At 49.2% G+C, this 144,179-nt stretch overlaps 2 protein-coding genes across 6 annotated transcripts; one reads left to right on the top strand and one right to left on the bottom strand.

Annotated features, from left to right (window-relative positions):
* Positions 1–41,123: 41,123 nt before the first annotated feature.
* On the bottom strand, positions 41,124–94,810 carry iftap (intraflagellar transport associated protein). Of its 5 annotated transcripts, none has more exons than XM_072466600.1 (7): positions 94,758–94,774; positions 78,026–78,081; positions 74,199–74,350; positions 68,270–68,410; positions 54,392–54,454; positions 42,531–42,664; positions 41,124–41,477 (listed from the first exon to the last, which is right to left on the bottom strand). In XM_072466600.1, exons 2-7 carry the CDS (start codon positions 78,034–78,036, stop codon positions 41,301–41,303), a joined length of 678 nt encoding a protein of 225 aa, XP_072322701.1. In that variant the 5' UTR covers positions 78,037–78,081; positions 94,758–94,774; the 3' UTR covers positions 41,124–41,300. The 5 variants fall into 5 exon arrangements, with proteins under 5 accessions (XP_072322701.1, XP_072322700.1, XP_072322702.1 ...); XM_072466599.1 differs by lacking the exon at positions 94,758–94,774 and adding an exon at positions 87,576–87,623; XM_072466601.1 differs by lacking the exon at positions 78,026–78,081 and having other exon boundaries at positions 94,758–94,810.
* A 3,481-nt stretch (positions 94,811–98,291) lies between these two features.
* Positions 98,292–101,477, top strand: rag2 (recombination activating gene 2). Its single transcript, XM_072466598.1, has one exon. The coding sequence runs from the start codon at positions 98,327–98,329 to the stop codon at positions 99,887–99,889; it is 1,563 nt and encodes a 520-aa protein (XP_072322699.1). The 5' UTR covers positions 98,292–98,326; the 3' UTR covers positions 99,890–101,477.
* Positions 101,478–144,179: the final 42,702 nt, after the last annotated feature.

Raw genomic sequence — 144,179 nt, 5'->3', positions numbered from 1 at the left:
TTAAGCAAGGCCAAAGAACTGGCCGAACAGGCTGAAGACCAAAGGCAGAATACGCTTTATGGCAGAGACGCAAAGGAAAGTTCCCACGTACAGCCTGATGAAACTTTTTTTTTATTCATGCAAGGGATGTGGGTGTCGTTGGCTGGGCCAGAATTTATTGTCCATTTCTATTTCCTCTGGTTGTGAGGCCATTTGGATTGGATTGGATTGTTTATTGTCACGTGTACCGAGGTACAGTGAAAAGTATTGTTCTGCGTGCAGCTCAGACAGATCATTCCATACAAGAAAAGAAAATACACAGGGCAAACATAAAATACACAATGTAAATACATAGACACAGGCATTGGGTGAAGCATACAGGAGTGTAGTAGTACTCAGTACAAAAGATGTGTGAAGAGATCAGATGAGTCCACAGAGGGTCATTTAGGAGTCTGGTAACAGCAGGGAAAAACTGAGAAGCAGTTTTTGAATTTGTTAGTGCATTTCTCAGACTTTTGTATCTCCTGCCCGATGGGAGAAGTTGGAAAAATGAATCACTCGGGTGGGAGGGTCTTTGATGATGCTGCCCACTTGCCCAAGGCAGCTGGAGGTGTAGACAGAGTCAATGGATGGGAGGCAGGTTCACGTGATGGACGGCGCTGTGTTCACGACTCTCTGTAGTTTCTTGCCGTCTTCGGCCGAGCAGTTGTCATACCAGGCTGTGATGCAGCCAGATAGGATGCTTTCTATGGTGCATCTGTAAAAGTTGGTAAGAGTCAATATGGGCATACTGAATTTCCTGAGGAAGTATAGGCGCTGTTGTGCTTTCTTGGTCGTAGCATCGACGTGGGTGGACCAAGGCAGATTATTGGTGATGTGCACACCAAGGAATTTGAAGCTGGCAGCCATTTAAGGATCAATTGCATTGATGTGGATCTGAAGTCACATGTAGACCAGACTAGGTAAGGATGATAGATTTCCGTCCCTAAAGGATATTGGTGAAGCAGATGGGTTTTGACTAAATTCAAAATTCATCATCTGCCATGGTGAGATTCGAACCAGAGTCCCCAGAAGCATTACCCTGGGTGTTGTGTATTTGGAGAATGACACTCAGGAACACACAATAAACAGACGTAACTTTATCATGGTGTGTTCCCTCGCATACCTGCTGCTCTCTGTTACCCGTTCTACATCACATTACATCACTTCCTTCCAGGGGGCACACATGCTACTTCTGTGGGCAGTCAAAACACCCCTGACAGCGCTGCCCGGTGCAGAGCACCCTCTGCAAGGCCTGTGGCAAGGGACATTTCGCTGCAATGTGCCAGGCCCGCACAATCGCCGCTATTCTCCCGGCACCCCCCACGTGCGGCCAGTGGACGCCGCCATCTTGCTCGACTCGCAACACGTGTGGCCCATGGGCGCCGCCATCTTGTTCCTCCCAGGACCAACGGGTGCTGCCATCTTGTTTTCCCCACGACACGTGAGGCCCGTGGGCGCCGCTATCTTACCTGACTCAGGACCCATGCCCGTCAGGCACCTCACTTGGCCACTCATCGCCTGCAACCGCCAACGACCATCACGATTGACCAGTCTCGACCACACAAACTCGCGACTGCTTCAACTAAAGTGAAGGTCAATGGGCACGGGGTCTCCTGCCTGCTGGACTCCGGGAGCATTGAGAGTTTCATTCACCCCGATACGGGCAGGCGCTGTTCCCTCGCAGTACACCCCGCTAACCAGAGAATCTCCCTGGCCTCCGGGTCCCACTCCGTGGCGATCCGGGGGTACTGCATCGCCACTCCTACAGTCCAGGGCGTGGAGTTCAGCGGCTTCCGCCTCTACGTCCTCCCCAAACTCTGCGCTGCTTTGCTACTCTACCTGGACTTCCAGCGCAACCTCCAGAGCCTAACCCTGAAATTCGGCGGACCCCTACCACCCCTTACTGTGTGCGGCCTCACGACCCTGAAGGTCGACCCACCATCCCTTTTTGCAAACCTAACCCCGGATTGTAAACCCATCGCCACCAGGAGCAGATGGTACAGCGCCCAAGACAGGACCTTCATCACGTCCGAAGTCCAGCGGCTGCTTCGGGAAGGCATCATCGAGGCCAGCAACAGCCCCTGGAGAGCCCAAGTGGTAGTGGTCAAAGCTGGGGAGAAAAACAGTCTGGTCGTTGACTACAGTCAGGCCATCAATCGGTACATGCAGCTCGACGCGTACCCCCTCCCACGCATATCTGCTATGGTCAATCAGATTGCACAGTACCGGGTCTTCTCGACAGTAGACCTGAAATCTGCCTACCACCAGCTCCTCATCCGCAAGGCGGACCACCCATACACTGCGTTCGAGGCAGACGGCTGCCTTTACCACTTTCTTAGGGTTCCCTTCGGCGTCACCAACAGGGTCTCGGTCTTCCAACGGGAGATGGACCGAATGGTTGACGGGTACGGGCTGCGGGCCACTTTCCTGTACCTGGACAATGTCACCATTTGCAGCCACGATCAGCAGGACCATGACGCCAACCTTGCCAAATTTCTCCACACCACCACTCTCCTCAACGTCACGTATAACAAGGCCGCCACACTCAACTAGGCAGGCAGGCCCGTGGCATTCTTTTCCCGCACCCTCCATGCCTCCGAAATTTGAAAAAGAGGCCCAAGCCATCGTTGAAGCTGTGCGGCATTGGAGGCATTACCTGGCCGGCAGGAGATTCACTCTCCTCACTGACCAACCGTCGGTTGCCTTCATGTTTAATAACACACAGCGGGGCAAAATCAAAAACGATAAAACCTTGGAGGTGGAGGATCGAGCTCTCCACCTACAATTACGAGATTTTGTACCGCCCCGGTAAGCTCAACGAGCCCCCCGATGCCCTATCGCGAGGTACATGTGCCAGCGCACAAGTGGACCGACTCCGGACCCTGCACGACAACCTCTGTCACCCAGGGGTCACACGTTTTTAGATTTCATCAAGGCCCGCAACCTGCCCTCCTCCATCGAGGAAGTCAGGGCGATCACCAGAGACTGCCAGGTCTGTGCAGAGTGTAAACCGCACTTCTACCGGCCAGAACGTGCTCACCTGGTGAAGGCCTCCCGCCCCTTTGAACGTCTCAGCGTGGACTTCAAAGGGCCCCTCCCCTCCACCGACCGCAACTCGTACTTTCTCAGTGTGGTCGATGAATATTCCCGATTCCCCTTTGCCGTCCCATGCCCTGATATGACGTCTGCCACCGTCACCAAAGCCCTCAACACCATCTTCGCTCTGTTTGGTTTCCCTGCCTACATCCACAGCGACCGGGGATCCTCATTTATGAGCAAGGAGCTGCGCCAGTACCTGCTCAACAGGGGCATTGCCTCAAGCAGGACGACCAGCTACAACACCCGGGGTATCGGGCAGGTGGAGAGGGAGAATGGGACGGTCAGGAGGGGCGTCCAGCTGACCCTACGGCCCAGAAATCTCCTGGCCTCCCGCTGGCAGGAGGTCCTCCCCGACGCACTTCACTCCATTCGGTCGCTCCTGTGCACCGCGACTAATGAAACCCCCATGAAATTCTCTTTGCCTTCCCTAGGAAGTCCACTTCCGGGGTTTCGCTCCCGACATGGCTGGCAGCTCCAGGACCCGTTCTCCTCCGTAGACACGTTCGACTTCACTAGGCGGACCCGTTGGTTGAGAGGGTACAGCTACCTCACGCCAACCCGCAGTACGCTTACATAGCGCACCCCGACGGCCGCCAAGACACAGTCTCCCTCAGGGACCTGGCACCAGCTGGTTCCACACACACACCCCCCTCCGACCCGGCGCCACCCTCCCTCCCCCCCGCGCACCCCACCGCAGCCCCCGCTCCGCGACAATCCGTCCTACCCTTGCTCACACCCGGGGATGAAGAGGATTTTGACATGCTCCTGGAGTCACCAAAGACCAAGCCGCCGCCGGAGTCGCCGCCAGCACTGCGGTGCTCTCAATGACAGATCAAGGCTCCGGACCGCCTGAATTTGTAATATTATCTGTACTTTTAAAACACAACTTTCTGTATATAGTTCTCCACCACCCCCGCCGGACTCATTTTTTAACAGGGGGTGAATGTGGTAGTCACCACTGATGTATATATAGGATGTTGATATAGGTGCTTAACCGTAAGGCCCCTGTACTACAGGCACGGGAGTAGATCCCTGCCTGCTTGTATAAATATGTGTGCTCCCAGTACAGCAGCCATTTCGTCAGCTGCTGTAGGAGGCCACGCATCTCAGTGTAATAAAGCCTCGATTACATCCTACTCTCGCCTATGTGTAATTGATCATGCACCAATTATTATTACATGTTCCAAGTACTCACCGGAGGATTAGAAGAACTCACACTCATCCTTACGGACTCTCAGACCATAGTCTCCCAATCTCTGGCGAGTGACATCCAGATTTCAAAGGTGTACCTCTTCATGCCTTCCACTGACGAGGAGATCACGCAAATAGCACTGGACTCTGCTCCGACCACTCAGGATCTGATCTGTTCCTCTTCGAAACAATGCAGGAGCTGAATGCCAAACTACAATCTTTGGTACCGGAACAAGCCTTTATGTGTCCCAATTGTCAGGAGTTCCTGTGACTTTCTTGTCCTCATTCATCTGGAAGTAAGCTTGGCTCAGATCAGTTTTGCTGAAATGTTGGCCTCCTGCCAATCCCCCAAACAAATCATCAATGTGAGGTAACGGGTACTGTTCAGCACATAACACTGGATTTATGGTGACTTTAAAGTCCCCACAAATCCTCACGGAGCAATCTTTCTTGATGGCTGGAACAATAGGCATAGCCATTTCGCTGACACTGACAAGTTCCAAAACCCCAGTTTTCACAAGCTGCTCCAAGTCAGCCTCCAGCTTCAGCCTAATAGCAGACAGGCCGCACCCTCAAACATTTTGCTTGGCTTCCATATTTTACTTTTAGCTTGACAGTAATGTCCTTCATGCTCCTAAATTCTCCATCGAAAACAACAGCATGTTTTATTTTGAACCTTTCATGAGGCCTGAGTCTCCATTGGCTTTCATGTGGAATTCAGCCCTGTTTGGTCGGATCATCTCCAGCCATGTACGACCCATCAACGGTGGGTAGATTCCCTTCAGTATCTGTGGAGGCAAATCTGCCGTTTGCCCATTGAGTTGCACAGCAACTTCAATGCGGCCCTTCAGGGGAATCACTCCTCCTGTGTACATCTTTAGCACTATCCTTGATGGCCTTATGGGAACGCGTTGGAGTTTCTCATTGTAGATAGTTTCTGGCACCAGAGCGACTGCCGCTCCAGCGTCAACTTCTAGATTTACTGGCTGCCCTTCCAGCAATGGAATAATCCAGAATCCGTGTGTCGTGCCGGCAGTAGCTAACAGATGTAGTGACAGCTCCTCCTCTGACTGTGTGCCACTTCGCTTTTCTCAACCTTTTTGTACAACAGTGACATTTCTCCTTTTATTTTGTTCAAACGTTGCCTTGGTTTGTTCCTGTTTTTTATTTTCATTTGTAGTTTCCTGTTTGTTCCTGGAAACACACTCTACGTGTCCTTTTTTCCTATAGCTTTGACATGTCGTTACACTAACATTCAGCAGCAGGATGCCCTAGCCTTGCACAACAGAAATATGTACAGACACCAGTGGTGGTGGGTGCCGATTCAGCAGACATTTTGTGCACCAAGTGCATTAACGCAATTGCTGGGCATCCTTTGCAACTAGCTCCATAGAAACAGTGACTTCAATGGCTTTGTGCAGAGTGAAATGACTTTCAGTTAACAGATGTTTTTGTACTGATTTACTGCTTGGACCACAAACAAATCTGCCACGAATAGTGTCATTAAACATGTCTCCAGTTTCACAATATTCTGCAAGTATTTTAAGCACTACAACATATTGTGCGATTGACACCACCTCCTATTGATTTATTTTGTGAAATCTAAAGCGCTCTGCAATCACCAGGAGTTTAGGCGAAGAATGTGCTTGGAAAATTCCACTATTTGCTTCTACATTTTAGTTACCAGATTGCACAAGACCGCGGAGGAGATTAAACAATTTTCCTCCTATCATGCTCAGAAAAGTGGGCACCACGGGCGGCACAGTGGTTAGCACTGCTGCCTCATGCCGCTGAGGACCCAGGTTCGATCCCGGCACTGGGACACTGTCCGTGTGGAGTTTGCACATTTTCCCCGTGCCTGCATGAGTCTCACCCCCACAACCCAAAGATGTGCAGGCTAGGTAGATAGGCCTTGTTAATTTGGCCCTTAATTGGGAAAAAAAAAGAATTGGGTACTCTAAAAAAAATTTTTTAATGAAAAGTGGGCACCAGAATATCTTCATCTATTTTGTTTGTCAGCGCAAAATAACCAAAATTCTCATTGTAAGAGTTCCACATTCTCATCAAAAGCTCCAATGATGCCGACAACCTCCACCATTTTTACTCATGCAGGTTTCCCGTATGTGTGTTGCCGTGTGTGGAAGCCACGTTTCCAGCAGTTACTTCAGTTTTTCAAAGGCACTAATTGAACTTTGGTTTGTCATTTACTACAGCCAGCTCCACGATCTATTTTCAGGAGATCTTTTACTCACGTCCACACTAACCCACTGATTTTCTCCATAGACAGCAATGCTGAGTATAACCAAACATATAGCAAGGCAGCAACCAGGGAAACGCCCTGAAAAGGCGGAAATCCACATTTTCCAACATCCCCACACGTAAAAAGCTTCCCTTTTTCTGACTTTTCTTTGGTTAATTCTTCTTCCGAGTGATTTAACAAGCGCACGGTCCCGTTATCCACATCGCCAGTTTTGTTGTGTGCTTGGAGAATGACATTCAGGAACACGTGATAAACGAACATTACTTTATTGTGGTGTGTTCTCTCTCTTACCTGCTGCTTCTTTGATTCCCGCCCTACATCGCATTACATCACTTCCTTGCATACATTACCACAGCAGGCCTCTAGGGTGAACCCAATGGCAAGACCACTACACTAGGGCCTCCAAACCAAATGTATAGCAAGGCAGAAACCAGGAAAATGCCTCCACTGGAGTAAGAAGGCCACGTATCCTGCGATAAACTCGCATTGACGAACCCAGCATCACAGATGCCAATCTTCAGCCAATCTGACTCACTCCGTATGAGATCAAGAAACGGTTGAAGGCACTGGATATTTCAAAGGCGATAAACGCTAACAACATTCCAGCCATGGTACTGAATACTTATGCTCTGGAAATTGCCGTGCCCTTTGCCAAGCTGTTCCAGTACAGCTACAACACTGTCATCTACCCAGCAATGTGGAATATATTCCAAGTATGCCCTGTCCACAGAAATCCAACCAAAACAATTACTGTCCTATCAGTCTACCATTCATCATCAGCAAAGTGATGGAAAGGGTCATCAATTGTGCTATCAAAGAGCACTTGCTCAGCAATAACCTGCTCGGTACAGTTTGGGTTCTGCCAGGGCTATTCAGCTCCTGACCTCATTACAGCCTTGGTTCAAACATGGACAAAAGAGCTGAACTCCACAGATGAGGTAAGAGTGACTGCCCTTGACATCCAGGCAGCATTTCAAGAAGTATGGCATCAAGGAGCCCCTAGCAAAACTGGAGACAATGGGAATCAGCGGGAAAAATATCTGCTGTTGGAGTCAGAAAGGAAGATGATTGTAGATGTTGGCGGTTTATTATATCAGTTCCAGGACATCACTGCAAGGTAGTAACTAAATCCAACCATCGTCAGCTGCTTCATCAATGATCTTCCTTTCATCATCAGGTCAGAAGTGAGAATGTTTCCTGATGACTGCACAATGTTCAGCAACATTTGTGACTCCTCAGACACTGAAGCATGTTCAAATGCAGCAAGATCTGGACAATATTCAGGCTTGGGCTGACAAGTGGCAAGTAATAGTCACACCGCACAAGTACCAGGCAATGACCACCTCAAACAAGAGAGAATCCAACCATCGTCCTTTGACATTCAATGGCATTACCATTACTGAAAGCTCCACTATCAACATTCTGGGAGTAACCATTGACCAGAAATTAAACTGGACTAGCCATATAAATATTGTGGCGACAAGAGAAGGTCAGATACCAAGAATCTGCAGTAAGCATCTCCTGACTCCCCAAAATCTGTCCACCATCTACAAGGCCCAATAATGTCAGGAGTGTGATCGAATACTCTTTGGGACAATATGTATATTGTATAAATAATGAAAGGTTAATAATTTAATGTAACTGCATCCAACCACTAGATGGCAATCAAGCGCATACACATGGATCACGTGATACTCTTGATTAGGGGGAAGGTTGTTAGGCAAGGTAGAGATTAGTCATGTCATCAAGAGCTCTGTAGTTAGAATATTAGTTTTAGTTAATCTGTTATCTTTTATACCTTAGCAAGCAAGTCGAATCTATTTAGTTGTAGTGTAATAAATTAGCTTTGTTCAAAACTTAGGTTGATGTTCTTTGTGAGACGCTAGACTGCGAAGCCATCCTCATTCAGAAAGCAAAGAATATCACACTCTCCACTTGCCTGGATGAGTACAGCTACAACAATGCTCATGAAGCACAACACCATCCAAGATAAAACAGCCCACATGATCGGCACCCAATCTACCAACTTCAACATTTAGCCACACCACTACAAATGCACAGTGATGGAAGAATGTCCCACCTACAAGAGGCGCTGTAGGACGAACAGCATTGTGGATGTACCTACACCATATGGACTGCAGCGGGTTCAAGAAGGTAGCTGACCACCACCTTCTCAAGGGCAACTAGGGATGGGCAATAAATGGTGGCCTACTCAGTGACTCCCACATCCCGCGATCGTAATTAAAGAAAACATAGGAGTTTTTTATAGTCCCATTCTGGGCACCACACTTTAGGAAGGATATGAAGGCATTAGAGGAAGTGTAGAAAAGATTTACAAGAATGGGATGAGAAGCTTCAGTTATGCAGATAGATTCTCCTTGGAGAAGAGGAGATGAAGAAGGAATTTGATCGAGGTTTCCAAAATCATGGGTAGTCTGGACAGATAGGGGGAAATTGTTCTCATTGGTGGAAAGGTCAAGAACCAGAGGGCACAGATTTAAGGTAATTGGCAAAAGATGCAACATGAGAGAAAAGCTTTTTGCACAGATTAGGATCTGGAATGTACTGCCTGAAAGTGTGGTGAGGGGGGTCTAGAACAGGAGGGCAGCCCCACCCAACAGAGGTGGGTACTGCTACTGCTGGAGAATTAGCTGAATGCATAATAATTCTTTGTTATAGTTCTTAACCTCTCCATGACATTTAATGTGTTTTAACTTGATTTAGTAAATGTGTTAACAATGATTCATTATTGATCCATGATGGACTCTTGGTGTTTTTATTCAAAATATTTAATCTGGACATTTTACCATATGCCTCTTGTTTGGATCCAAGCAATTAACTAGCTACAAGAACAACATGCGGTTCGCCCTTTTGTTCTGCTTGTACTTACCAAATTGGATCGATGCTCCTGCTATAGAAATCCAGGAAACTCAAACAAAGGTTATGGTAGGAGTCTGTCAATTTATTGAAACATGTCCAAAGTGTGAATTACAATGTGAGAATTACGATGCGGGGGGTACGATGGCACAGTGGTTAGCACTGTTGCTTTGCAGCGCGTGTTTGTGTATGTGTCAAGAACCAATGGTGGACTGAGAAAACTAAGAGGCAGCAACTCCTCGCTGACAAACATGGCGCCCGGGGCTTCTTCAGGGCCACCAAGGCAATATATGGATTCAAACTGGTGCAGAGTAACGATGGAACCCTCTTGAGAGACAGAGAAAACATCAGTCTTCAGTGGGGACAACACTTAAAAGAACTCCTAAGCCATGATGCAATCATAGCTGAAGACATGTTTGAGGATATCCCCCAACTCCCCAACAAAGATAATCTTGTGACTCCCATCAAGCATGGGACGAAGGTGAAGCCAGCATTAAATACATGAAGAATGGAAAAGCCACAGGAGTAGACAAGATCCCAATGGAGACTTTCAAATTTGGAGAGAAGAGATTTCCCGTCATCGCCTTCAGCTGTTGCTGAAAATCTGGGACAGAGAGAAATTCCTGCCAACCTCAGGGATGCCGTCATTTTCAAGAAAGGAGACAAGGTGGACTGTGGCAACTACCGGGGAATATCCCTACCCTCCATTGCTGAGAAGGTAGTCACCCGAATCCTTGCCAGCCACCTTCTCCCAGTCTCTGAAGAAATCCTTCCAGAAAGCCGATGTGGCTTCCGTCCAAATCGTGGAATAGCGCACACGTTTCCCACTGCTTGGCAACTCTAAGAGAAATGCCAGGAGCAGCATAAATCACTCTAAATGGCCTTCATCAATCTGACCAAGGCGTTTGACTCTGTCAATCGGAAAATGCTGCGGAAGACCCTGTCAAAGGCCCGCTGTCCAGAGAAATTAACCAAATCTTCTGACTCCTCCACGACAAGGTGTCAGCGAAAGTCCTCACCGACAGTAATAAGACAAAAAACCTTTGAGGCGAAGACTGCAGTCAAGGGGAGTCATGTGTCACCTCCCTACCCTTTTCTCCATCTTCATCATCACCATCCTTCACTTTGTCAAGAGTCAGCTTCCCAGTGGATGGAAGGAAAACCTTTCAACCTCATCCGGTTGAAATCCAAGAAGAAAGCGGCACAGACATCGCTCATGGAGATTCAATGTGCAAATTACATCAGCACCTCCACTCTCTCAGAAGAGAATCTCCGAGCCATGCTTGACGCCTTCGCGGAAGCATACCAAAGAATCGGTCTCAGCCTCAACCTCAAGAAGACTCAAGTCCTTTACTAATCCACCTCAGGGCAATATCTGGCCTCTCCCTCTATCAAGATCACTGGAGAAATGTGGAACACTTCCCATACCTGGAGAGTCACCTCTCCTCTAAGGCTGACATAGATGCGGAGATCCAACATCGTATCCAATAAACAAGTGTCTCCTTCACACGCCTAAGGACGAGAGTCTTTGGCAACCTGACATTCATGCTGACACCAGTCTTTGTGTACAAGGCGGTCTACCTTCCAACCCCTCTACACAGCTCAGAAACTTGGGCTACGTACAGATGCCACCTCAACGACCAGAGAGGTACCATCAATGCTGTGTGAGAAGGGCGGCACTTGGCGCAGTGGTTAGTACTGGGACTACAGCGCTGAGGACCTGGGTTTGAATCCCAGTCCTGGGTCACTGTCTATGTGGAGTTTGCACATTCTCCCCATGTCTGCATGGGTTTCACCCCCACAACCCAAAGATGTGCAGGTTAGGTGGATTGCCCATGCTAAATTGCCCCTTAATTGGAAAAAAAATAATTGGGTACTCAAAATTTATTAAAACAAAAGTGCTGTCTGAGATGGAATATCTGCATCAGCTCGAAGGGCAGGTGTACTAGCATCTTTTCCTTAAAAGAGCCAAAAGCACTAGCCTTGAGGCCGTGATCATCCAAAACCAACTCCGCTGGGCCGGCCCATGTGCTTCGGATGCTGGGAGTCCTGACTGCCAAAGCAAATCTTCTTTGCCCAGCCAAGGAAGCCTTCCGAACAAGAGGAGGACAAAGGAAGTGCTTCAAAGACAGCATGAGGGCTTACCTCAAGAAATGCAACATCGACATCAAGCCTGGAAGACCCTTGCTCAGAAGAGACCTACTTGGACGAACCTCCTGATTGAACGGACACAATTCTTCGAGGACACCCAACGGCAACAGGAAGCCTGGAAAATGAGTCTGACAAAGGAATACCAGTGATCTAGAGTGACCGATCCCACCTCCCGGAAACACCTGCCGAGTGTGTGGTCGAAGATGCAGCTCCAGGATCGGGCTCATCAGCCACACAAGGACCCACAGAACCCATGACCAGTAACAAGGAATTTCTTATGTGGACAATTATACTGGTTAGTGAGTAATCGCTGAAGAAGCAACATTTCTGTTGGCAAATCCTTTTGCAGTGGTATATGCTTGTTACAACTCACTCTCAGGAAGAGGCTCATGTCAAATTAATTAAGTCTTCTTCATCGATGACCTGTACACCTTCGCAAAATTGTTCAGCTTAAAGCATGAGTTGCACTTTTTCCCCTTGAGCTGGATGTGGGGCTGGATTCCCCGATTTTGAGACTAAGCGCTGACGCCGGCGTGGGAACAGTGGTGTTTTACGACAGGAAGAACGGCGCAAAAACGGCACCAATTCAGCGACTTTAAATGGGCGAGGACATTCGCCACGTGGAACGCAATCAATTCCATGGAAAACGGTGCGGGATTCGGCGGGTCTGTGATTGACGCACATGAGGCTCACACACCGCAGCCACACTTTAACGGTCCCTCCCCACACATACACCGTCCCAGTCAACAAGATGGCTGGAAGGAGAGCAGCGCCACCATTCAGGAATGCTGAGCTGGACACCCTCCTGGATGCCGTGGAGGAGTGAAGGATGACCCGATACCCCGGCCCGGGAGGAAGGGCACCAGGTGCCATCGTTCGCCATGCGTAGGCGCAGGTGGCAGAGGCCGTCAGTGCCGTGGGCAACGTCGCCCGGAAAACACTCCAGGGTAACTTGGCACACACCAGTCCCACACACCTGTAACCCTACCCCCCCCCCCCCCCCCCCGGGATGGCCGAACCCCGACCCTGCCCCACATGTCAGCACCCATGCCAGCTGCCATGGCTGGGTGCCCTGGCCACTGACACCATCATCTACCTACCCAACCCCTGGACTGCATGCGTCGGACCATCTAACGGTGTCGTTGTTTGTGTTTGCCCCTCCTCCAGGACAAGGCCACGCACAACCGCAGAGCGGGAGAAGACTGGAGGGGGACCAGCAGACCTGCGACCCCTCACCATGCCCGAGCAGAGGGCACTGGACGTGGTTGGCGGCCCGGAGGATAGGGAGGTCACCGAGGTGGAGGTCGGCGGCGGACGAGGAAGTGAGACCCTGCTTAGTTGCGGATCTCCATGACACATGAGTGGACACCTCCCGTCCCCCCCCCCACAACCCACAACCCCCTCACCCCCTCAGCCCACACCCCCCTCAACCACCCCTCAGCCCACACACCCTCACCCCTTTAACCTGTATACAATGGACAAATGACCACAAAAGTTGTTTAAAAAAATAATAGTTTATTACACACACACAAAGTTCACATTAGTCAATCACACACACATACAAGTTGAACTCTAAACTAACACACAAGAAAGACCTTAACTTAACTTCCAGGTGACTGGCAAGTACAGAGTAGATATGGCCTTATCTGGAATCCGTCGTCTGGCAGTGCTGGATGTCCGTTGCTGGCCGTCTGCGTCCCCGGCTCTGGTCCCTCTGTGGATGGCATGGATGGTCCTCTCCTTGGCTGGTGAAAGTATCACCGTTGTTGTCGTCAGTGGTCGAGGGAGAGACTGATGGGCTCCTTTTATCCCTTAAAGGTTTTGCATGCTTTTGGGAGGTCCCAGGTAGATGCCCAATAGACCCATCAGGGTTCAATGACCCGACCATTTCTAATTTCCTGATTTCCGCTGTGATTTACATTCCCACAGCTGCTTTGTGGCATATAAACAACTCCCACCAATGTTTCCTGTCCCTTGCTGTTTCTTAGTTCCATCCAAACTGATTCTACATCTTGACCTTTAGAACTAAGGTCATCTCTCCTCACAGTACTAATGCCCTCTTTAATTAACAGAGCGACCCCAGCTTCCTGGATGTCACATGCCCTTGGATATTCAGGTCCCAGCTTTGTAGCCACATCTCTGTAATAGCTATTCAGTGTAAGGTTTTCGGGCAATTCGGCCTTTTTGGAACTGCCCAAGAATAAAAACTCAGAGACTGTAAACTGACTTTTCAGCCAAGAGAACGGAACCAGTTTTCCCAGCAGGCTTGGTCCGCTGAGCTGAGTAGGGACATAAGTACATAAGTATTTACAAACCCCCCCCCTAGGAGCTACAAGGAAGAAGGAGCCAGACAACGAGATAACATCAAAACACAGACAAAGGGGCACGGGAATACACAGGAGGCCTGCCTGCAAGCAGGACAATGGGATGGTCATAGCCCCATGCAAATGTAAATGACCTGGCCTCCACCAGAGCAGAATCCAATCAACACCCCATCAACATAGCAGCTATCTCCGGAGCAGATGGAAGTCTTTGAAAATCTTCAAGGGAGCTCAACCTCGTTATCTCAAAAAACAGACTGGAGGCGGACCTAGGGGAGGTACTCCCATCTCGACAGGTCTGACCGGCTCAAAGGGGGCAGGACCAGCGGGAACTTTAAACCTTACCTTTTTCAATGCAAAAGGGGCTGGCCGAACACAGGACAAAGCCAGGTAAAACAATATAAAAGGGGCTGTGTTTTCGATTGGGGGGCTCTTCGTTCTTGGCTCGACCTCTGCACCTTTGACTTGACCTCTGCAGCCTGTGACCGTAAGTACCCTGCAGCAGCTTGCGAAACTCCCTTGACTTTAATAGTGGTTGAGGCTTTGGGGAAGGGAACTTGTTTTGTGTCTTGTGCTATTGCTAAAACTGCGTAATCATAAGAATTTTCGTTGTGTCCGTTATAGTGCTTTTTGGAATAGACTTAGTTTGTGTTAGAGTTTAAGATTTTATTATATTTTCTTCTGTTGATGATTTTGACCTGGGTTTTGCAATAAACCTTGATTTGCTGATAATTGGAGTCGTTTAAATTCTTCAATCTTTCACCAGCGATCTCTGACCAAGTCATTGTTAAAAATATTCCTCACCTTAATTCCGGGTTCAAGAATCAAGGGTCATCTTGAGCGATTCACTCAGGACAGACTGCTGGTTAGGGAATAAACAGCAGTGTCCTATTCTCTCTCTTGGGAAAGCTACTCTAGCGAAGTAGGAACCGGGTGGGTGTTGCACCACCGGCAAGAGAGAGAATCACCTGGGTATTGGTAGGGGTCTGGAGATCTGTGTGATATAAGCCTCAGGCTGCCGGTTAGGGATAAACGGCAGGCTTGATTCAGTGCTCTCTTCAGTGGAAGTGTCCCAGCGCGGCATTCCCTGGACTCTGAAGTTTCAGTGCCAGCTGGAGAGAGACACACACAGATACTCAAACCCCAGATATCGGCCCAGTAGTGGAGTAGCAGAGATGGCACCCTCTACAATGGCGACCACGAAGGGACCCCGGTGGTTTGGAGTATGTGACTTGGCAGAGGGGGTGAGGGAACGAAGTAAAATGGAGGAGAGAATCTCCTCGTATTTGTGGCAAAAGGTCAACCTCACCAAACCTTGGGTCTCAGAATTAATCAATGCGGAGCAACCGGTAATGGCAGCTGCTGCATGGACAGAAAGTAAGGCGCACAAAAAGCACTTGGAGAAGGCAGTTTGGCTGGTTTGCCTGTCCGAGCAGGTAGTCAAAACAGAGCAAAGGGTCGCAGAGTTAGAGCAGGAGTTGAGAGAAGTGAGGGCCAGCGCAGGGGACAGCGCTAGCGCAGCGGAACGACTGCGGGAGGAATGGGCAGAAATGAAACAGGAAAGCGAGTCTAACCGGTGTGAGAAGGACTATCTCCACTGCCAGATAGTGGAGGGTAAAGAAAAGGAACGGAGGCTCCAGGAACTCTATGCTCGGAGTACAGAGCAGTGTAGGAAACTGGAGGGGAAGTTCCGGGACATCCAGGCAGCGTACCGGGTGGCTCGCGAGGAAGTAGGGGACTGTGCCCATGGGCCGTGCCAGGCACGAATAACGGAGTTGGAGGAGGCCTTGTCCAAGGTCAGGGGACAGGTACACCTGGTAGGTCCAGGGGGGTTCCCAAGGGGCAAGGTGCTCCTCGCAGCGGATGATTCCCCACAGGCCAAGGGGAATAGACCGCCTCCTGAGGCACCGGGATCGTGCCCGGGTCGGCAGGCGGGGAACGGACTGCACGTTCAGGGGCAAGTCCAAGGGGGGTCGGCAGGGTACCCCCAGCTGGAGGCGTGTCCGCCTGGTTTCGTATGTGGGTCCCCATGGGATGGGGACAGACTGCTGCCTGGGATGCCGGTGATGGGGCCGGGTCAGCAGGTAGGGTTTGGACCGCCCGGTCAGGGGCAGGTCCAAGGGGGGTCAGTGGTGTATCCCCAGATAGCGGCGTCTCCTATATGGGTAGCTGGCCCGGGGACAGGGGGGCTACCCAACGGGGCAGGAGAGCTGGACAGTGGGGAGGAGGAGCAGGAACCCCAGGTAGGGCAGATGTGCCCTGTCAGGCAAAGAAGGTATGGTCCCCCGGCGGGGCTGGCAAATAGGGGACCGGTTGAGGGCGACATTATCGTTCCTCATGGGGCATCCGCGCTCAGGGGGATGGTGGCCCACATTCCCAGACTAACTCCAAAAGGGGATCCGTCGCTTCATTTTATGGAGGTGGAACAGGCAGCCAGCATCAATGACTGCGACGAAGGGGAGCAAATAAAGATGCTCCTGATGACCCTAGATGCACAGCTATGCAGGACAGTGACCTCTGGGAATGGGGGAAGACCTGACACATGGGCGGCAGCACAAACTGCTGTTCTGGAGGCGATGGGCTTGAATCTGGGGAGCCCTTTCATGAGGGTGGGGGAAACCAAGCAGCAACCAGGGGAATCTCCCACCATGTTCGCAGACAGACTGTGGACTGTCTATATGGAGGCATGCGGGGTTCCCGCGGATAGACGGAATTTAGGGGAAAGAACCGCCCACTGGCTGAAGACCCTAGTTGCCAACTGTCTCCCTAACGTTAGGGCAAAAGCCGAACACTGGTTCGACCCGCAGACCCCGGCCCTTAATGAGGAAGAGGTCCTTAGGAAACTTACCCTCGCATATCGTAATGGGGAGAGGGGTGAGGACAAGCCCCTTAAGGGCAAAGTGCACGAAATCGTGCCAGCAGCCCCTAAGAGAGAGTGGAAGCATGAGGGCACCCGGACCTCCGACAAGAAACCGGTATGCTACGGGTGTGGGAAGGCCGGGCATTTCAAGAGGGAATGTGAGAACCCTAGCAAGGAGGAGAGGGCTCCCGCAGTAGAGAGTCAGACCCCGGCGGCAGGAGCAGCTGCCCCGGAAACCTTCGAGGTAAAGAAACTTTTAGCCTTTTTGCAGAGCCTAGCAGCTGGGTCGGGACAGGTGGCAATGGCAACGGGCCAGGGCCTGCCCGCACCCACACCACAAGAACCCGTATGACTACCCAGGGAGCAGCCTCAGGAAAAAGGGAGCGCAGGGGTAGTTCTAGCCCCAGACCCTGGTCCGGTCCAGGTGCAGGGTCCCATTCTGGAGGCTTCCTCAGCGGCTATTTGCAGTTTAAATCCCTTAAGGTGGGACCCATGCGAACGCCACATCAGTCAATTTAAATTGTTCCACCCCATAAGGACAAGAAAGAGCAAGGTGGGGGGAAGACTGGGGGTGGTAGTGGAGAAACCCCCCGTAGAATTAACGACGGTGGGGGAGGTCCCTGACTCCACGGTCACACAACCGGTGACAAGGTGCTGTCCCGAAGGGGCAGTCCCAAAGAAACCGACCGTGCTGCAAGCACCCAGCCCAGGGACAGTAACGATTCCCAAGCCCTTACCTGTGGGTCAGGTGGCCTGCCTTAGTATAGAGGCTAAGGAGGCGGAGGAAGTGGAGGTATCACCTTGGGTTTGGGAACCAGTCAGGGGACGAAGGAGCAATCGGGTCTCCAAGCCCCCTCTAAGATGGTCCCCATCACACCTCCCTAGAACCCGGTCCCGCAGTAAGGGGGCCCGAGTAGAAGGGAACGCTGAGGGATCCCCGAACCATGTTGGGGAAGGAGAGGCAAGGGGCAGCCCGAACCCCCGGGAGGGGACGGTCTGGCCCGAGCCGTTGGACCAAACAGGTGAACTGCCCCAGTTTAGCGGGGCACAGTTTTAATTTGGCCACCCGGAGACGGGTGGCATTGTATATAGCATTCCCCCCCTGTTAGTTCTAATTAGTGTGTAGTGGTGTGTGAATTATTTAGGATCGTGGGATCACAGAAGCGCCTAGTGCAATGGTAAAATGATGAAGCAGCAGGCACTAGGACCCTGGTGCAGCCGGGCTGTGGACACAGAACCACAGACAGGCTGCGGCAACTTCAAAGCGGGAGCTGCTGCTGCCGCTGGATAGAACCCATGCACTTTAAGGTAGGTAGGGCTGTAGAGGCAAGGATGTGTTTTGTCTGTTTTACAGATGGGGCACCCGACGATGTGGAGCTTGCTGATGATCTTGGCGATGGTGGGAGCCTTCAACGGGAAGAAGCGAAGTGCAGCCAAGAAAGGAGGATCCTTGGTGAAATAAAGAGATGCAATTGTAAATAGTTGTATGGATTCGCGGGTTTCAGTTACTTGATTGTGATATATGTACAGGGACCCTTACGTTTGGGGTTCCGGTGAAATGTGTACTTGATTGTGATATATGTACAGGGACCCTTACGTTTGGGGTTCCGGTGAAATGTGTATATGTTACTGTCTGTTTGAATTAAGTATGGTCTTGTCTTTCCCTTTCATTGAAATCAGGGGTAGCCTAGATTAAGGGAACTGTCTTGGGACTTGTAGTTTCGCATGTTGTTGAGGGGGGGCCTACGGTCCACACAAAAGGAAATAATTGCCCTTCACCTGTGTCGATACGGTCCAAGCAGGTAGGGACGTATCGAAGGGGCATCTGTAAGGTTTTCGGGCAATTCGGCCTTTTTGGAACTGTCCAAGAATAAAAACTCAGAGACTGTAAACTGACTTTTCAGCCAAGAGAACGGAACCAGTTTTCCCAGCAGGCTTGGTCCGCTGAGCTGAGTAGGGACATAAGTACATAAGTATTTACAAACCCCCCCCCCTAGGAGCTACAAGGAAGAAGGAGCCAGACAACGAGATAACATCAAAACACAGACAAAGGGGCACGGGAATACACAGGAGGCCTGCCTGCAAGCAGGACAATGGGATGGTCATAGCCCCATGCAAATGTAAATGACCTGGCCTCCACCAGAGCAGAATCCAATCAACACCCCATCAACATAGCAGCTATCTCCGGAGCAGATGGAAGTCTTTGAAAATCTTCAAGGGAGCTCAACCTCGTTATCTCAAAAAACAGACTGGAGGCGGACCTAGGGGAGGTACTCCCATCTCGACAGGTCTGACCGGCTCAAAGGGGGCAGGACCAGCGGGAACTTTAAACCTTACCTTTTTCAATGCAAAAGGGGCTGGCCGAACACAGGACAAAGCCAGGTAAAACAATATAAAAGGGGCTGTGTTTTCGATTGGGGGGCTCTTCGTTCTTGGCTCGACCTCTGCACCTTTGACTTGACCTCTGCAGCCTGTGACCGTAAGTACCCTGCAGCAGCTTGCGAAACTCCCTTGACTTTAATAGTGGTTGAGGCTTTGGGGAAGGGAACTTGTTTTGTGTCTTGTGCTATTGCTAAAACTGCGTAATCATAAGAATTTTCGTTGTGTCCGTTATAGTGCTTTTTGGAATAGACTTAGTTTGTGTTAGAGTTTAAGATTTTATTATATTTTCTTCTGTTGATGATTTTGACCTGGGTTTTGCAATAAACCTTGATTTGCTGATAATTGGAGTCGTTTAAATTCTTCAATCTTTCACCAGCGATCTCTGACCAAGTCATTGTTAAAAATATTCCTCACCTTAATTCCGGGTTCAAGAATCAAGGGTCATCTTGAGCGATTCACTCAGGACAGACTGCTGGTTAGGGAATAAACAGCAGTGTCCTATTCTCTCTCTTGGGAAAGCTACTCTAGCGAAGTAGGAACCGGGTGGGTGTTGCACCACCGGCAAGAGAGAGAATCACCTGGGTATTGGTAGGGGTCTGGAGATCTGTGTGATATAAGCCTCAGGCTGCCGGTTAGGGATAAACGGCAGGCTTGATTCAGTGCTCTCTTCAGTGGAAGTGTCCCAGTGCGGCATTCCCTGGACTCTGAAGTTTCAGTGCCAGCTGGAGAGAGACACACACAGATACTCAAACCCCAGATATCGGCCCAGTAGTGGAGTAGCAGAGATGGCACCCTCTAAACATCAGATCATACATATGAATTTCTGTTTGAGCTGACAATCATCTGTTTTATTGTGAATGCTGCGTGTATTCAGATACAACACCCTTAATTCAAGTTTTTGCTATTTTTGTAAGCTCTGGCTATATTCTGAAGACCATGGCGAAGGCGGAAGAAAAAGAGTGCCCCCACGGCACAGGCCTGCCCGCGGATCGGTGGGCCTTGATCGCGGGGCCAGGCCACCGTGGGGGCACCCCCCCGGGGCCAGATCGCCCCGCGACCCCCCAAGGACCCCGGAGCCCGCCCGCGCCGCCTGCTCCCGCCGGTAGGATAGGTGGGTTAATCCACGCCGACGGGAGGGGGTTGACAGCGGCGGGACTTCGGCCCATCGCGGGCCAGAGAATCACTGGGGGTGGGCCCGCCGACCGGCGCGACGCGATTCCCACCCCCGCCGAATCTCTGGAGGCGGAGAATTCGGGACACGGCGGGGGCAGGATTCATGCCAGTCCCCGGCGATTCTCCAACCCGGCGGGGGGGGTCAGAGAACCCCGCCCATAATTCCCCACGCTAACCCCCCCCCCCCCAGTTAGTTTAAAGTACTCTATACCACCCTAGTTACATGACTTACCAGAACACTGGTCCCAGCACAGTTCAAGCGACCATGCCAACAGTACAGCTGCCACTTTCCCCAGTAATGGTGCCAGTGCCCCATGAATAAACCCATTTCTCCTACACCAGTTTTTGAGCCATGCATTCATCCCTCTAATCTGAATTACCCTGTGCCAATTTGCTCATGGCTCAGATAATAATCCACAAATTATTACCCTTGAGGTTCTGCTTTTTAATTTGGCCCCTAGATGCTCATGGTTCCTATTCCGAACCCCCTTCCTAGTCCTAGATATGTCATTAGTACCTACATGGACCATGACCACTGGATCCTCCACCTCTCACTATAAGTTCCTCTCCAGCCCAGAGCAGATTTCTTTAACCCTGGCACCGGGCAGGCAACATAGTCGTCTGGACTCATGGACCCGACTGCAGAAAACAGTATCGATCACCTGACTAAACTGTCTCCCCTCACTATCACAGTCCTCTTTTCGTCCCCCACTTTTAATTAATTTTTTATACATTTAGTGTATCCAATTTGTTTTTCCAATTAAGGGAAATTTTAGCGTGGCTAACCCACTTACACTGCACATCTTTTGGGGATGTGCTGGGTGGGACCCACGCAGACAGGGGGAGAATGTGTAAACTCCACATGGACAGTGACCCGGGGTCAGGATCGAACCCGGGTCCTCGGCGGCGTGAGACAGCAGAGCTAACCACTGCGCCACTGTGCTGTCCACACTTCCCCCACTTTAATTACATCTTTTTCCATGGTGCTGAGGTCAGCCTGCTCATTCACTTTGCAGTCCTTCTCATCCACTTTGCAGTCCTTCTCATCCACTTTGCAGTCCTTCTCATCCACTTTGCAGTCCTTCTCATCCACTTTGCAGTCCTTCTCATCTGCAGTCCTTCTCATTCACACAGGTAGCAAGTACCTTGGGCTGGATTTTCCGTTTTTGGGACTATGTCCCCACGCCGTCGTAAAAACTGTGGACTTCCACGACAGAAAAACTGGCGTGAAAGGGCCACATATTCACCGCCCTGCAGGGGGCTAACAGTCACCCGTCTGGAAGCTCGCAGCTTTTGCTGAAGATACGGGCCCCCGCACTTCCGGGTCAGAGGCCATACATGCACACGGCGGTGGCCTCCAGCAGCTGCGCCGTGCTCCGTGGTGGACTCAGACTGTGGAGCTGGACCTGTCAAATAGTGCCCCCGATCGGCCGTGCGCCCGACCTTGACTGCCCAAAATTAGCCCAGTGCCGTATAAGGCCCCCCCTGCCCTCCGACCGGCCTGCCCCCGACCAGGGCAGCCTCACCAACTCCTGGAGGCTTGAAAAAGTAGAATCTATTTTGCTCTACACCGAATTCCCACCTGGACCAAATTTGCAACTCCTCAGTGAAGCTGCGTCTCACTCGGATGTAATTTCTTGTCTGCACGCTCCTGCGCAGAAGTTTAAAATCTCCCTGTTTATATAGAAGCTCTGCTGACTCACTATCCAGCTCAGTAACTAACACCTACAGAGGGCAGCTATTATCAGCTGATTGACACATTTACTGCCACTTCAGGCAGCTCCCTGTTTAACTAAGTTATTAAACTAACAATTTTTGAAAGCTAGAACCTAATTCTTACTCACAATTTAAAGTGAGGAAATGCTTTCCTAATGGCCCTCCCTCTGCACTGTAGGAATTCCATGGGAGTCAGTTTCTGAGGGTCAGCATGCCTGATATCCCTCACTGGTGGTTCTGCAGGTGTGAAACGTCTGGAAGTATCGTGGAGGCAAGTTCAATCGAGGCATCCAAGAGGGCCTAAGATGATTATTTGAATAGAAACAATGTGCAGGATTTGGGGGGAAAGGTAGGGGAATGACACTAAGTCATGATGCTCGTTTGGAGAGCCAGTGGAGACACAATTGGCCAAATGGTCTCCTTCTGCACCATAACAACTCTGATTCTGTGCTAGGCAACAGCCCAATTTTTTTATACCCTGTGTTTGCTTTAACTTCCCTTTAGGAGTCGTAAAAGTAATCAAAAATGCACAAGTACAAACAGCGATAGATTTGCAAGCAATTTTTGAAGTGAAACTAAACTCAATTTTCTTAATGCAGAAGTATAAATTAAGCTTAAACTTAAACTAGTTTTAGCTTATGCCCAACACAAATACAAATATAAATTACCCAAAACGATATCCATTTTACAACCAGTAGCAATCTCCAGGATACACCCAGTACCTATGCACGATAATAGGAGGATAAGACATTGTGACTTTAATAAGAATTTGGGATGGCAAGATTGCAATTAATTTTGTATGAAGAGCATCTGCCTTGTAATACAATAGAATGTAGCTCAGAGCTTCATAAAGATCTGATGGGTTAGCAATCCCATCATCTCTCTGCATTAGACAAGATTGCCACCATGTGGTGTGACCTGAAAACATCGCTGAGGCAGAGATTGATGTGAAAGCAAGTGATGATTAGTCCAGAATTAACTGAGCCTGTCTGCATCATGCAGGATTATCAGAGGTTTTATTTTCAGTAAAATAAAATATTGTGTTAATGATACTACACATTTTTGCAATCTTCCCTCTGTCACACCTAATACTTTATGGAAACTAACTTTGGTAGATTGAAATTATCAGGGATGGAATTGAAATTCTGCCTGACTCTCAATACTTTGACATCTTGTGGTGAAGCTGGGGAAGTGTAGATTAGATCATGTACCAATTAAGTAATTGGTTTTTTGGGATGTTTTCTGGGAAGGGAAGGGTGGCTATTTTCGAAGGTTTTTTTTAATGGGAGTTCTGTATTATACTTTTTTAGTATAATCATATATTATGTAGCTTTGACATCACTAGGTGATTATATGAGTGCCAATCTTTAAAATTCCTCACACTTTGGGTTGGATTTTAAGACTGTATTCCCCCTCCCATCCCAAATCGCCAAGCTAAAAGGTTGATAGGGAGTCCATCAACCAAAAAGAAATTTCCCCGCAATCATTTTAAACTGGAAGCAGTGTTGATTGCCTAAGGTCGAGAGATTCATCCCCTCTGGGAGGAGGTCCTACCCTAGAGAGCTGCTGACCGGTGCCAGCAAACCAGGTTCAAGCAGTGGCCACTGCTGAGACTACAGGTGGTTCCCAAACAAGAGAAGGTTATGGATGCCAGACTTCAGATAAGTCCAGGGCAATTGTGGAGCATGGCTGGCAGACCCCAGTGATGGGGGTAAGGTTGGGGGAGGGGGAAAGAGTTTGAGAGGCTTGGGAAAAGAATAAATGGGAGCATAACCTTGGGAGGGTACCTGTGATGGGTACAGAGGACTCCCAAAGGGGATTTAGCCCCCAACCTGCCCAACGCCAACCCACACAATAAAAGCTGCTGAGCTGCCCACCGGGTGTGGACCTCTCCTGCTGCAGGCAAAGTACCTACGGGGGTGGAATGGGGCGCTGAAGCGGTCTTAATTGACTGCTCACGGGCCTCAGTCGACCCAGGGGCAGAGTTAGGGGGTGCTGCTTGCAACCTCCCCACCTGCTGTCAAATGGGAGGCAGGTCAGTCAGGAGGGGCAGGAAGGCAGGAGGAAGGCCACACACTGTGCTTTACTGTATTTTATAAGGTCCTCATCTTCAAACGTGCCAACAGAGGTGGTGGCCTTTCTGTTGTGCAATCATCAGCTTCTCATATTGTGCTGTCATAAACACTGGAAAAGACAGTACCATGGAATGCTCGCTTGCATTTAATGAGATCTTATTCTCGAAACTGAGACCATACCGCAGACAGAAAACTTGAGAATAAGTATCTGTTACCAAGAGGCCACCGGGGACCAGGTAATATTTCTTTCCCCAACTTCGCACAATTACTGGTGGAGCTTTAAACCAACTACCGCGCCACCTCTCATGAAGCCTACCTTGCCTTGAATTATCAGGCTGCTGGCCAGCACCTAAATACTGAATGAGCAGACATTTCTTTCAACTAAGTATTGGGAAGACAGAAGCTGCTGACTTTGTCATCCACCGCATCTCTGTTCCCCTGCCACCAGCTCCTTCCCTCTCCCTGACGACTGTCTGAAGCTGAGCCAGGCTGGCTGTAATCTTGTTAGCCTAGTTGACTCTGAGATGAGCCACCAACCACATGTTCACACCATCACTAAGATTGTCTACTTCCAGCATGGCAACAGTGGCAGATTCTGCCTCAGATCATATTCCGCTGATATCCTTGTCCGCGTCCTTGTTACCTCTAGACTTGACTATTCCAATGCACTATTGGTTGGTCCCAGCTTCCCCCCTCCTTAAGCATAGGTTCATCTGAAACTCGGCTGCCCTTGTCGTAACCTGCCTCCAATTTACCCATCACCCGTGTGCTCACTGACCTACATTGTCACCCAGTTGAGCACATGGACCTTGTATTCAAGAAGAAATGCTGATTAGAAATCCTTGAGACCCCACGTCACTTCCACTTCCGAGCTAAATGGATCATTTACAGCACAGCTGTTTATAACCCAATATCCAAGATGCCCAGGCTTGTTGTCAAGCAGACTTCGGAACAGGTCACATGACCTCCCCCTTCATTTTACCTTAAATTAAATTAATTTTACCTTAAATTAAAGACACAGCCCCAAAACAGAAGAACTTTAGAAACCTCATAAACACATTACCCTTTCAATGGGAGTATAACCTTGGGAGGGTACCTGTGATGGGCAAAGAGGGCGGCGCGGTAGCATAGCGGTGAGCACAGTTGCTTCACAGCTCCAGGGTCCAAGGTTCGATTCCCGGCTGGGTCACTGTCTGTGCGGAGTCTGTACGTTCTCCCCGTGTCTGCGTGGGTTTCCTCCGGGTGCTCCGGTTTCCTCCCACAGACCAAAGATGTGCAGGTTAGGTGGATTGGCCATGCTAAATTGCTCTTAGTGTCTAAAAAGGTTAAGTGGGGGTTACCGCCCTCAACTGTGCTAACCACTGTGCTACCGTACCGCCCTCAATTTCACTTCTTTAAATTTCATTTGTTTAAAAACGATAGCATCTCTACTTTTCCCAGTTTTGATGAAAGGTCTTCAATCTACGGATGCTGCCAGACCTGTTGAGCATTTTCTGGTGATCTGTGCAAGTTTCGTCAGTTCTCACCTCAGCCACAGGATGGAGCACATCTGACAAGAGATTGTCCATCCCATCGATCGTACTCCATTTGCAGGTCCTGCTGACAATCATTAGTAAGCAGCTGGTATTGAAACGGAAAAGGGAGGGTTTTTTCCTGTGAGGAAGGAGCTGGGTGAAAATACATGTGCAACAAAAGATGATTTTACACTGTTGTTTGTTTGAAGTTGAGTAATTTCAAAATATTTATTTCTATTTTGAGAAATGTTATCACAATAAGCAATGCAAGCATCCCACCGACATGTAGAAACAACCTCAACAACACAGACGCCGTTGTCAAGTTCAATTTGAATTTCTGAAACTAAATTCAAATTGTTGCACCCAAGCAGAAAATAATGGGCAATCTCAGCAGGTCTGAAAGTGAAATGAAATGAAATGAAAATCGCTTATTGTCACAAGTAGGCTTCAAATGAAGTTACTGTGAAAAGCCCCTAGTCGCCACATTCCGGCGCCTGTTCAAAGCTCTGACAAAGAGTCATCCAGCCTCGAAACGTGAGCTCCCTTCTCTCTCCACAGATGCTGTCAGACATGCTGAAATTGTCCAGTATTTTCTGTTGTTGTTTTAGATTCCAGCAACCGCAGTCATTTGTTTTTATCGTATTGTTGCACCTTGTATTCGGGTCAACTAACGCAGCGCAGCGGACAAAGACACTCAAACTCTCAAGTCATCTTCCAACAATCTTCTCTATTGTAACTGACCAGTTACAGACCTACGCAAAGTTATCACAAAGTATCAAAACTCTAAAACACAAAGTAACAAAGCTCACGGTTTGGACTTAAATATTACCCGAGGTGATCAGTCTACCTCCCGATGGGTTCCGATGTCTCGGAGTCCCAGTCTCAGGGTTCCTTCACGATGGATGTTCCTGCAGGTTATCACTATCAATGGCTCTGATGTTTCTCCTTTCACCAGACTCTGCCGCCACTAATTGTGATCACAGGGGTCATGGTCAATCACAGTCCCATCTGAGGCATAGCACGAACCACATCTTCACACTGCAGACCACAGCAACTACGCCGCCCACGCAGCTCTTAGGCATATACCTAGTTAGCCTTTCTGACCATCAGGCTTTGTCGGTGACGGCTTACGGATACCCATCAGGCTACAAAATCCATATGAAGAATGCTGGGAAAGAAATACAGCAACCTTGCATCAAGTATTTAGGATGCTTTCAGAAGAGATTTACATCTGCGTCTGCAAAATACCACATAAAAGAATCTGGCCTGTTAAACACATCAGCAATTTTGATGGCAGATAAAAGACATGAGCACTTAAAGAAAAAGAAAGTGCCAAATGCCTGATGACAGGGAAAATATTATTATCTGTCCAAGATGGCATAATCGCAAATCCCCTTAATGCATCCAGCTGACATCTAATTGCCCAACAGAGTGGTGATACGACCTTTGACTTCTTGAAAAAACTAGCCATTGGGAAGGATCACAATGTGGATCCTTCTTATTTGGAGACTGTTTGACAAATATCGCAGCCTTCTCCGAGTAACATCCTGTCTTCCGCATTAAACCAGCTGTGGAAGTAAATGTTCTCAAAAAGGAAAAGAGATTGTTAATATCTCTTCCATATTTGTTTCTCTAAACAAAGATATTTTTATAAAACGCTGGAGACCGTTTTAACTTTAGATTTGAAACCAAAATCAAGAACAGTGAGTAATCCATTTAGGGGGGGACAGGTGTCAGATATTGTCTCCACATAACAATGATATCAACCTGGAGTGATTATGCAAATTAGTCCAGGGCAAACAAGTTAAATGCTTAACAATCGCAAATTTCCATATGAGATAGCACTTCAGAAGATTATTTTGTTAAAGAGAATTACATTCCACAATTCCAGGAATTATCTCAATCCTAACGTTAATGTCATGGAACAACATTACTCACTCTTTATGTTACATTGAACATCAGTTGAGAGTCTGAATCATTTGGGTTAATCACCTTCTGAATCCTTTGTAATACAACCTTGCCTTAAAATTGCAGTTGAATCAGTTGGTTTGCACGTAGAACAATGAATATGAGGAAGTTATCACAGGATTCTAATCAAACCAATTAATTCATGATTTCATCAGCTATTAGGACAGCACGGTGGCACAGTGGTTAGCATTGCGGCCTCACGGCGCCGAGGTCCCAGGTTCGATCCCGGCTCTGGGTCACTGTCCGTGGGGAGTTTGCACATTCCCCCCGTGTTTGCGTGGGGTTCACTCCCACAACTCAAAGATGTGCAAGGTAGGTGGAGCTGGTTTAGCACACTGGGCTAAATCGCTGGCTTTTAAAGCAGACCTAGCAGGCCAGCAGCACGGTTCAATTCCCGTATCAGCCTCCCGAACAGGCGCCGGAATGTAGCGACTAGGGGCTTTTCACAGTAACTTCATTGAAGCCTACTTGTGACAATAAGTGACTTTCATTTTCATTTCATTTTCAAATTGCCCCTTAATTGGAAAAAATGAATTGGGTACTTAAAATTTTTTTTTTAATGATTTCATCAGCTATCAACCTTACAGGGTGGTGATAATCATTTTTGGTTTTGTATGACAGGGACGGAGATGTTGAGCAGTGTTATAATGATGTTCATATTGAAGTATTAACATTTGTGGCTGCATAACTATACGTTTGTTTGAGAAGTAACCTAGTTGATTATCAAGAATATCTACCTAAAGGTTTCATGTCATTTCATGGGATAAATATAAGAAGACACTTTTACCAAACTCTGGGATATCTTGGATAACACATTTAGGAATCTATTATAGATCTGACAACCAGCTCTGGAAAATTATGGTTATTAGGTAATATTGAAATTGAAAAGGATGGGTGCAGGCACTCTGGGCTTCCTTCTGTGTTACATCACTCGAGCCCGCTCCAACAAAACTATTCCTCAATGTCAGGTTATGTCCTAAAATCGTTTCCATTTGTTTTATTCTCACCCACATACAGAACATCCAGTGGCACAATTTGCATTCTCCATTATAAGAAATGTGCAATTCTATTTTGCTGCAAGCTACAAAGGAATTTTAGCATTCAAGCTTATTTTGTGATAATGGATCAAGCCCATAATCATCTCTTGGTGCAAAAAGTAGTCCATATTAAAATACAGGACTGAAATTCAATTAATTTAGGGTGGCACAGTGGTTAGCGCTGCTGCCTCGCAGGAGAATCGCTGAGCAGAAACCTATAGCCATGTTCCGCACACACAAGGACGGCCTCAACCAGGGCCTTGGATTTATGTTGCATTACCCACCCCCCCCACCCCCCCACCCCCACCCCACCCCACCATCTGGCCTGGGCTTGCAAAATCCTACCAACTGTCCTGGCTTGAGACGATTCACACCTCTTTAACCTGCGATTTTCCCTCTCCCCAGTTGCTCCGTCTGGACCTGTAAAGACTAAATTACCTGCAAAGACTCGCATTCAAAGTATCGTCTTGCATCATTGACTTTGTCTATATATATGTTTCTGGAATCCACCTCTTCATTGACCTAAGGAAGGAGCTGTGCTCCAAAAGCTAGTGATTCGAAACAAACCTGTTAGACTTTAATGTGGTGTTGTAAGACTTCTTAATGTCATCAGGACAGAATACCAATAGCAAAGAGAATAAAATTTGTACTGCAGGGTGGTGATCAGCTGGCAAATAGACTCTAATTGCGAGAAGAATTACCATGGAGAATGTCCTAGGAAACAGTTAACAGCCTCTACCAATCAGAGTCCCGGGATTCACCTGTCATGCCCGGACCCACGCCGGACGCAAAGCGGTGGCTGAACTGCGCCCTTAACAGCAAGGCACGTGGAAAACAGTGGCAGGATCGGACAGAGTCAGCATGGATTTACAAAAGGGAAATCATGCTTGGCAAATCTACTGGAATTCTTTGAGTATGTAAATAGTAGAGTTGATGAGGAGTGTCAGTGGATGTGGTTTAATATAACTTTCAGAAGGCTTTCGACAAAGTCCCACAGAAGAGATTATCGTGTAAAATTAAAGCGCATGGGATTGGGGGTAAGCTATTGAGATGAATAGAAAACTGGTTGGCAGACAGGAAACAAAGAGTAGGAATTAATGGGTCCTTTTCCAAGAGGAGGCAGTGACTAGTGTGTTACCAAAAGGATCAGTGCTTGGACCCCAGCTGTACACAATATATATTGATTTAGATGAGGGAACTAAACGTAATATCTCCAGATTTGTATAATACACAAAGTTGGGTGGGAGGGAAAGTTGTGAGGAAGAGTCAAAAATGCTTCAATGTGATTTGGACAAGTTGAGTGAGTGGGCAAATGCATGGCAGATGCAGTGTAATGTGGATAAATGTGAGGTTATCCAATTTGGTAGCAAAAACAGGAAGGCAGATTATTATCTGAATAATGATGATTGAGAAAGAGGAATGTGCAACGAGATCTAGGTGTGCTTGAACACCAGTTGCTGAAAGTAAGCATGCAGGTGCAGCAGGCAGTAAAGAAGGCAAATAGTATGTTGGCCTTCATAATGAGAGGATTCGAGTCCAGCAGCAGGGATGTCTTGCTGCAGATATACAGAGCCTTGGTGAGGCCATCGCAGGAATATTGTGTGTAGTTTTGGTCTCCTTACCTGAGGAAGGATGTTCTTGTTATAGAGGGAGTGCAGTGACGATTTACCAGACTGAGCTCTAGGATGACAGGACTTGAGTATGAGGAGACATTGAGTCGGTTAGGATTATATTTGTAGGAGTTTAGAAAAATGAGGGAGAATTTTATAGAAACCTAGAAAATTCTAACAGACCAGGCAGGGTAGATGCAGGAAGGATGTTGCGGGGAAGTTCAGAACCAAGGGTCACAGTTTAAGAATATGGGTTAAACCATTTCGGACTGAGTGGGTTTCCTCCGGGTGCTCCGGTTTCCTCCCACAGTCCAAAGATGTGCAAACTAGGTGGATTGGCTATGCTAAATTGCCCCTTAGTGTCCAAGGAAGTGCCGTTTGGGTGGAGTTACCGGGAATGGGCAAGGGTTTGGGTCTAGGCAGTGTGCTCTTTCAGAGGGTTGGTGTAGACACGATGGGCCGAATGGCCTTCCTCTGCACTGTAGCGATTCGATGGATTCTATATTCTATGGAGATGAGGAGAAATTTCTTCACCCAAGGAGTGGTAAGCCTGTGGAATTCGCAAACACAAAAAGCAGTTGATGCCAAAACATATGTTTAAAAAAAAGAGTTAGATATTGCTCTTGGGGCTAAAGAGATCAAAGTATATGTGGGGAAAGCAGTAACAGGTTACTGAGTTGGATGATCGGCCATGATCATAATGAATGGTGGAGCAGGCTCGAAGGGCCGATTGGCCTCCTCCTGCTCCAATTTTCTATGTTCCTATTATGATACCCCAGGAATTATACCTATTGTGGCTCTCTTCCATTCAGCAAGTCCCATTTCTGCAGAGAGTAAGTGTGGCTTCCATTGAGAGCCTACAAAGGGCCTGAAGTTATACATTTGTGAAGACAAATGGCAGGATCCTCCGGTCCCCCCTGATGGCGCACCCCTGCTACAGGATTCCCAACAGCGTGGGGTGAAGTCAATGGGAAATCCCATTGTCAGAGGCCAGTCCAGAAGATCCCACCGCAGATAAACACTCGGAGGCCAGAGAATCGCGCATTTACAATTGTACATTCCAATTAGGTTGGTATCACAGGTGAAAGAGAATATAAACCATGCCTCTTTAATGCTTCAGCTATGGAATCAAGTAATATTTTATTCAATATGCCACATTATTTTCATCTGGCTACAAAAATATTTCATAGAATCCCAACAGGAGGCCATTCAGCCCATCAAGCCTGCACTGACCCTCCGATGCAGCACACCACCCAGATCCACTCCCCATCCACCCCGCCCTATAACTGTAACCTAACTTGCTCATCAAGGGGCAACTTAGCATGGCCAATCCGCCTAAACTACATCTCTTTGGACACTAAGGGGTAATTTAGTATGGCCAATCCACCTGTCCTGCAAATCTTTGGACTGTGGGAGGAAACCAGACCACACAACAAGCAGACACGTCAGAACGTGCAAACTCCACACAGTCAGTGAATTGAATCCGGGTCCCTATAAAACTAAATGTGATTTGAATGTTACTTCTGGGCCAAATAAAATGAAACCAGTCATTGTACTTTATGCCGTAATAAATGATTCAGCTACCTCTCACCCCGTGTGGTCAGCTCAGCTTACAACACTGTTAGATCCAGGCATAACCATATCTTACTGATGACATGGGTCCGTGTTAATATATTGGATAGTTTTGTTTGATTCAACAAAAACATTTGTGCAAAGATAACACTACTGCACTCAAGGCATTAAGCACCTGACAGGTTGTGCAATGCAGCTTCTTCTAATGACCTAGAAAAGATCCAATCACGTTAGAGTTTCCTCAACTTGAGGTAATCTTTACCACATGTACTATACCCTCGCCCACCTGTGGCAACTGTCATTTTAATCCACATCTGAACTGTTTGGAGTGGGAAAGCCCACAATCACATACACACATCTTTGTGGTGTAGGCAACTGAAACTCATGTGGTCTTCTCTGTTGAGGCTTGAGGCTTCTTCGTTGCAAATGCAAGCCTAAACCATCTGCAATTGCCTTACGCATTGGGCACTGGTTTAAAGACCCACTTTAATGAAACACATTCTCACTGTTAAATGATCTGGTCCTAATCCTTTTTACTGTAAATTCATTCCTACCTGGTAGTCTGCTTGCAATCAATGCAATATTGTGCCATGCCACAAAGGTATCTGCATTTGCTGATGAAAGTGAGGAGGATAAAATAAGGATAACTGAATAATAGTTCATGATGGGGCTGGATTCTCCAACCCGCCGCGCCAGATTTCTGGTTCAGCACGCCGGCGGGATGCTACGTTACGCCAGCTGGTCAATGGGGTTTCCCATTGTGGGGCCGCCCCACGCCGTCGAGAACCCCCCGACGCTGCCGGCAAAACGGAGCATGCCGACGGCGGAGTTTCTACATCTGAAATGAAATTAAATGAAATGAAAATCGCTTACTGCCACAAGTAGGCTTCAAATGAAGTTACTGTGAAAAGCCCCCCGTCGCCACATTCCGGCGCCTGTTCGGGGAGGCTGGTACGGGAATTGAACCGTGCTGCTGGCCTGCCTTGGTCTGCGTTGAAAGCCAGCTATTTAGCCCTGTGCTAAACCATCCCCTGCTAACCTGGTCACCAAGGCTGAAAAATTGATGTACAACAAACTCGTATTATATTTCTCAGAAATTGTGAAGAGAAGGTCAAATTGGAATAGAGTTGTGAAATCTGTAACTGTATATTTTTTATTTATACATTCATGAGATATGGGCATCACTGGCTAACATTTATTTCCCATTTCTTTCCTCGCATATTCGATCAGGGTCATCCTGTACCATTCCAACATTCTGATTCAGGTATATCATACCTGCGGCTGCTGCCTTCCCCACTCTCCTGAGTTTGTCCATTTTTATGTCAGCAGAAATGGTCACGCCATTCTGTGTCATTTAACATGATGACAGCAATACTGCAGAACAACCACTGTTCTCTCATAACATCACATTCATTTGTAATTTGCAATTAATTACCAAGAGATTCCATTTCTTGCAAATGTTCTCAAATTATCAATATATCTGAAGACCAAGGGAAGATGTTGACAGTTCGAAAACAATCCCAACAAATCTAAAACAGCTATTGCACTTTTACGGAATTGAAGCCTTTAATACCTGAGAATTTCTGTTCACTTCTGTGAAAATTTGATGATCAGAACTTTGGCAATCACAGCACAGGACTGGTAAACAGCCAAGTTAGAAATGCCCACCTCATTCATGAAAGATAATTGAACCCTTGGCATTTGAAACACGGCCAGCATTTATTTCCTATTCCTAATTGTACTTGAGAAAGTGCTGCTGCTCCTCCCTCTTCAATGCAACTTGCTAGGTCATTTCCGAAGGCAGTTAAGACTTAGGGCACAAAACAAGAGTCCCATTTTGGGCGCACATAGTGGGGTGTTTCTCAATGCTGTCGCTATAAAATGGGACTCTGTTTTTGTTTACCTCACACCTGCCCAGACGATCAGAGCTGAGCTCATCAGTGCAGGAAGAGATCGGGCACCATTTTTAAATGCCAACCCAATCTCTTGAACCCCCTCAGACTCCTCACTGGTGCCTCCGGACCCCCCAGCTTACTTCTTAGGGAGTCCTCAAGCACTCCCCTTTTAAGGGTAGTGCACCCCGATCCCGGACATGGGCAATCTGACACCCAAACACCTTGGCACTGCCAGCCTGGCACCCTGGCAGTGCCCCTGCCAGCCTTGCACTGCCAGCTGGGCACCCTGGCAGTGTCAGGGTGGCAGAACTAGGGTACCCAGATGGCAGCACAAGTGGGAGGGTACCACCCTGTCCAGAGCTCGACCACCCGGGGGCCTCTGATGGCCTGGGAGACACCCCTCCCAACGCAAGTGCTGCTCTGCCTGATCCACGTCTGTGTGAACCAGTGCTAAATGGCGCCATGGCGAGGTATCACAGACGCGGGCATTCGATCCCGGGTCATTAAGTAATGGCTCACTTAAATAGGTAAATCTGGATCTCCTCCTCGATCGCGAGATCTAATGAGATCTCGTGAGGCGTTCTGAGCGTCTTAAATCTTGCGAGAGGCCTCTCGCTTCTTGCATCTCGGTTAATGGCCTCATCGCGTCACCGAGTCGGAGCAGCGAGGATGTTCAATCTCGCCCTCAATCACATTGGTGAGAGTCTGGAGTGGTATGTAAACCAGACTGGAGAAGGGCAGCAGGTTTTGTTCCCTAAAGGACATGAGTGAATCAGGTGAGTCTTCACAACAATAGAGTTGTTTCAGGATCACTGAAAGTAGTTTTTTTATTCCAGATCTATTTAATTTAATTACCCTCGCTGTCATGGTGGGATTTGAACTCATGTCTCTGGATCATTAATCCAGACCTTCGGCCTATTAGTTCAGCAACATGATCACGGCTCTACTTTACCGTGTTCTCCACTTTTATCATTTTCATTGCTGAAAACTCAGCGACACAAAGGGAACGGCAACTAACTTTGCTTGGTACATTTATGCAAAAGGGTTTTATTCTTGGATGTGAATGAATCCACATGATTTAAAATGTTGTTCACTTGTACATTCTCAGCACCCTCCCTGATTTACAGCTCCAAAATGTTCATCCTTTGGTCTTTGTATGGCCCTTGAGATTTGAGCCAGCCAGCAATGGAGCAATGAGAGAATCAACGACTGACAGCAGCATCTGAAACCTGCAGATCGGTAAAAAGAATTTTCTCAAATCAATCCCAGAAATGTTGCAAAATGAGAGTCTGACTCAACTCTGCTTGGCGATTACTGATAGGTCTCTCCTGAAACAAAGAAGCATTTCCCTACATAACAATCAACTTTTACTGAACCAATCATGTCGGTAAGCATTTGTTGGTACCTTTTACCATACATGGCAAAATGGGTCTATAATATCCTTTCCACAGCATACAGGATCAGAAAGATGAGTCCATACATAACTTCTCTGTTTCACAAACTGCACTAGAGGGGAGCACAAAAATGCTGCAAAATGCCCACTGAGGGGTAAAATAATGACAAGCTTAAGCCTTCCTGTTATGTGAGGGCATTTACACCTGCATGAAGAAATATTCTGAGCTACCAGAAATGCCTTCCCTGCTTGAAAAATAACTACAAAAACCATTATCTGCATCAGCATAAGGATTCCTTCCTTTGCTGCCCGACCATAAGCATATAAATACAACAATTTAAGATGTTGGCTATGTTATTTAGCTTATCTAAAGCTCCAGGAAAAAAATACTGCTTTTTCAATTTGGCCAGCAACTGCTCAAATACATTCTTATCCTGCTACTCATATCCTTGAGAAATGTTGCTTGTTCCAAGTTAAACCCTGCCAAATGTTATCTGGCTTGCTGAAGCAGAATTTACTACCTGTCACATTTTAAAATAGTTGTAAATGCTGTCAATCTGGAATACTTTTCATGGTTGAAATGCTGACAAATGTTTCTTTGTTCTTTGTTCTTAAATAGCAGCAAATAAAGCCTTATTTATTTTCAGTTCCTCTATTTGCCGCGAGTAAGAGTGAGTGCAGCGCATTGTCTCCTCTTTTGCTGTTAAGGTGAGAACCATAGAATTCCTGCAGTGCAGGAGGTGGCCATTTGGCCCATCGAGTCGGCACCAACCCTCTGAAAGAGCATCCTCCCCAGGCTCCCTCCCCTGCCTTATCCCTGTAACCCCACATCCTTGGACACTAAGGTACAATTTAGTATGGCCAATCCACATAACCTGCACATCTTTGGACCGTGGGAGGAAACGGAGCACTCAGAGGAAACCCACGCAGATACACAGCGAGCGTGCAAACTCCACACAGTCACCCAAGGCCGGAATTGAACCGGGGTCCCTGGCGCTGTGAGGCAACAGTGCTAACCACTGTGCCACCATGCTGCTTGGGTAATAAATGTAGTAAATGAGTTCCGAGGGGTCATTGCAATGAAACGTGGCGGAAATTACAAATAAACAAATATTTTGAGCCAAAGTAAGTTGAGCAACTGCAGGGATCCTCTTGTCTGGTCCTCTTTTTCTCCTTTTAATTTCATTTATTCTTTTGGCTATTTCAATTTTTGTACGTGGACAGTTAATGTACCTATGCCCTGAAGATGGACTTCACCTTTAATTCGAGGGTCTCGTAAATTGAAATTTGACCTATGATCCCCAAGGCAAGGCAGGTTGCAAGAAGCTGCTTACGTTTTAGATCTGCAGAATCCAGGGAGATCAGTGCTGACACACCTTGATGGACTTGGCAGTCGGCCAATGGACTGACTCAAATTGATGGGCCTTGTCAATGGCCCCTGCTGATTGGTCGGGTGTTTCTATGGAATGTTCCTTCCTCTATGTGACTGTGTTTTCACTTTTAGCTTTGAACTCAAAGCTGGAGAAATGTCCAGGAGTTTCTCTCCCTGAAATGTTAAAACCTCTCAGAAGCACCCGGTTGGGAACTCTGTTCTCTCCTCAGTAAGGCTGGAGGTCATTCTGGTGATGCAGGAAATCAATTAAGTTTAAAACTCTTACTGGAGCTAGGCTGAGGCGAGACAAAAGACTCAAGAATTAAACAGGTCAGAAGCTGTTCCTTGGAGTAGGGGCCCAGGTTAATAAATGTTGAAGTGACTCTCCAGTGGAAATTCTATTGTCTGGGAGAGGGGGGGGAAAGAGTCCTGGTGGGAGAGCTCGCTAATGATATGTTGAGGTATTTAAATGAGGTTCCTGACCTTCCATATCAGGATTTTCCTTACATCAAAGGCAAGGAGTGTGGATAATCGGGAAATGCGATCTCGCCGGTGACAATCGCGATTCCGACTCTCACTGGATTTTGCACCTGCATCACCCTTCACTCTGACAGCTAATCTGGGCTCAAAACCGTCCCCATTGTTAAGGTTAACATACAGGTTCAGTTGCCAGTTAGGAAGGCAAATGAAATGTTGCCAGTCATTTTGAGAGGACTAAAATACAAGAGCAGGGATGTTCTGTTGAGGCTGTACAAGGCTGTAGTCAGACCCCGCTTGGAATACTGTGAGCAGTTTTGGACCCGTACCTAAGGAAGGGTGTGCTTGCCTTGGAGAGGAGGTTCACAAGAATGATCCCCGCAATGAAGGATTTGTCATATGAGGAGCACTTGGGAAATCTGGGTCTGTACTCGACAGAGTTTAGAAGGATGAGGGGGGATCTCATTGAAACTTACAGACTACTGAGAGGCCTGGAAAGAGTGAATGTAGAGAAGATGTTTCCACTTGTAGGAAAAACTAGAACCCGAGGGCACAGCCTCAGACTGAAGGGACGATCCTTTAAAGCTGAGATGAGGAGGAATTTCTTCAGCCAGAGGATGGTGAATCTGTGGAACTCATTGTGCAGAAGGCTGTGGAGGCCAAGTCACTCAGTGTCTTTAAGACAAAGATAGATAGGTTCTTGATTTAAAAAGTGGATCAGGGGTTACGGAGAGAAGGCAGGAGAATGGGGATGAGAAACATATCATCCATGGTTGAATGGCAGAACAGACCCGATGGGCCGTATGGCCTGAGTCTGCTCCTATGTCTTATAGACTCATAGTACTTACTGAATGCTCTGCCAGAAGATCATCTCTAACACTACACCTGTGGCTTCGATCCCTACGCACCCTGGAAGGACAGCCTGTTGCAACGACTTCAACATCGGAAGCAAGGACACTGATCTTTCATTTCATTTTAATCCCCTTATTATTTTTAGCCTTTTCCCTCCCTCTGTGTGTGTCTGCCTTGTGTGTGTTTGGGTGGGATGGTAAAAGGGGGGAGTAGTAGATTATTCCGTTATAATTACTGAATATTTCAACTTTGTTTCTGTTATAAATAAACAGTTATGATGTTCGCCTTGCAAACCTGTTGGCTATCACTTATTGAGCCGTCAAAGGGCCAAAGATTCTGCAAATTTTATGTGAATTATTGGTTAATTCGCTTGCGTTGGGACTCCGGAGTCAGTGGGGCTGGAATCGACTGCGCATTAGCCCAGGGTGTCATAACACAACAAAAACAGGCTCACTTCATGGAGCATATAAACCAGAAAAAAAACTCAGGAAGCACCAATATTCTGAAATATAATGTAAAATAAACTATACTGATACTAATTGCCTTCCAGGCAAAGTTCCATAAATTGCCTTTTACAGGTTAAAATATATGTGCGCCATTTCCAAGAAATGAAATGTGGCTTATCAATTGATAGAGTGAATGCATCCCTGTCGCGAGTACTACTGCAGAGATGAATTCACATTTCAATGGAAGCAAAGCACATTAGCTGGTGATTAGTATGACATCTTCTATCCGCTACAAAAAAGCAAATACCAGAGAAAGAAATAAAGTCACCTCATTCAGCTCCACTGAATATTGTTACAACCTTGGTTGAAACCAGTAACTTAGAAAAGAAATTTGAACGCTCAGGTATTAACTGAAAGAAAAATGCCACAAGATTTTACAGTTTTAAACAAAAATGTTCACTGTGAAAGAATTAAACAAAGCATGTACAACTAACTTAACACTATGCGGACAATTTTGAGCCCGGATTATCTGACAGCGAGAAGGATGACGTGGGTGCAAAATCCAGTGAGAGTCAGGAAACGCGATTCTCGCTGGCAAGATCACATTTCCTGATTTTCCACGCCCCTCGCCGTTGACGTAAGGAAAATCCTGATACGGAATATCAGGAACCTCATTTAAATACATTGACATATCATTAACGAGCCCTCCTGCAAGGGCTCCCCGCCCCCCATACGGAACATTCATTGGGCGCTGACCATTTACAACAGTTGTTTAAAAACGGGAACATGGCAACCTCACCTCCGAAGGGGATATCGGAGATGAGTGCTCAGGTCAGCATCACCCTCCAGGGTGCTTGTCACAGAGGGGCACCGGAGGGTACGCGGGGGACCCAGATAAATTCAACCCGGGACAGGACGGGTGTTCAGTCTCAGCATCTCTAGGGGTGGGTCACTCACAGGCCTTAGCGGCCCTTCATGTCTGTGAGCCTCTGGGTTTAAAGGGTGGCTGGTTTGCAGGCACCGTTTCCCGTGTCCTCCTGCCTGCTTTGTGGTGAAATCACCGCTGAGGGATTGCCCTTCAGAGTAGCAGCTCGAAATGGGTGAGAGCAGGCATGTCTGTGTGGGTCTACCCCCACAACCCAAGAGATGTGCAGGTTGGTGGATTGGCCACGCTTAATTTGAGACTTTTCCTGCTGTCGGTGGCGACAGGACTTTTAAAAATTAATTTACGTGATGTGGGCATTGCTGGCTGGACCAGCATTTATTGCCCATCCCTAATTGCCCTTGAGAAGGTAGAGGTGAGATGCCTTCTTGAACCTGCTGAAGTCCCTGTGGTTTAACTACATCCACAGTGCTGTTAGGGAAGTAGCTCCAGGGATTTGACCCAGCGACAGTGAAGGAATGGCGATATAATTCCAAGTCAGGATGGCGAGGGACTTGGAAGGAATTCTCTCCGGGATCGACACTTTGAAAAAGTATCGGAGATTTTCTGGCCCTTCCTGTCAGCAGGATCTTCCCAGTCCTGCCGAAGTCGACCCCGCTGTGGGGCAGCTGAGGTAAGCAACATGCCATTGACTTCAGCAGGATCGGAAGGCCCAGCCGGCGGCCAATGAAGAACCATCTCCACCACAGGAAAACCTACCGCAGGAGGAATGGTTAATTCTGGCCCACATTCTGTAATCACTTACACTTCATACCCAAAAATCTCAACGGAACATTCCCCATTCTACTTTTATTTCCACCCACAAAGTGGGAAAACCCCAATACTATTAAGGATCTTGAGGCTTAATTTCTTCAAACCATCAAGGCATTCATATTATTTAGTCAACGTCAATGAAGCATCAATGAACCATGGGATCAAACCATCTCTCAAGAATTCACTTTGATTCTCCTCAGTGCTCCCGCTAGCCTCCGAGGTATGAGATTTCTTCAGCTTTTTCCACTAGGATCTGGCTTAGCGAACCTTCCGAATCTCCTTCAACATCTCATGGTTGTGGACAGCTCAGTTCAAGCCTGGGCCTCACTGCATTCCTGCTTAGTCACTCCAAATCAGAAACTGCTACAGGTCTGCACTTTTGGTAAATTCTTTCTCTCTCCCTCTCGGTCTTAAACCTGCTCCCAGGTTGACTGCCAATTTCTCTGAGATATTTACCCAGATAAAACCCTAAACCAAATAAAACCTCCTTGCAATGTGGCACAATGTCCCAGAAAGAGAGATTAAACTGATTATCCCCGATTCCCAAATTTTCCCTTTATCCTGAGAACATGAATAATTTAAACTCTTATTGAGACAGCTGAAGACACCACATCTTCAGCACGGTAGCATAGAGGTTAGCACAGCTGCTTCACAGCTCCAGGGTCTTAGGTTTGATTGCTGGCTTGGGTCACTGTCTGTGCGGAGTCTGCACGTTCTCCCCGTATCTGTGTGCGTTTCCTCCGGGTGCTCCGGTTTCCTCCCACAGTCCAAAGATGTGCAGGGTTAGGTGGATTGGCCGTGCTAAATATCCCTTAGGTTAGGTGGGGCTACTGGGTTACGGGGATAGGATGGAGGTGTGGGGTTAAGTGCGGTGCTCTTTCCAAGAGCCGGTGCAGACTCGTTGGGCCGAATGGCCTCCTTCTGCACTGTAAATTCTATGATCTATGATCTCCACCAAGAAGCTCAGAGCGGTGACCCATCCTTTAGTCTCCAATACTTCTGACTATGAACTTATAAAATAAACATCCTTTGAATAACATTGTTTGTACAGCATGCAAAAAACAATACTTTTCACTGTATACTAATACATGTGACAATAATAAATCAAATCAAATCAAAATCATGTGCTCCGTATTGCAAATACTAATAACAAATGCATCACAAGTTCATATGAAACCTGTCTGTCTATTTTAATGATTTGCAGTCAGAGTCAATGTCATTAATAAAACATGAAATTTGTTAACATTGAACAGCATGATTTCAACCCATAATGGTTTTTCTTGCGATTGAAAATGTCTCACTTCCAGGTTCTGCTCCAAGACTAGCTGCCTGATTGACTGCATCAGGAAACAGCAATATCCTTTAGCTTCTCTGCATTAAATTCTCCACTATCTGTCTTCTGTTTTGACAAGGCAGAGATAGTTTTAAGTTCAGCCTCAGTGTATTTGGGCTTGAGACAGACACAGTCATAGTCAAAATCTTCATCCAATGTGAAAGGTTGGACTTCATCTGTCAATACCTGATGAAAAATATGGAGAAGCGCATTTTACTGCTGGCAGATTCTGATGGGGACACAATCTTCTTTTAATGCGACATGTCACAGGATTTTGTGCTATATGACAAGATGTCAGAATATGATGTGAGAACTAGCACCTGCCCTGCTCTGAATCAACATAAAATAATGCTGACCGTTTAAATGGAGAAAAGATAAATATTGCAGGATGTATAAAACCTCTTTGCAGTCCCATGTTTACACTGATCACTGGAACCTTCTAGGATTAAAATTAACTGGCCAGATTTCACAATTAGCGATGAAGCAACAGCATTCACCTCTGAACTCAAAGCTTGCAGTCCAAAAAGATCTAACGAACTTTGAGGTGTGGATTTCACCTTTCTGATGTGAGTTTAAAATCTGATGGCAAGTCAAGGGCATCTCCAGGCATTCAGCAACAGTGATGTCAGCAAGCAAGGTAATCAGCCAATCGCATTGAAGTATTTTCACAGACGGCAAAGCAGATAATTAAAAGCATTGATTATCACTTTTAATTTGGATTTCTTGGTAATAAAATAGATAATTATGATTGGATTTAGATATAAGCTAAAATATAAACAAACTTCTGAAAAGTATTGTAAAATATACAGATTTTTTTTCTCATAATGGAGAAATTTGACATTCCACAAATATGAAATTAGCTTCTCAGGGTCAGTGAGCTTGCTTAGCTGTAATTATGAATCTAGTACACTATTAAAAACCTAGTTACACATAATTCAACAAGATGTAACTTTTACAAGGGATTTTAAATGTAAAAGTCAAAGTTTTTATCAATTCACTGAATTCTGGGGGAACCTGAACAACACACCCTCTGGAGAAGGGTAGAATCACCACCAGCAACTTCTGGATTTCCAAGTTATTCTATGTATGTGCAGAATCCTAAAGATGCAGCTTTAGTGGAATAATAAAAGCAAATGCTGATGTATTCACCTTCATTGCCACTGCAAAATCCAGACCAATGTCAAGATAAAGCCACTCTGCAACAGTATAAAACGTTGAGGTCTTAAATAATTGACATACCTGATCGAGTGTTTTATTATTAAACTCTTCAACCTTCAGATTCATTTTGAAGTTAAGTGATGTGTGTTTGTATTCAAAACAAGAATAATCTGTAGCATTCTCCTCTTTTATTTCACCCGGGAGTATCTCACATCCTAGATTCAGTGGCAAAGAATAACACAAGCTAGAAATGTTTATAAATATTATAGCAGGGCCAAAATTTGGCAAATAAATAACACAGAAATAAAAACACCTAAGCTAATCCAATTAAAGAATCACACTATAGCATTTGAATTTTCTTCATACATTTTTGAAAACTACTTTCCCTTATGAATGACAAATAATAGCAGCATAAACGATTAGCTTTGTTAAAGAGCCAATGAATTTGCATTCAGTACATTGTGGGAGTGCCACTACAAAGGGGCGAGAGGAGTTCAAGGAAAAAGCCCACCATCAGCTTCTTAGGGTAATAAATGTGGGCCTGCATTCTCCGGCCGTTTGCTGGCGGCAGGATTCTCTGGTCCTGCCAGCAGCGCTCCCCCACCCGCGGGTTTCTCAGCGGCTTGGGGTGGCTTCAATGGGAATTCCCATTGTCAGCAGCGGAAGCAGAGAATCCTGCCATCAGCGAATGGCGCCCTGCCGAGTAACATAGGGCTGGGGGACCGGAGAAACTCTCCCGTGATCTTACTAGCATAACCCACATCAGAAAACGTATTAACTGGAATTGACACACCATAAAAATAATCAGCATTTCTGTTTTAAGTTTAGTCTTTGAACTCAACATCACTCCGGTTTCATCCTACAAGTCCCGAAAGACGTGCTTATTAGGTAAATTGGACATTCTGAATTCTCCCTCAGTGTACCCAAACAGGTGCCGGAGTGCGGTGATTAGGGGATTTTCACAGTAACCTCATTACAGTGTTAATGTAAGCCTACTTGTGACACTAATAAAGATTTTTATTATTATTATTATATTCCTTCAGTCCTACTTTATTGTATTCAGTAATTGAAGTTTGTTGAAAGCTGTTTCAGAGTGGCAAGCTGTGCTGTCACAGCATGCCGTTAAGCTTCAACACAGTGTGCACCAGAATAACAGAACACTGCTCACCACTTAATTTCCCACAAAGCAAGTTCTCGATATGATCATGCTGTAAGCTAGCGAGAGGCATGTTCCCAGAAGGACTGAGGGGAAATAGTTACCTTAAATTACACTCAGAGCCAGCCACAGAACAATATTGAAAAGGAAGAGTAATCGTGCATATTGAGTGTTTCATGGCATTAGAATATCCCAAAGCACAAACGGCCAATTAATTATTTTGGATGGATTGACCGCTTTGCGGGACACCTTCACTCAGCCCGCAAGTATAACCTCATCCTTCCTGTCGCTTACCATTTTAACTTAACGTCTTGCTCTCATGCCCACATGTCCATCCTTGACCTGCTGCAATGTTCCAGTGAAGTTCAACACAAACTGGAGGAACAGCACCTCTTCTTCCGATAAGGCACATGACAGCCCTCAGGACTCAACATTGAGTTCAGCAACTTTCAACTGGGACCTTTCTCCTCCATCTTGACCATTTTTAAAATCATTTTATATCCAAAACATTTTTGTCCCAATGCAAACCCCCCGCCCCCACTGGACCATCTATCACTTGTTTCTCGTTCACTGAGCACTGATATTTACTCTTTCATTAACACATTCTGATATTTTACCTTTATGCAACTCCTAGCACCTTCTCCTGCCATTAACACTTACTCTGTCTCGTGACCTATACATCTTTGTTGCAATCTCTCCTAGCTCCAATCACTGACCTTCTACTCTGTTCTAGCTGATCCACCCCAGTATTTAATCCAACACATTTCTCCCTCTCTTTAGCTCTGAAGAAGAATCATATAGACTCAAAGCGTTAATTCATATTTTCTCTCGCCAGGGATGCTGTCAGACCTGCTGAGTTTTACCTGGTCTGGCCGACATGTGACATCAGACCCACAGCAATGTGGTTGACTCTTAAATACCCTCTGGGATGGGACATAAATGCTGGCCCACCCATGATTATCCCATGAACAAATAAACAAATGCTGCTGAAGTTCATTAGCACAAATGCAAGAGTGCCAAATTTCAAACAAACACAAGTCAACTCTGATTAGTTGAGATGTTGCCATGGGGAAAACAACAGAGGCTACAAGCTCCCCCAGCTCCCAGGTAATTCAAAAAAGGCGCAGGGTTGAACATATTCCTTTTGTTTTCAGAAACCGAGTCCCTGTGTGTGCAGATATGTTATTTAAAGCAAGCGTAAGTGAGCCACGTTATGAGTTTAATGAATCTTAATTGGTTGTTAGTGTAACTATTCGCACACTCAGGATTTCTCAGAAAGTGCTGCCCAATCACATCTTACAGTCGATGTTAGTAGGCAGTTCACAATAGTCAAGAGTATAGACCATAATCAATCAGCCCACGCTTGCAAAACCCCAAATCTCTACTGTTAGATGCGATTCCCAATTGTCTAGCATTTGCAGAATCCTCAAAGCCTCTCCACACCTATACAGCACAAATCTGGAATGTGATAGAATTTTACAGTGAAGAATTTCATTATGATCTAGCACAATGCAGTTCACTTGGCCAGCACAAGCCAAAACGACCACCTTTTCCATCCCAAGTTTATCTGGACTGCAGTAGGTATTATCGACAGAATTCTCTGCAACAACTCACCCAGGCTCCTTTGGGAGCAACTTGCAAATCCACAACATCCACCAAATAGAAGGTCAAGGTCAGCAAGGACCACCACTTTCAGGTTTCCTTCCAAAGTCAGAGAATCCTGAAAAGGACATATAGCATCCTTCCTTCATCACCGTTGGGTCAAAATCCTGGAAAAATCTACCGATCAGCTCCATCGCACAACGGATTGCAGCAGTTCAACAGGGTCCTTCTCAGCAACTAGAAATGGCAATAAACTCCTGCTCCTTGTTCGGATGTAATAAACGTTGGTTTTGTCACTAATGCCAAGCCCTAAGAATCTTTTTAAAATCCAATTGAATTCAATTGCCTGTGCTTTAATATGAATAGACTGTAGTTATGTAAGGACTGACGAGCATAACTCTCGATGGCTGGCCAGACACAGGGCATGCTGCACAAATCCAATGCAAAGTGACTTTGCTTCCTGTTTCTATCTGAGAAGATACAGCATCAGTACATCAAACAATGGTTTTATCATGATGTCCCAACAACAGCACTGGATCAATTGCTTAGCCAATAATTGTCCTCATTAGTGATGGTTGCTGTTTTCTTGCTTGTTTGCCCAGCTGTGTTTTGATGGGCAGCAATGATGCAGAACAGCCCAGACAGAGGCAACTGTGCAACAGCAGGGACAGTCCCTGGGCAGCAGTTGCTAGAATCAGAATTAGTCTCATTACTAATAAGTCAAATTCAAATGTAGAGGGCGCTATTACAAAAAAACACATCTTGAGTTCAGTAAACATAAAGAGTTTGTCGAGAAATATTAAAATCAATACATTAACTATGTGAATATTCATAATTGCAACTGAGAAGCCTCCTACCAACGTGATACAACCAAAGGGGTGGAATGTGTATTTCAGTTCATTAAATGATTAGTAACCAATTATTTTAAACGAGTTCCAAATCTTCTTACCAATCATGTTAGCCATAATTCAAGGTTAAACTGAAATTATTGAATAAAGTGCAGGGTGTTTTTGAAATACCAGAGAACGAAGGGTTGCAAATGTTTCTCTGTCTGAAAGAGGGGGGAGGGATAAACCCTGCAACAGCAGGTCAGTCAGCCTAACATCTGTCTTGGGGAAGCTTTCATTCACCCAGGGCCTCAGTCTACTGTCACCACCAGGATTTAGTGGTGGCGACAGAGACCCACACCAAGTACTCAATCCGGCAGGTTTTCCTTTTTGGGTTGGAGGTGGGTGAGGTTCATCCTTAACAGGCAGGCTCCATTGGCTCATCAGAAGCCCCCATTTGTTGCTAACTGCCCCATGATCCCCTCCCACCATGGTCTCTCAAACCATGATCTCCATCTCTGCCCTAGCCAGGTCCTGCCGGCCTGGCATCCGGTAAAACCTGCAAACATTTACGTGATTCACTGCAGTTCGTCTCTTCAAGCCTCAAGTGTAGTCTCAGCAGTGGCCACTGCTCCCAGTGGTGCTGCCGATACTAGAGAGCAGCTGATCTCTGACTGGCCAGCAGCTCACTGAGGTGGAACTTCCCGTCTCTAAGGGGCAGAAGTCCCATCTCCAGTCTATTAATGACCAGGGCCAGCCACTTTTGCCTGGGCGGGCTCCCCATGACTTTTTAGCAGAGGCAAGATTGTCCCGTAAAATTCAGCCAAAAATCTTTTCGCACAGGATGTTATTTATTTTTTTTTAATTAAATATTTTATTGAAAATTTTTGGTCAACCAACACAGTACATTGTGCATCCTTTACACAATATTATAACAACACAAATAACAATGACCTATTTTATAAACAAAAAATGAATAAATAATAAATAACAAAAATGAAAACTAGCCCTAATTGGCAACTGCCTTGTCACAAGTAACACTCTCCAAAAATATAATTTAACAGTCCAATATATAATTATCTGTAGCAACGACCTATACATACTATACAGTATATATTAACAACCCTGAGAGTCCTTCTGGTTCCTCCACCCCCCCCCCCCCCCCCCCCCGATCCTGGGCTGCTGCTGCTGCCTTCTTTTTCCCATTCCGTCTAGCTTTCTGCGAGGTATTCGACGAACGGTTGCCACCGCCTGGTGAATCCTTGAGCCGACCCCCTTAGGACGAACTTAATCCGCTCTAGCTTTATAAACCCCGCCATGTCATTTATCCAGGTCTCCACCCCCAGGGGCTTGGCTTCTTTCCACATTAGCAATATCCTGCGCCGGGCTACTAGGGACGCAAAGGCCAAAACATCGGCCTCTCTCGCCTCCTGCACTCCCGGCTCTTGTGCAACCCCAAATATAGCCAACCCCCAGCTTGGTTCGACCCGGACTCCTACTACTTTTGAAAGCACCTTTGTCACCCCCATCCAAAACCCCTGTAGTGCCGGGCATGACCGAAACATATGGGTATGATTCGCTGGGCTTCTTGAGCACCTCGCACACCTATCCTCCACCCCAAAAAATTTACTGAGCCGTGCTCCAGTCATATGTGCCCTGTGTAATACCTTAAACTGAATCAGGCTTAGCCTGGCACACGAGGACGACGAGTTTACCCTGCTTAGGGCATCTGCCCACAGCCCCTCCTCGATCTCCTCCCCCAGCTCTTCTTCCCATTTCCCTTTTAGTTCATCTACCATAGTCTCCCCTTCGTCCCTCATTTCCCTATATATATCTGACACCTTACCATCCCCCACCCATGTCTTTGAGATCACTCTGTCCTGCACCTCTTGTGTCGGGAGCTGCGGGAATTCCCTCACCTGTTGCCTCGCAAAAGCCCTCAGTTGCATATACCTGAATGCATTCCCTTGGGGCAACCCATATTTCTCGGTCAGCGCTCCCAGACTCGCGAACTTCCCATCCACAAACAGATCTTTCAGTTGCGTTATTCCTGCTCTTTGCCACATTCCATATCCCCCATCCATTCCCCCCGGGGCAAACCTATGGTTGTTTCTTATCGGGGACCCCCCCAAGGCTCCAGTCTTTCCCCTATGCCGTCTCCACTGTCCCCAAATCTTCAGTGTAGCCACCACCACCGGGCTTGTGGTGTAGTTCCTCGGTGAGAACGGCAATGGGGCTGTCACCATAGCCTGTAGGCTAGTCCCCCTACAGGACGCCCTCTCTAATCTCTTCCACGCCGCTCCCTCCTCCTCTCCCATCCACTTACTCACCATTGAAATATTAGCGGCCCAATAATACTCACTTAGGCTCGGTAGTGCCAGCCCCCCCCTAAAACCTGCTACGCTGTAGGAATCCCTTCCTCACTCTCGGGGTCTTCCTGGCCCACACAAAACCCATGATGCTCTTTTCAATCCTTTTTAAAAAAGCCTTCGTGATCACCACCGGGAGGCACTGAAACACAAAGAGGAATCTCGGGAGGACCACCATCTTAACCACCTGCACCCTCCCTGCCATTGACAGGGATACCATATCCCATCTCTTGAAATCCTCTCCATCTGTTCCACCAACCGCGTTAAATTTAACCTATGCAATGTGCCCCAATTCTTAGCTATCTGGATCCCCAGGTAACGAAAGTCCCTTGTTACCTTCCTCAACGGTAGGTCCTCTATTTCTCTACTCTGCTCCCCTGGATGCACCACAAACAACTCACTTTTCCCCATGTTCAATTTATACCCTGAAAAATCCCCAAACTCCCCAAATATCCGCATTATTTCTGGCATCCCCTCCGCCGGGTCCGCCACGTATAGTAGCAAATCGTCCGCATACAAAGATACCCGGTGCTCTTCTCCTCCCCTAAGTACTCCCCTCCACTTCTTGGAACCCCTCAACGCTATCGCCAGGGGCTCAATCGCCAGTGCAAACAATAATGGGGACAGAGGGCATCCCTGCCTTGTCCCTCTATGGAGCCGAAAATATGCAGATCCCCGTCCATTCGTGACCACACATCGCCACTACTATCTCCGTTTCTCCCTCTGGTGGGGCCATCATCATTACCCCTAACAACCTCCGTATATTCGTGTTCAGCAGTCTCCCCTTCACAAACCCAGTTTGGTCCTCGTGGACCACCCCCGGGACACATTCCTCTATTCTCATTGCCATTACCTTGGCCAGGACCTTGGCATCTACATTTAGGAGGGAAATAGGTCTATAGGACCCGCATTGTAGCGGGTCCTTTTCCTTCTTTAAGAGAAGCGATATCGTTGCTTCAGACATAGTCGGGGGCAGTTGTCCCCTTTCCTTTGCCTCATTAAAGGTCCTCGTCAGTACCGGGGCGAGCAAGTCCACATATTTTCTATAGAATTCGACTGGGAATCCATCCGGTCCCGGGGCCTTTCCCACCTGCATGCTCCTAATTCCTTTCACCACTTCTTCTACCTCGATCTGTGCTCCCAGTCCCACCCTTTCCTGCTCTTCCACCTTGGGAAATTCCAGCCGATCCAAGAAGCCCATCATTCTCTCCCTCCCATCCGGGGGTTGAGCTTCATATAATTTTTTATAAAATGTCTTGAACACTCCATTCACTCTCTCCGCTCCCCGCTCCATCTCTCCTTCCTCATCCCTCACTCCCCCTATTTCCCTCGCTGCTCCCCTTTTCCTCAATTGGTGTGCCAGCAACCTGCTCGCCTTCTCCCCACATTCGTACTGTACACCCTGTGCCTTCCTCCATTGTGCCTCTGCAGTGCCTGTAGTCAGCAAGTCAAATTCTACATGTAGCCTTTGCCTTTCCCTGTACAGTCCCTCCTCCGGTGCTTCCGCATATTGTCTGTCCACCCTCAAAAGTTCTTGCAGCAACCGCTCCCGTTCCTTACTCTCCTGCTTCCCTTTATGTGCCCTTATTGATATCAGCTCCCCTCTAACCACCGCCTTCAACGCCTCCCAGAACACTCCCACCTGGACCTCCCCATTATCATTGAGTTCCAAGTACTTTTCAATGCACCCCCTCACCCTTAGACACACCCCCTCATCTGCCATTAGTCCCATGTCCATTCTCCAGGGTGGGCGCCCTCCTGTTTCCTCCCCTATCTCCAAGTCCACCCAGTGTGGAGCGTGATCCGAAATGGCTATAGCCGTATACTCCGTTCCCCTCACCTTCGGGATCAATGCCCTACCCAGCACAAAAAAGTCTATTCGCGAGTAGACTTTATGGACATAGGAGAAAAACGAGAACTCCTTACTCCTAGGTCTGCTAAATCTCCACGGGTCTACACCTCCCATCTGCTCCATAAAATCTTTAAGTACCTTGGCTGCTGCCGGCCTCCTTCCAGTCCTGGACTTCGACCTATCCAGCCCTGGTTCCAACACCGTATTAAAATCTCCCCCCATTATCAGCTTTCCCATCTCTAGGTCCGGAATGCGTCCTAGCATCCGCCTCATAAAATTGGCATCATCCCAGTTCGGGGCATATACGTTTACCAAAACCACCGTCTCCCCCTGTAGTTTGCCACTCACCATCACGTATCTGCCCCCGTTATCCGCCACTATAGTCTTTGCCTCGAACATTACCCGCTTCCCCACTAATATAGCCACCCCCCTGTTTTTCGCATCTAGCCCCGAATGGAACACCTGCCCCACCCATCCTTTGCGTAGCCTAACCTGGTCTATCAGTTTCAGGTGCGTTTCCTGTAACATAACCACATCTGCCTTAAGTTTCTTAAGGTGTGCGAGTACCCGTGCCCTCTTTATCGGCCCGTTCAGCCCTCTCACGTTCCACGTGATCAGCCGAGTTGGGGGGCTTCCTACCCCCCCCCCCTTGTCGATTAGCCATCACCTTTTTCCAGCTCCTCACCCGGTTCCCACGCAGCTGTATCTCCACCAGGCGGTGCCCCCCCGCCCATCCTCTCCCATACCAGCTCCCCCCTCTCCCCAGCAGCAGCAACCCAGTAATTCCCCCCTCCCACCCCCCCCCCGCTAGATCCCCCGCTAGCGTAATTACTCCCCCCATGTTGCTCCCAGAAGTCAGCAAACTCTGGCTGACCTCGGCTTCCCCCCGTGACCTCGGCTCGCACCGTGCGACGCCCCCTCCTTCCTGCTTCTCTATTCCCGCCATGCTTATCATAGCGCGGGAACCAAGCCCGCGCTTCTCCCTTGGCCCCGCCCCCAATGGCCAACGCCCCATCTCCTCCACCTCCCCTCCTCCCCCATCACCACCTGTGGGAGAGAGAAAAGTTACCACATCGCAGGATTAGTACATAAAACCCCTCTTTGCCCCCCACATTCGCCCCACCACTTTGTTCGAACGTTCTTTTTAATAACCCGCTCATTCCAGTTTTTCTTCCACAATAAAAGTCCACGCTTCATCCGCCGTCTGTGGTGCCTCCCTCGATATGTGACCCACAGTCTTGCCGGTTGCAGCATTCCAAATGTTATCTTCTTTTTATGAAGCACCGCCTTGGCCCGATTAAAGCTCGCCCTCCTTCTCGCCACCTCCGCACTCCAGTCTTGATAAACGCGGATCACCGCGTTCTCCTATTTACTGCTCCGAGTTTTCTTCGCCCATCTAAGGACCATTTCTCTATCCTTAAAACGGAGGAATCTCACCACTATGGCTCTGGGAATTTCTCCTGCTCTCGGTCCTCGCGCCATCACTCGGTATGCTCCCTCCACCTCCAACGGACCCGCCGGGGCCTCCGCTCCCATTAACGAATGCAGCATCGTGCTCACATATGCCCCGACGTCCGCTCCCTCCACACCTTCAGGAAGACCAAGAATCCTCAGGTTGTTCCTCCTTGCGTTGTTTTCCAGTGCCTCCAACCTTTCCACACATCGTTTCTGATGTGCCTCCTGCGTCTCCGTCTTCACCACCAGGCCCTGTATATCGTCCTCATTCTCGGCTGCCTTTGCGTTCACGACCCGAAGCTCCCGCTCCTGGGTCTTTTGTTCCTCCTTTAGCCCTTCGATCGCCTGTAGTATCGGGGCCAACAGCTCTTTCTTCATTTCCTTTTTGATCTCTTCCACACAGCATTTCAAGAACTCTTGTTGTTCAGGGCCCCATGTTAAACTGCCACCTTCCGACGCCATCTTGGTTTTTGCTTGCCTTCCTTGCCGCTGTTCTAAAGGATCCACTGCAATCTGGCCACTCTCTCCTCCTTTTTCCATCCGTATCCAGGGGGGATTCCCTTCTGGTTTACCGCACAGTGTTTTTAGCCGTCAAAATTGCCGTTGGGGCTCCTATCAAGAGCCCAAAAGTCCGTTTCACAGGGAGCTGCCGAAACGTGCGACTCAGCTGGTCATCGCCGCACCTGGAATTCCCAGGATGTTATTTATAATAACCCGCATGGATAGTCTTTATTTTTACTCGATCCTTATTAAATTATTGTAACCCGTGTCCTTATTAAATTATTGTAACCTGAATGCACTGCCTGAAAGAGTGGTGGAAGGAGGCTCACTGCAATTTTCAAAAAAGTACTACTGGTTGAACACTTGAAGGAAAAGATTAACTGGGTATTGTATTCAAAGAGAAGTATTGAAAAGGTAAGTAAAGTGAAATGTATTTCCTACTCGTAGTGAGGAAATTTAGCAGGCAAAGAGCACCTCTAGTCCCAGCCAGGACCATCCGAAGATGCCGGCTCCCTTCTGGGCCAGCTTTTATCTCAGTGATTTGACGAGCCCTACTGTTGGGCTCCACCCCTCAGCGGGGGAGCTCGTATTCCACGACCCCCCACAGGGAGAACGATCAGGCTGTCCCGATGGGTCTCAACGGGGTTATAATATTCCACCCCACTAAAGTCCACAAGCCCCTCTGCATAGAGGATGGAGGAGGCCGTCTTCTCCGCTACACCAGCGGTTGTACCTCCTGCTATTGCGGGACTGGGTCAGGGGAATGCCGTTTGTATGCTGATTGTCTGGGGCGGGGGGGGGGGGGGCGGTGGCCGTTCCCCGGCAAGGCTATTGCTCAAAACCGTGGCAAGGATATCGTTCAAAACCGTGAATATCTGAGCATCCTTGTCGGATCCCAAGCCCTTCACCTCGTGCATCTAGGTGTCTGGGCCCCTAAGGGTGGTGCCCCCAGGCCTCATTGTGTCGGGCAGGTGGGGCTAAAAAGTGGCTCATCCAGTGGGGTCGGTCCTGACGTTCACTCCCTGCTCTCCCGGAGGTGATCCATTGTACTTTGCACGCAATGGTTCGGATCCCATCCTCGTCGCCAATATTGTAGTCAAAGAGGAGCCCCAAAAAGGTAAGTGAAATGAAGTTTATTTCCTATTCATAATGAGGAAATACAACAGACAAAGAGCACCTCTAGACGCAGCCAGGACCATCCAAAAATGTCGGCTCCCTTCTGGGCCAGCTATTATCTCGAGGATTTAACAAGCACATATTCCACGAGCCCTGCGGGGACCTCGATCGGGTTATAACGCGGGGCTATAGAAAAGAGCAGAGGAGCGAGATTCATTGGATAACAATTTCAAAAGCACAGGCATAGTGAGCCAAATGGTGTGCTGTAATATTCCACGATTCAATGGTTTTAGCATGGTCATGTCAACAGGGTGCTTCAATTTATTTAAAATTCTCATTAATCAGTAAAAACTGATTATAGTTTATAATATTGAAATGTGAGTATTCAGTATACTGGACAGTCACTATTTTTGATTGGATTTGGAATTGAATGGATTTATTCTTGGCAAATTGTTCCACGGTGACCGGAAATTATTTCAGCAAATGTGAGACTGGGAAGGTATGCTAAACACTTTTCCCTGAGAATACATCGAAAATCAAGGTGGATAAAACGCCAATTCATTTGTCTGACAGAGAGGTCTTCATTGTTGAAATCAAATGCTTCTGGACAAGTGCTGATGACATAATTTGGCAAATCCACTTGCCCAGTTCAAATGCATCGCAAAAACAGCAATATCATAGATTATCATAGAATTTACAGTGCAGAAGGAGGCCATTCAGCCCATCGAGTCTGCACCGGCTCCTGGAAAGAGCACCCTACCCAAGGTCAACACCTCCACCCTATCCCAACAACCCAGCAACCCCACCCAACACTAAGGGCAATTTTGGACACTAAGGGCAATTTATCATGGTTAATCCACCTAACCTGCACATCTTTGGACTGTGGGAGGAAACCGGAGCACCCGGAGGAAACCCACGCACACACGGGGAGGACGTGCAGACACCGCACAGACAGTGAGCCAAGCCGGAATCGAACCAGGGACCCTGGAGCTGTGAAGCAATTGTGCTATCCACAATGCTACCGTGCTGCCCCGATATCTAACATATAACATACTGATACCTACCAGCATTGCTGAAGTTTGCAGTAACTATCTCACTGTCCATTTCCCCAATGTCAAGGTAATTGTCTACCTTAAATAAATTAAAAGACAAGCAAAATGTGAATAGAAATTGTTCAACGTTTATCATCATCAAAACCAAACAGTAAACTTGCAAAATGTGTTTGTTTTCCATAGGTATCTATTCTGGCTGCCCAGTACCACATATTGTATTCAAGCTCACAGTGGAACATTTCAAATATTGAGAGAAAGTCCAACAAGAAAGCATTCTACATTGTCTGATAAAGTAATGATGGGGAAAAAAGCAGAGGCGTATGTCTTAGCCTGGAATAGAGGTTGTGCTGACTTCATCTCCTATCAGCTGCAGTGTTTTCCAGACCAGAGTCAGAAAACGCACAGTCTACAGTCATTAAACTTAAATAATTCCAAAAATCTGGGGGCAAAATCTCAGTTAAATACTCTAATCACCGATGCACCTCTCTGGGTAATGTTTTGGTATGGAGCGAGAATTGGGTGACAGAACTGATACAAGGAGTAGGAATAAATTGGTCTTTTTCCGTGTGGCAATCTGTGACTGGTGGGGTACTACTGAGACCCAGCTGTTCACGATATCTATAAATGACCTGGATGAGGAAACCAAAAATAACATTTTCAAGTTTGCTGATGACACAAAACTGGGGGTAATTTTGAGTTATGAAAAAGATGCAAGGTTTCCAGGTCATTTAAACAAGTAGAATGAGTGGGTAAACACATGGCACATGAAGTACAATGTGGCTAAATGTGAAGTTATACATTTTGGTGTGAAAACAGAAAGGAAGAGTATTATCTAAATGGCGATATATTGGGAAATATGGATGTACAAAGGGATCTGGGTGTCCTTGTACACCAATCAATGAAAGTGAAAAGGCAGGTCTAGCAAGCAATTAGGAAGGCAAATGGTATGTTGGTCTTCACTGCAAGAGGTTTTGAGTTCAGAAGTAGAGATGTCTTACTGCAGTTATGCAAAGCCTTGGTGAGACCACACCTGGAGTAAGAGAGGATATACTTGCCATAGAGGGAGTGCAGTGGAGATTCGGCAGGTTGTTACTGGGGTTAGTGGGACTGTCCTATGTGGAGAGATTGGTTTAACTGGGCTTGTATTCACTAAAGTTTCGAAGGATGAACGGAGATCTCATTGAAACGTATGAAATTCTTTTTTTTAATATAAATTTAGAGTAGCCAATTATTATTCTTTTCCAATTAAGGGGCAATTTAGCGTGGCCAATCCACCTAACCAGCACATCTTTGGGTTGTGGGGTGAAACCCACACAGACACGGGGAGAATGTGCAAACTCCACACGGACAGTGACCCAGGGCCGGGATTCGAACCCGGGTCCTCAGCGCCGCAGTTGAAACGTATAAAATTCTAACAGGCTGGAGAGATTAATGTAGGGAGGATGAAATAAAAACACAAAATGCTGGACAGTCTCAGAAGGTCTGACAGCATCAGAGCTTTGACAAAGAGTCATCCAGACTCAAAACATTAGCTCCATTCTCTCTCCACAGATTCTGTCAGACCTGCTGAGATTGTTCAGCATTTTCATTTTTTGTTTCAGATTCCGGCATCCGCAGTAATTTGCTTTTATATTAATGTAGTGAGGATGTTTTCCCTGGTTGGGGAATCTAGAACCAAGGGCCACAGTTCAGGATACGAAGTAGACCATTTCGGACTGAGATGAGGAAAGATTTCTTCGCTATAATTCTCTACTAGAGACGCCTGTGGAGGCCAAGTCATTGAATGTATTAAATGCATTTTTCATGCATCGGTGCAGACTCGATAGACCAAAGATTTTATTTGATTTATTATTGTCACATGTATTAGTATACAATTAAAAGTGTTGTTTCTTGCATGCTATGCAGACAACGCGTACCGTACATAGGGAAGGAAGGAGAGACTACAGAATGTAATGTTTAAGTCATAACTAGGATGTAGAGGAAAGATCAACTTAATACGAGGTAGGTCCATTCAAAAGTCTGATGGCAGCAGGGAAGAAGCTGTCCTTGAGTCGGTTGGTACGTGACCTCAAACGTTTGTATCTTTTTCCTGACGGAAGAAGGTGGAAGAGAGTATACCCGGGTTGTGTGGGGTCCTTAATTATGCTGGCTCCCTTCCCGAGGCAGCGGGAATAGACAGAGTCAATGGATGGAAGGCTGGTTTGCGTGATGGACTGGGCTACATTCACAATCTTTTGTAGTTTCCTGCGGTCTTGGGCAGAACAGGAACCATACCAAGCTGTGATCAACCAGAAAGAATTTTTCAACGGGGATCTGTAAAAGTTGGTGAGAGTTGTAGCTGACGTGCCAAATTTCCTTGGTCTTCTGAGAAACTAGTGTCATTGGTGGGCTTTCATAACTATAGTGTTGGCATGGGGGTATCAGGACAGGTTGTTGGTAATCAGGACACCTCAAAACTTGAAGCTCTCGACCCTTTCTACTTTGTTCCCATTGATGTAGACAGGGGCATGTTCTCCACTACGCTTCCTGAAGTCAATGACAATCTCCTTCGTTTTGTTGACATTGAGGGAGAGATTATTGTCGCCGCGCCAGTACACCAGATTCTCTATCCCAATCCTGTACTCCGTCTCGTCATTGTTTGAAATCCGACCCACTACTGTGGTGTCATCGGCAAATTTGAAAATCGAGTTGGAGGGGAATTTAGCCACACATCATAGGTGTATAGTAGGGGGCTGAGGACACCGGCTGTGGGGCACCGGTGTTGAGGATGATCGTGGAGGAGGTGTTTTGCCTATCCTTACTGATTGTCGTCTGTGAGTTAGAAAGTTCAGGATCCAGTCGCAGAGGGAGGAGCCGAGGCCCAGGCCACGGAGTTTGGAGATGAGTTTTGTCGGAATAATAGTGTTGAAGCCTGAGCTGTAGTCAATAAATAGGAGTCTGACATAGGTGTCTTTGTTATCTAGGTGTTCTAGTGTTGGGTGCAGGGCCAGGGAGATGTCGTCTGCTGTGGACCTGTTTTAGCGGAAGGCGAACTGTAGTGGATCAAGGCAATCCGGCAGGCTGGAGTTGATTTGTGCCATGCCTAACCTTTCGAAGCACTTCATAATGATGGAGGTCAGAGCCACTGGATGATGGTCGTTAAGGCACGTTGCCTGGCTTTTCTTTGGTACGGGGATGATAGTCGTCTTCTTGAAGCAGATAGGGACCTCAGATTGTTGTGGAGAGGTTGAAGATGTCTGCGAATACCCCCGTCAGCTGATCTGCGCAAGATCTGAGTGCTCGTCCGGGTACCCCATCCGGGCCAATGGCTTTCCGTGGGTTGACCTTCGAGAAGGCTGCTCTGACATCTGCAATGATAACCTGAGATACAAGTTAATCCGAAGCTTCCAGGGTGGAGGGCATGCTCTCGCTGACCTCTTGCTCAAAGCGGGCATAGAATGCGTTGAACTCATCAGGGAAGGGTGCGTTGGAGCCAGCGATTTTACATGCCTTCATCTTGTAGCCCGTTATGTCTTGCAGACCTTGCCATAGTCAGCAGCGGTCCGTGTGGCTAGCCTGGGGCTCAAACTTGGTCCGGTACTGTCTTTTGGCATCTTTGATGGATTTCTTTAGATCATATCTGGCTTTCTTGTACAGCTCAGGGTCGCCTGACTTAAACGCCTCAGACCTCATAGGGCCCCTCCTGCACTGTATTATTCTGTGATTCTCTCCGTGATATTCCAGAAAGAGACAGATAATTTCTTAGATTTTAATGGCATCAGGGGGAATGGGTAGAAAGCGAGAATATGGCAGTGAGATCGAGGATTGCCCATGATCATACTGAATGGCAGAGCAGGCTCGAAGGGCCGAATGGCCTACTCCTGTCAATCTCCTATTTTCTTCCTCTGTCAGTCTGGCCTCAATAAAAGTTGAGACGGATTCGCACGTAAACAGAAGTTATTTATTTAGCTTGCAAGCTTTATCATCTTACAGAATGTAACAGGACGTCCTGCCTCTTACACTCCAGAAAACGACTGAACTAACAGACAAAGGAATCTCTGCAAAATCAGTTCAAATGGTATCAAGTTTCACATACTCGACGGACATAGGTCAGCCTAGGTCCCTCCTGACCTGTTTAATCCATTCTGATTGGCTCACTTCCAATCCCTTTCTCTGGCCCCTATCAATGCATCCTCACTCTTATAGACACACCTCTTCCTGCTTTTTCCATGCGGTCCCAAATTCCTTTGTCCCTAACTGCAAAAATCAAAGTGGCTTATTTCTACATTACATTAACTAGTATCTCTAAAGTAACTATTTTATATCACATTCGTCATTCCCTCCTTTTATCATTCCATGATAACCGAACTATCCAATCTATAGCTACGGTTCCTCATCTAAAAAGATTCGTCGCTGCATTTCCAATTCCTGTCTTAGCCCCCCTTCATCTGCTTCACCCTCATGGATTTTAACAGTTAAATTTTTTTGGCCGGTGATTGGGGTGGTGATCTGATCCAGTGCACCCCGCATTCTACCCATCACACATTTAAGGATGGCCAGGCCCACAAAGATGCAGCCGATAGCTACCACTAGATACATGGCCATATTTATCAACCAGTCCTTCCATCCCCCAAATCCCCAGTTACCCCAAGAGCCAGGATCCTGCATCCCGTCCAAGTGATCCCGTATGCGATCCATAAATTTAGTGATGTTAGCGGTCAAGTCTTGAACACCCATAATACACTTGCCCTGTACTATGGCGCATACCCCACCCTCACGGGCCAGAAGATAGTCAAGAGCATACCGGTTCTGCATTGCAAACAACCGTAGCTGAGACAACTCCTTAGTTATTGCCCCGAGGGCTCCCAAGGTTTACTACCCGTGTTTTCCTCAGTTTGGCCTTTAACTAACTTAAGTGTATCTCCCGGTAACCTACGTTCTAGCTGTACTTCCCTTCTCATACGCCCCATCCTCTCTCTAGTCCCTTTCACTTCCTCATAGCCTCTTCCTACGCTCTTCTGACAGCCTGATATTACCTTTCTTGCACCACTCTTAACACATCCAAAATCGAATTTACATGTATTCCAAAAACAAGGCAATGTCCATATAATGTTCCCTTCCCATCGCCGGGACCGGTGCAGCTGCTTCATGACTCCCGCATTCTCCTTAACTTTGATGACCTTCCATGAGTCGATACCATGTCCTCGTATATGGGGGCAGTGAAGAACATCACCTGTGCATAGGTGATGTATCCTTGTAGATTGGTTGGGGCTACACAGATACATAATATTCCCCTTTTCCATGTCCATCGCCAATAACACGCCAAGCGAAGTGAGGCCAAATATCAGACAGACGATGCGTAGCCACTCCATCATGCTCCACACCTGTAAAATAGCACTGGAGAAGGGAGGCAGGTTAGTATCCGACCTTTTACAGTAGTGGAGATGGACTCAATGTACAGTGATGTAGGTGGACCCAAGCACTTCGCCCCTCCACTTTAACTGCTGTGGGGGTGGCAAGGAGAACTTGGAAGGGCCCGTCCCATCGCGGCTCCGACCCCTTCCTAGTCCAATTTTTGACCATTACATAACTACCGGGCTGGACTGAAAGTGAGCTAGGTACTGGGGGCAATGGCTGGTGAGCCGCGCGGACCTGGCCATGGAGTTCCTTGAGCACTTGCGTAAGGGCCAGAACATAGGTGGTCATTTCCTCAGTCATCTGATGAAACTGAACCCGTCTGGGAACCTGCAGGCTCCAAGGAGTTCTAAGAGGCCTGCCATAAAGAATCTCGGCGGGAGAAAGCCGGACCGGTCCCGCAGGTGTAACCCGCAGCTGGAAGAGGGCAACGGGGAGCAACTTAAGCCATGTCAGTCCCGTGTCTGCTCTTAATTTAGCCAATTTAGTTTTGAGGGTCTGATTGTGTCTTTCAACCAACCCGGCTGCCTGCGGTCTGTAAGCACAGTGTAACTGCTGGCGTATGCCCAACTGGGAGCAAAACTCCTTGTTAATTTGTCCAATAAAATGAGGCCCATTATCAGAACTTAACTGAGCTGGTATACCGTACCGGGGAATGATTTCCCTCATCAAGACTTTAACCACAGTAGCAGCTTTACTATAGATAGTCGGATACGCCTCAACCCATCTGCTGAACACATCCACAATGACCAAAACATATTTATAACATTGACACCTTTCCAACTCAATGTAATCCATTTGGAGCGTCTCAAAGGGACCACTGGGCAACGGGGTTTGCCCCTTCCCACAAGGGATACCTTTTCCGGTGTTATATTGCTGACAAATCAAACACCGATTACTGATACTTTGGGCCAACCCCTGCATTTTAGGGTGCCACCAAGTGTCCAGCAACAAATCACTAGTCCCCCGAGCCCCACAATGAGTTGCAAAGTGTACACATTCGATGACCCATAAAGCCAGCACATCAGACATACAAGTCTGATGTGCAGGCGTGGTCCATAAAGAGGAAACAGAATCATATGTACAACCTAACCGTTTCCACATTTGTTTATCACTCTCAGGAGCGTCCTCCTGTAACCTTATGACGTCTTGAATGGTTGGCATTGGCTTGTCAGAAGCAGACACATTCATAGTAGATCGTTTAGTCTGACTTAACATTTTAGGCACCATCACTTGCTGAATTTGTGCGGCTGTGCGCGCTGCACGATCTGCTCGTTCATTACCAACGTCAACTGGGGTTGTACCATTCGTGTGGGCAGCGCATTTAATAACGGAAATCTGCGCTGGCAGAAGGAGGGCCTGCAGTAGGTCATTAACTAAACCCCGGTGGGATATTTGACCACACATAATCATGTCAGGTTGTTCTGACGAAATGTCACTCAAATCGCCCCTTATTGTGGTAGTTTCCTGAATCAAGGCTAAACAGTCGTGGCCAGGTGCGTCTTCATGGATAGGGGGACCACTAAGAAAACAGGCTGGATTGATAGTGGTACAGTATTTAAATGCCAGACGTGGATTGTTCAAAAGGTATATCTCATACCTATTCTGACGAGCTGCGGTAAGATGCTGACCATTCGCCCCATATCCCTGGCATGGTACTGGTCATGGACCTGACGTGTAATATGAGGGCTTACCGAAGCTGACTGTGGCCATAAATGTGGTGATATTGTAACAAAATCGGCTGTACCTTCTTTTCCCGTGACTGTGGCTGTAACCTTGACTGGCCATTCGGTCTCAAGTAATGGCCAGTATTTGTCCTCCAACTCCCTGTTTCGTCCAGTTCTGTCATAGGCCAGGGTAACGTGATGCAGTGATAGTGGCTGTTCAATGTCTAACGTCCACCACTGGGGGGTGATAGAAATATAGCACTGTTGTCTCATCCTCCATGATGTAACCGTTACCCCCTCATCTCCGCATTCTAGCTGTAGCTGGAAGATACACAGTAAATCTCGGGCCAACAAATTACAGTCCAATCCAGTAGTCACTACAACCTGATGCTCTGCAGACTTATTCTCGTAAGTGACTGTCACAGGTTCAGAAATAGGATACTCACACACCTGTCCTTAGAACCCTGACAATTGCTGCGTGTGGTCGGATAATGGTAATTTAAGTGCTGATTGCACAGAAGACATGGCTGCCCCGTCCTCTTCTTCCAGTAGACCAATGGCCCCTCAGAGGGGGCTGCGGTTGTAGAGCTGTTGATTCGTTCGGTGGGCCATAAAAAGGGGGTGAGGGTCCCTTTGGGTGGGTTTGGTATCCTCCTCTTCGCTGATCCACCCACCCAAAGTCACTATATTGGGGCTCCTGCTGGTAAACTACCATTTCTGCCGCTTGTTGGGGTCGTAGATCATCCTTTTTCATTACATACTCAGTCTTAACCTTTGTAACTGAGCCTCCTTCTGGGCCTACACCCTCCTTCCAGTAAAATCTGACTGCCCTTGCCATCTGGGAAGGGTCGTTCTCCGTCCAATTCATGTTATTACATTTCACAGCAGTAACCACAGAAGGTGGTAGGCAATGCATTAACATAGCACAGTATTGAGGGGAATTCTGACCATTTTGATACAGCAAATCGCCTGACTGCCCCCGGTAGATTTCATTAAAACGCCCCAGAAATTCCTCTGGGTCTTCATTCTTCTTAGGTTTTAGGTCTAAGATAACAGAAAGATTTATGGGCCTTTGAAATGTGCTATTCAATGCATTTAAGATCTGTGTCCTTCTATCGTCGTCTAACGCATAGGCCTGCTGGAGTGCGGCATGACTAGCATAATTCAGGTGGTTAAGACAAGTGCGGTACTCTGCTGGGGTTAAAATCTGCTGAACTAGGGCCCAGAGGTCCCTTGAATCAGCTTGATAAATTGAGATAGTAGTTCTCAATGAATCCACAAAGGCAGCAGGAGATTTTTTTCTATCTGGGATTGTAGTCATAATAGCCATCATCTCACTGGGTGTCCATGGGAAGTAAACGTCTATTGTGGGGTTTGCAGCCGCCGTCCCTGGATCGGGGTTTCTCATCTTCCTAATCGGTAACTGTCTCCGAATGTCACCAGGGGGCACTCTAGGTATTTCCCCTGGTTGTTCCAAGACTTCAACGTCTCTCCCTGTCACTAGGGGGAGTTCTTTCTCTTCAACCGAAGTTGTTTCAGCTTTCTTTGTTCCCAACTCTTGTGATTTCTCCTTAGTTTGGGGAGACTGAGGTGATATGCTTAATTGTTTCTGGTGAGCTTCAAGCCCCTCTCTTGCTGTCCGAGATCTTGTCCTAGAGCTAACTGGGCTTGTGGGACAGAGTTCCTTTTGCTCTTTCGGTTGTGAAGTTGGTAAAACAGGACCCACACTATCACCCAAAAGGGCTTGAGTTTCTGGCATATTTGAAATCTGGGGAGCAATGACTGGGTATATTATTGTACTCTGGTGGTTCTGGAATGAGCGCAGACCATGCTATGGGTGCAGACGGAACTTTTACTGACTTTTCCAAATTATTGAATTTTTCTTCTTCTGTCAATTCAAGGCCAGCCATTAAACTACGTAGCTCATCTCTTGTGTGACCCGTGTCCTTCCTCTACTTGCGCTTTTTTTTAAAAACTTAAAAATGTTTGAAAATTCAAATTGGATTACTGCAACTTGCAAGCTCAGCTCTGATCTCAACTCAGAACTAAATTTACAACTTGCTTAACACAAACTTGTACAACATTTACAACTTAATTATTTCTTTATCTTAACAATTTTTCTTTTAACAAGTTTTTTTTCTTTTACATACACATAAGTATTAGCAAAATCAACTATAATTTCCAGATTTACACTTTTTAAAATGGTGTCCATGATCTTCTTTAAGTTTCTATTAATCTCCAGATAAAATGAGATAAACCTTATTTCAAGTAAGTAAAACTTAAGATTCTGGCAATTTCAATCAATTGCTTTCGAAAATAATAACTTTTATCAAAGAGGTGGAGAAACCCACTGGTTTCCTTTAATTAATTCAAAACGTAACTTTGCTGGTGTTCACTGACTCAAAGGAAAGGTATCCGATTACACTGCAGACTGTTATCTCAAGGCCTGAGTGAGAAGCACTGTCTGTTTTCAACTCCGCCTGCTGCTGTTAACCCTTTGAGAGACTTCTGCTTCAACCTCACAATCTCAACTAGACCTCGGAACTTTACAGTCCAAGGAGACAATTTTAGCTTAATCAACTATATATTTAAAACACTCACACATAGAGTTGAACCATCTTCAGATTTAAAAACAGTTATACTGGACTGAACCCCCATTTATTTAAGTCACATCAGCCTCTGAACCCCGATAATAGACTGAACCTTTATTATTTAAAGTCACATCAGCCTCTGAACCCCAATAATAGACTGAACCTTTATTATTTAAAGTCACATCAGCCTCTGAACCCCAATAATAGACTGAACCTTTATTATTTAAAGTCACATCAGCCTCTGAACCCCAATAATAGACTGAACCGTTATTATTTAAAGTCACATCAGCCTCTGAACCCCAATAATAGACTGAACCTTTATTATTTAAAGTCACATCAGCCTCTGAACCCCAATAATAGACTGAACCTTTATTATTTAAAGTCACATCAGCCCAAAACCCTAACCCAAGCCGAAACAACAATATGAAATCCCATCAATTAAAGTGCTAATCCCCAGACTGACCTGTGATTTCGTCGAGGCGGTCTTTCTGTGCCAACCGCGAGTGACCAGACTAATCAGACAATAAGAAGAGGGGAACAATCAATGCTGGTCGTTTTCCATTTCTACATTGAGGGCCCTTTGTTCCCGTCCTCCTGTTCATAATCAGTCTAATTCTGATTTCGCAGTTGGAACAGGATCGCCCAGAGAAATCCCGGGTTTCGGCACCAAATGTCAATCTCCTATTTTCTTCCTCTGTCAGTCTGGCCTCAATAAAAGTTGAGACGGATTCGCACGTAAACAGAAGTTATTTATTTAGCTTGCAAGCTTTATCATCTTACAGAATGTAACAGGACGTCCTGCCTCTTACACTCCAGAAAACGACTGAACTAACAGACAAAGGAATCTCTGCAAAATCAGTTCAAATGGTATCAAGTTTCACATACTCGACGGACATAGGTCAGCCTAGGTCCCTCCTGACCTGTTTAATCCATTCTGATTGGCTCACTTCCAATCCCTTTCTCTGGCCCCTATCAATGCATCCTCACTCTTATAGACACACCTCTTCCTGCTTTTTCCATGCGGTCCCAAATTCCTTTGTCCCTAACTGCAAAAATCAAAGTGGCTTATTTCTACATTACATTAACTAGTATCTCTAAAGTAACTATTTTATATCACATTCGTCACTCCTACTTCTAGTTTCTATGTTTCTCCTGGCCGGGTTATTCAAACGATCCTAACCTGCCAATTAATATTGGTCACATATTAATGTTTAGCATGCTTTGGCACTTTGCTGCGTGCAATGTAGGCATTGAATAGTGGACAAGAGCGGAGCATAAAGTAAACATTTTCAGCTCGCAGCTGACATCATCAATCCATCTTGGGCTCAGCCCCGAGGTCTACACATAAAGGAAATGCTTTCTAATTTTTTTAAATTACATTTTTCAAAATATTTCAGAGAATTAGCACAAGTAATATATACTCAATCAGACTTCCGGTCCACTTTCTCATTATCTTCTTTAAAACCATTACTTATAATCTTGAAGAAGTCCAATACATTACAGGAAGCTGCTCATTTACACCTTGCTGCAAGATAGTCCCTAAAGTCAGGGCTGTTTGAATTTAAAATGTAAACTACCTGAAAGGGTGGGGGAGGCAGATTCAAATCATCACTTTTAAAGCACCTGGAAAAAAAATGCAGGGTTCTAAGGAAAGGGCCAGCGAGTGAATCTAGTTAAATTGCCTTTGCAGAAAGCCAGCAAGGACCCCACAGATAGAATGCCTTCCTCCTGTGCTGTAACCATTCTGACTATTCCATCCTAATTATACGTATCGCTTAATTTACCAAACAGCCTACTGTGTGTTGTACAGACAGTTAGCAGGTACTAGACTCTGCCTGTAGGAGGCATGCCTACGTTAAAGAAGCTATAAGTAGTCTTTCAACATTAACCCTGAACAAGCAACCTCAGAGGCAGCTTGTCCTGGGACATGGGAGGGGAAAATCTTTAATCGGCAAGAAACCAATGAAACAGGCAACGAGGTTGGAATTCTGGCACTGGACATGCTTTGTGACTCGCAGTAGCAAGATGTTAGCACTTTACGGCATTTTTTTGTTTCAGGTTTACAATGTTAGACACTACATTATAAGAAAAATACAATTATAAGGTGACGAGAGAAGCATAACTTCACATTTTTTGAGAGTCCCCATAAATTGCTCAAAATGTTATTCCATTTTATAACTACAATACATTCATTATACTGCGAAGATAAAATATAATAACAAATATATTCTGTGTGAAACAATACAAGAGAAATGCATTCTGTGCACTCTACCATAAACATGGTGACAACTATTCTGTATGGTTCGCGCAAACAGGAAACTTTTGAGACAAGTAGCACAGTCTAGTATGTAATAGAAAAAAGTGTCACAAAGTCTGAACATAGAAGTAACAGTATTCCATGGTTACTTAGGAATGAAATCAATGATTAAAACATAATTTGTTGTGAGAAAAAATAGTATTCTTTTACATTTCAGTCCTAAACAAAGTTTAGCTTCATTTAAAGAGTTTACATAGCACCTATTACTGTCAACTTAAACAGCCAGGACTGTTCTGTCATCCACCATGGCCCAGGTTTATTTAAAGGAAATCAATGTACAGAGTGTATACTTTGTGAATGCTTAACATTCTCAAACACATTACACTTCAGCTTGCATTTGTACTTGGCAAGAAAAGTTACAATGCATCTTCAATTTTTAACAAGCAATCTCAAGATCATAGGGTGTTGGTATTCCTGCATCAATTATGTTTTACTAAAAAACCTTATCATAATTAAGGTATGAATTGCATGTGCCTGTTGAAGCTTGTAAAAATTGGAACGGTGATAGTCCATTGTAAAAGGGAGCTCAAGATTAGACTTAAACTTGAAATGCTAACTCTACATAGAAAAGTGGAAAATTGCCCAAATATGCCCTACAGTGGTTAGCACTGTTGCTTCACAGCGCCAGGGTCCCAGATTCAATTCCCGCTTGGATCACTGTCCATGTGAAGTTTGCACATTCTCCTCGTGTCTGTGGGGGTTTCCACCAGGTGCTTCGGTTTCCTCCCACAAGTCCCCAAAGACGTGATGTTAGGTGAATTGGACATTCTGAATTCTCCCTCTGTGTACCTAAACAAGCGTCGGAGTGTGGCGACTAGGGGATTTTCACAGTAACTTCATTGCGGTATTAATGTAAGCCTACTTGTGACAATAATAAAGATTATTATTATTCACAAATGCAGAACCAGAAAAGAAAAGGAACTCACCCACGGACACAGAAACCTTCCCCCCCCACCATTCCAGGGACACCCCCACCCGTCCCAGGGAATCCCACCCCCACCCAATGGACATGGAACCCCCCCGCAAGAACCCCCCCCTAATAGTCACGAGCCCCCCCACTCCCCAGGAAACCCCACCCCACTGATGTGGAATTCCCCCCCCCACCCAGAAGTCCCCTACCAAAATAATTAGTGGGCCTTCCCACTGTTTGTTTAGTTTCGCTGCAAAAACGTTAGAATATAGTTGCAATCACCTAGTTAGCACGATTTTCCTTGTCTCAATGTTTAGATATTATAGAAATAACCACTCTGGTTCCTCCCTTTTACATTGAAACATCAAACTGCTTAAAGCAAAATAGGACAATAATTACACTTGGAATGGCCACTTTCGGGGCGGCAAGGTGGCGCAGAAGTTAGCAGTGCTGCGTCACGGCGCTGAGGACCCGGGTTCAATCTCGACCCTGGGTCACTGTCCGTGTGGAGATTGCACATTCTCCCCGTGTCTGCATGGGTCGCACCCCCACAACCCAAAGGTGTGCTGGTTAGGTGCCCTGCTAAATTGCTCCTTAATTGTAAAAAATGTTTTTAAAAGGAATGGTTACTTTAACTCTTCCACCCATCATCAAGCACGTCAATTCTTCAATCAACAATTGATTCTTCAGCAAAAACAAAACTACGATTTTTAAAAAATCTTTGGAAGATGCTGGGGTTTGGTATCGTGACCAGTACAGGCTTGGAGGGCCGAAGGGCCTGTTCCTGTGCTGTATTGTTCTCTGACACATGCATATGCTGTTCTAAGAGTTTAAATCAACTATAAATTTCAATGTAAAACTGCAACTGCCCTTTCAGGTGCCTCGATAATTAGTCTGAGCTTCCTCACGAATACCAAAGAATTGCCTCTCTGCATTAAAAAAACTAAATGTATCATATTGCAACTGTATCAAATGGTAACTTATAAATGCCACCTGCTTCTTATTCAAAACTTGCCTCTTGGTCGTCCTTGGATGGTTTTCCTCCTTTCTGTCCTGAGTTTTCTGACCATTCCCTCTGAACTAGTTTGCATTCATCAACTTTTGTTTTGGTGCCATATTCAGGAGGTAATGCCTTCTGTTTCTTCAGGTCCTCTGGGGAAAAAGTGCAAGCTCATCACTAAATTTACATAGGTAACCATGAGTATTATTCTTATTTACAAGTCAATTCCATAAAGCTGAGTACTAATTTGCACCCAGAAAGTCCAAAGTATCTTTCACTGAATTGTACATTTGAAGAGAAAGTGGGCAGACCGTTGCTTTTGCAATCTGAATCAATATGAAGGACATGTTTTTCAAACAGCGATTGTTTCCAAATTCAAACAGTAACTTACAGAAAATACATGAAAAATGGTGAAAGTTGTAGTGCAATATAGGGCAAGTACTGAAACCTTTTAGAATTAGACCCAGAAGATAATCACAAATAGAATGTCCTTTGATTTTAGCCGGAGGCTCTCTCCTGCTAGTCACAGCAGTACAAAATGAACTCAAATAACCACTTCTAGAACTTTTGCTTTATAACTGACTAACAAATGACAATCTTACTTCGAATACATGATTTTGTGGTCTTTGATGTGATCCAAATAATAAGGCCGCAATTTCGCAGCCGTGTTGATCGCGGGTGCAAATCCCATAATGGCCGCTAAGTCTCACAAGCAGAAAAAATGAGATTTGCGACAGTGAGGCTCCAGTTTGAGATCTTGCCCATCCCCCTCCACCGGCAACGTCATGCCCAAAAAGGGCGTGAATCTGATTTCCATAAATTGCGACATGTTTGCATATATTTACTGGGCACGGCGTATCTGCTCTCCCGGCCAGGATGAAGTCATGCCTGAGCGAATCACTACTCGTTTCCAAAATTAAAATCAGTTATGATAACCACATCAAGGGCGCACAGGTAAGTACAGCTCCCGGGTGGTGAGGGACATGGCATTAATGTGGCAGTAACAGGGTGTCAGAGCTACGGGAAGACCTTTTGGGGAACCCCATGGAAGCATTCCATCCATCTCCCAGGCATCACAGCATCAAGCAGATTATTCAAGAAGGAGTCTTTATATTTACATTTCATGGACCAAAAATTGCATTGGTTCATCAGCTGAATTAATGATGTTACTTTAGGAAGGAAGTTAACAACAAAAACATATTCTTCACCAAGTGTTCAGCGTGGGTATGCATGTAACAGTTGTCCAGGAACCACATGATTTTACAGTTTTCATCAAGTCCAGCTGCCTGATAATGCACATGTGCCTCTGATACAAAGTGGTTATGAAACCAATCAGGAAACATGTTCCTGTTTACCCAGGTTCTCTTATATTAAGGGCAGCACGGTGGCACAGTGATTATCACTGCTGCCTCACAGTGCCAGGGATTCAAGTTAGATTTCAACCTTGGGTAATTGTGTGGAGTTTGTACATTCTCACCGTGTCTGTGTGGGTTTCCTCCAGGTCCTCTGGTTTCCTCCCACAGTACAAAGATGTGCTGATTCGATGAATTGGCCATGCTAAATTGCTCCTTAGTGTCCAACAGTTGTGTGGGGTTGTGGGGGAGTGGACCTGGATAGGGTGCTCTTTCAGAGGATTGGTGCAGACTCGATGGGCCACATGGCCTCCTTCCACACTGTAGGGATTCTATGACATAGGAGTGATCAGGTAATGTCCAAATACTCTTGAAGCTCCTGGGGCATGGTTCTTTCCAATTAAATCCAATTTACATTTGTTTGTGCCGGTCGCATTGGCGCACCCCAGGACAGTCAACCTATCCTCAGCATCCTTAACACCCGTTGATGCACTCTCTTCAGCCGTTAGCATTATCCTAGAGACGTATCATCAGAACAGCCTTGTTTCGTTAGCATTGTAAAACTGTTCGGGCGAATGGCTTTTGTCTGAAATTATCAACTCATCAATAGGTTTTCCAGCGGTGTCATGGTCTGCAGAGGCTTTATCACCACAAGCATTTAAAAATTTAATACCATGACACTTCTTGAATTTCTGCAAACCAATGCTTCTCAATCATTTGCACAACGGATCCAGTTCCACATTTCAGCGAAATGAAGAGGCTGACCTTGTCCTTGAGCCCTCTGCCGATTGGTGACATCTCAGCCAGGTTGTAACATCAGGGGCAGGATTCTCCGCAATTGGCGCGATGTCCGCCGACCGGCGCCAAAAACGGCGCGAATCAGTCCGGCATCGCGCCGCCCCAAAGGTGCGGAATTCTCCGCATCTTGAGGGGCCGAGCCCTCACCTTGAGGGGCTAGGCCCGCGCCGGACAGATTTCCGCCCCGCCAGCTGGCGGGAAACGCCTTTGGTGCCCCGCCAGCTGGCGGGAAATGACTTTGCCGGGCGGCGCATGCGCGGGAGCGTCAGCAGCCGCTCACGGCATCCCCGCGCATGCGCAGTGGAGGGGGTCTCTTCCGCCTCCGCCATAGTGGAGACCATGGTGAAGGCGGAAGGAAAAGAGTGCCTCCACGGCACAGGCCCGCCCGCGGATCGGTGGGCCCCGATCGTGGGCCAGGCCACCGTGGGGGCACCCCCCGGGGCCAGATCGCCCCAGGACCCGGGAGCCCGCCCGCGCCGCCTTGTCCCGCCGGTAAGAGAGGTGGTTTGATTCTCGACGGCGGGACAGGCATTCCGGCAGCGGGACTTCGGCCCACCACGGGCCGGAGAATCGCCGGGGGGGGAGCCCGCCAACCGGCGCGGCGCGATTCCCACCCCTGCCGAATATCCGGTGCCGGAGAATTCGGCAACCGGCAGGGGCGGGATTCACGCCAGCCCCCAGTGATTCTCCGACCCGGCGGGGGTGTCGGAGAATCCCGCCCATGGTGTTGGATCCCAATGCGTCAGGAGGGGAGGTTCCATATGGCATGATAAACAAGAGTGCTTATGAGAATTCTTGAGCGTTTCAAGGAAATTCTCTTTAACAGACACTCATAGGTTTTCCTGCTAGATGCAGACCTTGTTTCATCTTTCATTGCCAGTTGAAAATGAGCCCATAATGCTTTATAGCTGTACCAGTACAGCCGACACTGTTCAAAATGAACTTGCTACTCATCTGATGCTTAAAATGTGACCTATTTTGGAAATTTGTTTTCTAATTAAGAGCGCATTCTGCGAGTTGCCTCTGACTGGGAGCAGATCTATTATACACAGAGTAGAATATGTCCATAAATGAATAGAAATAGTTCACTCCACTAACTTCTGTCACTGAATCGCCCACTGCAACTTCTAATTATGGTACATGCAAAATCAAATAATAAAACTGGGTAGTGCTCTATAGGTCTGGAACACCTGATTTGGTGGCCAGCATAATACTCACTCCATCATTGGCAAACGTTAAAAGATGCTGCTTCAGGTAGGGGTCTTCAGATTTCTTGAGATATTGAAGAAGATGCTTAACAATTGCATCCGCTTTTTGATCTGGAGTTAAATCAGATCTAAAAACATGGGAAGGGAATCTCCAATAATGGGCCTATGTCCCCTTGCCAGCGTCAAAACACAGGCGTTTCACTCTGGGATTTTCCTTAAGAAAGATTCTCCAATTTGCAGGGGCTAGCAGGGCCCGGGAGTGCTTCTTGCAGCTCTGGCTGTGGATACGGGGCCCTGCACTTCTGATCGGGTGTCCACTCATGCACATGGCAGCAGCCTGCGGCGGGGAGGACTCAGCCCGCGGAGCGGCACCAGGAATGTAGATCCCCCTGAGATCGCGCATGCCCGCGGATCAATACCACCCGATCGCTTGCCTGGCCGTCTGTGAGACCCCATCCAGTGAAAAATCCCCCCCCCCCCCCCCCACCGGACTGAGTCCTCAGCCGCCGCCGGCCGTTCCCAACAGGCAAAACGTGATTCGAACCACGCCGTCGGGAATTCGGCCAGTTGTCCTCGCAGAATCAGCGCAAGGATCTTGGTCAATGGCCCCCTACCCGCGCCACTGCGCGCGCAATTCGCGGAAATTCTCCGGGGATTGGAGAATCACGGGATCTGCGTCACGCCGGATTTAGGCATCAACGCCCATTCTCCGCCCTCGCACCAATCGCGATTTCAGCACGGCGGCTCGGAGAATCTCGCCCGGCTGGCGCTGAAATCGTGAAACGCAATTGGGAGGAGAATAGGTTCCGACGCCAAACTCGAGACGGGTAGTGTGGTGGTGAGGGTGGTGTTGGGGGGGGGGGGGATTGACACACATGTCATGGGGAACCGAAACTCAGCAGGGTCTCATTTCCTCGGCCGCGACCAAACTCCAACCCAGCGACATCCCTCTCCTCCGAGCCGCCGACCCTCTGCTCTGCCATGGCTAGGGGCCCCAGGTTCAGCGGTCCCCCTCCAGCCTTCTCCCGCTCCCGACGGTAATGGGCGGCCTTCTCCTGGGGAGGGTTGGGCAAACAGAAAACAACGGTGTTAGACAGTCCGACACATGCAGCCCATGGGAAAGGTGCACTCGAGTGCCATTCCGTCTGGTCCCCATTTGTGGGCACCAGTGCTGAATGGCGCTTACCCAAGGTGTCCGAAGCGAAGGGATGAATTCTGAAGCCTCAGGTACCTTGGGAATCTGCACATTAGCGTCAGACTAACTGTCTCGCTCTATATGCAGATTTGCCAAAAAGTGTTTCCGCCCACAATGAGCGGCATTTACATTGCAACATCTCGCGAGACAGCGTTGAATCTCGCGAGGCGTTGCGAATCGGGTAGATCCCGGTTTTCATCGGCTATGGTGCGACAAGGCGAGCTACTTTTTCGGCGTAGCGCGGCCTTTGGATCACGCGCTATGTATGCACACCTCAAAATCATGAGTGAAAAATGGTGGGTAGGTGCTAACACTTTAATCCAGTTGTAAATCAGACTGGTCTAATTAGCCACTGACACGGCACTAAGTTAGAAGGGAGAACGTGCATCTGGTGAGTTGTGATTTAAATGAGTATTCATGACATGCTAATATATGTAAATTGCATTCCCAACAGGGATCAGCAGGAATGTTGATCTGCCATGAGGCCACCATAAAAGCCCTGAGGGAAAATTCCAACTTGTTTTTCCGCCATCTGATTTTTGGCCTCATGCCTAATTTTGCTTTTCAGCCCATCAGAAATCCGGTTGCTAGTGGGAGCGAAAAATTTATCCTACAAGCAGGCCCCGCTCACAAAACTCTCCATGCTCCCCAGAGTGAATTAATCTCCATTGGGAGTTTCCACTAATTGCATTCATTTATAGGCACAATGGCCTAAAAATAGGTACATTTTTAAAAGTTTCACCTGAACTATTTTCCATTTGCAAAGGAACCAAACATGCCAATTTAACTAGAAAATAGTTTTCTATATATTTTGTTATGTTTCATAGAATCCCTACAGTGCAGAAGGAGGCCATTCGGCCCATCGCATCTGCACCGACCCTTCGAAAGAGCGCTCCACCCAGGTCTACCCACCCCGCCCTATTCCCTTGACCCCGTACATCCTTGGACACCAAGGGACAATTTAGCATGGCAAACCCACCTACCCTGCACATTCTTTGGACTTTCATTTAAAATCAGGGTAGTCGCAAGTGGCGAATTGACACGGATTTAAAATGATTATTTTCTTATGAGAAACCCTTTTCAGTTAAATTAATCAAACTTTACCATGTTACCACCTTTAAAATGTGTCAAGGATTAACTTCTAATTTAAATTATTTTTATTATGCTGACTAATTACGCAATTCATTGCAGATTTTACATTGGCGACATGCAAATAGGATTGGCCGGATCCTAGAGGTGGAGAGGAGGAACACCTTTCAAAACAAACGCAGTGCAGACATTATTTGCACTGGAATTACCAATTATGCCCAAAAAGGGAAAGCATCTCTCTATGCTTTCCTCATCTTCATCCATCAGTTAAGATTCATCTTCTGACGAAAATGCGTACCTTTTTTCAGATGCATAAACGATTTCAGGAATTCAGCATACGTTTGCTCATGGCTGCTACAAAATCTATCCAAAACATCAAAGGCTATTAATCCTTCCTCCATAGGTTGGGATCCAAACACAGCAGGCATTTCGAATGCAGAGATATTTAATCTAGAATACATAAGGAGGGTGGAAATAGTTAAATGAAAGATATGAAATATGGGCCTGTATATATTTTGGTTAGTGGTGAATCGAGGGCACTCACCACTAGTGTCAAAGAACATTGCCCACAAAGATCTAGCAAGCTCTGTGGCAGGTATTTCACCTTCCTGCCGTCAACTATCGGGGAGTCTGAATTCTGTCAGTGTCCAGCAATAGTGCTGTCATCAGAAAGGTTAAGGAACCAATCACATTGAAGGATTCTCACCAACAGTCAACTAGGAAGTAGCCAGTTCTAATGAAAGGTCATCAAGCTCATACTCAGTTTCTCTCCATAGGTGCTGCCTCACCTGTTGAGTATTTCCAGCCATGTTTTTGATTTTAAACCGGGAAACAAAATCTAGTGATTATCCTTCACTTTGTAATCATTTTAAAGCAAAATAAAGATTAGGATGTAAGTAGGACTTTGAAAGAAAGCGAAAAATCATAAACAAACTTTAAAACATTTTTAAAAAATCTATGGAATTTTTATAATAATGAATTCCATCCGTAGAGACTTCAACACAATCTCTGGAGGAGCACGGAATCACTGACCGGAACTTCAGAACTTCCATGTAAAATTGCAAATGGGAGGTTGCCAGAAGATTCTCTCAGGAAACTGGACATCTTCAACATCACTTAAAGGGAACGAGCACCTATAAAGGATAGGTGCACTTTGGCTGCAGACATGAAGAATCATTTTCAAAGGGATAATTTGACTGCAAGGGGTTTAGGCAGAATACCCCTGATGCAGACAGTGGACAGAAGAATGGAAATCCTAGTCTCTGTTTGGGGCAGGAAGCCCTCCGGATTACACCTTTGCTACCAATGAAAAGAGGGTGCTGATGAGGCCAATGCCAGGAACTTATCTTCCAGGTCATGCTAGGGGGAAAAAAATCAATGAATTGACCAGGTTGTTAAGGGAAGAATACTGCTCTCTAATTCTCTGCTCACACCTCCAACCTTACTATGCACAATACATCCCACCCTGTTTTTCTTCACACTTCCATAATCAGTACACCACACTCACTCCACCACCTTCTCTTCATATTCACACACTCACCACTATTGCAACCCGTGCTTTCCCACACCCAACATCTTAGACTCTGCATACCAACTATTCAACCATTAGGGCCAGTTTAGCTCGGTTGGCTGGATAACTGGTTCGTGATGCAAAGCAATGCCAACAGTGCGGGTTAAATTCCTGTACCAGCTGAGGTTATTCATGAAGGCCCTGACTTCTCAACTTTGCCCCTTGCCTGAGGTGTGGTGATCCTGAGGTTAAATCGCCACCAATCAGCTCTCCCGGTCAAAGTGGAGAGCAGCAGCTCATGGTCATCTGGGACTATGGTGACTTTATTCAACCATGAAAAGCAATTTTTTTTAAATAGTGTCTCACAAGAGTGGCCCTAAAGTAGCAGGTGTAGGGCCCTAATTTGAATATTTTTGTCATTATCTCCAATATTTTTGGCAGGTACCGTGGACAGGGCTGTCTAACCCAATACAGCAATCTCTAATGCGTGTTCACCATATTGGATTGTGTGACACCCACTTGGTGTCTGAATTACAGGCATGGTGTCACCGAATTTCCTGGCCATTTTCATCAGATAACAGTATGGTGAAAGGCAAGGACATATGTGACTTTAAAAAAAAAATCTACAGCAAAAGATGCTGTATAAATGCAGCTCATAAAGCTAAGTGGAAACCCAAGGACAAAAAACACCAAACAGGGCTATGTGTCTTGCTGAAATTGATTCCAGCAAGATTTTTATTGGGAATGGCAGACTTGCCATTGCTTGTTTTTTACTGGTGTAATTGTGATTTATCATTAAAGGTGATAAAATTGAGCTGCTTAAGAAACACATTTCTGGCATTTTTACTGAGAAGCTTCCAAAGCAAAATGGAACATAAAACACTCTAAGTGACACGTTTCTGAAATGTAAAATGTTTTGAACAATGAACGCAGGATGCTGCATCATGAAGCATGCTGTCTAGCATTTTAAAAAATAACAGTTAAAGTCTGTAATAGAGCAAAACTCAAACTTCTGCAAATCTGTTCTCTGGGGAATCACGAATGAACCTGCACAAAGTGTTTACACAAGGCATTCTGAATGGTTTATGCAAAACCCAGTGGTTTTGTAACAGGAAACATTCTTGCTATCGATTGTTTTGACTTCTATCACTGACAACTGAGTTGGGAAACATACAAACTGCTGCAGAATTTTTAAAAATGTACCTGGAATGTTGATTTGGAATATATTTTAATCAATGCCATTACTTATATATTTGGTGAGGTGACCCTGGAGAGGCAAATGATATCCTGGAGAAGGCCCCTGTTATCAAGTAAGTGATCAGACAACTTTCTTATAGCATCATTGTGTTGTGAAATGAAATGAAAACCGCTTATTGTCACAAGTAGGCTTCAAATGAAGTTACTGTGAAAAGCCCCTAGTCGCCACATTCCGGCGCCTGTTCGGGGAGGCTGGTACGGGAATTGTGCAAATACTCGTGCCCATTGCACTGTTTATTTTCGGACAAGTAGCAGAATAATTTTCCTATAGAAAGAAGGAGTAACTTGCAATTTATAAAGAGCATTTTACATTCTCAAGATGTCCCAAAATGTGCCACCGCCAACAATTTGCAGATTCCACAAACAGCGATCGGGATGCATGTCTAGTTAATCTGTTTCGGTCGGTTAAGGAAATAATTCTGAACACTGGGAGAGCTCACTGCACCTCTTCAAAAACTGCCATGGGATTATTTTTAGATCTACCTGAGCCAGCGGACAGGACCTCAGCCAACACGTGACTCCTTTCAGTTCCCAACATCGGAGGTCATAGCTCATGGAAACAATGTTAAGAAAGCGGTAATAATCTTCTCGTTCATCGAGGCCTTACAAGCAACCACTCGTCCTAACATGCTCCATGCCACCCATAAACACAGGGTCAGGCTCCCGTAAGTGAACATGTACACAGTCACCTGTCTTCAGAGGTAACTGGAGACAGAAATTGCAATTGGGGAAGCTATAACCCTTGAGTCTTTATGAGGAAAGAGTCATAGAGATTCTGGGGTGGGTGGCAAAGAGGCAGTGGGATCGTGCAAATAGAAGGTCCTCCCCAAACTCACATGGTTGGTATATTTTATTTTATTCCTTTGCTCTCTCGCGCTAGAAAGGTGGCACATCTTCATAGATAAAAGGGATATATATGTCAGGAAGAGAGTAAAACAGTAGACATGTGCCATTCAATCATTCAAGTCTTCAGTTCACCTTCTGTGCACATATGAACATGAGATTTGAGACTCCTTGTTCTGACAGCGTATTTAGTGCTTCTAGGAGACATATAGTCAACATTACATAGCATAGAACAAATTGAGTGACAGTGCCGTCCTATCGTGGAGTCAGATCTAAGTGACTTTTGCAAGAATGGGCTGGATGAGCACAATCTATACGCTGCCTAATATGAGTAACTGAAGGAACATGCTGTTTGTTTCGATCAGTCAATCCCTTGGACGTACAGCCTATGACTAACAATACTGAGTGGCCTAATAGCTACACTAACAACCGATTTAAGATAATCAGTCAAGCTGGTAATGTGGCGAACTTATGCTTGCTAAAAACGACATACATTCATACATTGGTACACTTACCCGAGAAACATCGCAAAGCCCAGCAAATGTCTTCCCTCCTGCTGCTAGGTTTTGACCTGGGCAAAGTAAAATCCACATGTTCTATCTCCATCATCCAAGTTACTTTGACATTGCCATTTAAGCCAGCCTTTCCTGCACGAACTCCAAAGCTATGTTACTGAAAGGGGAATTACGCAAACTCATCTATTGCCATTTTTGCCCTCAGTTGCTTTAAAGTGACCATCAGCCTCTTTAGAGCTCTTGTCGTAGATAATCTGCCCCTTATCTTTATCCTGTCCCAACAATGCTAAGAGGATCAAAAATTTATTATAATGAGCTGACTTCACCTTGCACCTGAACATTAAAAATCCAGGACTTCATTTTCTGTTACCTAATGAGGGTGGCATCCAAATATTAATTTAAAAAAATAAGCCAAGCTGTAAGCTTACTAATCTAAATCTCTAAATTTTGGAGAAGAGTTCGTTTGTGATGAATTAAACAAGGCAAAGAACTTTTTTTTCTGTGGTTTTGACTAATGAGATGTAGGCATCTGTCAGCTTCCATTCTTGGAAGAGTTCTTCATGCAGTAACAACCACAAAAAATGTAACATTTGGCAACGTACATTATAAAGAATGTAAAACAGTCAGAGAGAGGCAGTGTGCACCCTCTATAATCATATTAAAGAATAGAGAATTCGATTCCAGTGATCAGTTTACGATATATCATACATTTGAAACATCAGATTCAAATTGGTGCATTTTTTCACACTTTTAAGTTTCCTCACAAAAATGTCAAGTCACAAGTTAGCACTGCAGCAGACTGGTGCTCCAATCAGAACCAGAGTGGGCATCAAGGACTGGATTACGCCCATCAAATCATTTCAAAATTGCTTTGGGCAATAATTAAGGCATGTCCATTCTTATAATGAATTAGAGAGACACTTCGGGCCGGATTCTCCGTCCTGGAGACTAAAGACTGGATTCTCCGCTCCCCGACGCCGAAATCGCGTTTGGCGACGGGGCGGAGAATCCGTTTTACCTCCAAAATCAGAAGCGGTGCCGTTTTTTGAATGTTCCGCCCCCTGAAAAGCGGCGTACTCTTAAGCGCCAATTACCCACCGCCTGAGGCCATTGCCTGAGACCCGCCCCACGATGCTCCGTCCCCGACCGGCCGAGTTCCCGACGGTGTGGGTTACGTGTGCTCACACCGTTCGTGAACTCGGCGTGGTGGCTGCGGACTCAGTCCGGGGCCACCACAGTCGGGGGAGGGCCGATCGGCAGGCAGGGGGGGCTTCACTCGGGGCTGGGGGCACTGTGGGCGGGTGGTCCAAGGCGTGCAAGCGACTGATGGGGGGCACTACTTTGGCGGTCCAGGTACGCGGGCTGAGTCCACCATGGAGGCCTCTGAACTGGAAGTGCCGCGGGCCGTATCGGAGCTAGAGCTGCAAGCTCTACGCTGCCTCCCTGCTAGCCCCCAGCAAAACGGGGAATCGGAGACCGTCGACAAAGGGTTCCACAGGCTCAGGATCTGGCTGGGACCCAGCTGGATCTTGGGATCCAGCAGCTCTCCAACTGCTGTCACACCTGGGGGTTCCTGCCTCCACCTGATGTGCATCATTAGCGGTGTGGTGCTCACCAGATTGTGCCCCAGAAGCCTGTCCACTAGCATCTCCACATCTGCACTGGTGGGGGGTGGGGATGACAGTTGTGCCGCGACCACAAATGCATCCTTGGAGCTCTCCCCTGAGGTGATCTCCTCGGGGTCAGGAGAGGGGGACACCCGGGATGGGCTGGCGGCGTCGGCTGCTGGACCTGTGGGAGAATGGACATGAGGTCAGTGGGAGGGATGGGTCAGTCAGTAAGGCAATAACAACTCATGTTTGACAGGTCCTCCGGGTGGAGTCCAGTGGTTCCTCACCTCTGCGTCCGCGTGGCTGACCCATCTGTCCTCTGCCACACTGGTCACCTCCAGGGCCCACTCCTTAAAGGAGGTGAGGATTCTCAAGTCCGGCACCCCTTCACCAGTCTGGGCCCACTCCCGACGAGTATGGGAGAACTTTTCCCGAGGAGACACAGAGAAGGCATCGTTAGCCAGATGTGCAGTTCACAGTGGTGGGAGAGGCGGTGTGAAGGAGGGGTAGGGGGGTTGAGGGGGGAGGGGGTGGAGGGAGGGCTGGGGGTCGCATGGGGTGTTGGGGGCGGATGCTCCCTTCTTCTGGGGGGGGCACCGTTGGGTATCTATTCACTCGTGTTGCCAGGTGTAGGTCTTGACCTTCTTCCTGTACTAAACTCCCCGAGCTGACAGCTGCTGCCACCTCATCCCAGGCAACACTGGCTGCCTTGTGGCTCATCCTCCGGGACCCTCGGGGGGACACAACATCCCTCCTGGCCTCCACTGCATCTAGGAGCCTTCCCAGGTCAGCATCTCCGAGTCTCGGGGCCTGTCTCCTGGGCGCCATTGTTGCAAGCTGGCTGGGGTTCGCTGAGCAAGTGCAGCTTAAGTGCTACTTGATGTTATTAGCGGGGAGCTGACGAGCGCAGTCCCGGCGAATGAGCTGGCGAGCCTTTATTTGCAGCGAGAAGCCCGTGAGGCCTCGTTAAGTGGACCAATTAACGTTGAGTTGCGTTGCCTGCCATGCTGGGCTGAGTGTCAGGAAGCTCGCGGCAATTCCCGCTCGCTACCGCACTTTGAAATGTTTCCGGAGAATTGCATCATTAACTCCACCCACCTTCCGTTGCGGAGGTGATAATCCCTGAGCATTGAAATACTACACGCAGGAGAATAGTGATTTTCAGTTAACAGTAAAATTAGAGCAAGATTTTTAGAATCTAGAACATTTAAAATTCAGCCTTCCACTTAACAGCTGATGATACCTTAACCAATTAAAATTGAGTGCATTTCCTGATCTACAGTCCTATCCCTGGTACCCCAATCCAGTCGATTTCAAAAACGTCAGTTTCTGATCTCCCACTCAAGATAGCACAGTCATAGTGCAATTCTGGAAAAAGTCATATTCGACTCAAAAAGTTAGCTGTTTGTTTTTCCACAGATACTGCCAGTCTTGCTGAGTTTTTCTTGCACTTTCAGTTTTCATTTCAGACTTACAGCATCTAGAGTATTTTGCTTTTATTTAAATGCTTCGGTCACGTCGATGAATGCATTGAAGAGTTTGTGGCATTGTTCTTGACATTTTTCTTGGATATTTCTGGCAACAAAGACCATGGTCTGGATTTTTGGACGCAACCTGACTTTAGAAATGTCTACCCGCGCATTAGATGTTTGTTCTGCGGTGGCGGGCTATATTATGAGTCAGGGTAGGCGACATTGAAGTATTGACAGGTCGGAGGCATGCCCGGCTTGGGTCAGGCAACTTGGGTGCACATGAAAAGTGGATTCTTCGGAAAGGCATATTTGAGGGGTTTGTTCATCCATGGTGAAGTCCCTGAGCCTCAGAGGGGATATCATTGACTTGTCTGGTGAGTGTGAGAACTCATGCAGTGGTTGTTCAACTGATGCCTGACTCTGAAACTGATGGCCCATCATGGGCTTTCCCTATGGGAGAATTGTCATCCTTGCTGCCAAATCAAAGTGAACCATTGAAAGCATGGTGTGGGTTCACAATACAGTCAAGGAGATGGTACTGTCTTACCATCATTACCTCGTTCGGATATGCTGCAGTCATGTAGTTAGTTGCCACGACTCAGTGGATGAACGATGAACAGTACCATGCTCATAATCCCAGCCACTTGCCCTCTTGTCACCCATCTATGAAGATGTGCCCACACTGTTGTCCCTTCACCAGGTCCCTCACAGCTGCGTATTGTCATGGCATAGCAGCCTGACTTAAAGGGAGTAAACCAGTAGGGCATCAGTGGTCACGGAACACAGCTTGCTGCCTTGGGGTCACAGAGCCGCAACATAAATTGCACCTCTCCATCACGCTGTTAACAGTAATCATTGATGATGTGGCGAAATTGTTGAGTGGCTGTAAAAGTGAACGAGAGCATTGTAATCTGAATGGCCCAGGACTCTTTTAGCCTTACATTTTCATTGATTGAATGTCACATTGGGGAACCGTGTGGTAAGGGATGGAACCAGCTGCCCCCGCTTCTCTGATCAGGAAGAAGTCCAGAGCAGGAGATCTACCCTATACTCGGGTGGCCCTCGATATCCATCTGCCACAACCAAGAAGGTCTGAACCCAATTTGCAGCTGGGATAAGCGCAATAGAGAGCACAGGCATTCCCCCGTTCAGTGCAAGAAAAGGTTCAAAGACCTGCTGCATTCAGCAAGGTGAGTAGCTTGGCTCATCCACACAGAGATCTAAGGAAAGAAGGGTAAATGGGAAGAGGAGCTGGGGGAGGAGATTGAGGAGGGTCTGTGGGCTGATGCCCTAAGTAGGGTTAATTCCTCTTCCTCGTGTGCCAGGCTTAGCCTGATACAATTTAAGGTTGTTCACAGAGCGCATATGACGGGGGCGAGGCTGAGTAGGATCTTTGGGGTGGAGGACAGATGCGGGACGTGCTCAGAAAGCCCGGCGAACCATGTCCATATGTTTTGGTCATGCCCAGCACTGGATGGGTTCTGGAGGGGAGTTGTGAGAACAGTATCTAAGGTGGTGAAAGTCCAGGACAAGCCAAGCTGGGGGCTAGCACTATTTGGAGTAGCGGACGAGCCGGGAGTGCAGGAGGTGAAAGAGGCCGGTATTCTGGCCTTTGCGTTCCTGGTAGCCCGGCGAAGGATCTTGTTAGTGTGGAAAGATGCAAAGCCCCCCAGTGTGGAAGCCTGGATAAATGATATGGCAGGGTTTCTCAAGTTGGAGAGGATAAAGTTTGCCCTGAGAGGGTCTGTGCAGGGGTTCTCCAGGCGGTGGCAACCGTTCCTAGACTATCTCGCGGAGCGTTAGATGGAGTTCGGTCGACAGCAGCAGCAACCCGGGGGGGGGGGGCACGACATATCATTCTGGGGGGGGGCGGGGGAAAGGGGGGTTTTCGGGGGGGGCATCTGAGCAAGAAAATACATAAATGATCCGGAAAACTGATATGTACGGGAGGAATCCAATGTACAAAGTTCTGTATCATATTGATTTGCCATGTTTATGTCTTGCTTTGCGAGTTTTTGTTTTATTTTTGTTACGGGGGGGGGGGGGGGGGGGGTTTGTTTGTATGGTTGAAAATTTTGTTAAAAAAGTCTGAATAAGCATTTTTTTAAAAAAAAAGAGATCTAAGGAAAGGGGCAGTATGGTAGCATTGTGGATAGCACAATTGCTTCACAGCTCCAGGGTCCCAGGTTTGATTCCGGCTTGGGTCACTGTCTGTGCAGAGTCTGCACGTCCTCCCCGTGTGTGCGTGGGTTTCTTCCGGGTGCTCTGGTTTCCTCCCACAGTCCAAAGATGTGCAGGTTAGGTGGATTGGCCATGATAAATTGCCCTTCGTGTCCAAAATTGCCCTGAGTGTTATGTGGGGTTGCTGGGTTGTGGGGATAGGGTGGAGATGTTGACCTTGGGTAGGGTGCTCTTTCCAAGAGCCAGTGCAGACTCGATGGGCCGAATGGCCTCCTTCTGCACTGTAAATTCTATGATAATCTATGATAATCTGCATGCTGCAGTTAAGAGTGTGAGATCTGGCACATGCTTCAACACTGTGGCATGTATGTGTAAGCTGCTCATGTAAGTGCTCGTAAAACAGATGTGAATGAGCACTGCGGTGAAGAGAAATATTGTTGCATACACTATATATTGGGCTAACATAAATTCATGTTGCTGTTGTAGACCAAGAGGTGAAGAACGCTAAAGGGATGGTCCGGACTGGGGGTGGATAAGCCTGGCTGAGACTCATTTGTTCAGTTGAATGGAGATTGCCAGGGTGCTAGGGTGCCAGAGCAGCTGTCTGTTGGTGGTGGTGAATCGCCAGTAGCAGGTGATAAAGGCAGTGTTAAAATCACCTTGGTTGAGGTCATGATGTCAGTGAGCTGAGCACAATGGGCCGTTAGCATGAGAGGGAATGCAAAGTTTGGGTTGTATCATAAGAGCAGAACTTCATCAAGATTACATAAGGAACAGGAACTGGAGGAGGCCATTCGACCCCTCAAGTCCGTTCTGCCATTCAACAAGATCAATTCTGATCTTCTACCTCAATTTCACCTTCCCACACTATCCTCCAGGCCACCCCTCCGCTACGCAGAAGCCCCCCGGCCAGTGGTACAACTGTCAGCAAACTATGGTGATGTTGGACACTTTCCGTACCACCTCTCTCTCCCTCAGCAGCCACGGCGTATGTTTCACGATTTTTAAAAGCACATGTGAACCTCGCCATGGGGAAGTCACCACAGTGGAAGCGGAGAATCGCGGAGGTCCTGGGGAACGCCAGGTCAAGCCCGCTAATGATATGCCAATGCCGTTTACTGTATGTGCGTTCTGGAACGCATTAATGCCGCTACAGAGGCAATGGAGAATTGTGATTTAACGTGAAACCGGCGGCCGCCACAATTTCAGCGGCAAAACCGATCCTCCGCCCAATCGCGTTTCCCGATTCTGGAGAATCCCGCCCATTATTTTCCTATTTCTAGTAGTATATCGTGACTGCATCTATGGGAAATAAATCAGGAATGTTTCCATTAGAAGTCACAAACTATGCCAAAAATTATCTTATGAATTCTATACAATCGTGTGTTACAGTCCACTTAGAGACCAAGTTGCTGTGGCAACATGCACTTTTTCCTGCAAGTTGTAGTCTGAAGGTGTGGATAGTGTTGGGAGAAGCTCCAATGGAACCTCTCCCGCTCTTACCATCTGCCATTGGATCGTGATGGAAGGTTTACAGGTTGATATTTAACCTGATTTATGAACATACCTTCATTGGCCATCAAATCCAGGGGTGGGACTTGAACCTGAAGTGTCTGGCTCAGAGACAGGGACAATACCCACTACACCACAAGGCCACCTTGTAATCAAAAGGTGCTTTTGTACAACTAATCCTGAGCACTTCCTGTATCTACTTACCACTATGTTGAGCTGTCATCTGAATATCTGTTTATGTCTGGTTACTGAATTAACATTAGTGTGCAATTGTATTATAACACAAATAACTTCACGTAAACATAACCTGTCTTCCAAATCATGCACCAAAATTAGGTCATTCTTTTTAGAAAATGTTTTGCTAAATTAGAGCAGTTTCCACTTTGGGCAGAATCAGGAAATTAAATCACAAAATACGTTCAGAATTGCACGGGTTAGATCACAGTTCAAGATTTGCTAAAACTAATTTGCTTAATCACAAATGTAAAAACGACAATGAGCCAGCACAATCAGGCAGAATAATGAAACATAATTCTGTCTTTTCCGCTGAAGATGCTGGGCGGGATTTGCCGATCCTGGGGCTAAGTGTTGACGCTGTCGTAAACGCCGGAGCGTTCACCTTCCCACACTATCCTTAGGTGTCATCTGGCCCTTAGGATCAGCGATCCTGCGCCACACAGGGGGCCAGCACGGCACTGGAGAGCCTCACGCTGCTCCAGCTGCCGATACGGGCGTCAGGACAGGCGCCGCAGGTCCACGCATGCGTGCCACGGCGAGCGCGAGTTCGCGCATGCGCGCCACGGCCGGCGTAAGTTTGCGCATGCGCGTGGGTTGCCGTCTCTGCGCCGGCCCCGCTGCAACATGGCGGAGACCTACACGGGCCCGGCGCGGAGGAACATAGGCCCCCACCGGGATAAACCCGCCTACCAATTAGTTGGCTCTGATCGCCGGCCAGGCCACTTGGAGGCCCCCCCCAGGGTCGGAACCCCCTCCCCCCCACCAGGCCGCCTCCCGCAGCATAAACGCCGAGGTCCCGCCAGGTAGGACCACACGAGAACGACGCCAGCGGGACTCGGCCTAACCCGCCGGGCACTTGGCCCATCACGCGGGGCGAATCGTCGGGGGGGGCCGTGTTGAGTGGCCCCCAACTGGCACCGCAGCAACCGCGCCGGCCAATGGCGGACCGGCATCACGTGATTCGCGTCCCCCTCCCCCCGGCGATTCTCCGACCCGGCGCGGGGTCGGAGATTCCCGCCCGGTGTATTTAAGAGTGGAAACCTGATGCAGTTTTATGAACAACATTAAAGCAAAATATTATGAATGCTGGAATCTGAAACAAAAACAAAATGCTGAAGAAACTTAGCAGGTCTGGCAACAATCTGTGGAGAGAGAGAAAATAGAAAGAACGCTTCAAATCCATCTGACTCTTCTTCAGAGCTAAAGAGAGGGGAAATGTGTTGGATGATATAGTGTATAAGAGCGGGTGGAACAGCTGGAGCAGAGGAGAAAGAAGGTCAGTGATTGGTGGGAGCTCGGAGAGATTGCAACAAGATAAGTAATAATCGCTTATTGTCACAAGTAGGGTTCAATGAAGTTACCGTGAAAAGCCCTTAGTCGCCACATTCCGGCGCGTAGATCATGAGACAGAGAAAATGTTAATGACAGGAGAAGGTGCTAGTAGTTGCACAAAGGTCAAATATCAAATGAGGTAATGGGAGGATAACAATTAGTGCTCAGTGAAAGAGAAACTCAAGAATAAGTGACAGATGGCCCGGTGATGATGGGGGGGGGGGGGGGGGGGGGTGTTGCATAGGGATATTTTTCAAAATATTGCGTCCCGAGTAACGTGCCAAATTGGAAGATGAGGTGTAGCTCTTCCAGCTTGCGTTGGGCTTCACTGGAACATTGCAGCAGGCCAAGGACGAACATGTGGGCATGAGAGCAGGATGCTGAGTTGCAATCGCAAGCGTCAGGAAGGTCGGGGTCAGGCTTATGCTTATGGGCTGAGCAAAAGTGTTCTGCAGTTTTATTAAGAGCTCAAAATGGGTTTATCACCAAAATTAAGCATTTGTTATAAAGGTACGCAATCTTCCATCTGAATGTAACTTTAATTCAAATCATTAAAAATGATTTGTAAAAAACTATCCCAAACTATTTGCTAGTTTCTGGATGTACACAAGTCAGTTCCTTAGTATATATTTTTGACATGATAAACTTAAAATGTGCCTACACCTGTAACATCTAAAGAATAAGTTTTCCCAAAATGCACAATCGGTGGAATCTCTCAACTTGGTGTATAGGATCAGGTTGAATATTGAACCTAGTGTAACAGATCACAGAACTCTCAAAGTGGTTTTGGGCTTCATGCATTTAAAATGCCTCAATTATGTTGTGCTGGTTTGTCCAATTCCATCAGTGCTGATATCACTGGCATAAGCCAGCAGAAAGTCTCTCCTTCAATTTAAGCTCCGGTTTCAATTTAAAATGAGATTAATAATAAGCTAACTAACTAAGGAAACTTACTTTTAAGGGTTTTACCAAGTTTTCGGAAGATGTGAGTGTTCATAAAGGCCCTAAGATTAAACTTTGCAGATAGTAACTTGTGTGCATTGATGTATTGGTTATCTTGTACATTTGGAACATACCACGTCATTATTGCATCTGTTGTACGGCAGCAATCAGACAGTTACTGTCATCAGGGTAGTGCTTGGTACCATCTGCACCCAGCTGTAAACTCTCAAAAATCTCCAACGCGGATCTATGCTACGTATTTACCAAGTGCTCTGCATCTTCTAATTCTGCAATCAAGTTCAGTCTCCTAAAGTGCCTGGTATTGTCCAGTTAAAATTGTCTGAAAAAATCGATTAGAGGTAAGGATTACAGTCCTGCCACATTGGCTGATCCAGCCCAGAGCAATCATGTGTTTCGACAGATTATTTACAGATTTAAAATAGTGCAACTGTTTTGAAAGGTTCTTGTCATTGACTGATTTATCCCAGTCTTCTGAAGTATAAAAAAGTTGCTGAATGTTGGCCAAGAGTTCTTATAATCACAGCCAGTCTTTGCATAAATAACTTAGTGCAGAAAAATATTAAATACAATTTGTTACAAAATTGTATCCATTAATGCTGTGGTTATGTCGGGTGGCGCCGTAGCACAGTGGTTATCACTGTTGCTTCAGAACGCCAGAAACCCAGATTCGATTCCCGGCTTGGGTCACTGTCTGTGCGGATGTCTGCACGTTCTCCCCGTGTCTGCGTGGGTTTCCTCCCACAAGTCCCAAAAGAGGTGCGTATTAGGTGAATTGGACATTCTAAATTCTCCCTCAGTGTACCCGAACAGGTACACCGAGGGAGTGTGGCGACTAGGGGATTTTCACAGTAACTTCATTGCTGTGTTAATGTAAGCCTACTTGTGACAATAATAAAGATTATTGTTAATAAGGAACAAACTGAAAATAAAGTTTGAATATTAAAGAATTACCATTTGTAACTCGAGAGAAAATGGTAGAGAAATCATGTCCTTAAACAGGTGATTAAAGCTGATTATCATATTTGTGCTCTATTTAGTCCCTCTCTAACAGTGAAGATCGCCATACTGTATTTATATATAAATATCTTATCAATCCTTATCAAGTTCAATTTTTGTATTCAAAGAATAGTAATGTAGTCAGCAAAATGGATCAGAGACAGAATAGACTGGTAGCTAATCAACTCAAGTTTTATTCAAAGGAAACCTGGAGCCAGAAAATATAGTGATTAAAAACCTATAATATTTTGCAAATGTCTTTATATTGGAAGAAAGTTAAGGTGACTTGAAATACATTTAGTACAGAGATAGAGATAAAAGATAAACTAAAATAGATTTAACATTAACTATAAACAGTGACAAGCAACCATTTCTTTTGCCCAGATTGTGAGAAGATTTGTTGTTTTTCATTTAAACTCGATGCTGTTCCAACCTCTGATACACTATAATGTGACCCTGTAATGTGCATAGTCTGAGAACAAACATTTTGAATTTAAACTCTTGAAATAGATGTTAGTTTCCAATTGTGACTGCCTCAGAATTTAAATCCAAAACCCAATTAAAATGATACTTGTGGTGGTTTGCACCCTGGCAATGTCTTTTTTTAAAGTTTTTGCAATTAAGAGGCAACTTAGCATGGCCAATCTACCACCCTGCACATCTTTGGGATGTGGGGACGAGTACCATGCAGACATGGGGAGAATGTGCAAACTCTACACGGACAGTGACCTGGGGCCTGGATCGAGCCCTGGTCCTCGGCGCCGTGAGGCATCAGCGCTAACTACTGCACCACCGTGCCGGCCTCACCCTGGCAATTCGATATTTGGGAGAGATGTGAGGTCTATCCATAATCAAACCTAGCCTCAGGCATCAGGAATGGTCAGATGGTGAGACACCAGAGGGCAGTTGGTGAATGTGAAACTGTCGCCCACCCCAATCTCTGAGTAAAGGAAAATTAAGAAAACTGGAGGAGGATCAAGGAAGGACAGTCCACAAACTCCCTCCTGTTTCTAATATATCAAGAATACAATTAATAAACTGGATATTGGTTAGTTGCCTTTTTAAAAAGTGCAAAAATCTGAAAGGTTTCCACAGAGTGACCACTCTACGTACAAAAGTCAAATTAATTATAAATTTGGACAAAGATTACTGTAAATGTAAATTTTGTGTCAATGTTCAATTTTAGCTAATACTTATTGAAAGTGAAATATTATTTAATACCTGGTCTGCCGTGATTATCATTAACCATGGAAACTAAAAACACAATAGTCTCCATGTTGCATTTTCTGTAGTCATGGACATTCAAAACTGACAATAATTATCACTGAATGTCCCAGACAGCATCACTGGATAGAATATCAACCAGGGAAATTCAAACACAATCTGCCATCCTCTCAGCAGCAGCACTTACTGTTTGCTCAGTCTTGGAGTAACACTAGGTATCTATCGTGTGCCATTCAGAACAATTGCTGTATGGCAGCAGCATAAAGCAACTTGACTAAAAACCAAAAGATATGAATAATGTAGAAACCATTTGCCAAGCCCACAGTGACTCACTATGCTGATTACCTACTGTTTTGTATCATGTCAGCAAAGTGGCGATAACAAGAGCAACACTGAGTCCTTTTACTTGTAAACCAGCAAACGTAGAGGAATGGAAGTCTATATAATCCACTATATGTAATAATGAAGAAAAACGGGCGTAATTCTCCGGAAACGGCGCGATGTCCGCCGACTGGCGCCCAAAACGGCGCAAATCAGTCGGGCATCGCGCCGCCCCAAAGGTGCAGAATGCTCCGCATCTTTGGGGGCCGAGCCCCAACCTTAAGGGGCTAGGTCGGCGCCGGACGAATTTCCGCCCCGCCAGCTGGCGGAAAAGGCCTTTGGTGCCCCTCCAGCTGGCGCGGAAATGACATCTCCGGGCGGCGCATGCGCGGGAGCGTCAGCGGCCGCTGACGGCATTCCCGCGCATGCGCAGTGGAGGGAGTCTCTTCCGGCTCCGCCATGGTGGAGACCGTGGCGAAGGCGGAAGGGAAAGAGTGCCCCCACGGCACAGGCCTGCCCGTGGATCGGTGGGCCCCGATCGGCCAGACCCCCAGGACCCCGCCCGCGCCGCCTTGTCCCGCCGGTAGGTTAGGTGGTTTAATCTACGCCGGCGGGACAGGCATTTTAGCGGCGGGACTTCGGCCCATCCGGGCCGGAGAATCGCGCGGGGGGACCCGCCAACCGGCGCGGCGCGATTCCCGCCCCCGCCGAATCTCCGGTGCCGGAGACTTCGGCAACCGGCGGGGGCGGGATTCACGCCAGCCCCCGGCGATTCTCCGACCCGGCGGGGGTTCGGAGAATCTCGACTAACATTACCATCAGCTGTTTGCTGTTCCCACTTCAAACTGCTGAAGGATTTAACAGCTAAAATCTAAATTGATTTGAAGGTTCACAAAAACTGACATTTGAAAGTACAACTGAAAGTTTGGACAGCTAGGACCAACAAATCTAAATGTTAAAATTGAGGCAGCCACACTGGGCAGGGCAAGTGCCTTTCTGTAGCTATATGGAGGATTTGGTTCTGGAATAAATCTTGGCCAAGACACTAGAATAACCCTTTCCTCTTCAAATATAGTACTGTTCACATCCAGTCGAGAGGTTAAAATATCATCTGAAAGATAGCATCCCAACAATGCAGCACTTCTCCAGTATTGCACTGAAGTGTCGGCCAGGGTTATGTGCACAAGGGATTGAACCCACAACCCTCTGTCTCAAAGGTGAGAGTTTTACAACTGAGTCAAAGTTGCCACCTAATAAAGAAATGACATATCAAAATAAATGCCAAACTTAACAGCGGCACAATGGTTAGCACTTCTACCTCACACGCCAGGGACTCAGGTTCAATTCCGGCATCAGTGACTGACTGTGTGGAGTTTGCACTTTCTCCCCGTGTCTGTGTGGATTTCCTCCGGGTGCTCTGGTTTCCTCTCACAGTCCAGTTAGGTGGATTGGCCATGCTAAATTGCCCCCAGTGTCCAGAGATGTGCAGGTTAGGATAAGGGGTTACAAGGATTGGGTGGACGGGGGAGTTGACCTGGGAAGCGTGTTCTTTCGGAGGGTTGGTGCAGACTCGATGGGCCGAATGGCCTCCTTCTGCACTGTAGGGATTCTATAATTCTATGATACCCAATTCACCCAATAAGTCATTCAAAATTCACGCAGGACTCCTCATCATTTGCCCAGTCCATCACACGAACCTGCCTCCAATCCATTGACTCCATCTACACCTCCCGCTGCCTGGGGAAAGCGGGCAGTATAATCAAAGATCCCTCCCACCCGGCTTACTCACTCTTCCAACTTCTTCCATCGGGCAGGAGATACAGAAGTCTGAAAACACGCACGAACAGACTCAAAAACAGCTTCTTCCCCACTGTCACCAGACTCCTAAATGACCCTCTTATGGACTGATTTCATTAACACTACACCCTGTATGCTTCATCCGATGCCAGTGCTTATGTAGTTACATTGTATATGTTGTGTTGCCCTATTATGTATTTTCTTTTATTCCCTTTTCTTCTCATGTACTTAATGATCTGTTGAGTGCTCGCAGAAAAATACTTTTCACTGTACCTCAGTACATGTGACAATAAACAAATCCAATCCAATCCAATCCAATGTTAAATTACATCTGCTCAATTAAAATCATCAGCATTTCGAGTTTAGAATCATAGAATTTAGTGCAGAAGGAGGCCATTCGGCCCATCGAGTCTGTACTGGCTCTTGAAAAGAGCACCCTAGCTAAGCCCATTGTGGGCTGGATTCTCTGTTCGTGGGGCTGAGTGCCGGCGCGAACGGAGAATCCATGGTGCTCTACGACAGGGAAAATCGGCGTGAATCCCTCACCAATTCCGATACCCGTGAGGGGCTAGCACCGGCGCCACATGGAATACCCGCGGGTCGCGTTGAGAACGGCCGGAGACTCGCTGCGCACGTCTAAGCCCCCACCAGTCGCGCTGGGAAACATGGCGTTGGCCGTGCTGGACCACGTGCCCACCCACCCCGACCCCACAGCCCACCCCCTGGCCACCCCTCACCACTCCCCCCAGCCTTACCAAAAGGCACAGATCCCAGCTGAGTTAGCGCCGCTGGACACCGTCTGCAGCCGGCACGCCAGGTTCCCAATTGCTGGGCCCATGCCGTCGGGAACTTGGCCCATCGGGGTGCGGAGCATCGTGGGTGGGCAGGCTGATGACGTGCCAACGGTGCTGCGACTGCACACAATGCGCACCCCGATGATGCCAATTTGGAGGGGGCGGAGCATCGCGAACCGGCGTCAAACCAGCGCCTGCCCCGATTCCAGCATCGGAAGCCATTCTCCGTCCGATCGCCAATCCCGATTTCGGCGTCGGGCTATGGAGAATCCCGCCCTGTATTTCTGGGATACGACCAATTACGTCAAAAAGCAACCATAATCCACACTCTCAATTTACATTACTTAACTAATGAAGATTTTCCATTCTCGCAAATACCTTCAGAACATTAAGAAGGAGCACAAGGCTCATTTATAACTGATTCAGTGGTTGAAGAATTCCATTTTTAAGACGCTGATTAGGTCCAGTTTAAATATTTGATCGGAAATTTAAGAATTTCAATCGAAATTGTCAGATTTCTGTAAGAAATTGGTATTGGTTTTTTAAGGAAAATCAGATTCTTTTTTTAAAAATGGTCTAATAATAATAATCTTTATTAGTGTCACTAGTAGGCTTACATTAACACTGCAGTGAAGTTACTGTGAAAATCCCCTAGTCACCACAAGATGAAAAGTGAATTGCTCGGCAGTGCAGGGGGCTCAGTGATTAACACCATCTTTTATTGCAACAAGTGCCACCAGGGCCTTGTTTCAATTAACTGCATTTCAGGAGAAAACTTTGGTTCACTGAAACTTAAGGTATTGCTTTCTGAGGCCTTCACGTGCACCAAGCCGAAAGGCAAGAGCAGGAATGTTAGAATTAAGAGAAAGTGAAATGTCTGCAACAAAACTAATATTGCAAAATGTTATTGCAATATTGCAAAATTATACCTCTACCGTAGGCTAGAGTAATAGAAAGTAGTGCAACTCAAAAGTTAAAAGCACTGCGCCCCAATGGGAAGCATCCTTGAACATGGAATGAAGTCAGAGATGAAACAGCTGAGGCTCTGAACATAGTCTGCCAAACATGCACAGTTGTTTGAATCCATAGGATCCCGACATTGCAGAAGGTAGCCATTTGACCCATCGAGTCTGCACCGACCATCTGTACCATCTACAAGATTCACTGCAGGAACTCACCAAGGCTCCTTCGACAGTACCTTCCAAACCCACGACCACTACCACCCAGAAGGACAAGGGTAGCAGGTACATGGCAACACCACCACCTGGAGGTTCCCCTCCAAGCCACTCACCATCCTAACTTGGAAATATGTCATGTTTGTTCACTGTCGCTGGGTCAAAATCCTGGAACTCCCTCCCAAACAGGACTGTGGGTGTACCTACACCACATGTACTGCCGCGGCTCAAGGCCTAGCCTGTAACATCCCGTGAAACAATTAAGATTGACCGCTCTCCTGAAGGCACATAGATTATTAGGTGTTGGTGTTGTTAGCACCTGGTGACACTCTGTATGTGGGTGGGTTTCCTCTGGGTGCTCCGGTTTCCTCCCACAAGTCCTGAACAACATGCTTGTTCGGTAATTTGGACATTCTGGGAATGTGGGGAAGTGATTGGAGTGAAGGCGCTGAAGTGTGGAGAGTATCCGAGGCCTTCTGCTGCTCCTAACCCTGATCCTCCTGCTCCTATTCCTGTAACTCATTGTAGCTCATAAACCAGATTGTGTTCCCACTCCTGTTCCTACTCCCGATAAAGCTACTGCTCTTAATCCTGATCCCGTTCCCAATCCTGTGCAGCTCCTGCTCTCGATCTAGAACCAGCTCCTTATCTAGATCCAGCTCCTGCTCCAGCTACAACTGCTTTTCTTTATCTTGTTCCTGATCCTGATCCTTCCTGCTCCTGATCCAGATCCTGCTCCTGATCAAGATCTAGCTCCTGGTCTGGCTCCTGATCCAGCTCCTGCTCCAGATGCTGACATACCCTCCTGATCCAGATCCGGCTCCTGAACCTTAGCCAGCTCCTGATCCAAATCCTGCTCCAGATCCTGATACAAATCCTATTCCAGATCCTGATCCAGATACAGTTCCTGAACCTTATCCAGCTTCTGATCCAAATCCTGCTCCAGATCCTACTGTGGGAGTTATTTAGTTATTTATCACAGGTTGGGGTTTGAGGATTCAGATGCATCTGGGTGTTATTAATCAGCCATTGCTATAAGTTTATTCTATAATAAATATATAATTGGATTTTGTTATGAATATTTGAATGATTTTTGCTGCAGTTTCCAGCGCTCTTACCTTCCTTCCTGTCGCTTAGCAACGCCGAGGGGGCGGGGCAGTGCCGGTGTGGGGTTTTCTGGGAGCTGTAGTCTGGGTGGGCGAGACTGGAATCGACAAGCCCCACAAACCTAAGCGGCATTATCCCACTAGAAACTACAACCCCCACAAACCTAAGCGGTATTTTCCCACTGGAAATGAGCCTTCCGAGTAAATTCATCCACTCAATATTGGTTCCGGAATCCGGGGGGAGCAAGTGGGGGGAACAGATGTCCCATCTTGTTAAGTCTCTTCTTGCATTCCATAAGAAGATGATGTATCCTAGAAATATGTTGAATATATTATTACCCGTGCTCCCAAATAATTAATCCCACAAATATCACAGTGGATAGTAAACAAGAATTAAGGGAAGGTGACTGAATTGGTGTGTACCAGTGACTACTTCTCATTCAAAACTGTCTTGTTTACTATCCACTGTGATATTTGTGGGATTAATTATCACCAATAGTGGGCGGCTCGGTAGCACAGTGGTTAGCACTGTTGACTGAAAGCACCAGGGTCCCCGGTTTCCTCCCACAAGTCCCGAAAGACTTGCTGTTAGGTGGATTGAACTTAACATTAACACTGCAATGAAGTTACTGAAAATCCCTGAGTTGCCACATTCCGGCGCCTGTTCGGGTACACAGAAGGAGAATTCAGAATGTCCAAATTACCTAACAAGCATGTCTTTCGGGACTTGTGGGAGGAAACCGGACCACCCGGAGGAAACCCACGCAGGCACGGGGAGAATGTGCAGACTCCACACAGACAGTGACCCAAGCCGCGAATCGAGCCTTGGACCCTGGCGCTGAGAAGCAACAGTGCTAACCACTGTGCTACCGTGCCACTCAGTAGATGGGATGTGAGGGAAAAAAGTTGCACCAGGAAAGTGGTGGGAGTCTGGAATTTACTGCCTGAAAAGGTGGTGGAGACAGAGACCCTCATAATATTTAAGAAGTATTTAGATGTGCAGTTGTGATGCCAAGGCATACAGGACCATAGACCATGTGCTGAAAAATTAGATTAAAATACTTAGGTGGGTATTTTTGACCAGTGCAGACATGATGGGTTGAAGGGCCTGTGCTGTCGATCTGGATGACTTTGTGACTCTAAAATCCATGAGAAGATTAACAAGAAGAGCGTGGACTAATAGAGGAGAACCAGCGGGGAATTGTTAAGGAAAAATCCTGTTTCATCAACTGGATTGAGTTTTTTTTAAATGAGGGACGTGCGTTTGATGTTGCGTATGGACTTCCAAAAGATGCTAGATAAATGAGCAAAATCGAGGTCCGTGGGAAGAGGTAGAAGCGACATCAATACAAAATGAGTTGAGGGAGAGAAAACCAGAGTGTTGTAGTGCGACGAAAGAGAAAATGCTGGAAAATCTCAGCAGGTCTGGCAGCATCTGTAGGGAGAGAAAAGAGCTAATGTTTCAAGTCCGATGACACTTTATCAAAGCAAACAGACAGAGAAAGTGGGAAATATTTATACTGTGGAGTGAGAATGAAAGATGAGTCATAGCCACAGAAACCCAGGGATACCGGGTGCTAATGGCCACAGAAACCAAGGGAAAGAGTGCTAATGGCAGTCCCCAGGGAGAACAAAAGATGTGAAAAGTCAAACAGCAGAGAAACTAACATCAGAGGATGAACTGTAGATGTGGGGGGAGGGGAAGGGGAAGCAAAGGGGAGAAAGGTTAAGGTTTACCTCTTTACATGCTTAACATCCCAGGCCCAAAACACTCATTCCAGGTTAAGCAGCGTTTCACTTGCATTTCTTCCAATTTGGTCTATTGCATTCGCTGCTCCCAATGTGGTCTTCTCTATATCGGAGAGACCAAACGCAGACTGGGTGATCGCTTTGCTGAGCATCTCAGTCTGTGCGCATTCAGGACCCTGACCTTCCTGTTGCTTGCCATTTTAACAAAAGACCCTGTTCCCATGCCCACATGTCTGTTCTTGGCCTGTTGCAATGTTCCAGTGAAGCTCAACGCAAACTGGAGGAACAACATCTCATCTTCCGGTTAGGCACGCCGTCTCAACATCAAATTCAACAACTTCAGATGATCAGCTCTACCCCACCTCGACCCATTTGTTTTCATCCCATTTCATTTTAACTGCCTTTTACCATTTATTTCTTTCTTAATATATATTTAATCCTCCCCCCCAATCTTATCCACCTTCCCTTAACCTTTCTCCTCTTTGCTTCCCTTTCCCCTCCCCCCACATCTGCAGTTCATCCTCTGATGTTAGTTTCTCTGCTATTTGGCCTTTCACATCTTTTGTTCTCTCTGGGACTGCCATTAGCACTCTTTCCCCTTGGTTTCTGTGGCCATTAGCACCCGGTTTCCCTGGGTTTCTGTAGCTATGACCCATTTTTCATTCTCACTCCACAGTATAAATATTTCCCACTTTCTCTGTCTGTCAGCTTTGACAAAAAGTCATCGGACTCGAAACGTTAGCTCTTTTCTCTCCCTACAGAATGCTGCCAGACCTGCTGAGACTTTCCAGCATTTTCTCTTTCGTTTCAGATTCCAGCATCCGCAGTAATTTGCTTTTATCCAGTGTTGTAGTGAGAGGCTGTTTTGAGATTGCAGGGTGCATACCGTGGAGGTCTCTGGCGTTCAGTACATGAGTGGCCAATGCCCAGCAAGACTTGCAGCCTCCCAACCTCTCCCACCACGTGGATTATTTCCTACTCTGACCCCACCGCTGCTAACCGGTGTCCAGGTCAGTGTCTCCGGCTGATGTACAATTAACCCGCTCAGGACAATTTCCCCACCCCCCAACCACGTTCCAAAGATGGAAAAATAACTAAAATACGAAGCATACCCTGAGCTGGGATTGAAATAAACAAAGTGAGCTGGAGGAAAGTGAAAGTGAAGTTGTAGCAACAAGTTTGAAAGTAATTACAGCTTGTGCATTCCAAGTAATTGATTTTTTTAAAAAACAAAATAAATCAATGCACAATGTTTTCATCGTTTCACAACAAAATAATTTCACCACTTAACGTAGTTGAATGCTGAAATATAAAGTGAAGTTTGTTTTTAAATGTTGATTTATCAGATGAATTATAGGGAAAAGCTGCATTGCAGCTGCCAAGGAGTTTCCAGACGGGTTAAGTGGCACCGTAGCACAGTGATTAGCACTGACGCTTCACAGCGCCAGGGTCCCAGGTTCGATTCCCGGCTTGGTCACTGTCCGTGCGGAGTCTGCACGTTCTCCCTGTGACTGCGTGGGCTTCCTCCGGGTGCTCCAGTTTCCTCCCACAAGTCCCAAAAGACGTGCTTGTTCGGTGAATTGGACTTTCTGAATTCTCCCTCTGTGTACCCGAACAGGTGCCAGAATGTGGCGACTAGGGGCTTTTCACAGTAACTTCATTGTAGTGTTAATGTAAGCCTACTTGTGACAATAAAGATTATTATTATTAGAAGTTCTGCTTCCTCAAAATCCAGCACAATCAATGTTGTGATAAATCTTTCAGTCTTTCAGCTCTAATATTCTTTTATGTTTCTTTTCCTTTGCAAGGTCTGTCAGCTTCCCATTGCAAACATGTCCCTGCAAATGGTTTCAGATAACAGCAACACTGCTCTCATCTACACCGGATTCTCGCTGTTCAATTTTCACGGGGAAATCTTCCTTTTTGGTCAGAAAGGTTGGCCAAAGAGATCCTGCAGCACAGGAGTTTTCCTCCTGCACCTCAAGGGGCATCTTCTCAAACTGAAAGCGGTGTTGTTTTCTCCTGATTCCTGCTACCTCCCTCCTCTGCGATGCCCCGCAATCACCCATCACTCAGACCCCGCAGATTCAAGCAGCCTTTTGTACCTCATTCATGGAGGAAGGGATCCAAACAATGACTTGTCCAGTGTGCTTTATTGCATGATGGTTCACAGCAGCACGGGCAACAAGAGGACATCGCTCCGCTGCATTGAGAGAAAACTTGGAGGGGATGTCCCTCAGGGGAGATATGGCCACACCATCAATGTGATTCAGAACAACGGGCAGACCCTGGGCGTCTTGTTTGGGGGTAGATCCTATCGGCCTCCGGGGCAAAGAACCACAGAAAACTGGAACAGTGTGGTCGACTGTGCGCCCCGGGTTTTTCTGATTGATATCAACACTGGCCATTGCACCTCTCACCTGACCCCAGAAATAGAAGATGGCTTTTCATTCCATGTCTCCATGGCGAGAATGGACACCGTCTACATATTGGGGGGTCACTCCATCGAAAGCAATCACCGCCCTGCGAGGTTGCTCAGTCTGAAAGTTGACCTGTTCGCGACCTCCCCAAGTGTAACGTGCACAATACTCAACTGTGGCATCGCTGTGTCAAGTGCAATAGTGGCCCAAGCCAGCAAAGATGAGTTCATCATTGTGGGTGGCTATGAATCCGAGAGTCAGAAGAGAATGCTTTGTAACACCATCATTTTGGACAGTGACAACATTCAGATCCTAGATAGGGAGCCCCCAGAATGGACCAGTGATATTAAAGCCAGCAAAACCTGGTTTGGGAGCAATATGGGGAATGGTGCTGTGTTAATCGGCATCCCGGGAGAAAGCAAACGTGATACAGCCGAGGCCAACTTCTTCTACATCGCCAATTTCGGCCAGTTAGAGGAAGAAAGCCAAGTTTCTGGCAGCCAGGAATCCTTCACCGACCCGGACGAATGCAGCACATTTGAAGATTCGGAAGAATTTCACTTTGAAGTGGGGGCTGATGGCTCTGACGATGGGGAGAACCAGGATAACGGCGACGAGGAAGGCTACTGGATTAAATGCAGCCCCAAGTGCAACATGAACGTTAACATCTGGGCGCCTCATTACTCCACAGAGCTCCACAAACCTGCCATGATTTTCTGTTCCAGTGCAAGAGAGGACGGCCACTGGGTACACGCCCAGTGCATGGACCTGGCAGAGTCCCAGCTCATTCAGTTTTCGCAGGAAAACACAAAGTATTTTTGCAAGGAGCACCAGCGCATTGACCGAGGAATTCAAACCCCACAAAAGAAAAGACAGATCAAGCGAACCCCAATCAAATCGCCACGTAAGAAATCGCCGGCAATAATGAAGAGGACACCCATGACGAAGAGCTTCCTGAAGAGGCTGTTTGATTGAAATCTGGGCTTAGTAATGATTGACAACTTGCAGCAACATAGAATTTAACATTTGGGGTCATGGCAATACGTGTGCACTCTGATTTTAAACTTATTCCTATACAAAAACACCCAACGTAACTGTGTGTGCTTTATATATGCAGTACAAGACAAATATTGAGCTAAAAATCATCTCAGTCTGTCTGAGCATTGCATAGTCTACATGTACCAAGGCACAAATTATTTTTTGATTTAAATAAAACAATATCCATCTTCCTATTTAACAAAGGATGTAATAGAATTGGCACCTGATACCTTTATACTCTACAAAAGCAAAATACTGCTGACATTAGGGAGGATGCAGAAAAGATTGACGAGAATGGTCCCAGGGGTGTAGATCAATTGGAGAATCTCGGTCTGTTTTCCTTGGGGAAGATGAGGCTCAGAGGAGATTTGATAGCGCCATTAGAAAATCGTGAGGGGCCAGATATGGAGAAAGTGTTCCCATTGGGGCAGCACGGTGACACAGTGGTTAGCACTGCTGCTTCACAGTGCCAGGGGCCCAGATTCAATTCTGGCCCTGGGGTGACTGCCTGTGTGGAGTTTGCACATTCTCCCAGTGACTGCATGGGTTTCCTCCGGGTGCTCCGGTTTCATCCCACAGTCCAAAGATGTGCAGGTTAGGTGGATTGGCCATGCCAAATTGTCCCTTAAGTGTCCAAAAGGTTAGGTGGGGTTACGGGGATAGGTTGGGGCATGGGCCTAGGAAGGGTGCTCTTTCGGAGGGTGGGTGCAGACTCAATGGGCCGAATGGCCTCCTTCCGCACTATCGTGATTCTATGGCTCTACAACTGGTAGGAGGATCAAGAAGCAAAGGGCACAGGTTCGTGATAACTGGCAGAAGTAGCAATGGCGACATGAGGAGAGACCTTTTTGCTCAACGAGGGGCTTGCATCTGGAATGTACTGTCCGAGAGTGTGGTAGAAGCAGATTCAATCGAGGCTTTCAGAGGGAACTTGATTATGATCTAAAATGGGAGCATGCGCAGGGTTACGGGGTAGTGACAGGAGATGTTTTGTTCCTTCAGAAATCCAGCACAGACAGGATGGGCCGAATGACGTTCTTCTGTGCTGTAAACGTTCTGTTATTCCATACTCATCTGCAAGTCTGAAATACTCAGCAGGTCAGGCAGTATCTGCGGAGAGAGGTTGATGATCTTTCATCAGAACAAAAGTTCACAAAGGTAGAATCAAAATATTCTGTCATTGACCTGGAACATGAACTCAGTTTTCCTCGCTATTCGCTGATTTTATTTCTACTTTGCTATAAATTGCACAAAATTCTCAGTGTACAGTGTACAGTGTCCCAGAGCGGGACCATTAATAAAATAATAATCAATATTTTATAGACGGGGACTAATGTCTAAATGATGCTGTGAAGAAACGCAAGAGATTTGTTCAATGAACATTTGCTATTTTGTAAATTTAGCTGCAATATTTCTTTGGTGTTCCTGTCCAGAGCCTAATATCTGGTGCACAAAACAAGTTTTGAAGAATTTGAATACTGGTTTACTTTTGGTGCTATGCTTTTTGACACATCTGTTATTAACTTTACAGTGGTGCTAATTCTGTACTGAAATAAAAAATAATAATCACAATATTGAGGGTTTTCTTTGACTTTGGTGCAGCAAACATCAACACAAATGCTGACACACACTATGATCCTCACATGGACATGAAACAAGCAGAAAGGAGCTGTGAACTGCAGAGAATGAGCTTATTGCCAAAAAGTTGGATCCATGCTGCACTCTGCTTAGCCCTCAATACATCCTGCAGATCCTCAAAATGGTGGATTCTTTCACAAGTTTCCATTGTTTACCCATTTCTGTGTTTTAGCCATAAATATTCTCCCTTTAGCATTGCCAGTCACAGCTGCCAAATAAGCTCTACGCCTCCTAAAATCTAAAGTCAGCGAGGCAGTGCAGACTCTACCACTCACACCAGAGTCTCATTCAGCCGTCACAATGCCTGTACTGTCTGATCCATATTGACTCCCAACCCAGCAACACCTCGGGCTGGATTCTGTGATCTAAGTGTTGACGCTGTCGGAAACACCGTCGTGTTTCTCGACGGCATCAACAAGGCCTCAGGATCAGCAATTCTGGCCCCTACAGCGGGGCCAGCACAACTGGGCGCCGCGGGATCCGCGCATCCTTCAACAGGCCGGCCCCGACGCAACATGGCGCAGGGCTACAGGGGCCGGCGTGGAAGAAAGGAGGCCCCCAGCCAGAGAGGCCGGACCGCGGACTGGTGGGCCCCGATCGCGGGACAGGCCACATCGGAGGCCCCCCCCCCCCCCAAAAGACAGGCCGCCCCCCCGACCCTTCCACGCCACGTTCCCGCCGGCTGAGAGCAGGTGTGGATGGCGCCGGCGGGACTCAAATTGTTTTACGACAGCCGCTCGGCCCATCCCAGGCTGGGAATCGGCGGGCTGTACTCTGCGGAGAATCACGTGCCGGCATCAGGGCGGCGTGACGTGATTCGCGCCGGTTGCGGGGCTTCTCCGGCCCGGCCCGGCTGAGAGAATCCCGCCCCATAATTCTGCATTCAGAATTGTTGTTTTCAAATCATTCAATCATCTTGCCCCTCCCAATTTCTATAACCTTCTCCAGCCGCACCTCCCCAGGGATTTTGCGATGAGAAGAGTGTGACCCTGAACAAAAACAAGGCGACCACAGTGATTGCAACAACTGATGGAGCCAACAAGAGGGAACAATATTGACCTCGTCCTCACCAAATTGCCTGCTGCAGATGCATCTGTCCATGACAGTTTCGGTAGGAGTGATCACCGCACAGCCCTTGTAGAGACAAAGTCCCGTCTTCACATTGAGGACACCATCCATTGTGTTAGATCATAGAATTTACAGTGCAGAAGGAGGCCATTCGGCCCATCGAGTCTGCACCGGCTCTTGGAAAGAGCACCCTACTCAAGGTCAACACCTCCACCCTATCCCCATAACCCAGTAACCCCACCCAACACTAAGGACAATTTTGGACACTAAGGGGAATTGTAACATGGCCAATCCACCTAACCTGCACATCTTTGGACTGTGAGAGGAAACCGGAGCACCCGGAGGAAGCCCACGCACACACGGGGAGGACGTGCAGACTCCGCACAGACAGTGACCCAAGCCGGAATCGAACCTGGGACCCTGGAGCTGTGAAGCAATTGTGCTATCCACAATGCTACCGTGCTGCCCGTGTTGCGTGGCACTACCATCATGCTAAATGGGATAGACTTCGAACATATCTAGCAACTCAAGACTGGACATCCATGAGGTGCTGTTGGCCACCAGCAGCAGCAGAATTGTATTCAACCACAATCTGCAACCTCATGGCCCAGCGTTTCCCAACACAGGACTACCTTTGTGTCAAACAGCATAAGCAGCAAGTATTAGACAAAGCTAAGCGATCTCACAACCAACTGTTCAGATCTCAGCTCTGCAGTCCTGTCACATCCAGCTGTGAATAGTGGTGGACAATTAAACAACTCATTAGAGGAGGACGCTCCACAAATACCCCATCCAAAATGATGGAGGAGCAATAACTTTCAGCCAGAAGTATCAAGGGAATGATCCATTTGGGTCTCCTCCGGAGGTCCCCAGCATCACAGATGTCAGTCTTTAGCCAATACGATTCACTCCACGTGATATCAAGAAACCGTTGGAAGGCTCTGGATATTGCAACGGCTAAAGGCCCTGACAATATTCCAGCAATAGTACTGAAGACTTGTGCCCCAGAACTAGCCGTGCCCCTAACCAAGCTATTTCAGTACAGCTACAACACCTGCATCTACCCGGCAATGTGAACAATTGCCCAGGTATGTCTCTGTGCACAGAAAACAGGAGAAATCCAACCCGACCAATTACCACCCTATCAATCTACTCTCGGACATCAGCAAAATGATGGAAGGGAGCATCACAGTACTATTAAGCAGCACTTACTCAGCAATAACCTGCTCACTTATCCTCAGTTTGTGTTCTCCATTCAGCCCCTGACCTCTTCACAGCTTTGGTCTAAACAGGACTGACCTTGACACCAAGTTGCTATTTGGCCAGGGTTACAAGGAGCCCGAGCAAAATTGGAGTCAATTGAAATCAGGGGGGAAACTCTATGCTGGATGGAGTGATACCTGGCACAAAGGAAGCAGGTTATGGTGGTTGGAGGTCAGTCATCTCAGTCCTGGGACACCACTGCAGGAGTTCCTCAGGGTAGTGTTCTATTGGAACGACCACCTTCAGCTGCTTCATCAATGACCTTCCCTTCATCCCAGGTCAGAAGTGCGGATGTTCATTGATGATTCTACAATGTTCAGCACCATTCACAAATCCTCAGATACTGAAGCATGTCCAAAATCTGGTAGAACAATATACTCACCGGCTGCTCACACACTGGCTGCAGAGAAAAAGAGATACACACTGGCTGCAGACAGATAGACAGAGACACACACACTGGCTGCAGACAGATGGATAGAGACACACTCACTGGCTGCAGACAGATAGACAGAGACACACACACTGGCTGCAGGCAGATAGACAGAGACACACACACTGGCTGCAGACAGATAGACAGAGACACACTCACTGGCTGAAGACAGATAGGCAGAGACACACACACTGGCTGCAGACAGATAGATAGAGACACACACACTGGCTGCAGACAGATAGACAGAGACACACACACTGGCTGCAGAGAAATAGAGATACGCACTGGCTGCAGACAGATAGACAGAGATACACACACTGGCTGCAGACAGATAGACAGAGACACACACACTGGCTGCAGACAGATAGACAGAGACACACACACTGGCTGCAGACAGATAGACAGAGACACACTCACTGGCTGCAGACAGATAGACAGAGACACACACACTGGCTGCAGACAGATAGATAGAGACACACACACTGGCTGCAGACAGATAGACAGAGAGACACACACTGGCTGCAGACAGATAGACAGAGACACACTCACTGGCTGCAGTCAGATAGACAGAGACACACACACTGGCTGCAGACAGATAGACAGAGACACACTCACTGGCTGCAGACAGATAGATAGAGACACACACTGGCTGCAGACAGATAGACAGAGACACACACACTGGCTGCAGACAGATAGATAGAGACACACACACTGGCTGCAGACAGATAGACAGAGACACACACACTGGCTGCAGACAGATAGACAGAGACACACACACTGGCTGCAGACAGATAGACAGAGACACACACACTGGCTGCAGACAGATAGACAGAGACACACTCACTGGCTGCAGACAGATAGATAGAGACACACTCACTGGCTGCAGACAGATAGACAGAGACACACACACTGGCTGCAGACAGATAGACAGAGACACACACACTGGCTGCAGACAGATAGACAGAGGCACACTCACTGGCTGCAGACAGATAGACAGAGGCACACACACTTCCTGCAGACAGATAGACAGAGGCACACTCACTGGCTGCAGACAGATAGACAGAGGCACACTCACTGGCTGCAGACAGATAGACAGAGGCACACTCACTGGCTGCAGACAGATAGACAGAGGCACACTCACTGGCTGCAGACAGATAGACAGAGACACACACACTGCTGCAGACAGATTGACAGAGGCACACTCACTGGCTGCAGACAGATAGACAGAGACACACACACTGGCTGCAGACAGATAGACAGAGGCACACTCACTGGCTGCAGACAGATAGACAGAGGCACACTCACTGGCTGCAGACAGATAGACAGAGGCACACTCACTGGCTGCAGACAGATAGACAGAGGCACACTCACTGGCTGCAGACAGATAGACAGAGGCACACTCACTGGCTGCAGACAGATAGACAGAGACACACACACTGGCTGCAGACAGATAGACAGAGGCACACTCACTGGCTGCAGACAGATAGACAGAGGCACACTCACTGGCTGCAGACAGATAGACAGAGGCACACTCACTGGCTGCAGACAGATAGACAGAGGCACACTCACTGGCTGCAGACAGATAGACAGAGGCACACTCACTGGCTGCAGACAGATAGACAGAGGCACACTCACTGACTGCAGACAGATAGACAGAGGCACACTCACTGACTGCAGACAGATAGACAGAGGCACACTCACTGGCTGCAGACAGATAGACAGAGACACACTCACTGGCTGCAGACAGATAGACAGAGGCACACTCACTGGCTGCAGACAGATAGACAGAGACACACTCACTGGCTGCAGACAGATAGACAGAGATACACACACACTGACTGCAGACAGATAGACAGAGGCACACTCACTGGCTGCAGACAGATAGACAGAGACACACTCACTGGCTGCAGACAGATAAACAGAGGCACACTCACTGGCTGCAGACAGATAGACAGAGACACACACACTGGCTGCAGACAGATAGACAGAGACACACTCACTGGCTGCAGACAGATAGACAGAGACACACAAACTGGCTGCAGACAGATAGACAGAGACACACACACTGGCTGCAGACAGATAGACAGAGACACACACACTGGCTGCAGACAGATAGACAGAGACACACACACTGGCTGCAGACAGATAGACAGAGACACACTCACTGGCTGCAGACAGATAGACAGAGACACACACACTGGCTGCAGACAGATAGACAGAGACACACTCACTGGCTGCAGGCAGATAGACAGAGACACACACACTGGCTGCAGACAGATAGACAGAGACACACTCACTGGCTGCAGACAGATAGACAGAGACACACACACACTAGCTGCAGACAGATAGACAGAGACACACACACTGGCTGCAGACAGATAGACAGAGACACACTCACTGGCTGCAGGCAGATAGACAGAGACACACACACTGGCTGCAGACAGATAGACAGAGACACACACACTGGCTGCAGACAGATAGACAGAGACACACACACACTAGCTGCAGACAGATAGACAGAGACACACACACTGGCTGCAGACAGATAGACAGAGACACACTCACTGGCTGCAGGCAGATAGACAGAGACACACACACTGGCTGCAGACAGATAGACAGAGACACACTCACTGGCTGCAGACAGATAGACAGAGACACACTCACTGGCTGCAGACAGATAGACAGAGACACACACACTGGCTGCAGACAGATAGATAGAGACACACTCACTGGCTGCAGACAGATAGACAGAGACACACTCACTGGCTGCAGACAGATAGACAGAGACACACTCACTGGCTGCAGGCAGATAGACAGAGACACACACACTGGCTGCAGACAGATAGGCAAAGAGACACACACACTGGGCGCGATTCTCTGAAATGGAGACAGAGTGTTCGCGCCGTCGTGAACGACGTCGAGGTTCACGACGGCGCGAAACGGCCCCTATCCCGACCAATTCAGGGCCCGAAAATAGGCTAGGAGCGGACCGCGTCATCGAGTCTGCCGTCCTCCCCGAGTCCGCTCCGCAAGATGATGGTGGACGGATCTTGCGGGGCTGCGGAAGGAGGTCCTCCTTCAGAGAGGACAGCCCGACGATCGGTGGGCATTGATCGCGGGCCAGACCCCATTTGAGGCCCCCCCCGGTGCAAGATCCCCCCGTCGCCCCACCGCAGGCGGCCCCCCCCCGCAGGCCGCCCCCCAGCGTTCCCACGCTGTTCCCGCCGGCAGCGACGAGGTGTGGACGGCACCGGGGGAAACCTGCCGTTTTGGGCAGCCACTCGGCCCCTCCGGCACTGAGAATCACGGGGGTACCGGTGAATCGCCATGTTGGCTGTCTCGGGCGATTCACTGGACCGCGCCGCACAAAACGAGATTGTGCCGATCTGGCTGCTTCCGTGAATCGCGGGAGGGCGTCGGACCGGCGTCGCGGGAAAATCTGGCGACAATTCTCCAAATTGGCGCGGGAGCGAAGAATCGCGCCCCCTGGCTGCAGACAGATAGACAGAGACACACACACTGGCTGCAGACAGAGACACACACACACTGGCTGCAGACAGATAGACAGAGACACACACACTGGCTGCAGACAGATAGACAGAGACACACACACTGGCTGCAGACAAATAGACAGAGACACACACACACTGTATGCAGTGAACTAGAGACACACACTGACTGCAGACAGATAGACAGAGACACACACACTGACTGCAGACAGATAGACAGAGACACACACATACTGACTGCAGACAGATAGACAGAGACACACACACACTGACTGCAGACAGAGACACACACACTAGCTGAAGACAGATAGTTAGAGGCACACACAGACTGGCTGCAGACAGATAGACAGAGACAGACACACTGGCTGCAGACAGATAGACAGAGACACACACACTGGCTGCAGACAGATAGACAGAGACACACACACACTGGCTGCAGACAGATAGACAGAGAAACACACACACTGGATGCAGACAGAGACACACACACTGGCTGCAGACAGATAGACAGAGACAGACACACTGGCTGCAGACAGATAGACAGAGAAACACACACACTGACTGCAGACAGATAGACAGAGACAGACACACTGGCTGCAGACAGATAGACAGAGAAACACACACACTGGCTGCAGACAGAGACACACACACACTGGCTGCAGACAGATAGACAGAGACACACACACTGGCTGCAGACAGATAGACAGAGACACACACTGGCTGCAGTCAGAGACACACACTGGCTCCAGACAGAGACGCACACTGGCTCCAGACAGAGAGGCACACTGGCTGCAGACAGAGATGCACACTGGCTGCAGTCAGAAACACACTCACTGGCTGCAGACAGAGACACACACTGGTTGCAGTCAGAGACACACACTGGCTCCAGACAGAGACACACTCACTGACTGCAGATATAGACGCACACTGGCTACAGACAGAGACGCACACTGGCTGCAGACAGAGACGCACACTGGCTGCAGACAGAGACACAAACTGGCTGCAGACAGAGACGCACACTGGCTGCAGTCAGAGACACACACTGGCTACAGACAGAGACGCACACTGGCTGCAGACAGAGACGCACACTGGCTGCAGTCAGAGACACACATACTGGCTGCAGACAGAGACGCACACTGGCTACAGACAGAGACGCACACTGGCTGCAGACAGAGACACACACTGGCTGCAGTCAGAGACACACACTGGCTACAGACAGAGACGCACACTGGCTGCAGACAGAGACGCACACTGGCTACAGACAGAGACGCACACTGGCTGCAGACAGAGACACACACTGGCTGCAGACAGAGACACACACTGGCTGCAGACAGAGACGCACACTGGCTCCAGACAGAGACACACTGGCTGCAGACAGAGACGCACACTGGCTGCAGTCAGAGACACACACCGGCTGCAGTCAGAGACACACACTGGCTGCAGTCAGAGACACACACTGGCTGCAGTCAGAGACACACACTGGCTGCAGTCAGAGACACACACTGGCTGCAGACAGAGACGCACACTGGCTCCAGACAGAGACACACTGGCTGCAGACAGAGACGCACACTGGCTGCAGACAGAGACACACACTGGCTCCAGACAGAGACACACGCCGGCTGCAGTCAGAGACACACACTGGCTCCAGACAGAGACACACACCGGCTGCAGACAGAGACACACACTGTCTCCAGACAGAGACACACACTGGCTCCAGACAGAGACGCACACTGTCTCCAGACAGAGATGCACACTGGCTGCAGGCAGAGACACACACTGGCTGCAGACAGAGACACACACTGGCTCCAGACAGAGACGCACACTGGCTGCAGACAGAGACGCACACTGGCTACAGACAGAGACGCACACTGGCTGCAGACAGAGACACACACTGGCTGCAGACAGAGACACACACTGGCTGCAGACAGAGACGCACACTGGCTCCAGACAGAGACACACTGGCTGCAGACAGAGACGCACACTGGCTGCAGTCAGAGACACACACTGGCTCCAGACAGAGACACACTGGCTGCAGACAGAGACGCACACTGGCTGCAGTCAGAGACACACACTGGCTGCAGTCAGAGACGCACACTGGCTGCAGACAGAGACGCACACTGGCTGCAGACAGAGACGCACACTGGCTGCAGTCAGAGAAACACACTGGCTGCAGACAGAGACACACACTGGCTCCAGACAGAGACACACTGGCTGCAGACAGAGACGCACACTGGCTGCAGACAGAGACACACACTGGCTGCAGTCAGAGCCACACACTGGCTCCAGACAGAGACGCACACTGGCTCCAGACAGAGAGGCACACTGGCTGCAGACAGAGATGCACACTGGCTGCAGTCAGAGACACACTCACTGGCTGCAGACAGAGACACACACTGGTTGCAGTCAGAGACACACACTGGCTCCAGACAGAGACACACTCACTGGCTGCAGATAGAGACGCACACTGGCTACAGACAGAGACGCACACTGGCTGCAGACAGAGACGCACACTGGCTGCAGACAGAGACACAAACTGGCTGCAGGCAGAGACGCACACTGGCTGCAGTCAGAGACACACACTGGCTACAGACAGAGACACACACTAGCTGCAGACAGAGACACCCACACTGGCTGCAGACAGAGACACCCACACTGGCTGCAGACAGAGACACCCACACTGGCTGCAGACAGAGACACACACTGGCTGCAGACAGAGACACCCACACTGGCTGCAGACAGAGACACCCACACTGGATGCAGACAGAGATACCCACACTGGCTGCAGACAGAGACACACACTGGCTGCAGACAGAGACACCCACACTGGCTGCAGACAGAGACACCCACACTGGCTGCAGACAGAGACATACACTGGCTGCAGACAGAGACACCCACACTGGCTGCAGACAGAGACACGCACTGGCTGCAGACAGAGACACCCACACTGGCTGCAGACAGAGACACACACTGGCTGCAGTCAGAGACACACACTGGCTGCAGACAGAGACACACACTGGCTCCAGACAGAGACTCAAACTGGCTGCAGACAGAGACGCACACTGGCTACAGACAGAGACGCACACTGGCTGCAGACAGAGACGCACACTGGCTGCAGACAGAGACACACACTGGCTGCAGACAGAGATGCACACTGGCTGCAGACAGAGACACACACTGGCTGCAGACAGAGACGCACACTGGCTACAGACAGAGACGCACACTGGCTGCAGACAGAGACACACACTGGCTGCAGACAGAGACACACACTGGCTGCAGACAGAGACACACACTGGCTGCAGACAGAGACACACACTGGCTCCAGACAGAGACTCAAACTGGCTGCAGACAGAGACGCACACTGGCTACAGACAGAGACGCACACTGGCTGCAGACAGAGACGCACACTGGCTGCAGTCAGAGACACACACTGGCTGCAGACAGACACACACTGGCTGCAGACAGAGACACACACTGGCTGCAGACAGAGACACACACTGGCTCCAGACAGAGACACACACTGGCTGCAGACAGAGACGCACACTGGCTGCAGACAGAGACACACACTGGCTGCAGACAGAGACACACACTGGCTGCAGACAGAGACACACACTGGCTGCAGTCAGAGACACACACTGGCTCCAGACAGAGACACACTTACTGGCTGCAGACAGAGACACACACTGGCTGCAGTCAGAGACACACACTGGCTCCAGACAGAGACACACTCACTGGCTGCAGACAGAGACACACACTGACTGCAGACAGAGACACACACTGGCTGCAGACAGAGATGCACACTGGCTGCAGACAGAGACACACACTGGCTGCAGACAGAGACACACACTAGCTGCAGTCAGAGACACACACTGGCTGCAGACAGAGACACACACTGGCTCCAGACAGAGACTCAAACTGGCTGCAGACAGAGACGCACACTGGCTGCAGACAGAGACACACACTGGCTGCAGACAGAGACACACACTGGCTGCAGTCAGAGACACACACTGGCTGCAGACAGAGACACACACTGGCTCCAGACAGAGACTCAAACTGGCTGCAGACAGAGACGCACACTGGCTGCAGTCAGAGACACACACTGGCTGCAGACAGACACACACTGGCTGCAGACAGAGACACACATTGGCTGCAGACAGAGACACACACTGGCTCCAGACAGAGACGCACACTGGCTGCAGACAGAGACACACACTGGCTGCAGACAGAGACACACACTGGCTGCAGACAGAGACACACACTGGCTGCAGACAGAGACACACACTGGCTGCAGTCAGAGACACACACTGGCTCCAGACAGAGACACACTCACTGGCTGCAGACAGAGACACACACTGGCTGCAGTCAGAGACACACACTGGCTCCAGACAGAGACACACTCACTGGCTGCAGACAGAGACGCACACTGGCTACAGACAGAGACGCACACTGGCTGCAGACAGAGACGCACACTGGCTGCAGACAGAGACGCAAACTGGCTGCAGACAGAGACGCACACTGGCTGCAGTCAGAGACGCACACTGGCTACAGACAGAGACGCACACTGGCTGCAGACAAAGACGCACACTGGCTACAGACAGAGACGCACACTGGCTGCAGACAGAGACACACACTGGCTGCAGTCAGAGACACACACTGGCTACAGACAGAGACGCACACTGGCTGCAGACAGAGACGCACACTGGCTACAGACAGAGACGCACACTGGCTGCAGACAGAGACACACACTGGCTGCAGACAGAGACACACACTGGCTGCAGACAGAGACGCACACTGGCTCCAGACAGAGACACACTGGCTGCAGACAGAGACGCACACTGGCTGCAGTCAGAGACACACACTGGCTCCAGACAGAGACACACTGGCTGCAGACAGAGACGCACACTGGCTGCAGTCAGAGACACACACTGGCTGCAGTCAGAGACGCACACTGGCTGCAGACAGAGACGCATACTGGCTGCAGACAGAGACGCACACTGGCTGCAGTCAGAGACACACACTGGCTGCAGACAGAGACACACACTGGCTGCAGACAGAGACGCACACTGGCTCCAGACAGAGACACACTGGCTGCAGACAGAGACGCACACTGGCTGCAGACAGAGACACACACTGGCTGCAGTCAGAGACACACACTGGCTACAGACAGAGACGCCCACTGGCTGCAGACAGAGATGCACACTGGCTGCAGACAGAGGCACACACTGGCTCCAGACAGAGACACACACTGGCTGCAGACAGAGACGCACACTGGCTGCAGACAGAGACACACACTGGCTGCAGACAGAGACACACACTGGCTGCAGACAGAGACACACACTGGCTGCAGTCAGAGACACACACTGGCTCCAGACAGAGACACACTCACTGGCTGCAGACAGAGACACACACTGGCTGCAGTCAGAGACACACACTGGCTCCAGACAGAGACACACTCACTGGCTGCAGACAGAGACACACACTGACTGCAGACAGAGACACACACTGGCTGCAGACAGAGACGCACACTGGCTGCAGACAGAGACACACACTGGCTGCAGACAGAGACACACACTGGCTGCAGTCAGAGACACACACTGGCTGCAGACAGAGACACACACTGGCTCCAGACAGAGACTCAAACTGGCTGCAGACAGAGACGCACACTGGCTGCAGACAGAGACACACACTGGCTGCAGACAGAGACACACACTGGCTGCAGTCAGAGACACACACTGGCTGCAGACAGAGACACACACTGGCTCCAGACAGAGACTCAAACTGGCTGCAGACAGAGACGCACACTGGCTGCAGTCAGAGACACACACTGGCTGCAGACAGACACACACTGGCTGCAGACAGAGACACACATTGGCTGCAGACAGAGACACACACTGGCTCCAGACAGAGACGCACACTGGCTGCAGACAGAGACACACACTGGCTGCAGACAGAGACACACACTGGCTGCAGACAGAGACACACACTGGCTGCAGACAGAGACACACACTGGCTGCAGTCAGAGACACACACTGGCTCCAGACAGAGACACACTCACTGGCTGCAGACAGAGACACACACTGGCTGCAGTCAGAGACACACACTGGCTCCAGACAGAGACACACTCACTGGCTGCAGACAGAGACGCACACTGGCTACAGACAGAGACGCACACTGGCTGCAGACAGAGACGCACACTGTCTGCAGACAGAGACGCAAACTGGCTGCAGACAGAGACGCACACTGGCTGCAGTCAGAGACGCACACTGGCTACAGACAGAGACGCACACTGGCTGCAGACAAAGACGCACACTGGCTACAGACAGAGACGCACACTGGCTGCAGACAGAGACACACACTGGCTGCAGTCAGAGACACACACTGGCTACAGACAGAGACGCACACTGGCTGCAGACAGAGACGCACACTGGCTACAGACAGAGACGCACACTGGCTGCAGACAGAGACACACACTGGCTGCAGACAGAGACACACACTGGCTGCAGACAGAGACGCACACTGGCTCCAGACAGAGACACACTGGCTGCAGACAGAGACGCACACTGGCTGCAGTCAGAGACACACACTGGCTCCAGACAGAGACACACTGGCTGCAGACAGAGACGCACACTGGCTGCAGTCAGAGACACACACTGGCTGCAGTCAGAGACGCACACTGGCTGCAGACAGAGACGCACACTGGCTGCAGACAGAGACGCACACTGGCTGCAGTCAGAGACACACACTGGCTGCAGACAGAGACACACACTGGCTGCAGACAGAGACGCACACTGGCTCCAGACAGAGACACACTGGCTGCAGACAGAGACGCACACTGGCTGCAGACAGAGACACACACTGGCTGCAGTCAGAGACACACACTGGCTCCAGACAGAGACGCACACTGGCTCCAGACAGAGAGGCACACTGGCTGCAGACAGAGATGCACACTGGCTGCAGTCAGAAACACACTCACTGGCTGCAGACAGAGACACACACTGGTTGCAGTCAGAGACACACACTGGCTCCAGACAGAGACACACTCACTGACTGCAGATATAGACGCACACTGGCTACAGACAGAGACGCACACTGGCTGCAGACAGAGACGCACACTGGCTGCAGACAGAGACACAAACTGGCTGCAGACAGAGACGCACACTGGCTGCAGTCAGAGACACACACTGGCTACAGACAGAGACGCACACTGGCTGCAGACAGAGACGCACACTGGCTGCAGTCAGAGACGCACATACTGGCTGCAGACAGAGACGCACACTGGCTACAGACAGAGACGCACACTGGCTGCAGACAGAGACACACACTGGCTGCAGTCAGAGACACACACTGGCTACAGACAGAGACGCACACTGGCTGCAGACAGAGACGCACACTGGCTACAGACAGAGACGCACACTGGCTGCAGACAGAGACACACACTGGCTGCAGACAGAGACACACACTGGCTGCAGACAGAGACGCACACTGGCTCCAGACAGAGACACACTGGCTGCAGACAGAGACGCACACTGGCTGCAGTCAGAGACACACACCGGCTGCAGTCAGAGACACACACTGGCTGCAGTCAGAGACACACACTGGCTGCAGTCAGAGACACACACTGGCTGCAGTCAGAGACACACACTGGCTGCAGACAGAGACGCACACTGGCTCCAGACAGAGACACACTGGCTGCAGACAGAGACGCACACTGGCTGCAGACAGAGACACACACTGGCTCCAGACAGAGACACACACTGGCTCCAGACAGAGACACACACCGGCTGCAGTCAGAGACACACACTGGCTCCAGACAGAGACACACACCGGCTGCAGACAGAGACACACACTGTCTCCAGACAGAGACACACACTGGCTCCAGACAGAGACGCACACTGTCTCCAGACAGAGATGCACACTGGCTGCAGGCAGAGACACACACTGGCTGCAGACAGAGACACACACTGGCTCCAGACAGAGACGCACACTGGCTGCAGACAGAGACGCACACTGGCTACAGACAGAGACGCACACTGGCTGCAGACAGAGACACACACTGGCTGCAGACAGAGACACACACTGGCTGCAGACAGAGACGCACACTGGCTCCAGACAGAGACACACTGGCTGCAGACAGAGACGCACACTGGCTGCAGTCAGAGACACACACTGGCTCCAGACAGAGACACACTGGCTGCAGACAGAGACGCACACTGGCTGCAGTCAGAGACACACACTGGCTGCAGTCAGAGACGCACACTGGCTGCAGACAGAGACGCACACTGGCTGCAGACAGAGACGCACACTGGCTGCAGTCAGAGAAACACACTGGCTGCAGACAGAGACACACACTGGCTGCAGACAGAGACGCACACTGGCTCCAGACAGAGACACACTGGCTGCAGACAGAGACGCACACTGGCTGCAGACAGAGACACACACTGGCTGCAGTCAGAGCCACACACTGGCTCCAGACAGAGACGCACACTGGCTCCATACAGAGAGGCACACTGGCTGCAGACAGAGATGCACACTGGCTGCAGTCAGAGACACACTCACTGGCTGCAGACAGAGACACACACTGGTTGCAGTCAGAGACACACACTGGTTGCAGTCAGAGACACACACTGGCTCCAGACAGAGACACACTCACTGGCTGCAGATAGAGACGCACACTGGCTACAGACAGAGACGCACACTGGCTGCAGACAGAGACGCACACTGGCTGCAGACAGAGACACAAACTGGCTGCAGACAGAGACGCACACTGGCTGCAGTCAGAGACACACACTGGCTACAGACAGAGACGCACACTGGCTGTAGACAGAGACGCACACTGGCTGCAGTCAGAGACACACATACTGGCTGCAGACAGAGACGCACACTGGCTACAGACAGAGACGCACACTGGCTGCAGACAGAGACACACACTGGCTGCAGTCAGAGACACACACTGGCTACAGACAGAGACGCCCACTGGCTGCAGACAGAGATGCACACTGGCTACAGACAGAGACGCACACTGGCTGCAGACAGAGACACACACTGGCTGCAGACAGAGACACACACTGGCTGCAGACAGAGACGCACACTGGCTCCAGACAGAGACACACTGGCTGCAGACAGAGACGCACACTGGCTGCAGTCAGAGACACACACTGGCTCCAGACAGAGACACACTGGCTGCAGACAGACACGCACACTGGCTGCAGTCAGAGACACACACTGGCTGCAGTCAGAGACACACACTGGCTGCAGACAGAGACGCACACTGGCTCCAGACAGAGACACACTGGCTGCAGACAGAGACGCACACTGGCTGCAGACAGAGACACACACTGGCTCCAGACAGAGACACACACCGGCTGCAGTCAGAGACACACACTGGCTCCAGACAGAGACACACACCGGCTGCAGACAGAGACACACACTGTCTCCAGACAGAGACACACACTGGCTCCAGACAGAGACGCACACTGTCTCCAGACAGAGATGCACACTGGCTGCAGGCAGAGACACACACTGGCTGCTGACAGAGACACACACTGGCTCCAGACAGAGACGCACACTAGCTCCAGACAGAGACGCACACTGGCTGCAGACAGAGATGCACACTGGCTGCAGTCAGAGACACACACACTGGCTCCAGACAGAGACACACACTGGCTGCAGTCAGAGACACACACTGGCTCCAGACAGAGACACACACTGGCTCCAGACAGAGACGCACACTGGCTGCAGACAGAGACGCACACTGGCTGCAGACAGAGACGCACACTGGCTGCAGACAGAGATGCACACTGGCTGCAGACAGAGACACACACTGGCTCCAGACAGAGACACACACTGGCTGCAGTCAGAGACACACACACTGGCTCCAGACAGAGGCACACACTGGCTGCAGTCAGAGACACACACTGGCTGCAGTCAGAGACACACACTGGCTGCAGACAGAGATGCACACTGGCTCCAGACAGAGACACACTGGCTGCAGACAGAGACGCACACTGGCTGCAGACAGAGACACACACTGGCTCCAGACAGAGACACACACCGGCTGCAGTCAGAGACACACACTGGCTCCAGACAGAGACACACACCGGCTGCAGACAGAGACACACACTGTCTCCAGACAGAGACACACACTGGCTCCAGACAGAGACGCACACTGTCTCCAGACAGAGATGCACACTGGCTGCAGGCAGAGACACACACTGGCTGCAGACAGAGACACACACTGGCTCCAGACAGAGACGCACACTGGCTCCAGACAGAGACGCACACTGGCTGCAGACAGAGATGCACACTGGCTGCAGTCAGAGACACACACACTGGCTCCAGACAGAGACACACACTGGCTGCAGTCAGAGACACACACTGGCTCCAGACAGAGACACACACTGGCTCCAGACAGAGACGCACACTGGCTGCAGACAGAGACGCACACTGACTGCAGACAGAGATGCACACTGGCTGCAGACAGAGACACACACACTGGCTCCAGACAGAGACACACACTGGCTGCAGTCAGAGACACACACTGGCTGCAGACAGAGACACACACTGGCTCCAGACAGAGACACACACTGGCTCCAGACAGAGACGCACACTAGCTCCAGACAGAGACGCACACTGGCTGCAGACAGAGATGCACACTGGCTGCAGACAGAGACACACACTGGCTCCAGACAGAGACACACACTGGCTGCAGTCAGAGACACACACACTGGCTCCAGACAGAGACACACACTGGCTGCAGTCAGAGACACACACTGGCTCCAGACAGAGACACACACACTGGCTCCAGACAGAGACACACACTGGCTCCAGACAGAGACACACACTGGCTCCAGACAGAGACACACACTGGCTGCAGTCAGAGACACACACACTGGCTCCAGACAGAGACACACACTGGCTCCAGACAGAGACGCACACTGGCTCCAGACAGAGACGCACACTGGCTGCAGTCAGAGACACACACTGGCTCCAGACAGAGACACACACTGGCTCCAGACAGAGACACTCACTGGCTACAGACAGAGACACACACTGGCTGTAGACAGAGACACTCACTGGCTACAGACAGAGACACACACTGGCTGCAGACAGAGACACACACACTGGCTGCAGACAGAGACTCTTCCACCCGCTGCTGACAGAGGCACACACTGGCTCCAGACAGAGACACACACTGGCTCCAGACAGAGACGCACACTGGCTGCAGTCAGAGACACACACTGGCTCCAGACAGAGACACACAATGGCTCCAGACAGAGACACACACACTGGCTGCAGTCAGAGACACACACACTGGCTCCAGACAGAGACACTCACTGGCTACAGACAGAGACACACACTGGCTGCAGTCAGAGACACACACTGGCTCCAGACAGAGACACACACTGGCTCCAGACAGAGACACACACTGGCTCCAGACAGAGACACACACTGGCTCCAGACAGTGCCAAAACCACTGACTCCAGACAGACACACAAACACTGTCAGACAGTTGGGCAGAAAACCCACGCTGATACAAGGAGAAAGTTCTCGCTGTGGGAGCAGGTGAACAGGATGCCTCCACTCAGGACACAGACGGTGAAAAACAGTGAAATAAGAATACTGGTCCAAACTGGTTTTGTATAACTTAAATTTCCTTAAATTTCCCTCATACCCCTCCACCCTCCTTCACACTCCCTTTCCTCATACCCCTCACCCACCTTCAGACTCCCTTTCCTCATACCCCTCACCCTCCTTCACACTCCCTTTCCTCATACCCCTCACCCTCCTTCACACTCCCTTTCCTCATACCCCTCACCCCCCTTCACACTCCCTTTCCTCATACCCCTCACCCTCCTTCAGACTCCCTTTCCTCATACCCCTCACCCTCCTTCACACTCCCTTTCCTCATACCCCTCACCCTCCTTCACACTCCCTTTCCTCATACCCCTCCACCCTCCTTCACACTCCCTTTCCTCATCCCCCTCCACCCTCCTTCACACTCCCTTTCCTCATACCCCTCCACCCTCCTTTACACTCCCTTTCCTCATCCCCCTCCACCCTCCTTCACACTCCCTTTCCTCATACCCCTCACCCTCCTTCAGACTCCCTTCCCTCATACCCCTCACCCTCCTTCACACTCCCTTTCCTCATCCCCCTCCACCCTCCTTCACACTCACTTTCCTCATACCCCTCCACCCTCCTTCACACTCCCTTTCCTCATACCCCTCACCCTCCTTCACACTCCCTTTCCTCATACCCCTCCACCCTCCTTCACACTCCCTTTCCTCATCCCCCTCCACCCTCCTTCACACTCCCTTTCCTCATACCCTCACCCTCCTTCACACTCCCTTTCCTCATATCCCTCACCCTCCTTCACACTCCCTTTCCTCATATCCCTCACCCTCCTTCACACTCCCTTTCCTCATATCCCTCACCCTCCTTCACACTCCCTTTCCTCATACTTGTGGTAGTCACCACTGATGTATATATTAGGTGATTTGTGGTTAAGCCCTGTACTACAGGCACAGGGGTAGTTACCTGCCTGCCGACTCCGCCCAGAAGGCGGAGTATAAATATGTGTGCTCCCCATACAGCAGCCATTTTGCCAGCTGCTGTCGGAGTAACACATCTTAGTGTAATAAAGCCTCAGTTCATTCAAATCTCGTCTTTGTGTAATTGATCGTGCATCAATTTATTGCACTAAAGTTTTCAGAAGATGGACCGCCGGATCAAGCCGGATCGCCTGCAGCTGGATCCGCAATCAGGCAACGCCAAAAAGGAGTTTGAACATTGGCTAGCCTGTTTCAAAGCTTACATCAGGTCTGCACCAGACCCAATTCCGGAAGCTCAGAAGATTCAGATCCTCTACACGCAGCTGAGCTCCAACGTCTTTCCGCATATCCAGGGTGCGCCGAACTAGGACAAAGTCATGGCGCTACTGAAAGCAAACTATGCTCAGCGGACTAACAAGCTTTACGCCAGACACATTCTCTCCACGCGCAGTCAACTCACTGGTGAGTCAGTAGAAGACTTCTGGCGTGCTCTAATTCCCCTAGTCAGAGACTGTGACTGTCAGGCCGTCACGGCCACGGAAAATTCGAACTTGCTGATGAGAGATGCTTTTGTTACGGGAATAGGGTCAGATTACATCCGGCAACGCCGTTTAGAAGGGGCCACGCTCGACCTCCCAGCAACCAAAAAGCTAGCGCTCTCGCTGACGGTCGCCTCGCACAACATCCAGGCCTACACCCCCAGCCGCGCGGCCCACGCCTCATACGCATCGTGGACTCCGCAAACGGCCCACTAAGCCAACCAACCCCGGGGGCCCAAAATGATACTTCTGTGGGCAGCCAAAACACCCCCGACAACGCTGCCCAGCCCGGGCGCCCTTTGCAAGGCCTGCGGCAAGAAGGGGCACTTCGCAGCGGTGTGCCAGGCCCGTTCAGTCGCCGCTATTGTTCCGACCCCCCTCCATACGGCCAGTGGGTGCCGCCATCTTCCCCTCCGCGGACCACATGCGGCCCGTGGGCGCCGCCATCTTGTTCAACCCCCACCACGTGCGGCCCGTGGGTGCCGCCATCTTGTCCTCCCCAGGAACATCAAGCGCCGCCATCTTGTCTCCCCCATGGCACGTGCGGCCCATGGGCACCGCCATCTTACCAGGACCCATGCCCCCCGTGCACCACATTGTCTGCCACCATCGACGACCAGCCGCGTCTCGCCTCGGTCACGATTGACCAATCTCGCCCCCACAACCTAGCAACCGCCTCTACAAAGGTGAAAATCGATGGGCATGAGATCTCCTGCCTGCTGGACTCCTGGAGCACCGAGAGCTTCATTCATCTCAATACAGTAAGGCACTGCTCCCTCACGGAACACCCCGCCAATCAGAGAATCTTCCTAGCCTCCGGGTCCCACTCCGTGGTGATCGGGGTGTACTGCATAGCCACTCTCACTGTCCAGGGCATGGAGTTTACCGGCTTCCGTCTCTACACCCTCCCCAACCTCTGCGCTGCCTTATTACTCAGCCTGGACTTCCAGTGCAACTTCCAGAGCCTAACATTGAAATTCGGCGGGCCCCTACCACCCCTTACCGTCTGTTCCTGGTCGCGACCCTAAAGGTCGACCCACCCTCCCTATTTCCAAACTTAACCCCAGATTGCAAACCTGTCGCCACCAGGAACAGACGGTACAGCATCCAGGACAGGACCTTCATCAGGTCTGAAGTCCAGCCACTGCTTCGGGAACAGTCCTTGAGAGCCCAAGAGGTAGTGGTGAAAACTGGGGAGAAACACAGAATGGCCGTGGACTACAGCTAGACCATCAAGAGGTAAACGCAGCTCGACACGTACCCCCTCCCACGCATATCTGATATGGTCAATCAGACTACACAATATCGGGTCTTCTCAACTGTAGACCTCAAATCCGCCGACCACCAGCTCCCCATCCGTAATGCGGACCGCCCATACACTGCCTTTGAGGCAGATGGCCACCTTTACCACTTTCTCAGGGTTCCTTTCGGCATCACCAACAGGGTGTCGGTTTTCCAACGGGAAATGGACCGAATGGTCGACCGGCAAGGGCTGCGGGCCACTTTCCCTTGCCTTGACAATATCACCATCTCCGGCCACGATCAGCAGGACCATGACGCCAACCTTGCCAAATTTCTACACACCACCACTCTCCTCAACCTCACTTACAACAAGGAGAAGTGTGTGTTCAGCACGAACCGCTTAGCCATCCTCGGCTATGTGGTCCAGAACGGAGTTCTGGGGCCCGATCCCGACCGCATGCGCTCCCTCGTGGAACTCCCCCTCCCCCACTACCCCAAGGCCCTCAAACGTTGCCTGGGATTCTTTTCTTATTACGCCCAGTGGATCCCAAATTATGCGGACAAGGCCCACCCACTCATCCAATCCACTCTTTGTCCCCTGACGGCCGAGGCTCACCAGGCCTTCAACCGTATTAAGGCCGACATCGCAAAGGCTGCGATGCACGCAGTCAACGAGACGCTCCCCTTCCAAGTCGAGAGCGATGCATCAGACGTCACTCTGGCCGCCGCCCTCAACTAGGCAGGCAGGCCCGTGGCATACTTTTCACGAACCCTTCATGCCTCCGAAATTCGGCACTCCTCCGTCGAAAAAGAGGCCCAAGCGATCGTTGAAGCTGTGCGGCATTGGAGGCATTAACTGGCCGGCAGGAGATTCACTCTCCTCACTGACCAATGGTCGGTAGCTTTCATGTTTAACAACACACGGCAGGGCAAGATCAAAAACGATAAAATCTTGAGGTGGAGGATCGAGCTCTCCACCTACAACTACGAGATTTTGTATCGCCCCGGTAAGCTCAACGAGCCCCCCGATGCCCTATCCCAAGGTACATGTGCCAGCGCACAGGTGGATCGACTCCGGACTCTGCACGACAGCCTTTGTCACCCGGGAGTCACACGTTTGTACCACTTCATCAAGGCCCACAATCTGCCCTACTCCGTTGAGGAAGTCAGGGCAATCACCAGAGACTGCCAGGTTTGTGCGGAGTGCAAACCGCACTTCTACCGGCCAGACGGTGCGCGCCTGGTGAAGGCCTCCCGTCCCTTTCAACGCCTCAGCGTGGACTTCAAAGGGCCCCTTCCCTCCACCGACCGTAACACATACTTCCTCAGTGTGGTTGATGAGTACTCCAGATTCCCCTTCGCCATCCCATGCCCTAATATGTCGTCTGCCACCGTCATCAAAGCCCTCAACACCATCTTCGCTCTGTTCGGCTTCCCCGCCTACTTCCACAGCGACAGGGGATCCCTATTTATGAGCGATGAGCTGCGTCAGTTCCTGATCAACGAGGGCATCGCCTCGAGCAGGACGACCAGCTATAACCCCCGGGGAAACGGACAGGTGGAGAGGGAGAATGGGACGGTCTGGAAGGCCGTCCAGCTGGCCCTACGGTCCAGAAATATCCAGGCCTCCTACAGGCAGGAGGTCCTCCCCGACGCAAGGCACTCCATTCGGTCACTCCTGTGCACTGCAACTAATGACACATCCCATGAACGTCTCTTTGCCTTCACCAGGATGTCCACCTCCGGGGTGTCGCTCCCGACTTGGCTTGCAGCTCCACGACCTGTACTCCTCCGTAAGCACGTGCGACTCCACAAGGCGGACCCGTTGGTTGAAAGGGTACAGCTACTCCACGCCAACCCGCAGTACGCCTATGTAGCGTACCCCGACGGCCACCAAGATACTGTCTCCCTCAGGGACCTGGCACCAGCTGGTTCCACACACACACACCCCCCTCCGACCCAGCGCCACCCTCCCCTTCCCCGGCGCATCCCACCGCAACCCTCGCCCCAGGACAATCCGTCCTCCCCTGCCCACGCCCGAGGATGATGAGAATTTCGGCACGCTCCCGGAGTCACCGAGGACCAGACCGACACCGGAATCGCCGCCACCACTGCGCCGCTCCCAATGGCAGATCAAGTCTCCGGACCGACTGAACCTGTAACTTGATCGGGACTTCATTTTTTCTCTGTCGTTAAAACATGTACTTGTATATAGTTCTCCACCACCCCTGCCGGACTCAATTTTAACAGAGGGTGAATGTGGTAGTCACCACTGATGTATATATTAGGTGATTTGTGGTAAGGCGGGGGTAGTTCCCTGCCTGCTGGCTCTGCCCAGTAGGTGGAGTATAAATGTGTGTGCTCCCCATACAGCAGCCATTTCACCAGTTGCTGTAGGAGGCCACACATCTTAGTGTAATAAAGCCTCAGTTGCATTCAACTCTCGTCTTTGTGTAATTGCTCATGCATCAATACTCCTTCACCCTCCTTACACTGCCATTCCCCTCCACTACCTACACAATACCACCCCCCCTTCTCCCTTTAAAAGCAATTACATTAAATCCAATCTCCCACCTATAACTACACCTAAAATGACATTACCCCAAATCAGCAAAGAGGAGTGCAAGCAGCGGTTAATTGGTCACAAGACTTTCATTCTCTTGATTGTTACATAACTGTTTATGCAATGTGAAGTGTCATCACATGACCTGAAGGGGGAAAGGATAAATCAGGAAACTACAGGTCAGTCAGTCTAACCTCAGCGGTGGGGGAACTATTGGAAGCAATTCTGAGAGACAGAATTCATGTGCATTTGGAGAGGCAGGGATTAATCAAGAACAGACAGCTAGGTTTTATTGAGGGGAGGTCATGTCTGACCAACTTGATTGAATTTTGTGAAGAGGTGACCAGGTATGTAGATGAGGGCAATGCATTTGACGTAGTCTACTTGGACTTCAGCAAGGCTATTGATAAGGTCCTACATGGGAGACTGATAGCGAAGGTAAAAGCCCATGGGATCTAAGAAAATTTGGCAAATTGGATCCAGAATTGTTTGAGTGGCAGGAAGCAGAGGATGATGGTAATAGGGTATTTTTCTGACAGGAAGCCTGTGTCCAATGGGGTCCCGCAGGGATCAGTTTTGGGACCCTTGCTGTTTGTGGTTAATATCAATTATTTGACATGAAGGTAGGAGGGTTGATCAGTAAGTTTGTGGACGATATGAAAATTGGTGGATGTATATAGTGAGGAAGATAGCCTTAGATTGCAGGATATAGATGGGGCTGGTCAGATGGGCTACTCAGTGACAAATGGAATTCAATCTGGATAAGTGTGAGGTGATGCACTTGGGTAGGACAAAGAAGGCAAGGGAATATATGATGAACGGCAGTCACCTGGTAATCACCTCACACTTACTGGGCATGAACCAGATTTGCATATTCAAGTGATCCATTAAAAATGTTCGTGCTGGATTTACCCAAGGTGCGGAATCGAATGGCCTCACCTCAGAGACCTACACCTGGCGCCATTTAGCACTGGTCCCTACAAACTTGCACCAGGCATAACGGCACTTCGTGGGGCCCCTGTGTGGTCGGGCTCTGAGCAGAGTGATACACTGGCACCCCCGAGGCCACCAGGGCACTGTGGCACTGCCACCCAGGTGCCACCCTGGCAATGCCAAAGTGCCCAAATGTCATCTTGCTCATGCTGGGGATTGGGCCAGGGGGTGCGCTGCCCTTATGAGGTGGGATGCGGTGGTGGCAAGCGAGGACTCCCTAATTGGTAAATTGTGGCATTGGAGAGGTCCAGAAGCCCGGGGGGGGGGGTTAATATATCGGGGTAACAATTAAAAATGGTGCACCAAATTCTTCCTGCACTGGCAGGATGTGCTCGTTAGTGCAGGAAATGCGTCTAAGTGTGACCTCGGAGGGGCATTCCTCACAGGGGCCTGAAAAAGAAGCAGAGTTCCGTTTAATAACGGGATCGTTTTCAGCTCTGAAAGTGCCAGGAAACACGCCTGTCTACGCGCCCAGAACAGGATTCCATTAAACCGCAACCATAGAGTATAAGAACAGGGAGGTTAAGCTGGAACTGTATAAAATGATGGGTATACCAGAGAGAGAGTATTGGGTGCAGTTCTGGAATCCACGTTATAGGAAGGATGTGATAGGACGGGGAAGGGAGCAGAGAAGATTTACCAGGAGATGTTGTCTGGGCTGACGAGATTTAGCTACGAAGAGAAATTGGATATACTGGGATTGTGTTCCTTGGAGCAGAGGAGATTGAGGGGGGACATGTTTGAGATACATGTTTGGGACATGTATAAAATTATGCGGGGCATAGATAGAGTAGACAGGAAGAAACCTTTCCCCTTGGTAGTGCGATCAATAGCCAGGGGGCATAGATTTAAGGTAAGGGGCGGGAGGTTTAGAGGGGATGTAAGGAAAACACCTTTTCACCCAGAGGGTAGTGAGAGTCTGGGACTCACTGCCTGAAAGGATGCTGGAGGCAGAGACCCTCATAACATTTTAGAACTATCTAGATGTGCACTTGCGATGCCAAGGCAGACAAGGTTATGGGCCAGGGCTGGAAAATGGGAACCGAATATTTAGGTGGTTGTTTTTGCCCGGCACAGACGCGATGGGCGACACGATAGACCTCTATAACTCTATAACTTCCTACCTTTACCTGATCCTCCCCCAGAATACTGCTATTGGTCACCCAACATGCCAGTCATCATGGAACCCAGCTTCACAAGGCTTTTCAATCTGTTCTGGTTCTGACTTTAGAAAATCTACTCACCTTACACCACCAGACTTGTGGGTAAAGATCTAGTTAAAGGTACTGGAGCAGCCTGGATATGAAATTGGCTGAGTGACAGGAAACAAAGAGTTCTTGTGCTGCAGGAAGGTTTGCGATGTAGTTCATGAGGAGTCGGCGTAGGGCTGACCTTTTCATGGACTATGTTAATGACCTAGAGCTTGGTGTAAAGGTCCTGTAAACCCATTGGCAGGATAGATGCACCAATATCAGTGTTTACACTCAGGCCAACATTCCCAGCACCGAGCATTGACCAAGCTCGATTCAGCTCCACTGGGCGGGCCGTAATGTCCACCGACACGAGACTACTAAACAGGCCCTCTACTCGGAGATTCGACACGACAAGCGAGTCCCAGGAGGGTAGAGGAAAGGCTTCAAGGACACTCTCAAAGTCTCATGGAAAAAGTGCACCGTCCCCACTGACACCTGGGAATCCCTGCCCTAAGACCACCCGAACTGGAGGAAAAGTATCTGGGAAGGAGCTGAAGACCTCAGGTTCCATCAGTGAGAGAAAGCTGGAGCCAAGCATCAACAGTGAACGGAGCAATAGCAACCGGGGTACCTCTCCTACCTGCTCCTCCCACCACCGTCTGCCCCACTGCTACAGAGACTGCAGGTCAGGCATCAGACTCCTCGGTCACCTGAGAACTCAGTTTTAGTGTGGAAGCAAGTCACCCTCAACTCCGAGGGACTGACTAAGAAAGAAGAATGTGTACAGGGCAGGATTTGGAAGTTTGCAGATAATTTAAAAACTTGGAAGTATTGCAAACTGTGAAGAGGACAGTGTAGAACAGTGCATCCTACTAACCCTGCTGGGAATGGGAGAACATGTGGCAGATGTATTTTAATGCAGAGAAGTGTGAAGTGATTCATTTTGGTAGAAAAACAATGAAGAGACAACATAAAATAAGGTGTATCATTCTCAATGAGGTGGAGGAGCAGAGAGACCTGGGTGTGTGTGTGCAAAAATCACTAAAGGTGCCAGGACGGGTTGAGAGAGCAGTAAATGAAGCCTGCAGTATCCAAGATGGCGCCGGTGCATGGCGATCTCTGTGAGCTCTCTCAACCAGACCCTTGTCTTTTATCTCTTATCACCGTTCAACGTACTCTGTCGATTATTCTTTTTTTATCTACTGTGCACGTTCCCTTGGCCGCAGAAAAATACTTTTCACTGTACTTCGGTACATGTGACAATAAATCAAATCAAATCAAATCCTGGGCTTTATCCATTGGGCCACAGAGTACAAGAGCCAGGAGGTTATGCTGAATTTGTATTACAAACTAGTTGGGCTTCAAATGGAATATTGTGTACTGTTCTGAGCGCTGCACTTTAGGAAGGATGTGAAAGCATTGGGGAGAGTCAGAAAAGATTCATGAGAACGGGTCCAGGGATGATGAACTTGAATTAGGAAGATAGATTGGAGAGGTTGGGACTGTTCTCCTTGGAGAAGAGAAGACTGAGAGGAGGTTTGATGGAAGTATTCAAGAGCATCGGCTTTCCGAACAGAGTAGAGAGGGAGAAACCGTTCCCAGTCGTGGAAGGATCAAGAAACATAGGGCAGAAATTTCAGTTAATTGGCAAAAAAAAAGCAATGGAGACGTGAGGATTTTCTTTCGCACAGCAAGTGGTTAGGATCTGGAATGCACTGGCTGAGGGTGTGGCAGGTTCAATCGAGACTTTCAAGAGGCTGAATGGACCCTTATCTGAAAAGGGAAAATTCTTCAGGGACACGGGAAATAGGTGAGGGGATGGTGCTGGGATAGGTGTGTACGCTCAAAAGCTGTCCGTGCGGTGAACTGGTGACAACCTCCTTGTCTTCCTTACCTCTGTTATAAGACACCTGCAAGAGAGATATGAAGATGACAGACATTGCCGGTGCAGATGCCAATTTCGATCCCAAAAAGGCATTAATTGCAGCAAACACTACAGACGCAAAGAAACCCAACTGTTCATAACACTGTGCATGGCTTTCGAATGACCCAGCCAAGGAAGGAATTCTGATGGGTAAGACGGTTATTTTCAACAACAGGTCCAAAAAGCTACTTTAGGAATCTCATAGACACCAAAAGCTCTACCTGAGACATGTGCGGAGCCCTCTGCACAAATACATTGTGCTTGTGGTTCGAACAATGTGGAACGAATACCACAGAGAAGAACATCAGAATAACGACAAACTGCCACCTGTAGTTTAGGTTAAGTGTTAGACTGCTGCGATGTAAATGCGAGATCAACAACACTGAGAATTAAAGTAGTTGTTTTTCAAAGTACTTTTGATTTATGGATTCATCTGGTTTGACACAAATGAACGCTGATACCTCTTCAATCGGATCCTGTGTTTCCATCCGCCTCACTACTGCTGCCAGCGGGAATTCGGCACTCAGCCAAAACTCCATTCACTGCAGCGGGAGCAGAGAATTCCATCGGCATGAACGGACGGAGAATTCCGCCCCTTATTGCTTTTGTTTAATTTATGTTGCTTCGTACAAGGGTGATCATGTTGGCTTTCTAAGGCCTGCTTTTCTTCATAAAATTTAATTTTGCTCCTTTCTAAGATTGTTCCTTCCCTTTTTTAAATCACCGGCACCACTTCTGGAGAATGGGGCACAGGTGGCCTTTACCTGGGACGATGCGCCTCAATCAGGAACTGGGAATGACAACTCCGCATCCACCCACCCAAACACGCCCCCGCCCCCACCACAACCACCACGTGTTGAAAATGTCCCAGTTTCCTCTTGGTGTCTCCCTCTGATGCTCTGAATTGGGAATGAGCCGCATCAAAAATTATTAGGAATGGAATTCATTCTGAGCGTCGACGCAAAAACCCGTGGGGTGGGATTCTTGGCGGTGGAAGGAGTGCATCGTTTGCTGCCGACGGGATTCTCTGTTCCTGCCGCTGTCAATGTGATTTGCCGGCCGGAAATCTCCGGCCATTCGCTGGCGCCAGGTTTCTCTGGTCCCGCCCCGCAGTGCACCCCCGCCCGTGGGTTTCCCGGCGGCATGGGGTGGCTTCAATGGGAATTCCCATTGTCAGTGGCGGGAGCAGAGAATTCCTCCGCCTGCGAACGTCGCCCTGCCTCCCGCCGCCGAGAAACATGCGGCTGGGGACCGGAGAATCGAGCCCCCCACTGAAGCTTGAGTCAACAGGATGGTGAGGAGGTGGCGTTTACTGTGTGTTGGGGAGGTGGGCCGATATGTTGGAGAAGGGAGGTGATGCACTACCAATTACAACTAGACGAGAGTAGAGAGTAATCGAGGCTTTATTACGCAGAGATGTATAGCCTCCCGCAGCTGCTGCCGAAATGGCTGCAGCTCGGAGAGCCCACACATTTATACCCCGCCTACTGGGTGGAGCCAGCAGGCAGGGATCTACCCCCGTATCTGTAGTACAGGGGCCTTACCGTAATACACCTCGTATGCGGTATATACAATACAACAGTGGTGACTACCACATTCACCCCCTGTTAAAAAGGAGTCCAGCGGGGGTGGTGGAAAACTATTTACATTCAGGTGTTTATCATTTTAAGGAAAAGTTTACAAATTCAGACGATCGGGCGCCTTGATCCGTCGTTGCGAGCACCGCAGTTCTGGTGGCGATTTCGGCGTTGGTTCGGTCGTCGGTGACTCCGGGAGCGTGTCGACTTCATCTTCATCCCCGGGTGGGACCAAGGGGAGGAAGGATCGCCTGGTGCGGGGGCTGTGGTGGGATGTGCTGGGGGGAGGGAGAGTGGCGCCGGGGCAGAGAGGGGGGAGGGAGGGCCCCAGCTGGTGGCAGGTCCCTGAGGGAGACTGTGTCTTGGCGGCTGTCGGGGTACGCTACGTAGGCGTACTGCGGGTTCGCGTGAAGTAGCTGTACCCTCTCACCAACGGATCCGCCTTGTGTAGCCGCACGTGCTTGCGGAAGAGGATGGGTCCTGGAGCAACCAGCCACGTTGGGAGCGAAACCCCGGAGGTCAACTTCCTGGGGAAGGCAAAGAGACGTTCATGGGAAATTTTGTTAGTCGCAGTGCAAAGGAGCGACGGAATGGAGTGAAGGGCGTCGGGGAGGACTTCCTGCCAACGGGAGGCCGGGAGATTTCTGGACCGTAGGGCCAGCTGGACGGCCTTCCAGACCGTCCCATTCTCCCTCTCCACCTGCCCGTTTTCCCTGGGGTTGTAGCTGGTCGCCCTGCTCGAGGCAATGCCCCTGTCGAGCAGGTACTGGCGCAGCTCATCGCTCATAAATGAGGATCCCCGGTCGCTGTGGACATAGGCGGGGAAACCAAACAGAGAGAAGATGGTATTGAGGGCTTTGGTGATGGTGGCAGATGTCATATCGGGGCATGGGATGGCGAAGTCTGCGCGGAGTGCAAACCGCACTTCTATCGGCCGGATAGAGCACATCTGGTAAAGGCCTCCCGCCCCTTTGAGCGCCTCAGCATCGATTTCAAAGGGCCCCTCCCCTCCACTGACCGTAATGTGTACTTTCTCAACATCATTGATGAGTACTCACGTTTCCCGTTCACCATCCCATGCCCTGATATGACACCCCGGGGGTTATAGCTGGTCGTCCTACAGGAGGCGATACCCCTGCTGAGCAGGAACTGACGCAGCTCATCACTCATGATTGAGGATCCCCTGTCACTGTGGATGTAGGCGGGGAAACCGAACAGAACGAAGATACTGTTTAGGGCTTTGATGACGGTGGCAGACGTCATGTCGGGGCATGGGATGGCGAAGGGGAACCTGGAGTACTCATCGGCCACACTGAGAATATACGTGTTTCAGTTGGTGGAGGGGAGGTGCCCTTTGAAATCCACGCTGAGACGTTAAAAGGGGCGGGAGGCCTTCACCAGGCATGCACGGTCCGGCCGGTAGAAGTACGGCTTGCACTCCGCACAGACCTGGCAGTCCCTGATGATTGTCTGCACTTCCTCGACGGAGTAGGGCAGGTTGCGGGCCTTTATGAAATGGTACAACCGTGTGACTCCCGGGTGACAAAGGCTGTCGTGCAGAGTCCGGAGTCGGTCTACCTGTGCGCTGGCACATGTACCTCGGGATAGGGCGTCTGGGGGCTCGTTGAGTTTACCGGGGCGATACAAAATCTCATAATTATAGGTGGAGAGCTCGATCCTCCACCGCAAGATTTTATCGTTTTCGATCTTGCCCCGCTGCGTGTTGTTGAACATGAAGGCTACCGACCGTTGGTCAGTGAGGAGAGTGAATCTCCTGCCGGCCAGGTAATGCCTCCAATGCCGCACAACTTCAACGATAGCTTGGGCCTCTTTTTCGACGGATGAGTGCCAAATTTCTGAGGCATGAAAGGTGCGGGAAAAGAATACCACGGGTCTGCCTGCCTGATTGAGGGTGGCAGCTAGGGTGAAGTCCGATGCATCGCTCTCTACTTGAAAGGGCAGTGGCCTTGGCGATATCGGCTCTGATATGAGCGAAGGCCTGCTGTGCCTCGGCCGTCAGGGGAAAATGGGTGGACTGAATGAGTGGGCGGGCCTTGTCCGCGTGGTTTGGGACCCACTGAGCATAGTACGAGAAGAACCCCAGGCAGCGTTAGATGGCCTTGGGGCAGTGGGGGAGGGGAAGCTCCATGAGGGGGTGCATGCGGTCGGGATCGGGCCCCAGAACTCCGATCTGGACCACATAGTCGAGTATGGCTAAGCGGGTTGTGCTAAATACGCACTTCTCCTTGTTGTAGGTGAGGTTGAGGAGAGTGGCAGTGTGGAGAAATTTGGCAAGGTTGGCATCGTGGTCCTTGTCATGATATTCAGGTAAACATCATGGTGCAAACATACATACATACTGATGGACAGATCAATGGACCAATCAATAGACACACAACACCACAGCCAATCACAGGCAAGAGCATACCCACGATAAAACGGGGAACATGACACTTACTGTCCATTCCAGCAGGAGACAGCTCAGGGCACAGAGCTCACAACAAGCCACTCAGACATCCACCATATGCTGAGTGCCACTCCAAGATAGTGTTAGGAAAAGGTCCACAGATTCAAGGGTTATGATCGAACCACAGTAACCAGTTTACCATTGTAAATATATGTTAGTAATAAAACTGAGTTGTACCATCCGCAACCGTGTTGGTTCGTCTGCGTAGCAGAGCACCCAACACGACATAGTACCAGGATTGGAACCCGGTAACTGTGAGGCCTACCTACGAATCCTCAGGAATCTGCCATCCTGCGCCATGGACACCGCCAGCACGCCGCAGCCGCTACAAATCACTGGAAATCTCGGCGTCAACTGGAAGCTGTTCAAACAGCACCTCCAGCTATTCCTGGAAGCCACCGAAAGGGAGAGCGCATCGGACACCAGGAAAATCGCCCTCCTCCTCTACACGGCAGGGCAACACGCCATCCATGTCTACAACTCCCTCGTGTTCGAGGAAGGTGAGGACAAGACTAAGTACAAGATGGTCCTCCTCAAACCCGACCAACACTTCAGCGTCGAGGTAAACGAGAGTTTCGAGAGGTATCTCTTCCAGCAGCGCCTGCAGTGTAAGCATGAGCCCTTTCAATCTTTCCTTACACACCTCCGTATCCTCGCGCAGTCCTGCGGTTACGACACTGCCTCCGATTCAATGATTCGGGACCAGATTGTTTTTGGGGTCACCTCGGGCACCCTACGCCAGCAGCTCCTCAAAATTAAAGGCCTCACCCTAGCCTCCGCAATCGAAGCCTGTGCTCTTCATGAAAACGCGAACAGCCGCTACTCCCAATTTCAAGCGGCCGAATCGGCGCGGCAGGGGTCCTACGCGGCCGGATCGGCAAGGCAGGCGTCCTACGAGGCTGAACGGTCCAGGCGATCGGGTTCCTCCCGGCCCGCGGCCTGGACGAGGGCGGCCATTTTGCGCGCTTTCCGTGGCCTCCCGCGTTTGTGCGCGCCAAAAAAGACGTTGCGCATGATGCGCAGGCACGCTCGACGCAAGACCGGACTTCGCATGCGCGGTGGCGCAACGAACGCCATGACGTCACGACGTGCGGCAACTGCGGAGCCGCACATTTAAAGCGGCAGTGTCCGGCAAAAAACCGACAATGCCTCCGCTGTGGCAAGATGGGCCACTATGCTGCCTGCTGTCGAGCAGCTCAACCTGCCAATGTTCCCAATTCCGACAACCTCGCAGGGACGTGCGGACCATTCAGCCTCCTTACTACAAATCGTGCCCAGACGATATCCAGACCAGTGACACAGACGACCGGGACGCCTTCCGTGTTGCGGTCATTGATAGGATCCGGATGTCTCCAGGCAGGACCCACCAGCCGTTGCAAGTGAACAGCGTCAATCCGGGTGATGAATGGTGTGCCACCCTAACGGTCAACCGATCACCGATAACATTCCATCTGGACACTGGTGCCTCCGCCAACCTCATAGCATGGTCAGCCTTCTACGGGATGAAGGTCAGGCCACCAATTCGGCCGTCCCGTTGCAAGATGGTCGACTACAATGGAAAAGTTATCCCGGCCATGGGATCCTGCCAGCTCTAGGTGTCACACAACACATACACGGCCACACTGTCATTCGAAATAGTCAGATCATCAAAGGACTCCCTGCTAGGCGCACAGGCATGCAGCGGGTCCACGCTCTGTCTCCAGAAGGCACATCAGACTTCCCGGATGCAGAATTTAGGGCACAGCTTCAATCGCTCCTCGCCCACAACCAGGAGGCATTCGAGGGCATGGGCACACTGCCCTATACCTACAGAATACGACTCAAACCGGACGCCACCCCGGTCATTCACGCACCTCGCAGGGTCCCAGCGCCACTCAAAGACCGCCTCAAGCAGCAGCTGCAGGATCTCCAGGACCAAGGGGTGCTATCCCGGGTCACGGAGCCCACGCCATGCGTCAGCTCCATGGTGTGTGTCAAGAAGCCCTCTGGCGAGCTCCGGATCTGCATTGATCCAAAAGACCTCAATAACAACATAATGAGGGAACACTACCCCATACCCAAACGGGAAGAGATCACGAACGAAATGGCCCGGGCTAAAATCTTTACAAAGCTGGATGCTTCGAAGGGTTTTTGGCAGATCCAACTGGACCAGTCCAGCAGGAAGCTGTGCACCTTCAACACTCCTTTCACAGGTTCTGCTATAACAGAATGCCATTTGGCATCATCTCGGCATCCGAGGTCTTTCACAGGATCATGGAGCAGATGATGGAGGGCGTCGAAGGGGTGCGCGTCATCATCTGGTCCACCACACCACAAGAGCACATCAATCGTCTCCAGTGCGTCTTTGCGCGGATACGGGAAAACGGCCTGCGCCTCAACCGAGCCAAGTGTTCTTTCGGCCAAACCGAGCTGAAGTTTCTGGGGGACCACATATCCCGGTCAGGGGTCCGTCCGGATGCAGACAAGGTGAGCGCCATTACAGCCATGCCGCAGCCGGCAGACAAGAAAGCAGTGCTATTCTTCCTAGGCATGGTCAACTTCCTGGGGAAGTTCATTCCCAACCTTGCCTCCCACACGACGGCTCTTCGCCACCTCGTCAAGAAGTCCACAGAGTTCCAGTGGCTGCCCGCACACCAGAAGGAATGGGAGGAGCTCAAAATTAAGCTCACCACAGCCCCGGTATTGGCGTTTTTCGACACATCTCGTGGCACTAAAATTTCAACTGATGCCAGCCAGTCCGGCATTGGGGCGGTACTCCTACAGCGGGATGACACTGCGTCATGGGCCCCGGTCGCCTATGCCTCGCGGGCCATGACCCCCACAGAACAGCGCTACGCGCAGATCGAAAAGGAGTGCCTGGGTTTGCTAACCGGAATAGACAAGTTCCATGACTACGTGTATGGTCTCCCCCAGTTTACCGCTGAGACTGACCATCGCCCCCTGGTCAGCATCATACATAAGGACCTGAATGAAATTACCCCTCACCTCCACCGCATCCTACTCAAACTCAGGAGGTTCGACTTCCAACTAGTCTACACCCCGGGAAAGGACCTTATCATTGCGGATGCCCTATCTAGAGCAGTGAGCACACCGCCCGACTCGGAGGGGTTCGTCTGTCAGGTCGAAGCGCAGGTGGCCTTCACATCGGCAAATCTGCCAGCCGATGACTCCAGTCTGGCCCGTATTCGCCGGGAGACTGCGGCTGACCCCCTTCTACAACGTGTGATGCGATGGGAGGGTGGCTCAAAGGACAGTGCCCGCAGTTCTACAATATCCGGGACGACTTGGCCATCATTGATGGTGTCCTCCTAAAGCTGGACCGGATTGTGATTCCGCACAGCATGCACAAGCTGGTCCTCGACCAACTACACAAAGGCCATCTGGGGGTCGAGAAGTGCAGGTGGAGGGCCCGAGAGGCGGTATACTGGCCAGGCATCAGTGACGATATTGCCAATATGGTGCTCAACTGCCCCGCCTGCCAAAGGTTTCAGCCGGCGCAACCTCCTGAGACGCTTCAACCCCATGAGCTGGTGACGTCCCCCTGGGCGAAGGTGGGTGTGGACCTTTTTCACACGCTCGGCAGGGACTATGTAATCGTCATTGATTACTTTTCAAACTATCCAGAAGTCATACACCTGCACGATTTGACATTGTCCGCTGTCATAAGGGCCTACAAAGACACCTTCGCTCGCCACGGCATTCCGATTACTGTCATGTCGGGCCCTGTTTTGCCAGTCAGGAATGGTCATCCTTTGCTGCTTCGTATGGCTTCACTCACGTGACGTCCAGCCCTCTGCAACCCAGTCCAATGGAAAGGCGGAGAAGGGCGTTCACATCGTCAAGCGGCTCCTCTGCAAGGCTGCTGCTGCCGGATCAGATTTCTGCCTAGCCCTGCTGGCCTATCGCTCGGCCCAACTAGCCACTGGCCTCTCACCAGCCCAGCTGTTGATGGGTCACGCCCTCAGGCCCACTGTGCCATCCATTCTGGTCCCCACAAAAAAACATGCTCCGATACTGCACAGGATGCAACAGCAGCGCGTTCGCCAGAAGAGGGCATGTGACACACAGGCAACTGATCTTCCCGCCCTGGCGCCTGGAGACTACGTTCGCATCCACCTACCAGAAGGTGGCTGGTCAGCACCTGCCGAAGTTCTCCGACGCGTGGCTCCCCGCTCGTTCCTGGTTCGCATGCCTGATGGCTCCATTCGCAAGCGCAATCACCGGGCTCTTCGCCTGCTTCCACGCTCGCTATGGGAATTTACACCGGTACCACGCCCTCCTGTTGTTCCTGATAGCGACTTCGTGGAGCTTCTTGCCACCATGCCCATTCCGTTGTCGCCCGCGGCCAGGCCCATTCCTCAGCCAGTGGATCCTGACCCACCCTTGAGGCGGTCAACCCGAATTCGTCGCCCACCTACTAGACTGGACTTATGAGCCTGTTTGAACATTGAACTCACTGATGCATCATACCACTGTGTTAATATGTTTCTATTTTTTTGTTGTCGTTACAGGAGTTCGTTTTGACGTTCAACATTTCCACGTCTTTTGTTTATGGTACACCTCGTTGTTATGTCGCACCTGACATCGCCCCTTGTATATAGTTTGCCTCATGTACATGCTGTAGATATTGCACACACACACACATTCAGCTGCACTCAGTACACATCTCTATTTATAACCACATAGGCACATGTTCTTGTAAAAAAGGGGGGATGTCATGATATTCAGGTAAACATCATGGTGCAAATATACATACATACTGATGGACAGATCAACGGACCAATCAATACACACACAACACCACAGCCAATCACAGGCAAGAGCATACACACTATAAAACGGGGAACACGACACTTCCCATCCATTCCAGCAGGAGACAGCTCAGGGCACAGAGCTCACAACAAGCCACTCAGACATCCACCATGTGCTGAGTGCAACTCCAAGATAGTGTTAGGAATAGGTCCACAGATTCAAGGGTTATGATCGAACCACAGTAACTAGTTTACCATTGTAAATATATGTTAGTAATAAAACTGAGTTGTACCATCCGCAACCGTGTTGGTTCGTCTGTGTAGCAGAGCACCCAACACAACAGTCCTGCTGGTCATGGCCGCAGATGGTGACGTTGTCTAGGTACGGGAAGGTGGCCCACAAACCGTACCGGTCGACCATTCGGTCCATCTCCCTTTGGAAGACCGAGACCCCGTTAGTGACGCCGAAGGGAATCCTGAGGAAGTGATAGAGACGACCGTCCGCCTCGAACGCGGTGTATGGACGGTCCGATTTATGAATGGGGAGCTGGTGGTCGGCGGATTTGAGGTCTACCATTGAGAAGACCCGATACTGTGCAATCTGATTGACCATATCAGATATGCGTGGGAGGGGGTACGCATCGAGCTGCGTGTACCGATTGATGGTCTGGCTGTAGCCCACGACCATTCTATGTTTATCCCCAGTTTTAACGACTACCACTTGGGCTCTCCAGGGGCTGTTGCTGGCCTCGATAATGCCCTCCCGAAGCAGCCGCTGGACCTCGGACCTGATGAAGGTCCTGTCCTGGGTGCTGTACTGTCTGTTCCTGGTGGCGACGGGTTTGCAATCCGGAGTTAGATTGGCGAAGAGGGAAGGCGGATCGACCTTTAGGATCGTGAGGCTGCACACAGTGAGGGGTGGTAGGGGCCCGCCGAATTTGAGGGTTAGGCTCTGGAGGTTACTGGCTGGGTAAGGCCCCCGCTGGGGCGGCCGTCTGTGGCCTGAATGTTACGTGAGGCAACCGTCATGGAGAGCGTTGCTTCTTTGTTTCAGCTAGGTCGAACGTGGCCCCTTCTAACAGTCTTTGGCGTATGAGGTCCGACGCAATCCCCATTACGAACGCGTCCCGCATAAGAAGGTTGGAATGTTCGGTGGCCGTCACAGTCCCGGACAAGTGGGATTTTTGCCCGCCAGAAGTCTTCTATGGACTCACCAGGGAGTTGAGAGCGAGTGGCGAGTACGTGCCTGGCGAAGAGAGTGTTTGTTTTCTGTGTGTATTTTTCTTTGAGAAGCGCAATGGCGTCGGCGTAGATCGGGGCGTCCTGGATCAGCGGAAACACGTTGGAGCTCAACCTTGAGTACAGGATCTGTATCTTCTGAGCCTCCGGAACAGGGGTGGTCGCTGAGTTGATGTACGCCTCGATTAAAGTCCTTTTTGGTGTCGCTTGATTGCGGATGCAGCTGCAGGCGATCTGGTTTGATTCGGAGGTCCATCCTTCAGAAAATTTTAGAGCACTAAATTGATGCAAGATCAATTGATCAAAGACGAGAGTTGGATACAACTGAGGCTTTATTGCTCTAAGATGTGTGGCCTCCCACAGCAGCTGGCGAAATGGCTGCTGAATGGAGGACACGCATATTTATACTCCGCCTACTGGGCAGAGCCAGCAGACAGGGACTACCGGCGAACCTGTAGTACAGGTCCTACCTTACATCACCTAATACAGGTGCAACAGTGGTTTACCACACAGGGGTCCATCGAACTCCAAGGTAAGACTTTTGAGGTGGCATTGGAAATCTAGACCTAGTAGTAGGGCAGCGCAGAGTTGGGGGAGTACGTAGAGCTTGAAGTTTTTGTACTCTACGTCCCGTACTGTAAGGGTTGCGACACAGTACCCACGGACTTCCACGGAATGCGATTCAGAAGCCAGGGAGATTTTCTGGGTCGCGGGTAAAAGTGTGAGGGAGCAGCGCCGTACCGTATTGGGGTGAACGAAACTCTCCGTGCTCCCGGAGTCAAAGAGGCAGGTCGTCGCGTGGCCGTTGATCCGGACGGCCATCATGGATTTAGTGAGGTGATGAGGTCGAGATTGGTCGAGGGTGATGGAGACGAGCTTCGGAAAGTGGGTGGGCTGATCGAGGGTAGCGGAGGCCAGCGTACGATCTGGTGAGGAGGGGTTCCGGGAGGCGGTGGGGTGATTCCAAGATGGCGGCCCCCACGGGTCGCACGTGGCGGGTGGCGTTGAAGATGGCGGCCCCCACGGGTCGCACGTGGCGGATGACGTGGAAGATGGGGGCGGTCCCCGCGGGCTACACGCAGCGCTACTGGGTTTAGATACAGGTCGGGCCTGGCAGACTTTAGAGAAGTGGCCCTTCTTTCCCCACCCTTTGCAGATCGCGCTCCTCGCTGGGCAGCGTTGTCTGGGGTGCTTACCCTGGCCACAGAAGTAACATTTTGGGCCTCCGGAGTTGGCGGATCGCTGCACGGCACAGAGTTGCGGCGCCCCTGGGTCGGGTGATGGCGGCGCCCACGACATCCGCGTGGTCAGAGGTGTAGGCATCCATGTTATGGAAGGGCACTTCCAATGAGTCCGAGAGCTGTACTGTGTCTTGGAGGTCGAGTGTACCCTCTTCTGGCAAATGATATTAGATTTTATGCCTGCGACATAGGCGTCCCGGATCAGCAATTCAGTGAGCTTGACAGCCGATGCCGCCTTACAACTGCAGTTCCGGCCGAGTACCCGAAAGGCGCGCAGAAATTCAACTTGCGATTCTCCGGGGCGCTGTCGTCTCGGGGCAAAGAGATGCCTAGCGTACACCTCGTTGACTTCCTTAACATACTGCCCCTTCAACAGCGTTATCGCATCCTCGAATGAGATTGCGTCTCTGATAAGAAGGAAAGCTTGCGGGCTCACCCGGGAGTTGAGGACTCGCAGCTTGTGGGTCTCAGCGACGACGGCGGCGGAGGAATCAATGTAAGATTCGAAGCAGCTTAGCCAGTGTTCAAATGTGGCAGTGGCATCGGCTGCTTGGGGGTCCATCTCCAGGCGATCAGGCTTGAGTGATGGATCCATCTTAAAATGTCAGCTGATTAAATTGATGTACCATCAATGACGACAGAGGAGAGTCGGGAGAGTAAACTGAGGCTTTAATCAGCTAAAACACACCTGCTGGCAGCCGGTCCCAGAATGAGGGCAGGGCTGGAGGTTAGCTACCTTTATACTTGAGCCCGAGGGGCGGAGCCAGCAGGGACAAACCCAGACATGTAACAAACAGTAAGAACAGTAAGTACCATAACTAAGAACAGTATGTACAATATAATACAGTGGTTCACCACAATACGGTTGAAGGCCTGGTGAGCCTCGGCCGTCAGGGGGAAAACAGTGGAGTGAATGAGTGGGCGGGCCTTGTCCGCATAGTTAGGGACCCACTGGGCGTAGTACGAGAAGAAGCCCAGGCATCGTTTGAGGGCCTTGGGGCAGTGGGGAAGGGGGAGTTCCATGAGGGGGAGCATGCGATCAGGGTCGGGCCCTAGCACTCCGTTCTGGACCACTTAGCCGAGGATTGCTAATCGGTTCGTGCTGAACAAGCACTTCTCCTTGTTGTAGGTTTGGTTGAGGAGTTTAGCGGTGTGGAGGAATTTGGAAAGGTTTGCGTCGTGGTCCCACTGGTCGTGGCCACACATGGTGATGTTGTCCAGGTACGGGAACGTGGCCCGCAGTCCGTACCGGTCAACTATTCGGTCCATCTCCCATTGGAAGACCGAGACCCCGTTAGTGACACCAAAGGGAACCCTAAGGAAGTGGTAACGGCAGCCCTCCGCTTGAAACACGGTGTACGGGCCTTGCGAATGGGGAGCTGGTGGTAGGCAGATTTCAGGTCCACTGTCGAGAAGACCCGGTACTGTGCAATCTGATTGACCATATCGGATATGCGTGGGAGGGGGTACGCGTCGAGCTGCATGTACCGATTGATGGTCTGACTGCAGTCAACGACCATCCTGTTTTTCTCCCCGGTTTTCACCACTACCACTTGAGCTCTCCAGGGGCTGTTGCTGGCCTCGATAATACCTTCCCGTAGCAGCCGCTGGACCTCAGACCTGATGAAGGTCCTGTCCTGGGCGCTGTACTGTCTGCTCCTGGTGGCGACGGGTTTGCAATCCGGGATGAGGTTTGCAAACAGAGAAGGCGGGTCGACCTTAAGGGTCGTGAGGCCGCAAACAATAAGGGGTGGTAGGGGCCCGCAAAATTTCAGGGTTAGGCTCTGGAGGTTGCACATGGAAGTCCAGGCCAAGTAGCAAGGCAGCGCAGAGGTCGGGGAGGCCGTAGAGCCGGAAGCCGCTGAACTCTATGCCCTGGGTGGTGAGGGTGGCGATGCAGTACCCCCGGATCGCCACGGAGCGGGATCCGGAGGCCAGGGAGATTTCCAGTGAGGGAGCAGCGCCTTACCGTATCAGGGTGGATGAAGCTCTCAGTGCTCCCGGAGTCCGGAAGGCAGGATATTTGTGCCCGTCGATCTTCACTGTCATCGACGTGGTCGGGGGCGGTTGCAGGCGATGAGCGGCCAGATGAGGTGGCCGATGAGCAGGGGTCCTGAGGCGGGGAAGATGGCGGCGCCCACGGGCCGCACGTGTCCTGAGGCAGGCACGATGGCGGTGCCCACGGGCCGCACGTGTTGTGAGGAAGGCAAGATGGCAGTGCCCACGGGCCGCACGTATTGTGAAGCGAGCAAGATGGCGGTGCCCACGGGCCGCACGTGTTGTGAGGCAGGCAAGATGGCGGTGCCCACGTGCCGCACGTGGTCTGAGGAAGGCAAGATGGCAGTGCCCATGGGCCGCACGTGTTGTGAAGCGAGCACGATGGCAGTGCCCATGGGCCGCACGTGTTGTGAAGCGAGCACGATGGCAGTGCCCACGGGCCGCACGTGTTGTGAAGCGAGCACGATGGCGGTGCCGACGGGCCTCACGTGTTGTGAAGCGAGCACGATGGCAGTGCCCACGGGCCTCACGTGTTGTGAAGCGAGCAAGATAGCGGTGCCGACGGGCCTCACATGGTCTGAGGCGAGCAAGATGGCGGTGCCCACGGGCCGCACGTGTTGTGAAGCAGGCAAGATGGCGGTGCCCACGGGCCGCACGTGTTGTGAGGCGAGCAAGATGGCGGTGCCCACGGGCCACACGTGGTCTGAGGCGAGCAAGATGGCGGTGCCGACGGGCCACACGTGGTCTGAGGCGAGGAAGATGGCGGCGCCCACGGGTCACACGTGAGGGTGCAGGGACAATAGCGGCGATCGAGCGGGCCTGGCACACAGCAGCAAAATGTCCTTTCTTCCGGCAGGCCTTGCAGAGCACGCTCCGCGCCGGGCAGCGATGCCGGGGGTGTTTTGTCTGTCCGCAGAAGTAGCACTTGGGTCCACAGGGGTTGGTTGGCTGAGGGCGGTCGCTGATGGGGTCCACGATGGGGTGTTCGCTGGCGGGGTCCACGATGCCCAGGATGGGTGGGCCATGCTGTTGGGGGCATACGCCTGTACATTGCGTGAGGCGACTGTGAGCGAGATTGCTAGTTTCTTGATCGCCGCGAGGTCGAGGGTAGCCCCTTCTAAGAGGCACCGGCGGATGTAGGCCGACCCTATGCCCGTGACGAACGCGTCTCTAACCAGCAGGTCAGAATGTTCAACGGCCGAAACGGCCTGGCAATCACAGTCTCTCACCAGGGCATGCAGGGCACGCCAGAAATCTTCCACAGACTCACCGGGAAGTTGATGCCGCGTGGACAGGAGGTGCCTGGCATAGATTTTGTTGGTCTGCTGAGTGTAGTTCTCCTTCAGTAGCGCCATGGTCTCAGCGTAGGTCAGCGCGTCCCGGATGAGGGGAAAGATATCGGAGCTCAGCCGCGTGTAAAGGATCTGGAGCTTCTGTGCCTCTGAGGGTGGTTCTGTCGCAGATCCGATGTAGGCTTCAAAGCAAGCTAGCCAATGTGCGAAGGCCGACGTGGCATTGTCTGTTTGAGGGTGCAGCTGCAGGCGATCCGGCTTGATGCGGAGGTCCATCGTTGTAAAATCCCTGCGTAATAAATTGATGCACTATCAATTATGACGAGACGAGAGTAGAGAGTAATCGAGGCTTTATTACTCAGAGATGTGTAGCCTCCCGCAGCTGCTGCCGAAATGGCTGCAGCTCAGAGAGCACACACATTTATACTCCGCCTACGGGCGGAGCCAGCAGACAGGGATCTACCCCGTACCTGTAGTACAGGGGCCTTACCGTAATGCGTATGCGGTATATACAATCCAACAGTTGTGACTACCACAGGAGCTAGGTACCGGGGGGCTGCTGTTGAGGGGGATGCAGGGAGGGCAGGGGCCGTTTTTTACCTGTTGCCCCAGTTGGCTTTCGTAATTTTGTGATTATGTATATGTCTAAACTGCCCTCAAATAAAATGTTTTTCAAAAGAAAAAGGAAATCAGGTGCATTGTCAAACAGGCTGTCGAAGTACAATTACCGATTTTGTACTTCCCCTCATCAC

Source organism: Scyliorhinus torazame, chromosome 10, assembly GCF_047496885.1.
Source record: "Scyliorhinus torazame isolate Kashiwa2021f chromosome 10, sScyTor2.1, whole genome shotgun sequence".
NCBI classification, from domain to species: Eukaryota; Metazoa; Chordata; class Chondrichthyes; order Carcharhiniformes; family Scyliorhinidae; genus Scyliorhinus; species Scyliorhinus torazame.
The sequence above is the reverse complement of the archived record's forward strand: the minus strand, read 5'-3'. Positions and strand labels throughout refer to the sequence as shown.

Bases quoted from the DNA above. Each gene is read 5' to 3' on its own strand.
- iftap (XM_072466600.1), bottom strand. The intron at 68,411-74,198 runs GTACGCATTTTC...CTTTTTCCCCAG, and splicing joins GTTTATGCATCTGAAAAAAG to AGGACCTGAAGAAACAGAAG. The intron at 42,665-54,391 runs GTAGGTATCAGT...CACTGAATCTAG, and splicing joins TGCAAACTTCAGCAATGCTG to GATGTGAGATACTCCCGGGT.
- rag2 (XM_072466598.1), top strand. From the start codon at position 98,327: ATGTCCCTGCAAATGGTTTCAGATAACAGCAACACTGCTCTCATCTAC.